This window comes from Scyliorhinus torazame, chromosome 16 (genome assembly GCF_047496885.1).
Source record: "Scyliorhinus torazame isolate Kashiwa2021f chromosome 16, sScyTor2.1, whole genome shotgun sequence".
Lineage (NCBI taxonomy): Eukaryota > Metazoa > Chordata > Chondrichthyes > Carcharhiniformes > Scyliorhinidae > Scyliorhinus > Scyliorhinus torazame.
The window spans coordinates 171,773,555-171,917,733 of NC_092722.1; the positions used below are offsets into that span (position 1 = coordinate 171,773,555).

Below are 144,179 nucleotides of genomic sequence, written 5' to 3' on the forward strand. Positions count from 1 at the left end.
AAGGTTCTCCACTGTTCCTCAACTGTTTCACCATAAAGTCTTTGCTCCCAGCCTACCTTAGCTAGTTCTTCTCTCATCCCATTGTAATCTCCTTTGTTTAAGCACAAAACACTAGTGTTTGATTTTACCTTCTCACCCTCCATCTGTATTTTAAATTCCACCATATTGTGATCGCTCCTTCCGAGAGGATCCCTAACTATGAGATCCTGAATCAATCCTGTCTCATTACACAGGGCCAGATCTAGGACCGCTTGTTCCCTCGTAGGTTCCATTACATACTGTTCGAGGAAACTATCGCGGATATATTCTATAAACTCCTCCTCAAGGCCTACTTGACCGACCTGGTTAAACCAATCGACATGTAGATTAAAATCCCCCATGATAACTGCTGTACCATTTCTACATGCATCAGTTATTTATTTGTTTATTGCCTGCCCCACCATAATGTTACTATTTGGTGGCCTATAGACTACTCCTATCAGTTACTTTTTCGCCTTACTATTCCTGATTTCCACCCAAATGGATTCAACCTTATCCTCCATAGCACCAATGTCATCCCTTACTGTTGCCCGGATGTCATCCTTAAATAACAGAGCTACACCACCTCCCTTACCATCCACTCTGTCCTTCCGAATAGTTTGATACCCTTGGATATTTAACTCCCAGTCGTGACCATCCTTTAACCATGTTTCAGTAATGGCCACTAAATCATAGTCATTCACGATGATTTGCGCCATCAACTCATTTACCTTATTCCGAATACTACGAGCATTCAGGTAAAGTACACTTATGTTGGCTTTTTTACCTCTGTTCTGAATCTTAACACCTCGATCAGTAACCTCTCCGAAGTTATATTTCCTCTTAGCCTTTCTCCCAATTTTCCTTGTCGTTGAACCCATATCTTCATGTAACAACCTGCCGCGTTGCGTACCATTAATGTTTTTACTTCCCGTTTTATTCCTTTTAGTATTCCTGGTCCTATTCACTGAGCTCCCCTCAGTCACTGTACCTTGTACTGTAGCCCTTTTTGATTTTTGACTATGGCTTCTCTGCCTTACACTTTCCCCCTTACTGCCTTTTGTTTCTATCCCTGTTTTACTACCTTCCAACTTCCTGCATCGGTTCCCATCCCCCAGCCACATTAGTTTAAACTCTCCCCAACAGCTCTAGCAAACAGGACATCGGTTCCAGTCCTGCCCAGGTGCAGACAGTCCGGTTTGTACTGGTCCCACCTCCCCAAGAACCGGTTCCAATGCCCCAGGAATTTGAATCCCTCCCTCTTGCACCATCTCTCGAGCCACGCATTCATCCTATCTATCCTGACATTCCCACTCTGACTAGCTCGTGGCACTGGTAGCAATCCTGAGATTACTACCTTGGAGGTCCTACTTTTTAGTTTAACTCCTAACTCCCTGAATTCAGCTTGTAGGACCTTGTCCCATTTTTTACCTATATCGTTGGTGCCTATGTGCACCACAACAGCTGGTTGTTTACCCCCCCCCCCCCACAGAATGTCCTGCAGCCGCTCCGAGAAATCCTTGACCCTTGCACCAGGGAGGCAACATACCATCCTGGAGTCTCGATTGCGTCCGTAGAACCGCCTGTCTATTCCCCTTACAATTGAGTCCCCTATCACTATAGCCCTGCCATTCTTCTTCCTGCCCAGCTGCGCAGCAGAGCCAGCCACGGTGCCATTAACCTGGCTGCTGCTGCCTTCCCCTGGTGAGCCATCTCCCTCAACAGTATCCAAAGCGGTATATCTGTTTTGCAGGGAGATGACCGCAGAGGACACCTGCACTGCCTTCCTACTCTTGCTCTGTCTTTTGGTCACCCATTTTCTATCTCCCTCAGTACCTTTCACCTGCGGTGTGGCCAACTCGCTAAACGTGCTATCCACGACGTCCTCAGCATCGCGGGACAGGTGGCAGCTGCCCAGATGGAGAGCCAGCCGCCCAGCAGGCCGAGGAGGAGGAGGTGCCAAGGAGGCGCCGCATGAGGCCCAGTGTCTACCAGCAGTGCCCATCATTTGAGGACCTCATGGACTGGGCATGCTGTCAAAGACTCCGACTGAGCAGAGACACAGTGCGACATATCTGCCAGATCACCCATTCCCGGTGGCCATCAAGATGACGGTCGCCCTGAACTTTTACCCCAAGGGGACCATCCAGGCACCAAGTGAGGACCTGCGTGATCTTACAATCCTCAGTGCACAGGTGCATCCATGCCATCATGGAGGCCCTATATGTCCAGGCGGCTCAAAACACCCACATCAATGTGGACCGAGCCCACCAGGATGCCCGGGCAGCAGGGTTTGCCGCCATCGACAGATGCTCTGGGTCCAGGGTATGATCGATGGGATGCTTGACCCCCTACGAGCACCTGCAGATGACAGGCTACTCTACACAAACCAAAAGGGGTACTACTCAATGAACGTGCAGCTGATATGTGACTATAAGATGAGCATCATTCACCTCTGCGCCCGATACCCGGGCAGTGTGCACAACGCCTTCATCCTAGCACACTTGACGATTCCTGGCATGTTTGATATGCCTCCCCAGCCAGGGGTTTGGCTCCTGGGCAACAGGGGTTATCCACTGCGGTCAGGATGACACTTATCCGGGGCCACAGGCCGATGCGGAGTCCCACTACAATCACGCCCATACAGCAACCAGGAGCCTGATTGAGCAGTGCTCCAGCCTTCTGAAGATGTGGTTCAGGTGCCTGGAACGCTCTGAAGGGGCTCTCTAGTATGAAGCAGAGAGGGTTACCCGGATTGTGACGGCCTGCTGCGTCCTCCACAACATCGTGCAGCAGAGGGGTGGTGCTGGAGGAGGAGGAGGAACTACCACCTTCGTCCAACGAGGAGGATGTGGGGGAGGGCGAGGGTGGGTGGGACGAGGAGCCGAGGCAGGCTCGGGAAGCCACACGACATGGGCACAAGGGCCAGCGAGCACAGGATGCTCTGATTGCTTCCAGGTTCACCAATGGGGGGTGGGGGCTCTGGCCAGGGTCACGGATGCCGCACCCCACCCCCTCACTCTTCCCCCCCCCGACCACCCCTCCCCCGCAAAGCTCTCCGTGATACATACCTGCCGCACTACGGAGTGTGGGCCCTGGGTTGGCAGTAGCAGCGGGTCCAGTCCATGTGATGGAGGATGATGACAACCTACTCTGTGATTAGCTCTGGTGCTCCGCATCGTATGCCAACATCTGACTCCTGCCCACGGTAGCACTTTCCCCTGTCCACCTGGGAGATCTCTGCGTGCGAGCTGGCCATTCTTTCACACGGTCCCATCAATTCCCTCGGATGACGGTGATGGTGACAGTCGGAAGTGAGGAAGGGGGCTGAGAGTTGGGGAGCCTGAGCCACCCACAACGTCCACCTATTCCTCCCATCCACCCTCCTCTGGCCAGCCCAGACCATCCCACCCCGCACACCCATCTGAATAGATCCAAGACACGTTGTAACAGCGGTAACAGGTGTTTAACGTGAACAAATATTTGCAGATACGTGATCTTGCCCCTCTAACTAAACTGTGCCCTGCACCCATACCAACAAACTTTCTGGCCTGATGGGCCCTAACGCTATGTCTAGGTGTTTCCCCAGATAGTACAGCAGAAGTGGAGGCGGCCTGCTAGGATTCCCACCCATCAACCTGGGTCACCGTTGGCAGACGTCTTCTGGGGCGACCGGACCTGGATGGGCTCGGCTGCTGTTCTGGTGTCCCAGGTGGCGCGGTGCAGCCCTGTTCCGCCTACTGTCCGCCAAATGCGGCAGGGGCAGGAGGGGGGGATGGGGTGTTCCCGCACCTCCCCAGCGGGAGTCACTGCCATGGGTCCCATCACTTCCTCCTTCCTCAGGGTGCATTCCCAGCCATGGCCTGCTGTGACTGGACCATACTCAGGAGCACCACTGCGATGTCCAGGTAGCTCTGGCACATGGTTGTCTGTGAGACGCCAACCCTGCCATGGACCTCGGCCAGGGCCTGCACAGAATGCCCCAGGCCTTGGACATGCTGATCCATAGCCAAAACCCTTGTCACAAATGCCTCCACCGCGGACGCCAGCCATGCGGTGTTGGCTTGGGTGGCACACATGATCGGCACCACATCCTGCTGCTGCATGCGGTTGGACACTACCAACTGCACCGGACGACAACCCCTCATGTAGTCCCTGGCTCTGCGACTGCACCTCCACGATTGATTGGAAGCCCGAAACCTGCCTAGACGGCAGGTAGTCCCTGTGGTCGTTCTGCACTCCGACAGTCCGCTCCCTCGGTGTTCCTACCTCCACCTGCTGTACCGGATCAGCTGTGTGGTGAGCACCAGATAGTGTCCCAGAAGCCTCTTCACTGAAGTGCCCAACCAAGGTGAGTGTCTCTGGGATGTTGGATGCTGTTGGAGACAGCTGTGACAGGAAATCCATGTAATCTTCCGACTCGAGCTCCAGAATCTCTTGAGGACACCAGATGGACCTGCCCCATCACCAGCAGGTCCTGCAAGACACAAGACAAGCGCATGATTAGTCCGCGGGCCAGGGGGTGGTGAGCATGTGGGTGGGGTGTAGAGGGTGGGGGTGGTGCGGGGATGAGGGTGGTGCGGGGGTGAGGGTGGTGCAGGGGCAAGGCAGCTGCGAGGGTGAGGCTGCTGCGGAGGTGAGGCTTCTGCGGGGGTGAGGCTGCTGGTGGCGTTGGTGGGGCTTGACAAATGTGTCACGGGGAACCGCAAGTCAGCAGTGTCTCACTTCCTCGCCCGCGGCCGAACTCCACCTTGGCAAGTTCCCTTTCCTCCGGGCCACCGACTATGTCCAGGACCCTCTGCTCAGTCACAGAGTGGGGCCGCAGGTCCGGCGGTCCTCCTCCAGTCCCCGGAAGTTGTGCGTGGCCTTCTCCTGGCCAGGGGGAGGGGGGCGTGGGGGTTGGGGGGTGCTGGAAAGAAAACAATAGCATTAGACAGTCCGATGCATGCAGCCCAGGGTGTGGGCAGCTGGTGGCCTCAGTGGCCAGGACACACGGCAATGGTGGCCGGTATGGGTGCAGGCATGTGGTGCAGGGTGGGGATTCGCCCGCCCTCTGTGTTGGGTAAGCAGTATAAGCAGCAAGCGATAGACAGAGGAAAGCTATTCCACAACCAAGGATTAGATCTAAGATCTACAGTCTTGGTAAATCCAGTCATGAATGGCGGTGGAAAATTAAACAATTCACTGGAGGTGGAAGCTCCATAAATATCCCCACACTCGGTGATGGGGGAGCCCAGCACATCACTGCAAAAGATAAGGCTGAAGCATCAGCAGCAATCTTCAGCCAGAAATGCCGAGTGGATGAACCACCTTGGCCTCCTTTGGAGGTACCGAGCATAACAGATGCCACTCTTTAACCAATTTGATTCACTCCTCATGATATGAATAAACAGCTGAAAGCACTGGATACTGAAAAGGTGATGGGCTCTGACAATATTTGTCAATAGCACTGAAGATTTACGCTCTAGAACTTGCCACACCCCTTGCTAAGTTGTGCCAGTACAGCAAAAAATTGGCATCTAACTGCAATGTGTAAAATTGCCCAGCTATATCCTGTATACAAAAAAATACTCCAACCCGGCCAATTATCACCCATCAGTCATCAACAGTGCTTTCAATCGGAAAGTGCTTCACAATAATCTTCCCACTGACATTAAATTAGGGTGCGTCATTGTCACTCAGCTCGTGACCTGATTGCAGCCTTGGTTCAAATAATGAGTGACGATGACAGAACCCAAATTGAGTTGAACTCAAAGGGTGAGGTGAGAGTGACTACCCTTAGCATCAAGGCAGCACTTGACCGGGTACAGTATCAAGGAGCCCTAGCAAAATGAGTTAATAGTAATCAGGGGGAAAGCTCTTCACTGGTTGGAGTCATGCCTTACACAAAATAACATGGTTGTGGTCGTCGGAGGTCAATCATCTCAGTTCCAGAACATCACTGCAGAAGTTCCTCAAGGTAGTGTCCTAGGCCCAGCCACTTCAGCTGCTTCATCAATGACCTCCCTTCCATCAAAAAATTAGAAGTGGGGATATTTTCTGATGATTTCACAATTTAAAGCCCCATTCGTGATTCCTCAGATGTTGAAGCAGTCCATGTCCAAATGAAACAAGACCTGGGCAATATCCAGGATTGGGCTGACAAGCGGCAAGTAATATTCACGGCACACAAGTGCCAGGCAATGTCAATCCTAACAAGAGAGAATCTAACCATCAACCTTTGACATTCAATAGCACTGCCATCACTGAATCACCGACTATCAACATCCTGGGGCTTACCATTGACCAGAAACTGAACTGAACCAGCCAGATAAATGCTGTGGCTACACCAGCAGGTCAGAGGATAAGAATCCTAGAGTGAGTAACTCACCTTCTGACTCCCCAAAGTCTGTCCACCATCTACAAGGCATAAGTAAGGAGTGAGATGAAATACTCTCCGCTTGCCTGGACGAGTACAGCTCCAACAACCAGTGAAGAAGCTCACCACCATCCAAAAGAAAGCTACCCGCTTGATTGGCACCCCTTCCATAAACATTCACTTCCTCGCTATCAACATACAGTGGCGGCAGTGTGTGCCTACAAGATGTACTGCAGGAACTTACTAAGGCTCGTATGACAGCACCTGTCGTGTGACAGCACCTTCCAAATGCACATCAGCTACGGTCTACAAGGACAAGGGCAGCAGACATATGGGAAGTTAACCACCTAGAAGTTCCCCTCCAAGCTACTCACCATACTGACGTGGAAATATTTTGCCGTTCCTTCACTGTCGTTGGATCAAAATCCAGGAACTCCCTGCCTAAGAGCACTGAGAGTGTTAGATGTTGGATTTTGGAATAGTTTATTGTCACATGTACCTGGGTACAGTGAAAAGTATTGTTCAGCGTGCAGCTCAGACAGATCAATCCGTACATGAAAAGAAAATACATAATAGGGTAAACATAAAATACACAATGTAAATACATAGACACAAGCATCAGGTGAAGCATACAGGAGTGTAGTACTACTCGGTAGTGAAGATGTGTGAAGAGATCAGGTCAGTCCATAAGAGGGTCGTTTAAGAGTCTGGTAACAGCGGGGAAGAAGCTGTTTTCAATCTGTTAGTGCGTTTTCTCGATGGAAGAGGTTGGAAGAGTGAGTAAGCCGGGTGGGAGGGATCTGTTGATTAAATTCCTACACCACATGGACTGTAGCAATTCAAGAAGGCAGCTCACCATCACTTTTGCAAGGGAAATTAAGGATGGGCATCAAATGCTGGCCTAGCCAGCGACACCAACATCCCATGAATGAATAATAAAAAATCTGCACTTTCTGACCTAGGCTGACTCCTGGTTTGGCAGCAACTTGATTTTTAAAATTACATCTTTGTTTTCAGACATTTCTGTGGTCTCGCCCATCCCCGTCTCTGGAACCTCCTCCAGTCCTATAACCCTTTGAGATCTCTGCACTCTTTCAATTCTGGTATCTTTTGTGTTCCTGATTTTAATCTCTCCAACATTAGTGCTGGTTCTTTCAGCTGCCCAGACCCGAAGCTTTGGAATTTCCTTCTCATCTTTATCTCTCTACTTCTCTCTCCACAGACAAGACTCTTAAAGCTTTTTATAAACTGTTCTAATATTTCCTCATGTGTCTTAGTAATAAACCTTTGGCTAATAATGCATCTACCAAGTGCCTTGGGATATATTGCTTCATTAAATGCACGATAAAAATACAAGTGCTGCTGCTGTTGATATTCACCAAAATGAATCCCTGTCATTAGTGACACTAGGCAGGATTGAATAAAACATTTAGGAGATGTAAAACAATCTGTTTCATGGTGTAATTAACACATGCATAATAGAATCAACTTTGAACTACTGATTATTGCAGAAAGGGGTGCATAGAGCTGACGTGACTCAATGTCAAATTTTGTTTGATAACACTGCTGTGAATTGCCTTTGGATCTTTTACTATGTTAAAGGCATGATATTAATGTTTTAATATAGAGAATACACTTAAAATTTTGAAGTCAGTTTCTCAATGTTCTTGGTAGGTTCTGAAACTGGAGCTCAGCTGCACACCTTTATGAGAAAAATGGTCAGAAATGCTCTAAAAACAGCATCTGACTCATTGGAATCAGTCAGATCCCAACAATTTCCATGTTTTTCTCAGGCAGTATCTTTGTGTCACCTCAAAGTTTTATTTTTAATAAACAATTTTATTGAGGCATTTTGGCATAGTAAACAGCAACAGTACAGAACAGTGTGCAAAAAACAATCAACATAGTGCAAAAAACCAGTTCCCCTCCCACAAGGACCTGCCTAACTAACCCCCTAATCTACATTGCCCTAACCCCCCCCCGCTGACGATTAATTTTCCGCGAAGAAGTCGATAAATGGCTGCCACCTCCGGGCGAACCCTGACAGTGACCCTCTCAGAGCGAACTTAATTTTCTCCAGACCGAGGAAGCTCGCCATGTCTGATAGCCAGGCCTCCAACTTCGGGGCTTTGAGTACATCCATGCCAGCAGAATTCGTCGCCGGGCTACCAGGGAAGCAAAGGCCAGAACGTCGGCCTCTCTTTCCTCCTGGACTCCCTGGTCCTCCAAAACCCCAAAAATTGCCGCCTCCGGACTCATCACCACCCTTGTTTTCAGTACCCGGGACATAACGCCCACGAACCCCTGCCAGTACCCCCTGAGTTTTGGACATGCCCAGAATATATGGACATGGTTCACTGGTCCTCCCGCACATCTGGCGCACCTGTCCTCCAGTCCAAAGAATTAACTCATCCGGGCCACTGTCATGTAGGCCCGGTGGACGACCTTGAATTGGATCAGGCTTAGCCTAACGCATGTTGCAGTCCCGTTAACCCTACTCAAAGCCTCTGCCCATAAGCCCTCTTCTATCTCACCTCCGAGCTCCTCTTTCCACTTAAGCTTCAGCTCCTCGGTCAGCGTCTCCTCTGCCCCCATAAGTACTTTATATATATATCCGAGACCTTCCCCTCCCCCACCCATCCACTGGACATTACCCTGTCCTGGATCCCTCCCAAGAGGCAGGCGTGGAAAGGATGGAATCTGTCTGCGTAGAAAGTCCCGCACCTGCAAGTACCTGAAATCATTCCCTCTCGCCAGCCCAAATTTTTTCTCCAGCGCCCTCATGCTCGGGAAGCTCCCTTCTAAGAACAGATCCCCCATCCATATGGACAATAAGGGAATAGTGTAGATGGGCTTGAGTGGTTTCACAGGTCGGCGCAACATCGAGGGCCGAAGGGCCTGTACTGTGCTGTAATGTTCTATGTTCTATGTTCTATGTTCTATCCTCTCAATCCCAGCCCTCCGCCATATTCGGAACCCACCGTCCATATTCCCCAGGGCAAACCGGTGATTGTCGCAAATTGGGGACCAAACCGATGCTCTCACTTCCCGCACGTGGCTTCTCCATTGGCCCCAGATCCGCAAAGTCTCCACCACTATAGGGCTGGTGGAGTACCGTGCCGGCAGGAGCGGCAGGGGTGCTGTAACCAGGACTGCCAAACTGGTGCCCCTGCACGAAGCAGCCTCCATCCACCCCCAAACCGACCCCGCACCCACCATCCACTTCCTTATCATAGCTATGTTGGCCACCTAGTAGTAATTACTAAAGTTTGGCAGCGCCAGCCCCCCTTCCCCTCTGTTCCTCTCGAGCATCACCCTCTTCACCGGAGGTGGTTCACCCGCCCACACAAATCCCATAATCATTTTATTGACCTTCTTGAAAAAGGACCGCGGAATGAAAATGGGGAGACACTGGAATACGAACAGGAATCTCGGAAGAATCGTCATTTTAACCGTCTGCACTCTCTCCGCTAGTGTCAGTTGGAGCGCATCCCACCTCCGGAACTCGACCCTCATTTGCTCCACCAACCGGGATAAGTTCAACTTGTGCAACCGACCCCAGTCTCGCGGCACCTGTATCCCTAAGTATCTGAAACTGTCCCCTACTAACCTAAAAGGCAGCCCCCTCAGCCGATCCTCCTGGCCCCTCGCCTGGACTACAAACAACTCATCACTCTTTGCCACGTTCAGTTTATGCCCCGTGAACCGGCCGAATTCCCTCAATTTTCCCATGATTTCATCCATCTCAGCCACTGGATCCGTAATGTAGAAGAGCAGGTCGTCGGCGCATAACAAAACTTCCCCCCCCCCCCCCAATACCAGTCCCTTCCAACCCCTAGAAGCTCTCAGGGCAATTGCCAGCGGCTCTATTGCTAGCTCAAACAGCAGTGGGGGAAGGGGGCATCCCTGCCTTGTCCCCTGGTGCAGCATCGTCCTGTTCGTCCTTACACTAGCCTCCGGAGCCTGGTTCAGCAGCCTAACCCAGTCGATAAAGCCCTCACCGAACCCAAATCGTCCCAACACCTCCCATAAATAGTCCCATTCAACCCGGTCGAAAGCCTTCTCGGCATCCATTGCCATGACTACCTCCACCTCCCTACTCTCCGGGGGCATCATAATCACATTTAGCAGCCTTTTTAGGTTGGCTACCAGCTGCCTACCATTGACGAACCCGGTTTGGTCTTCCATAATAACGTCCGGCACACAGTCCTCAATCCTAGCAGCCAAGAGCTTGGCTATTAATTTTGCATCTACATTGAGCAGAGAGATCGGCCTATAGCACCCACATGCCTCCACCGGGCTTTGTCCCGTTTCAGTATTAGGGAGATGGTGGTCTGCGACATTGTCGGGGGTAACACCCCTCTGTCTCTTGCCTCATTAAAAACCCTAACCAGCACCAGCCCACATCTCAGAGAACTTTTTATAGAACTCCACCGGATAACCTTCCGGCCGCAGGGCTTTCCCCGATTGCATGGCCCTCAAGCCCTCCAATATTTCTTCGGTCCTAATCGGGGCCCCCAGCCCGTCTTACCAACCCCCTACCCTCTTTTGGGAAGGTCAGTCCGTCCAAAAAGCGCCTCATCCCCTCCGGCCCCGCGGGGGGTTCCGAGGTATAAAGCTTACTATAGAAGTCCCTGAGCACCTTGTTCAGACCTGCCGGATCTCGTCCCCCCCCCCCCCCCCCCCCCCCCCCCCCCCCCCCCTCCATCGACTACCTTCTACTGGCTTTCTCCCCAAGCTCGTAGATCGCGCCCCTTGCCTTCCTAAGCTGGTCCACTGCCTTACCTGTGGATAACACGCCAAACTCCGACTGCAGCCTTCGTCATTCCCTTAATAGCTCTGCCCTTGGGGTCTCCGCATATCTCCTGTCTATCTGTACGATCTCCTTTACCAACCAGTCCGTTTCTGCCCTGTCGATCCTGTCCCTATGTGCTCGAATCGAGATCAGCTCCCCTCTCATCACTGCCTGCAGCGCCTCCCAGAGCACCGCAGCTGAGACTTCTCCTGTGTCATTGACCTGCAGGTAGTTTTGCATACATTTCCTCACCCTCTCACACACCGCTTTGTCCACCAACAGACCAACCTCTAGCCTCCATTGAGGGCGCTGAAAGCTTTCCTTACAGACCTGCAGATCAACCCAATGTGGAGCATGGTCCAAAATAGCGATCGCCGAGTATTCTATGTCCGTCACCCCCGCCAAGAAATCCCTGCTCATCAATTCAGGAATACACCTTATGAACATGTGAATAGAACGAAAACTCCTTCCCAGTCGGCTGACTAGCCCTCCATGGGTGACCCCCCCCCCCCATTTGCTCCATGAACCCCCTCAGTTTCTTTGCCATTGCTTGCACCCTACCCGTTTTTGAACACGACCGGTCCAGGCCGGGGTCAAGGACTGTCTTAAAACCACCTCCCATAATCAGCCTGTGCGAGTCCAGGTCAGGAATCCTCCCCAGCAGTCTCTTAATAAATCCACATCGTCCCAATTTGGGGCATATACATTGACCAAAACTACCCTCGCCCCCTCGAGCTTGCCACTCATCATGACAAATCTACCTCCCCCATACAAAACTGTGCTACCTACCTCGAATTGCACCCGTTTGTTAACCAAAATCGCGACCCCTCTGGTCTGAGTATCCAGCCCCGAGTTGAAGATCTGGCTAATCCAGCCCTTCCTTAATCTGACCTGGTCAGTTACTTTCAGATGAGTCTCCTGTAGCATAATTATGTCCGCCTTCAGCGCCCTCAGATGCACGAATACACGTGCCCTCTTTGCCGGCCCGTTTAACCCTCTAACGTTCCAGGTGATCAGCCTGGTTGGGGTGCACCGTGTCCCCACCTCTGCCGATCAGCCACCTCCTTTCTTGGGCTCGCCCCTAGCCCCTATGTCGCGACTCGCCTGGCCCGCCTCCTGGCTGCCCCCACCTCCGACCTCCTCCATGTTACTAAACCCAAGTCCCTTCGTCAGCAGATCAACTACCCCCCTTCCCCCCCCCCCCCCTCCCTAGCAACAACACCCTGTAACCTAACCCCTGCCATAAACTAGCTATATGCACCCCCCACCCCCCAACCTGGCTTCTGTAGACCAGCTCATCCAGCTAGCCTGGTGACTCTCGACTCCGGCGCCAACAAGTCTCCCTCTGACCCATTCCCCTCCACCCATCAACACCACTTCCCCAAACCAGCCACCCTCGAGAAATTGTTCTGAAAAAAAAGCCAAGGATCAAAGAAAACCCCGACACTAGTGCAATTCAAGTAATACAAAGTAAATAATAGGCACTTCCAACCACCCCCATCAGAACACAAAAAGCCCCCAGAACCAAATACCTTAACTTCCCTCTTTTCCAACAAAATCTTGAATACAAAAGATAAACAGGAAACAAGAAAATCATATAAACATCACTCAATAACTTTATAACTTAAGTCCAAAAGTCCTCAGTTCGGCACCAGCCCTTCTCTCTTGGCGAAGTCCAGCGCGTCCCCAGGCTCCTCAAAATAATGGTACTGTCCCTCGTGCGTGACCCAAAGGCGCGCCGGGTACAGCAGCCCAAACTTCACCTGCTTCTTAAACAAAATCTCTTTGACTTACCTGTAGCTTGCCCTCCTTCTGGCCACCTCCACGCTCAGGTCCTGGTAGATGCGCAAGAGACTATTGTTCCAATTGCAGCTCCGCATGCGCTTGGCCCACTGTAGCACCCGCTCCTTGTCCAGGAACCTGACTACCATCGCTCGGGGGAGGGGAGGGGGGCCGCTTGCGGCTGCCTCGCCAGCGCCCTGTGCGCCCTGTCCACCTCCAACGGACGAGGGAAGACATCATTCCCCAACAGCTTCTGGAACATGTCTGCCACATACGCGGCAGCATTCACTCCCTCAGCCCCCTCCGGGAGACCAACGATCTTTAAGTTCTGCTGACAGGATCTATTTTCCAGGTCCTCCACCTTCTCCAGAAGCCTTTTTTGTTGGTCTTTTGGCCTCCCCATCTCCACCTCCACCACGGTTTGGTGATCCTCCTGCACCTCCAGCGCCTTCTCCAGCTTCTGGATCGTCCGATCCTGGACATCCAGCCTGTGCTCCAGGCGCTCGATTGATTTCTGGATCGGGTCTAAACTGTCCCGTTTCAGCGCGGTGAAGCCCTCTTGGATGACCTTCAACAGATGTTCCGTTGTTGGCTGGGCTATCTGCACCAGGGTCCGGACATCGGCCATATTGTCCTCAGCAGCAGCTTCCACACTGCACTTGTTTGCCCACTTCTTCAGCTGTTTTTGATTCTTTCTGCTTCTTAATTCCATACACCTGTACCTGGAGTCAGTACCTGAGTGCCTATGCCTTCAGATCCAGTGCTCAAAAGCACAAAATAGTCGGGAGAAAAGGTCCAAAAGTCCGACTGGAGCAAGAGCCACCAAATGTGCGACTTACTCCCTCATAGCCGCCACCGGAAGTCCCGTATCACCTCAAAGTTTAATGGCTATTGGTTAGAGCTTTGCCAAAAAAGCATCTTAAGGCCAAAATGCCTGGAAGGAGCTGAAGCAGGAAACCTTATTACTCTTCGTGTTGCCTCTAGAGCAATAAATTAATAAAACTTCATTAAAAAATTTAAAAAGAATGGTGCTAAGGATGTTTTTGGATAAAATTAAAAGCTAACCTAAATGTAATAAAAATTAAAAAAACACCCATATAAAACTGGATATGGTAAATTTATCAACTTAAGGTGACTTCTGGTGTAGTAATGCAGGGGGGATGATGAGCTCTCAGTATCAGGGGGGTATTCTCTTTTGAAAACCAACATAATTAATGGGATAAGGATTGAAAAGCTCATAAAAGTCAGAGGGAAGAAGGTTGGCAACTGAAGTTCATTGACGGAATTGGAGGTCTCTCAATGTTCGTCAATAGGTAAAATGGTGGAAGCAACCTCTTGAGGCTCTGGCCACTCCACTAATGAGGTAATCTTGGAGGATCACACCAGCTTTGTTAAGGGTCACCAATTGTCAATCTATATACGTTGCTTGCTAAACATTGTCCGTTTCCCCTCCTTGGTACCAGAACCAAGGTGATTGTTTCCCAGGATGCCCAAAAGGCATTTTATATGAGTGGAGTGTGAGCATCTGTTTGAGATTCTTGGGAGGTTCGGATTTGGCAACAAGTTTATTCCTGACTACTGTAAACAGCCCCCACTGCTAGTATTCGTACAAACTCTGCTCACTGTTCCGTTGAACAAGGGTCAAGAGACAGGAATGTCCACCATGCCCATCCTGTTTGCTTTGGCAATAGACCGATCGCTATGGTGCTGAGATCCTCTATTAAATGGAATGGGATAAATCGGGGCATGGTCGGGATGGTCTATTTCTCTATATTATGGACCCAGTACCCTCCATGGACGGGATAATGAAGCTGCTTTGTATTTTTGGCTCCTTCTATGGTTACAAGTTGAACTTGGACAAGAGTTAATGTTTCCCGGTCAACCCCCCAAGAAGGAAAGTCCAAATGGGCATGTTACCTTTTTACCTAGCCAAGACTAGCTTTTGTTATCTGGGGGTCCGGGTGGCCCACAATTGGTCTTTGCTTCATAAATTAAATTACATTAATCTGGTTGACAGTGCCAAGGTCAGACTTGCAGAGGTGGGATAACCTCCTCCTATCCTTGGCGGGTGGGTTCGGACTATTAAAATGAACGTACTCCCGAGACTTTTATTCCTTTTTCAATGTCTCCCCATTTTTCTCCCCAAGTCCTTTTTGTCAAAGTCAACAAATTAATGTCCTCCTTTATTTGGACGGGTAAGACTCCAAGGATTCATGGGGCTTTGCTCTAAAGAGGTCGACAGTGATCGGGGCATGGCTCTACGCAATTTATTATTTTGCTATTGGGTAGTCAATATTCAGAAGATTTTGTTGTGGTTCAGCGATCCACAGGGACAAATGGAAGTGAGCTCCTGCACTGTTTCTAGCCTTTGTGCATTAGTAACTGCATCGTTGCCTTTCTCTCCGGTGAGATTTTCCCTGAATCCAGTGGTAGTCTCCACACTGAAAATTTGTTCGCAGTTCAGGCAGCATTTCAAGCTCCCTAACTTCGGAAAGCCCCAATCTGCAACATCCACCTTTTTCTGCCAGAGGGTTTGGACTCGGCGTTTAAGTCTTGGGAGGGGAAGGGTCTGGAGATGTTTGCAGACCTGTTTGTGGAAGGGAGGTTTGCAGAGCCCTCTTCCCTGTTGAAGAGGATTTTGTCTTTGGCCGGGTCTGATGGGTGTACAATCTTGGGCCTATATAGCCATCTCAGCGGGGTCAGCTCCATTGAGTGAGGTGAGGACAAAATGGGAGGGTGAATTGGGTCTCATTCCAGAAGATGAGCTACGGAGTGAGGCCCTTCAAAGCGTCAATTACACGTCTTCACGTGCTCGATTAAGTTTGATTCAATTCAAGGTGATGCACAACACGCATCTAACTAAAGCGAGGATGAGCGGATTCTTCTCTGGGGTGGAAGACAAGGGTGAACATTGCTCTCAGGGTCGGCTAACCACACTCTGTTCTGGTCTTGTCCCCAGTTTCTAAGCTTCAAGGCCTCTTTCTTTAACACCATATCGGAGATATTCAATGTTGATTTGGATCCATGTCCGCTGGTGACCATATTTGGGGTATCAGACTCGCCGGTGCTTCAGTCGGGGATGAAGTCTGATGTCCTCGTCTTCGCCTTGTTGATAGTGACAAATGTGATATAAAATAGTTACTTTAGAGATATTAGTTAATGTAATGTAGAAATAAGCCACTTTGACTCTGGTTAGTTCAGAGACAAAGGATGTTAGACCGCATGGGGAAAGCAGGAAGAGGTGTGTCTACGAGAGTGATGCTGCATTGATAGGGGCCAGAGAAAGGGATTGGAAGTGAGCCAATCAGAATAGATCAAACAGGTCAGGAGGGATATAGGCTGACCTATGTGCGTCGAGTATGTGAAACTTGATACCATTTGAATGGATTTGCAGAGATCCCTTTGTCTCTTTGTTCATTCGCTTTCAGGGATGTAGGAGACTGGATGTCTCTTATGTTTCTGTGAAATGAATCAAGCTTGCAAGCTGAATAAAATAACTTCTTTTTACGTGCAAATCCATCTCGACTTTTATTGAGGCCAGACTGACAGAGAAAGAAATTTGGGATTCAACAATAGTGCGGAGACGAGTTCTGCTTAGGTGGAGGTCTCCTACTCTGTCTAATGCCTCGGTGTGGTTAGATGCCTTAAATGTCTTTTCTACATTTGGAGAAGGTTAAGTACACCTTGAGGGTTGGTAGAAGGGTTCTATCTAATGTGGCAACCATTGATTTCCTTTTTAGGGAGCTGTCAGCTGTTAAGGGGGTTCGCTTAGTTTTTTGGGGGTTGAAGTTTATATGTATTTTTGCTTGTTTGTCTCTTCTATTCTGTAATTTTGGTTAAGTATCTTGGATGGTTTTGTTTAATATGAATATTTTTTTTTTTTAATTCTCCTCCTTTTTCACATTTTCTCCCACATTTACACCCATCAACAATAAACAATAATCAGCAAGATATGTCAATCCCCATAATAACAATGATCCCATCCGCCCACCAAACCCCAAACCTCAGCCCACATGTTTACATAAACAAATGACAAAAAGGAATCAGGGATTACCCATAGTCACCCTTAATCTACACAGCCCCCCCCGCAACGCTCACTCACATCCTCTACTCCTTCAAAAAAATCGGCTCATCCTCGCCCTCGTGAGGTGCGCTCTATATACCACCTTTAGCTGTATCAGCCCCAACCTCGCACATGAGGTGGAGGCATTCACTCTCCGGAGCACCTCACACCAGACCCCCTCCTCTATAACCTCTCCCAGCTCTTCCTCCCACTTTGCTTTGATCCCATCCAGTGGTGCCTTATCCTCTTCCAGAATAGCTCAGTACACCGCTGACACTGCCCCCTTCTCCAGTCCTCTTGTCGTCAACACCTCCTCCAGCAATGTGGAGGCCCGTTCCTCTGGGAAGCTCTGTATCTCCTTCCTGGCAAAATCCCGAACCTGCATGTACCTAAACCCTTCTCCCTGCTCTAGCCCATACTTCGCTTCCAGCTCCCTCAATCCTGCAAACTGACCCCGAAGAAACAAATCTTTTAGCGTCTTAATCCCCTTCTCTTCCCATTTCCGAAAACTTCCATCCCACCTCCCTGGCTCAAATCTGTGGTTCCCCCGAATCGGCATTTCCCTTGACCCTAACCCCAACCCGAAGTGTTGGCGAAACTGTCTCCAGATTTTCAATGAAGCTATTATTACCGGACTCCCTGAATATTTCCCCGGAGCCATCGGGAGCGGCGCTGTTGCAAGTGCCTTCAGCCCCGACCCCCTGCACAAACTCTCCTCCATTCTGACCCACTGAGAATCCACCCCTCTGACCCAACTCCGCACTTTCTCCACATTCGCCGCCCAGTAGTAGTACAACAAGTTCGGGAGACCCAAACCCCCTGCCTGCCTTCCCCTCTGTAGCAGCACCTTTCTCACTCTGGCCACCTTTCCTCCCCATATGAATGAGGTAATCCTTCCCTCAATCTCCCTGAAAAAAGTCTTTGGCAGGAAAATCGGTAGACATTGAAAAATAAACAGGAATCGCGGCAACACATTCATTTTAACCGCCTGTACCCGACCTGCCAGTGACAGAGGAAGGCTGTCCCACCTTGCCAGATCGGCTTTCACTCTCCCCACCAAACTAGTGATGTTGTATAATATGAATATTTTTAATGAACATATTTTTAAAAACTTTATGAACTTAAAATGTTGCCCATTAGAGAAAAGTTAGACAGTTCAGGCATAAAACAGCTGACCACCTTAGTAATTTTCCAGTTCCGACTGAAAACTTGTGTTAAGGTAGAAAAAGCGAACAGAATAACTTAGGAACCAAAATGCACTCTGTTCCCAACTTTTATTCTTCCAGTAGGTGGGAAGAGACAAGTGGTTATTGATTACCACGGCCTAATATTTTATGGAATTTGAAGGAGTGAGGCAATCTTCACTTACAGGTATTATATCTGTAGTTAAGAACCTGGCAAGACAGCAATAATTGTGAATCAATGTCCTCACTTTAAAATTGAGTCAAACAAAGTGATCACAATGCTGTCAAACTGGTCAGGCTCGCAAAACAACAAATGTAGCAATATCGCGAAGAACTTAAATGCAAAATAATGTGGACGCTGGAAATTTGAAATCAAATTAGAAAATGCAGGAAAAACTCAGCAGGTCTGGAAGCATCTATGGAGAGAGAAACAGAGTTAACTGGTCATAACTTCCTCAGAGTGGAAATCAGCAGCGGATTGCCACTCTGTACAGACTTACCTGCACATGAATTCTGAAGTGCCTGTCTCGCCTGACCTTCCTGACTCAGGTCAGGTGAGCCTCAAGAAGCAAAGTGCTCCCCCTGCTCCAGTAGCGAAGTGTAAAAGGAGCAGAGGAAGGAGATTCCTTTTAAAGGCACTAGCTACCACAAATCTCAAACGCGCAATAAAGAGGGCTAAAAGGGGTCATGAAATATCTTTGGCTAACCGGGTTAAGGAAAATCCCAAAGCCTTTTATTCGTATATAAGAAGCAAGAGGGTAACTAGAGAAAGGATTGGCCCACTCAAAGACAAAAGAGGGAATTTATGCGTGGAGTCAGAGGAAATGGGTGAGATTCTTTTTTTTTAATTAAATATTTTATTGAAAATTTTTGGTCAACCAACACAGTACATTGTGCATCCTTTACACAATATTATAACAACACAAATAACAATGACCTATTTTATAAACAAAAAATGAATAAATAATAAATAACAAAAATGAAAACTAGCCCTAATTGGCAACTGCCTTGTCACAAGTAACACTCTCCAAAAATATAATTTAACAGTCCAATATATAATTATCTGTAGCAACGACCTATACATACTATACAGTATATATTAACAACCCTGAGAGTCCTTCTGGTTCCTCCCCCCCCCCCCCCCCCCCCGATCCTGGGCTGCTGCTGCTGCCTTCTTTTTCCCATTCCGTCTATCTTTCTGCGAGGTATTCGACGAACGGTTGCCACCGCCTGGTGAACCCTTGAGCCGACCCCCTTAGGACGAACTTAATCCGCTCTAGCTTTATAAACCCCGCCATGTCATTTATCCAGGTCTCCACCCCCGGGGGCTTGGCTTCTTTTCACATTAGCAATATCCTGCGCCGGGCTACTAGGGACGCAAAGGCCAAAACATCGGCCTCTCTCGCCTCCTGCACTCCCGGCTCTTGTGCAACCCCAAATATAGCCAACCCCCAGCTTGGTTCGACCCGGACTCCTACTACCTTTGTCACCCCCATCCAAAACCCCTGTAGTGCCGGGCATGACCAAAACATATGGGTATGATTCGCTGGGCTTCTCGAGCACCTCGCACACCTATCCTCCACCCCAAAAAATTTACTGAGCCGTGCTCCAGTCATATGTGCCCTGTGTAATACCTTAAACTGAATCAGGCTTAGCCTGGCACACGAGGACGACGAGTTTACCCTGCTTAGGGCATCTGCCCACAGCCCCTCCTCGATCTCCTCCCCCAGCTCTTCTTCCCATTTCCCTTTTAGTTCATCTACCATAGTCTCCCCTTCGTCCCTCATTTCCCTATATATATCTGACACCTTACCATCCCCCACCCATGTCTTTGAGATCACTCTGTCCTGCACCTCTTGTGTCGGGAGCTGCGGGAATTCCCTCACCTGTTGCCTCGCAAAAGCCCTCAGTTGCATATACCTGAATGCATTCCCTTGGGGCAACCCATATTTCTCGGTCAGCGCTCCCAGACTCGCGAACTTCCCATCCACAAACAGATCTTTCAGTTGCGTTATTCCTGCTCTTTGCCACATTCCATATCCCCCATCCATTCCCCCCGGGGCAAACCTATGGTTGTTTCTTATCGGGGACCCCCCCCAAGGCTCCAGTCTTTCCCCTATGCCGTCTCCACTGTCCCCAAATCTTCAGTGTAGCCACCACCACCGGGCTTGTGGTGTAGTTCCTCGGTGAGAACGGCAATGGGGCTGTCACCATAGCCTGTAGGCTAGTCCCCCTACAGGACGCCCTCTCTAATCTCTTCCACGCCGCTCCCTCCTCCTCTCCCATCCACTTACTCACCATTGAAATATTAGCGGCCCAATAATACTCACTTAGGCTCGGTAGTACCAGCCCCCCCCTATCCCTGCTACGCTGTAAGAATCCCTTCCTCACTCTCGGGGTCTTCCCGGCCCACACAAAACCCATGATGCTCTTTTCAATCCTTTTAAAAAAAGCCTTCGTGATCACCACCGGGAGGCACTGAAACACAAAGAGGAATCTCGGGAGGACCACCATCTTAACCGCCTGCACCCTCCCTGCCATTGACAGGGATACCATATCCCATCTCTTGAAATCCTCCTCCATCTGTTCCACCAACCGCGTTAAATTTAACCTATGCAATGTGCCCCAATTCTTAGCTATCTGGATCCCCAGGTAACGAAAGTCCCTTGTTACCTTCCTCAACGGTAGGTCCTCTATTTCTCTACTCTGCTCCGCAGGATGCACCACAAACAACTCACTTTTCCCCATGTTCAATTTATACCCTGAAAAATCCCCAAACTCCCCAAGTATCCGCATTATTTCTGGCATCCCCTCCGCCGGGTCCGCCACGTATAGTAGCAAATCGTCCGCATACAAAGATACCCGGTGCTCTTCTCCTCCCCTAAGTACTCCCCTCCACTTCTTGGAACCCCTCAACGCTATCGCCAGGGGCTCAATCGCCAGTGCAAACAATAATGGGGACAGAGGGCATCCCTGCCTTGTCCCTCTATGGAGCCGAAAATATGCAGATCCCCGTCCATTCGTGACCACGCTCGCCACTGGGGCCCTATACAACAGCTGCACCCATCGAACATACCCCTCTCCAAAACCAAATCTCCTCAACACCTCCCACAAATAATCCCACTCCACTCTATCAAATGCTTTCTCGGCATCCATCGCCACTACTATCTCCGTTTCTCCCTCTGGTGGGGCCATCATCATTACCCCTAACAACCTCCGTATATTCGTGTTCAGCTGTCTCCCCTTCACAAACCCAGTTTGGTCCTCGTGGACCACCCCCGGGACACATTCCTCTATTCTCATTGCCATTACCTTGGCCAGGACCTTGGCATCTACATTTAGGAGGGAAATAGGTCTATAGGACCCGCATTGTAGCGGGTCCTTTTCCTTCTTTAAGAGAAGCGCTATCGTTGCTTCAGACATAGTCGGGGGCAGTTGTCCCCTTTCCTTTGCCTCATTAAAGGTCCTCGTCAGTACCGGGGCGAGCAAGTCCACATATTTTCTATAGAATTCGACTGGGAATCCATCCGGTCCCGGGGCCTTTCCCGCCTGCATGCTCCTAATTCCTTTCACCACTTCTTCTACCTCGATCTGTGCTCCCAGTCCCACCCTTTCCTGCTCTTCCACCTTGGGAAATTCCAGCCGATCCAAGAAGCCCATCATTCTCTACCTCCCATCCGGGGGTTGAGCTTCATATAATTTTTTATAAAATGTCTTGAACACTCCATTCACTCTCTCCGCTCCCCACTCCATCTCTCCTTCCTCATCCCTCACTCCCCCTATTTCCCTCGCTGCTCCCCTTTTCCTCAATTGGTGTGCCAGCAACCTGCTCGCCTTCTCCCCATATTCGTACTGTACACCCTGTGCCTTCCTCCATTGTGCCTCTGCAGTGCCTGTAGTCAGCAAGTCAAATTCTACATGTAGCCTTTGCCTTTCCCTGTACAGTCCCTCCTCCGGTGCTTCCGCATATTGTCTGTCCACCCTCAAAAGTTCTTGCAGCAACCGCTCCCGTTCCTTACTCTCCTGCTTCCCTTTATGTGCCCTTATTGATATCAGCTCCCCTCTAACCACCGCCTTCAACGCCTCCCAGACCACTCCCACCTGGGCCTCCCCATTATCATTGAGTTCCAAGTACTTTTCAATGCACCCCCTCACCCTTAGACACACCCCCTCATCTGCCATTAGTCCCATGTCCATTCTCCAGGGTGGGCGCCCTCCTGTTTCCTCCCCTATCTCCAAGTCCACCCAGTGTGGAGCGTGATCCGAAATGGCTATAGCTGTATACTCCGTTCCCCTCACCTTCGGGATCAATGCCCTACCCAGCACAAAAAAGTCTATTCGCGAGTAGACTTTATGGACATAGGAGAAAAACGAGAACTCCTTACTCCTAGGTCTGCTAAATCTCCACGGGTCTACACCTCCCATCTGCTCCATAAAATCTTTAAGTACCTTGGCTGCTGCCGGCCTCCTTCCAGTCCTGGACTTCGACCTATCCAGCCCTGGTTCCAACACCGTATTAAAATCTCCCCCCATTATCAGCTTTCCCATCTCTAGGTCCGGAATGCGTCCTAGCATCCGCCTCATAAAATTGGCATCATCCCAGTTCGGGGCATATACGTTTACCAAAACCACCGTCTCCCCCTGTAGTTTGCCACTCACCATCACGTATCTGCCCCCGTTATCCGCCACTATAGTCTTTGCCTCGAACATTACCCGCTTCCCCACTAATATAGCCACCCCCCTGTTTTTCGCATCTAGCCCCGAATGGAACACCTGCCCCACCCATCCTTTGCGTAGCATAACCTGGTCTATCAGTTTCAGGTGCGTTTCCTGTAACATAACCACATCTGCCTTAAGTTTCTTAAGGTGTGCGAGTACCCGTGCCCTCTTTATCGGCCCGTTCAGCCCTCTCACGTTCCACGTGATCAGCCGAGTTGGGGGGCTTCCTACCCCCCCCCCTTGTCGATTAGCCATCACCTTTTTCCAGCTCCTCACCCGGTTCCCACGCAGCTGTATCTCCCCCAGGCGGTACCCCCCCCGCCCATCCTCTCCCATACCAGCTCCCCCCTCTCCCCAGCAGCAGCAACCCAGTAATTCACCCCTCCCATCCCCCCCGCTAGATCCCCCGCTAGCGTAATTACTCCCCCCATGTTGCTCCCAGAAGTCAGCAAACTCTGGCTGACCTCGGCTTCCCCCCGTGACCTCGGCTCGCACCGTGCGACGCCCCCTCCTTCCTGCTTCTCTATTCCCGCCATGATTATTATAGCGCGGGAACCAAGCCCGCGCTTCTCCCTTGGCCCCGCCCCCAATGGCCAACGTCCCATCTCCTCCACCTCCCCTCCTCCCCCCATCACCACCTGTGGGAGAGAGAAAAGTTACCACATCGCAGGATTAGTACATAAAACCCCTCTTTGCCCCCCACATTCGCCCCACCACTTTGTTCGAACGTTCTTTTTAATAACCCGCTCATTCCAGTTTTTCTTCCACAATAAAAGTCCATGCTTCATCCGCCGTCTCAAAGTAGTGGTGCATCCCTCGATATGTGACCCACAGTCTTGCCGGTTGCAGCATTCCAAATTTTATCTTCTTTTTATGAAGCACCGCCTTGGCCCGATTAAAGCTCGCCCTCCTTCTCGCCACCTCCGCACTCCAGTCTTGATAAACGCGGATCACCGCGTTCTCCCATTTACTGCTCTGAGTTTTCTTCGCCCATCTAAGGACCATTTCTCTATCCTTAAAACGGAGGAATCTCACCACTATGGCTCTGGGAATTTCTCCTGCTCTCGGTCCTCGCGCCATCACTCGGTATGCTCCCTCCACCTCCAACGGACCCGCCAGGGCCTCCACTCCCATTAACGAGTGCAGCATCGTGCTCACATATGCCCCGACGTCCGCTCCCTCCACACCTTCAGGAAGACCAAGAATCCTCAGGTTGTTCCTCCTTGCGTTGTTTTCCAGTGCCTCCAACCTTTCCACACATCGTTTCTGATGTGCCTCCTGCGTCTCCGTCTTCACCACCAGGCCCTGTATATCGTCCTCATTCTCGGCTGCCTTTGCCTTCACGACCCGAAGCTCCCGCTCCTGGGTCTTTTGTTCCTCCTTTAGCCCTTCGATCGCCTGTAGTATCGGGGCCAACAGCTCTTTCTTCATTTCCTTTTTGATCTCTTCCACACAGCATTTCAAGAACTCTTGTTGTTCAGGGCCCCATGTTAAACTGCCACCTTCCGACGCCATCTTGGTTTTTGCTTGCCTTCCTTGCCGCTGTTCTAAAGGATCCACTGCAATCTGGCCACTCTCTCCTCCTTTTTCCATCCGTATCCAGGGGGGATTCCCTTCTGGTTTACCACACAGTGTTTTTAGCCGTCAAAATTGCCGTTGGGGCTCCTATCAAGAGCCCAAAAGTCCGTTTCACAGGGAGCTGCCGAAACGTGCGACTCAGCTGTTCATCGCCGCACCCGGAAGCATGGGTGAGATTCTTAATGAGTACTTTGCATCGGTACTCACTAAGGAGAGGGACATGACGGATGTTGAGGCTAAGGATGGATGTTTAAATACTCTAGGTCAAGCCGGCATAAGGAAGGGGGACGTTTTGGGTATTCTAAAAGGCATTAAGGTGGACAAGTCCCCAGGTCTGTTTGGGATCTATCCTAGGTTACTGAGGGAAGCGAGGGACGAAATAGCTGGGGCCTTAACAGATATATTTGCAGCATCCTTGAGCACGGGTGAGGTCCCGGAGGACTGGAGAATTGCTAATGTTGTCCCTTTGTTTACGAAGGGTAGCAGGGATAATCCAGGGAATTATAGACCTGTGAGCTTGACGTCAGTGGTAGGCAAACTGTTGGAGAAGATACTGAGTGATAGGATCTATTCACATTTGGAAGAAAATAGACTTATCAGTGATAGGCAGCATAGTTTTGTGCAGGGAAGGTCATATCTTACAAACCTAATAGAATTCTTTGAGGAAGTGACAAAGTTAATTGATGAGGGAAGGGCTGTAGATGTCATATACATGGACTTCAGTAAAGCGTTTGATAAAGTTTCCCATGGCAGGTTGATGGAAAAAGTGAAGTCGTATGGGGATCAGGGTGTACTAGCTAGATGGATAAAGAACTGGCTGGGCAACAGGAGGCAGAGAGTAGTGGTGGAAGGGAGTGTCTCAAAATGGAGAAAGGTGACTAGTGGTGTTCCACAGGGATCCGTGCTCGGACCACTGTTGTTTGTGATATACATAAATGATCTGGACGAAGGTATAGGTGGTCTGATTAGCAAGTTTGCAGATGATACTAAGATTGGTGGAGTTGCAGATAGCGAGGAGGACTGTCAGAGAATACCGCAAAATATAGATAGATTGGGGAGTTGGACAGAGAAATGGCAGATGGAGTTCAATCCAGGCAAATGCGAGGTGATGCATTTTGGAAGATCTAATTAAAGAGCAGACTATACGGTCAATGGAAGAATCCTGGGGAAAATTGATGTACAGAGAGATCTGGGAGTTCAGGTCCATTGTACCCAGAAGGTGGAAACGCAGGTCGATAGAGTGGTCAAGAAGGCATACAGCATGCTTGCCTTCATCGGACGGGGTATTGAGTACAAGAGTCGGCAGGTCATGTTACAGTTGTATAGGACTTTGGTTAGGCCACATTTGGAATACTGCGTGCAGTTCTGGTTGCCACATTACCAGAAGGATGTGGATGCTTTAGAGAGGGTGCAGAGGAGGTTCACCAGGATGTTGCCTGGTATTGAGGGTGCTAGCTATGAAGAAAAGTTGAGTAGATTAGGATTGTTTTCGTTGGAAAGACGGAGATTGAGGGGGAACCTGATTGAGGTCTACAAAATTATAAGAGGTATGGACAGGGTGGATAGCAACAAGCTTTTTCCAAGAGTGGGGGTGTCAATTACAAGGGGTCACGATTTCAAGGTGAGAGGGGGAAAGTTTAAGGGAGATGTGCATGGAAAGTTTTTTACGCAGAGGGTGGTGGGTGCCTGGAACGCTTTGCCAGCAGAGGTGGTAGAAGCGGGCACGATAGCATCATTTAAGATGCATCTAGACAGATATATGAACGTGCGGGGAACAGAGAGAAGTAGATCCTAGGAAAATAGAAGACAGGTTTAGATAAAGGATCTGGATCAGCGCAGGCTGGGAGGGCCGAAGGGCCTGTTCCTGTGCTGTAATTTTCTTTGTTCTAAAGTAGGTGAGTTCAAAGGTCCCATTGAAAGGAAGGTGGTAAGTTTCTAAGGCAAGTGAACAGGATGTGGGGGGTGGGGATTTGGACATGGCGGGGTGGAAATGGAGATCTGGAAATGGGGAGGGGATCCAGACATGGGAGAGTCAGGCGAGTGGGGCTGGGTCAAGTCAGGGCTGGTTGGGTGGGGAATCCTATGCGGGTGAAGGGTGGCGTGCTTAGTGGGGGTCCCCTGGATGGTCTGGAGTGTCCAGTGCAGGGCTCAGTCTGAGCCTTTAAAATAGTTACTGTGAAGTTAGAAGTGCTATTTTTTCTTTACTAACTCTTTCAGAGTAACTGAGTGTAAAGCTGGTAGAACCATCTGAAGTTAGCGATTTAAATTACTTTATGGATAGTTCGCAGCACAGTGCAATTGTCCAGAGGAAGTTAGCCGTTCTGGACAATTGCCAGGGGAACCCTTATCTGGAAATTTCTGAGAGTGATTCCCCAGTGCATCTTTGGGGTACCCCTAAATCCAACACTGGGGAAGGAACCAGGAAGTTTGGGGTCCTTAGGAATTAGTATGACTCTGTTCAGAGAGTATGTTATGTATATGGGCAGCACGGTAGCATAGTGGTTGGCCCAGTTGTTTCACAGCTCCAGGGTCCCAGCTTCGATTCCCAGCTTGGGTCACTGTGCGGAGTCTGCACGTTATCCCCGTGTGTGCGTGGGTTTCCTCCCACAGTCCAAAGATGTGCGAATTAGATGGATTGGCCATGCTAAATTGCCCTTAGTGGCCAAAAAGGTTAAGTGGGGTTATAGGGATAGGGTGCAGGTGTGAGCTTGGGTGGGGCGCTCTTTCTAAGGGTCGGTGCAGACTCGATAGGCCGAATGGCGTCCCTCAGCATTGTAAATTCTATGATTATGATTCTAATGTATGTAAAAGTTAGTATTCGAGGATACAATACATCCAAGGGAATGTGGTGCAACCGTTTTTAAAACAATCGATTATGTTTCAGGAACTTTTATGCCATAGAGACATCACAAAATGTTTCGCACAGTTAGATGCAGTGAAGTGCGATCACCATTGCTCTGTAAATAGGCATTTTAAGCGCAGTAATGAAATAAATGAGCCATTAACCGTTTTGGGTTTATGTGTTGACTGAGCATTGGCCAAGGAACAGGGAGAACCAGAAATGTCAAGGCCAGAAAAAGGACCCCTCAAATGTGTATTAAAGGAAGAGCTCACCGTTGACAGCAGACTCCTGGCCACGAGGCCGTCCCCAGTCGGTTGGCCGCCGCCACCACACCTGGTGCTCCAGGTAATCCAACTCGACAGGTGGAGCCCAAGCGGAGTCCGTGACGTCACGCCCAGCCGCGCGACCAGAGGTCGCCTAGCAACGGCGAAGGAAGCGCCAGGCTGATTCCCCCGAACAGCGGTGTATTAAAACTTTACCACCGGCGGCGACCATTTTTTTTGTGTGTTTTGCGAGGGAAACTTAATCAAAGTTTGTTTTCCTTGTTTTAAAGTAACACCGAGAGATCGAGCGGTTAAGGGATGTCTGACAGCCGGGTGCCCAGCAGTAACGGTCGCAGCGCCGAGCAGGCTCGCGACTTCCACCAGCTCAAGCAGCGCGCGGCCGAGTACTACAGGAGCAACTCGGTGCCACAAAGGATGCAGGAAGTGCTCAACACCATGTTCTATGACAAACCCGACGATGTTTACGGGCACCTGGTGGGTATTTAACTAATGTGCTGTGCTGTAAGGAGGGAATTAAAAATGCAAGCCTTGGTTAGCGGGTTGAAAGACCTGCAAAAACCAATCTGCGGATAAATGCGCAGGGCAAAAAGAGTTTCCACCACTTGCTTGGTGACTCTGCACATTCCTTTTTGTTTCGACCTACTCGGGCAAATGTCGGCACAGGTTGGCAGGAGTCTGTGTTGCTCTTTGTGCTGAATATTTCGGGATGGTGGGCGTAGTGTTCACACAGACCACAAAAATGAACAACGCTATAAATGTATTGTCACTAGTAACTTGGATTCGACAGGGAGGCACGGTAGCACAGTGGTTAGTACAGTTGCTTCACAGCTCCAGGGTCCCAAGTTCGATTCCGGGCTTGGGTCCCTGTCTGTGCGGAGTCTGCACGTTTTCTCCGTGTCTGTGTGAATTTCCTCCGGGTGCTCCGGTTTCCTCCCACAGTCCAAAGATGTGCAGGTTAGGTGAATTGGCCATGCTAAATTGCCCTTAGGTTAGGTGGGGATGCTGGGTTACGGGGATAGGGTGGAGATGTGGTCTTAAGATCGTTACTCTTTCCAAGAGCTGGTGCAGGCTTGATGGGCCGAGTGGCCTCCTTCTGCACTGTAAATTCTATGATTCCATGACACGTACTCCTTAAGAATACACAGTTGATTAATAACATCTAACTACACTCATCTACAGCTAATCTGCAAAGAATCTCACCTCCACAAGGCTTAGCATCACTGCCTTATATAGTTGTAATTGTAGCTCCCTCCAGTGGCTACTCTTGACACTACATTAATCCTTGTAGTGCTGATAGTTATAATACCATAGAGTCCACGTTGAGTGTGTTATGTATGGGGCTGCTTCCAGGGTTTAGCTCTCTCTCAGCGCAGAGTATTGGTAAGGTTCCTGATGCTTTCTCCCCCCCCCCCCCCAATTAGGACCAAGTTTTAAATTTCAGGAATATCTAGCACTGTGGGAGAATCCTAACCAACCTCATGCTCAGAGATAGGTTACCTTGTGTGCAATTGAATATTGGGCTGCACTGGAGTGCTGCTTTAGGCTGTATTTAGAATGCTTAAGCTGGAGTTTGGTGAGTGAGTGAGAAGTTTGGTGAAGAAGGAAAGAAGTGCTCCTGTCATTCCACCTTGCCTCAGCTTCCAGTACCTGGCTATTACTTTGCTGATTGGTGAGTACCTGGTAAATTATTCTATTTATTCAAAATTTTAATCTTACAGTACGGCAGGTCAGCTTGGGTGAGTGAAATGTGTATTCTGAGGTATGTAGGAAGTCATGGACACATCATATGACTTAGACAAGCTCATCTGCAGGAAATGTCACCAGTATCAGAGCTCTGGGTTTTGGAACTTGAACAATAGCTATGAATACATAGAAAACAAAGATACAGATACAAGGTACATTAACATTGGGCTCTTAGTAATCAGTTACCACAACCGTACTGTTTAACTATCTGTATGTTGCCCTGTGGTATGAAAACATATCGCAGCATGTTTGAGGCCACCAAGGTGTACCCTATTGTTGTTTGCCTAGGTCGCACCCATGGGTCTTTCTTTCGCTCGGTACTCTGATCCCTCTGCCTACTTCCCCTGTACTTTGGGCGTTTCTCCCCGCCCCCCTTTTCCTATCCCTCCTCCCCCCTCTTTTGTCTGTTTAATTTCCCTCTCCCCTCCCCCCTCCCCCCTCCCTTATTGGTTGCTGGGTCATGAACAGATCCTCAAACAGGTTGGTAAAATGCTTCCATGTGTTGCAGAAGCCTTCCTCTGATCTTCTGGTGGCAAATTTGATCTTTTTTCAATTCTGGAGGAATTTTACTGAGTTAGTCAGCCAGTCTGCGGCCTTGAGTGGTGCTGCTGATCTCCAGCTGAACAGGACCTCCTGCGGGCGATCAGGGAGGCAAAGGCTAGGACATCTGCCCCTCTCCGCATAAAGAGCTCTGGTTGTTCTGATACCCCAAAAATTGCTACTAGTAGGCACAGCTCCACCCTCACCCCCACAACCTTGGACATTGCCTCAAAAAAGGCGGTCCAGTACCTGACAAGTCTGGGACATGACCAGAACTTGTGGATGTGGTTGACCGGGCTTCTCTGCACCGTTCATATTTGTCTTCCAACTCCCGGAAGAACCCACTCATGTACTTTCTGGTCAAGTGCCCCTGTGAACTACCTTTAGCTGCGTTAGACTCAGCCCTGTGCATGAGTAGGTGGAGTTTACCCTATGCTATGCTTCGATCCAGAATCCTCCCCCCTAATTCTATGCCCAGCTCCTTTCCCATTTTTACCCTGTCTCATCCAGCGGGGCCCTTACCTCCTCTAGCAGTCATCCATATATGTCAGCGCAGTTATCACGCCTTAGTTCGTCAATGTTAGAAGTCTGTCCAGTAGGGTGTGTGGGGTAGCTGGGGGACATTGCAGAGGCAGTTGGGGGGGGTTGGGGGTGGGGGGGGGGGGGGGTTGGGGTGGGGGGGGGGGGGGGGTTGGGGGGGTGGGGGTGGGGGGGGGGGTTGGGGGTGGGGGTGGGGGGGGGGTTGGGGGTGGGGGGGGTTGGGGGTGGGGGGGGGGGGGTTGGGGGGGTGGTGGGGTGGGGGGGGGGTTGGGGGTGGGGGTGGGGGGGGGGTTGGGGGTGGGGGGGGTTGGGGATGGGGGTGGGGGGGTGGGTGGTGGGGGTGGGTGGGGGGGTGGGGGTGGGGGGGGTGGCGGGGGGGAAGTGGCACTCTTTCCTTCTGATACAAAACCCTGTAACTCTCAAGAATTTTTATAAATTCACCTCAGTATTACATATTCAGAAATGTGTTGCCGAAGTCAAAGCCATAGCCTGGTTTGCTATCTGCCTGTCTTGAATCCTGTGCAAGTTTATAGGTTTATATGCCTCACAAATCCCACAGGTTTTTCCCTGTGACCTCCAACAATCACTCTGAAGGTGTCCTGCTTTGTGGAAATTAAAATACATATGCTACTTGGTCTCACCCCACTTCTCAGCACTATCCTTCTGGCCTGAGGAGGGTCTCCAGCTGTCTCTTTTCTTCCCATGGATACTCGGTTCCCTCTCCCTCTCCATCTATTTTCTCAGTTCGTTGGATTAACTATGGAAGGGTTTCCTTGGGGATGAGGGTTTGACTAATCATCAGTCAGTGTTTCTGCCTGCCTGGCCCTCTTACTCTCTCCTCCTCTATGTAAGTTCTTATTGGAAAGGCTGTAGAGGTTTTGAACTCCTCAAGAAGAATTATTTCTGGAAGGTTTTCATAGGTGGCCTCAATTTTAAACACCCATACCCTCCTGTCAAAGCAAGCTGCTTAATCCATTCAAATTCCAGGTACATCTGGTCAAGCAGATTCTGTTGGTACGGAATTTCTGATGGTACACCTTTCGCATTAATTCTCACACACTTAGGGTGGGGATTTTCTGGTTGTTTCTGATGGTGGAATCTTGCAGTGCCACCAATGGCTAACCACGCTGTAGATTCCCTGACAGCGGAGGATGTGTACAAGGTGAAACCTCGTTGACAGTGGGGGAGCAGAGTATCCCACTGCTGGCCAATGGTCGGGTTGCCTCCCGCTGCCACAAAACATGCTGGGGGAAGGGGGTGCACAAAATCTCCCCTTTAAAACAGTCCTTTTTGCTGCATCATATTTTGTTGCACTTTCCTCAGGCTAGAGGGAGCAAGCCTCAAACTTTTCCTGTCAATTTACTCTGCAACAGCAGGAACCAGGGTTGGCATAGCCACTTTAACTGTTATACTTACCTTTCGAAAAAGATAAAGAAGGCATCCACCTCTGCATCATTAATCTTGGGACTTAATGGGCAAAATCAAATACCTCAGCACTTAGGCCTGACCTAGGAGTGGTTTCAGTAGGTACAGTGAGATCTCCTCTCCTCAACCTGAGCTGTTTTAATTTAAACTCCATTTCCTTTTCTCTTTGAAGATAATTATGTCAATTATGATTCTTGCTGTCCAATCTGGAATTTAATTTCAGATGGTTCTTACTGGAAGAGAAAATAATTCCAGCTTTATTCAATAGAATCCCTGCAGTGCAGAAGGAGACCATTGAGTCTGCACCGGTCCTTGGAAAGAGCACCCTACTGAAGCTTAAGTGCATGCCTCCATCCTATCCCTGGAACCCAGTAACCCCACCTGTAGAAGGGACTTTAGTGTGCAGATTAGTTGCCTGCTTAAGGGTATTCATTTTAACTAGCTGCTTGACTATATTTCATGAGAATAGGCACTTGGCAAAGCGTGATGGATATTTAGCCTTATTTCAACCAAGAGTTCTGTATTCAATAGTCAGAAGGTCATAAAATGGAAACAATATACAGCTGCACATTGTTTTGCTGACAACATGATCTTTTATTGCTTAGGAAAGGGACAGCTTATTTCCCAAGATTTGTTATTAAAACATGGCTCCGGCTGCTTGTTTTCTGTCTCTCTCTCTAATCTAAAGCCATGCTTTGTCCCAGATACTGTTTACTACATAATATAAATATGTGCTTTTACCTCTATATGGGAGGGCATTTTGGAATGACTTGAGTCTATCCAGCCCTCCATGAATTCATGCTTAATTAAAAGACCTTTGGCGAAAACTCGAAGTACACCGAAGGAGCAATTTTGCTTGACCAATCCATCTAACCTGGACATATTTGGACTGTGAGAGGAAACCGGAGCACTCGGAGGATACCCACGCTGACATGGGGAGAAAGTGCAAACTCCAAACAGACAGTCACCTGAGGCCGGAATTGAACCCGAGTCTCTGGAACCATGAGGCGGCAGTGCTAACCGTCTACATTGTCCATTGCTGGTCTTCTAATGAATATACATTCAGAACATTATGGACAGTACAACATGAAAATAAATATCATGCTCAGAACTCCTATTGCATTGAGTGATAAAAAGGCAAACAACAAATTTTTCTATGGTTTATAGAGTACGGTGCATTCCTCGGTGGGGGAATGGTCCCTGACACTTTTGTTCAAAAACATCTGGTCCTATGCCCAACTGCAAAAAGTTCCAACTAACAAGAAATTATCTCTGAAATCAACTGACTTTTTAATTATTGTTCTCTAGCCCCATTACTCCACAGGTCACACCATGTAAATGCTTTGTTCACTCACCAAAATGTCCATTCGTTTACTTTCACTATTGTTGCCACCAGAATAAAAGAGAAACCAAGCTTCTTTCAATAAATTCATAATGATTTATTTATTATTTTTTTTGAACTTCTTTTTAGAAGCAAGTTGCAAAATCTGGTTAACATATATAATTTGTAATCCGGATGTGTAACTACATATCCCTTTAAATCCCAACACACACACACATTTACGGCAAAACAAATAGATCTCTGCAGAGTTTGCCGTTTAAGGGAAAAGACACCTTTTGGCCAAAGGGAAAATTTTTTGAAAAAAGGATTTAAGTTTGAAGGCTTTTGAAGCTGCCGAACTGGTTTGCAAAGTCAAGTCGTTGTACACCGTCGTTGTCTGGAAATTCTTTCCAAAGGAGCTTTGGCGTGGAGAACAAAGTGGGATCAATGTCCCTGGAACCTCTCTCTCATCTCATCTCAATTTCTCTGGTTCCCAAATTCTAGCCTAGTTATACTGAGAAAGGAAGTCTATCTGGATACTGATTACTAAACTGAATTTCAAACAAGGCACACAGAGAGTGAGTTAGGCAACCTTTTTGATTTATTCCCAAACTGAGTCCAAAAAACAAGTTCAATACAGAAACCCATCTCAGTGAGGTGGCTTCCAGAAAGGCACCAGGGCCTCACAGCCTCTCAAAGCCGTTGTTTCTTTCTTCAGCAATTAAAGATCATATAAATAAACAGGTATTTGGAAAAGGCAGTTTGCTCAAAGTCCATGTAAACTTATAACCTTTTTTTAAAAAAAGGCAGGTTAGTTCCCAAGTGTCCAAGTAATTTGGTAGATTGAACCTCCCCCCCCCCCCCCCACCACAACGGCAACATCGGAGTACCCTCCCAGCCTCAGAGGCATCGGGGCTCTCCCCTCTTTCCTCCCTCACTACACATAAGGGGACTCCCACTAATGAAGGATAGTTATCACCCCCTCCCCCCGCAGCCAGAGCTCCCTTCATGTGCCCCCTTGACCCTGTCCCCTGGCAGTGCCGGGGCATGCCCAGCCTTGTTCCTCAACCCCTGGGGCCTCCAGCCACCTCCGCCCCCTCCCTCCCCCCCCCCCCCCCCCCCCCCACTCCCCTCCCCCCGGCATGGTCACTATGACTGACTTCTGCTTTTAAAAACGAGTACTGGTTCGTACTGGCATAACATCACACTGCCGCAGGTGGGGGGGGCGGGGGCGGGAGGTGTTGTGGGCAGGCGCTTTGGTGTCAAGCCCATTAATTATATTAATACTTATTTAAATCTATGGAAATCAAGTTTAAGCTCTCGGTGGGTATGAACCTGATTATGTCACTGGCATGGGGGGGGGGGGGGGTGCAGGGAAAATCTCAAACTGCGATCTCACAGGCGCAAATCCCATTTTTGGCCAATCATGAGATTTGGCAGCCATTATGGAATTTGCGCCCGCGGCTAACAGGGCCGCGCGATCACATCCACTGTTCCTGGAAATATGTATTCATAACACTATCACAACAGTGAATCTTTTAAATATAGACTCATTTGACTATGGTCCAATGACCATCGATCTGATGTTATTGTTGGTTTCTTAGTTTATGGTGTTGAACTAAAAATGTTTATATTCTTGAAAAACTGCATCACAGTTGAAAAGCCTGCAAAATAAGCTTTTGAATAATGGGACAATATTTGCATGCGTATTGTATTTTCAGTAATTTTGTACGTCTTTTAGTCGAGCAAAGATTTTTATTTACTTATCTTTGTTTCCAACAGGCAAATTATTTTGCCAACTTTGCAAAGCCAGCTGCCATAAGTAGGATTGTTGGAAAAGAAATACTAGATGCAGAAGGTGAACGAACAGTTGAAGTGGAACTATTCTGCATTATTAAGAATTTTGAGAAGGTTTGATTGGATTTTTTCGTACACTGGATGCTTAGTTTTTCTGTGATGCTGACCTATTTTAATTTTGATTGTTGATGTTCATGATTATCTAGAAATAATCTTTTTATAGTACAATATGTTTACATTCTATATTATCATAGAATTTACAGTGCAGAAGGAGGCCATTCGGCCCATCGAGTCTGCACCAGCTCTTGGAAAGAGCACCCTACTTAAGCCCACACCTCCACCCTATCCCTGTAACCCAGCAACCCCACCTAACCCAAGGGCAATTTAGCATGGCCAATCCACCTAACCTTCACATCTTTGGGAGGAAACCGGAGCACCCAGAGAAAACCCATGCAGACACGAGGAGAACGTGCAGACTCCGCACAGACAGTGACCCAAGCGGGAATCGAACCTGGGACCCTGGCGTTGTGAAGCCATAATGCGAACCACTATGCTATCGTGCTGCCCCCCAATATAAAGGCATCATATTAAGTATGATGCCTTTTTATTGGTTTCCCTTGATGGCACAGCAGTAAAGTCTCCATGTATTATATTTTACTGCAAATATTCTATTTTACAATTTTTTTTGCTATTTATTTATTATTTTTATTTTTGAAGTTTATAAATTTACTTAAATTTTAATCGCATGTCATTCTGTTCAAGGACCATTTTCAAAATTTAAAAAGGCTTTCCTCACACCCAGTTTTCAGGGACCAAGGCACCAATTGCATGAGCAGTGGCCCATCAGTGGGCGAGTTAATTCCGTACCATAAAAGCTGGCCTAGGTAGGAACTGATCTTCAGAGTGGTCCCGGCTGGGACTGTTACTTGTAAATGCGTTCATTTTGGAAATAAACCATCTTTTTGAATCTCCATTCCGGACACCCCTGTGACCAATAAACTTGCATTATCAATTTGTAATCTTCTTTCATTCACACTCTTTGTGGAATGCACGGCATACCAAAGGGAACAATTGTCTACCTAACATTTTTAGTTGCATTACAGTTCCAAATAATCTTTCCTTCAGCCTTACCCCCATATAGAATTATATCTAATGCTTGAATGCCAAGCCAACTGCCTCTACAAGCTCAACCAACAGATCTGATCTAAGCTCTGCAGTCCTGCCATATCCAATCGTGAATGTTGGTGGACAATTAAACAACTCACTGAAGGAGGAGGCTCCACAAATATCCCCATCTTTAATGGTGGGGGAGCCTAGCACATCAGTCAAAAGATAAAACCAAAGCATTGCAACAATCTTCAGCCACAAGTGTCGAGTGGACGATCCATCTCTGCCTCCTCCGGAGGTCCCCGTCATCAGAGATTCCAGTCTTCAGTCAATTCAACTCACTGCACATGATATCAAGAAACAGCTGAAGTAACTGGAACTGACAGTATTCCGGCCATAGTGCTGTGCTCCAGCACTTGCCTCTCCCCTAGCCAAGTTGTCCCAATACAGCTGCAACTCTGGCATTTACCTGGCAATGTGGAAAATTGCTCAGATATGACCAGTCCACAAAAAGTAGGTCAAATTCAACCCGGCCAATTACTGCCCCATCAGTCTACTTTCAATCAAGAGTAAAGTAAAGGAAGGATTCTATCAGGTGTCTCTTGCTCAGTAATAACCTGCTTAATAATGCTCAGTTTGAATTCATAGAATCATAGACTCCCTACAGTGCAGAAGGGGGCCATTAGGCCCATTGAGTCTGCATGGACCTCTGAAAGACTACCCTACCTCTGCCCACTCCCCCGCAACCCCAGCTAACCTCACACTTTGGAAACTAAGGGGCAATTTAGCATGGCCAATCCACCTAACCTGCACATCTTTGGGCTGTGGGAGGAAACCGGCAGGGTCACTTAGCTTCTGACCTCATTACAGCCTTGGTTTCAACATAGACAAAAGAGCTGAACTCAAAAAATGAGATGAGAGTGACTGCCCTTAACATCAAGGCAACCTATGAACAAATGTGGCATCAAGGAGCTCTAACAAAACCAGAGTCAGTGTAAATCATGGGGAAATTCTCTGCTGGTTGAAATCATTCCTAGCACAAAGGAAGATGGTTGTGGTTGCTGGAGGTCAATCATCTCATTCCACGACACCACTGCAGGAGTTCTTCAGGGTAGTGTCCGAGGCCCAACCATTTTTAGCTGCTTTATCAATGGCCTTCCTTCCTTCATAAGGTCAAAATTAGGGATGTTTGCTGATGATTGCAAAATATTCAGCATCATTCATGATTCCTCAGATTCAAAGGCAGTCCATGTCCAAATGCATATAGACTTGGAAAATATTATGGCTTAGGCTGACAAGTGGCAAGTAACATTACTGCCATACAAATCCAGACAATGACCATTGCCAACAAAAGAGAATCTTAACCATCATCCATTGATCATCAATGGCATTACCATCAGTCAATCCCCCAATATCAACATCCTGGTTCTAGAAACTGAACTAGACTAGCAATATAAATACAGTGGCTACAAGAGCATATCAGAGGCTAAGTCCAGTGACAAGTAACTCATCTCTTGACTCCTCAAAGCCTTTCCACCATTTATGAGGCACGTCAGGAATGTGATGGAATACTCTTCACTTGCCTGGATGAGTGCAGCTCCAATAAATCAATAAACGACAAAGCAGATCGCTTGATTGGCACCCCCTCCACCAGAACACACAGTGTATGCCATCTACGAGATACATAGCCAGAACTCATGGTGAATTACACAGCACCTTCCGTGTATGCCATCTACGAGATACATAGCCAGAACTCTTGGTGAATTACACAGCACCTTCCATACACATGACCACTGCCATCTAGAAGAATAAGGAAACAGATACATGGGAACACCACCACCTGGAAATTCCCCTCCAACACACTCACCATCCATACTAAGAAATATATTACCATTCCTTCAATTCCACTGAGTCAAAATCCTGGAGCCCCCCTCCGTAACAGCACTGTGGAAGTTTCTGTCGACTGCAGCAATTCAAGAAGGCAGCTTACCATCTTCTCAAGGGCAATTAGAGATGGGCAATAAATGCTGGCCTAGCCAGAAATGCCCACATCCCATGAATGAATAAAAAAATTGCCAAGTCTTTTCTCCAATTGGTGGCAGCTGCTCTCAATTACAAACTTAATCACGCACTCCATTGTACCATTACATGATTACACCCACCAACAACAGACAATCCTGCCTCTGAGCACCCAGCCCCCCCCCCCACTAACCATGCAACCTCCCCCAACCAATCAACCCCACCCCCAACTAACTGGAGGGAGTTTTGTGGTGGATTAACTTTGTTGATACAACTGTAGAGAAGTGAAAATTTTGCTTGATTAACAGCTTTTTGATGTTATAATGAGCTATGTTTTCTGTGATTTATTTTACCATTGTTTATTTATTCAAGGTAAAGAGGTGTCACGTGTTTAAAGCTTCTGTTATTGATACTTTGAAGGTCTGGTTGATTGACGCTTTGAGAGGAATCGCAGTTTTTAAAAAGTGCATTATAAATGAATGTTTTAAAAAATATATAGGCTTCATTGGTTCTCTACAGTGTACACTGAGTGAAAGGGTTTGGAAGTGCCATGTGTGGGCATGTAGAGATCATTGAGATGGATGGAGGTGCATGAGTTGACATGGTGGATTGAGGGGCCATGTGGTTGGGTAGAGGGGCATGAGTTGACATGGAGGGACTAATGACTTTGCCTTTCAAAAGATATCCAAATCCAGATTATGGTTCACAACTCCTCGGAGGGACTATGAACCATGAGTTATCATGAAGCTGGCTGATTCCACAAAAATTGCCAGGGGGGGCTAGACAGTATCTACCCAGGCAATGGAGTCAGCCAGGTCAGGAGTGCAGGTTACGGGACAGCACTGCAGTCTCACGGCGCCGAGGTCCCAGGTTCGATCCCGTTTCTGGGTCACTGTCCGTGTGGAGTTTGCACATTCTCCCCGTATTTGCGTGGGTTTCACCTCCACAACCCAAAGATGTGCAAGGTAGGTGGATTGAACACGCTAAATTGCCCCTTAATTGGAAAAAATGAATTGGGTACTCTAAATTTTTTTTTTTTTTAAAGGAGTGCAGGTTAGAGGCTCACTACCTTATCCCGCACCACTGAAAATTGGAGTGCAGGAATTGGGGGTGGGAATTCTGGAATTGGTGTCACCCACAATTTTAACTGGCTCCTGAGTTCTTATAACACTCCAAAAATCCAGCCGAAATACTTTGGCTTGTTTGTTCATTGCGATACAAACCAGCCTACTGTTTCTTCCAGTCAAGGATCCAACATACACAATTCCTGCCATAGTTGTCGCGTTCCACAAGACTTCCAGCAGAATTACAGCAGGATTCTGTTGGAATTGTTGAGTAATTTCAGCAAGTAATCTCAATTGAAAGTGGCTCCAAGTGCTTCTGTAACATCTGCTGATACTTGACCATATATATTATAAAATAAATCTGTTGCAGTTCAAATAAATGCTGGAGAGAGAATGCCATCTCCTCACCAATTTACTAAATTTTAACGAAGAAACTGGAAATTGCAGGCTGCCGAGGGCAGTAACTGAAAACCCCAGTAAGTAAGTCTATCAATATTGGCAAAGACAAGGGTTGCACGGTGATGCAGTGGGTAGCACTGCTGTCTACAGCGCTGAGGACCCGGGTTCAATCTTGGCCCCGGGCCACTGTCTGTGTGGAGTTTGCACATTCTCCCCGTGTCTTATAGAATTCATAGAATTTACAGTGCAGAAAGAGGCCATTCGGCCCATCGAGTCTGCACTGGCCCATGGAAAGAGCACCCTACCCAAGCCCACACCTCCACCCTAGCCCAGTAACCCCACCCAACCTTTTTGGACTCTAAGGGACAATTTAGCATGGCCAATCCACCTAACCTGCACATCTTTGGACTGTGGGAGGAAACCAGAGCACCCGGAGGAAACCCACGCAGACATGGGGAGAATGTGCAGACTCCGGACAGACAGTGACCCAAGCTGGGAATCGAACCTGGGACCTTGGAGCTGTGAAGCAACTATGCTAACCACTGTGCTACCGTGCTGCCACCTGTGTGGGTTTCACGCCCGCAATCCAAAGATGTGCAGAGTAGGCGGATTGGCCACATTAAATTGCTCCTTAATTGGAAAAAAAAATTGGGTACTCTAAATTTCTTTTCTTTTTAAATAATAATATTGGCAAATTCAAAAGAGAGGTTAAAGTTTTAGGTGTTGACTTCCGGTGGCGGCCATGGTGTGAGTGGTCGCACACAGGGCAGCTCTTGTTTGAAGACGTAGGAAAGAGCTCATTTTACCCGATATTGGGTGTAATTTCGATGAAAAGATATAGTTGAAGGTCGGAAGAATAATTTCCCCTGGGAGTGGTAGAACCACTGGTTACCAAACCCGGCAGAAGACGGTGAGAGACCTGGCCAAGGAGTTGAGGAAACCTGCGGCGCAGCAACCTCTGAAAGGATGGCAGGGGGGGGAAGGGCTGGTGTAAGGTGGAAAGCCCCAGATGGAACAGTTGATGGCTTTTATTAAGGATGCATTTCAGCAACAGAGGAAGGAGATGCGGGACCACTCGAAATCCATCGAAGGAGCTGTGTCACCTCTGAAGAGTTCGATGAAACGAGTGGAGAAATGTTTGGAGGTGCAGGGGTCGCAGATCTGAGAGATCGAAGGGGTGATCTCGGACCACAGCGATTGAGTGGTGGCACTGGAAGCGGCGGTGGGGCTCTTAGGAACCTTTGGAAAATGTTGAGGGCAAAGGTGGAGGAGCTGGAATTTGCTTTGAGACCCCAGACAGAAGGCGGCCTGCTATGACTCCTGCCCTGTGACAAGGGGGACATCTCCTTGGCACACATCTCCTGGGGCAACCTGGCCTAGGTGGTGTGGTGCCGCCTTGTTCTGCCCACTGCCCACCAAATGCACCAGGGACAGGGGTGGAGGTGGGGGGAGGGGGGGGGAGTGTGAGGGGAGTCCGAGGTGCTGCCCTGTTCCAGCATCTCCCCTGTGTGGGTCATCGGCATGGGACCCAGCACCTCCTCCTCCCTCGGAGTGCCTAATGGCCCTGGGCTACTCCAAGGAATAGGGGTGTGAGCAGAGCAACCCCCTGAGCCCCCCCCCCCCCCCCCCCCCCTGCTACCTGGCTCTGCCAGTCCTGGAGGCCGTCTCTGGTCTCAACCAGATTCTGCACTTCCGTGGCCATGGAGCACAGGTACTGGACCATCTCCATCTGGGACTGTGCCCCCACCTTGAGGGTCCGTGCCACATTAGTCATTGACTGGACCATGTCCCTCTGGGACTGGGCCACATCCCTCTGGGACTGGGCCACATCCCTCTGGGACTGGGCCACGTCCCTCTGGGACTGGGCCACGTCCCTCTGGTTCTCGGCCATCTCGCCCAGTATTTGTCTTGGGCAATGCCACTGACGCTCTCAGCCATAGCCTGCTGTGACTGGGTCACGTTGAGGAGTGATGTCCAGGTGGTTCTGGCACATGACTGCCTGTGAGAGGGCAGCCGTGTCCTCGGCCCTCGCCTGTACAGAATGCCCCAGGCCTTGTACATTCTGACCCATACTCGACATTGTCGCCCCCGTTGACTCCACCGCGGACGCCATCCGTGCGGTGTCGGATTGGGTGGCATGCATGATTGGCACCACCCCCTGCTCCTGCATGCAGATGGACTCCTCCACCTGCGCCTGCAGGTGCTGAAAGCCATCCGTCATCCGCTCCTGTAGTCCCTGGGTCTCTGACTGTATCTCCACTGTGGCTGGGACTGGATGTTCCAGGAGCCCGGGACCCGTCTGGGTGGCTGGCCTACCCTCTGACCATCTAGCCCCTCGGCTGCTCCTACTTCCACCTGCTGTACCGGATGCGATGTGTGGTGCGCACCAGATGGTGTCCCAGGAGCATCTTCACTGATGTACCCATCTGAGGTGATATTCTCTGAGATGGTGGAGGATGTTGGAGACAGCTGTGATGGAAAGTCCGTGTCCTCCTCTGACCCGAACTCCGGAGTGTCCTGAGTCTCGGGCAGAGGGCTGGTGTTCAGGCTGCTCTCCACTTCAGTGCTCTGCCATCCGCGGGGCACCGACTCTGGTACTGGCTAGGGGTGGGTGTCTCCGGGTGGACCAGGCCCGTCTCTGGCAGGTCCTGTCAGACACAAGACGGCATGTATGGTTAGAGAGCGGGCCGGGGGGAATCTGCAACTAAGCACGGTCTCATTTGCTTGCCCGCCGCCGACCTCTGCGTCTGCGACCTCCCTTTCTTTCGGGCTGCCGACCACATCCAGCGCCCTCAGCTCGGACATGGTGAGGAGCCTTCTCCCGCTCCCGGCCGTTTTGGCCTTCTCCTGCAGGTGGGGGTTGGGGCAAACACAAACAATGACACTTAGACATTCTGACGCATGCAGCCCAGGGGTTGCGTAGATGATGGCATTAGTGGACAGGGCACCCGGCTATTGCGGCAGGCATGGGTGCTGGCATGTGGGGCAGGTTAGGAGTTTAGCCATCCCCGGGGAGGGGGGTGGGGGGGAGGGGGGGGGAAGAGGGCGGGGGTCTGGGTTACATGTGTGTGGGGGAGAGGGGTGTGTGGGGGAGAGGGGTGTGTGGGGGGGGGAGAGGGGTTTGTGGGGGGGGGGGGGGGGAGAGGGGTTGGTGCCAGGGGCGCACTGATGCCTACTCATCCTAGCCGCCCCGAGAAGGTCGTGTAGTTTCTTCCTGCACTGGATACCAGTTGGGACGACGTTGCCCATGACGCTGACTGCCTCTGCCACCTGCACCCAGGCACGGCGAACGGCGGCGCCTGGTGACCTTGCCCCCGGGCCGGGGTACAGGGTCATCTGTCTCTCCTGCACGGCGTCCAGGAAGGTCTCCAGCTCAGCGTCCCTGAACCGTGGCACTGCTCTCCTTCCAGGCATCTTGTTGACCGAGACAGTGTGTGTGGAAGATGGATCGTTTAATTGAAGCTGCGACGTATGAGTCTCATGGACCCGACAAATCCAGCAGCGTTTCGCTTGGAACTGGTTGCGTTCCACAAGGCGATGTTGCAAGCCCATTTAGAGTTGTTGAATCGGTGTACTTGTTGCGCAGTTTTTGCTGCTGTAACACACCACTGTTTCCACGCTGGCGTCAGCACTTAGTCTCAAATTTGGAGAATCCAGCCCATGTTTTGGGGTTGTGAAAAGTTGGAGAGATTCTAGGTGAGAGTTTTTGTGGTCCTAGCAAGGATAGTGGGGGAGGAGGTGGACCTGGATCATTGGTTAGCGATATTTGGGGTTTCGGAAAAGCCGGAGCTCATGGAGAGGAGGAAAGCCAGTGTCGTGGCCTCCGCCTCTCTGATTGCCTGGCGACGAAGCTTACTGGAGTGGCGGTCAGCACCACCACCGGGGGTAGCGGCCGGTTGTGTGACCTGTATGACTTCCTGCGGCTGGAAAAGATGAAGTATGAGCTAAGGGGCTCAGCAGAGGGGTTTGAGACAAGATGGGGAATGTTCGTGACCATGTTTGAATTGTTCATCGCAGTGGGGGGGAGAAAAAAGGGGGGAAAATTGTACAAACTCTATAGTTGACTGTTGGGCGTGTTTCCCGGGGTGATTATGTGCTATAACTTTTTTGATACATGTTTGTAACAAAATTAATTTTAAAAAGGTTTTAGGTCTTGATCCTTCATCGGAACTCTAGTGTGCACTGGTAGGCGATAAGCATTATTAGTTTGCAGAGATGTTGTGGCATAATGTTAGTCTCCCTACCTCTGGACTAGAAGCCCCAGGTTCAAGTCCAATGCCAGGACTTGTTGGCCACAGAAGAAGCGCTCATAACGCGGTTCAATGGACTGATAATCAGCTCAGGAATCTTCCTACCACTTCCCCACTATTCCCCAAAGGGCAAAATGTGTGTGTGAAGATGCACTAAAAAAAATTACTAGTCTGCTACAAAATCAGATGAATTGCAGAGCTATTTTAACAACCAATATTCTCTCACATTTAATATATAAATTATAAAATGTATGCATTCACTGGTATCTTGACATTCATCAGATGCTTTGTTTAAGTTTTTGGTCAGATAAACGTACATCACGATTTTCAATTTCCTCATAATCTCCTGAAATTGCAAATCTGTCTGTTGCCTAAAACTCATTTCCCCTCAAGACCTCTGTTATATAAATGCCAGCGGCTCAGTCTGTTTATAAAGCATGAAATACAGGTATTTTCCGCTATGTCCAGATCATTTCCATTATTGGGGTTCAAATAATTTCTCCTTGGATCTCTGCTTAAATTGCATTCAGTTGTCATGAAATTATCATTAATGGTGCCACCTGATCTATATTGCTTTCAGTAAGTCTCCATATTTTTCAAAATTGACATTTTCCCCCATTACAGTACATTTTCATCTCAATTCTTTGTTTGTTAATTGATTAAAACTCTACAATATTAAAAATATTACCTTCTACAAGTATTATTATCCAAAAAGCTTAAGGTAAATAAAAAGAATATGAAAATTACTTGTTAGGCCCATTATCTGTCAACAACTATAGCTTTTTCGTTATGAAGACAGACATTTGTTTGTTTGTGTTTACTGTCAGGACATTCGGAAGGCGGTTCCAGCACAATGTTGAGGCGAGTTTAAAAAAATAACAGAACTTAAGCTGTATTAAAACATTAAGAAACATATATACAGTTTTGATCCTAAGTACTGTAGTTAAAAAAGTGACTGAAACCTGATATTGCAAGGTGCATTTGCAGCATGACTCTGAAAATTGCACATATGCTTGATGCCCTACACTTTGGATTTTACAACAAAGAAATTGGCCCTCTTTCAGGAGGGTTCACCACAGACAAACACAAGATTATTAGAGCCTCAAATAATGTTATTAGTTTGTGCCAAATACTTCCGCTGAGTGAATGGCCCTGTTAGTCAATCTGCTGATGTATAACAGTACAGGTGCTTGGCTAATCCACGTTCCTGACTTTTTATTATTCATTAAAAGGATGTAGGCATTACTGGCTATGCCATTCCTAATTACCCTTGAGAATGTTGTAGTGAGCCGCCAAATTAACAAATAGCTATTCTTGTAGTATAAGATCCTGAATGGTCTCAACAAAGTGGATGTGGAAAGGATGTTTCATCTTTTGAGTGAATCCAGATTTAGGAGCCACTATTTTAAAATTAGGGGTCACCCTTATGGTATAGAGATGAGGAGAACTGTTTTCTTTGAGTGTTGTGCGCCTCTGGATCTCTCCTCCTCAGAAGGCTGTGGAAGCAGGTTCAACAAATATTTGTACGGTGGAGGTAGGTGGATTCGTGTTGGACAAGGGAATCAAAGGTTATTGGGGTAGATGGAAATGTGGAACTCGAAACACAAACAGATCAGCCATGATTTTATTGAATGGTGGAGCAGACTTGAGGAGCTGAATGACCTACTTCTGCTCTGCTCCTATTTCCTGTTCCAGTGTTGAAAAATCTCTTTATTACGCATTAATCCTATTATCTGCTCATAAAAATGGCAATTCCATAAAACTCTCAGTGCTCTTCACATCTGCATAAATAACTCCTGCTGGGCAAAGCCATCAGTGGGGCTTGGAACTCAGAATTCATTATGGGTTACATTGCACAACCTAATGAACAAGTTCTCCAGAGCTAGCCATCTGTTCATTTTTTTTTCAAAAGCCTCAAGATGGACTTTCAATCAAAGAAGTCAGGCATCTATTCATTTTTTTTCAAATGCTCAACAGGACTTCAAATTAATGCAAAGTTCAAACCACAGGGTCCAGGTGACACATTAATGTATATGATTCCCGATACTGTTGAATATGAAAAAGCAATTTACCCACTGGAGAAAGTACTCTAATGCATCTTGACTCCTTGCCCAATGCTGGCCAAATTAATGGTTGCTTACCTTTTAAAGATATAGCTCTAAGATCAATCATTCAGTAAAACATTCTCAACTTACCATACAACCAAATTCAACCAAAACATTTCTATGTCTGGTTTCGGGCACCTGCAGTACTGAGAAAGACCCTGCTATCCAATGGCACTTATCCATTTTTTTTTTGCCTTGACAGACTACTCACAGATCGGGCGTATCTTTCAGTGTCCCCCCTCAGCGACTCCACCATGGCCTCCGGACTCTCCCACTTCACCCAACTTACCTCTGTGGGGTCCTTGAGCCCAACCTCTTATGGGCAGGACATTCCCGGACTCGACCCCTGGCACAGGCAACCTGGGTAACTGGCAGTGCCACCCGCACACCGTGTAAGCACCAAGGTGCCCAGGTGCCTGTGAAAGTGCCAGGATACCATGCTTCCCGATGCCTGACTTCCCGGGGATCTCCAATCGCCTGGGGAACCCCTCGGGTGCAGTTATGGCTAATTTAAATATGTATATCTGGATATCACCTAGCGAGAGCGAAATCCATATCACACGGTCTCGTGAGACTCCGTCAAATTTCATGAGACGTTTCGGCCATCACGAATCTCGCGAGAGGGTTTCAACGGCTTTGTTCTGCCACCAAGTAGCACGTGATGAGGCCATTGAATTGAGCCCAACATCTAATTGCGACATTTGAAGTTTGGAAAGATCTTTTAAACTTACCTATCAAAAAACTCCCAACTTTAAACGGGCTTCCCCCATGAACTGACTGACATGACATGTTTCACAAATGCTTTAGGAAGTACCTATCTCACTGAAGATCTCAAACTCAGGAATGTTCAAAATTGAGGCAGGCATTGAAAAGACATTGATGTCAGTTTGAGCATGCATTGGGTTGCAAGCTGCCACATTTCCCATATGGATCAAAATGGCAGCCAGTGGAAATTGGCTGCCTAACGCCGGTTGCACTGTGTTGTGATGGCAAAATATGGTCCATGGGGCGCGAGTTACTGATCCCATTTATATTTATCACAACCCATTTGTATCTGGAGATTGAACATCTTTCAAAGAAAGCTTAACGTCCCATTCCTTTCTGTTAACTTTCTGTTTACAATATTGTTGCTAGTTCTGCTTTTGGGCTCAAAACATTTTCAGCAGAATATATTGTATGAACAGTGAAGACTTAAACTGTTTGATTCAATGGAACTTTGTTGACCAAAATAATAGCTGAGACACAACCACCTCAAGAAATTTCTTGGCAGTTCCATGAAGAGTTCTTCAATGAACAGGGCAGCACGGTAGCACAAGTGATTAGCACTGTGGCTTCACAGCGCCAGGGTCCCAGGTTCGATTCCCCGCTGGGTCACTGTCTGTGCGGAGTTTGCACGTTCTCCCCGTGTCCGCGTGGGTTTCCTCCGGGTGCTCCGGTTTCCTCCCACAGTCCAAAGACGTGCAGGTTAGGTGGATTGGCCATGCTAAATTACCCGTAGTGTCCATAAAGGTTGGGAGGGGTTATTGGGTTGCGGGGATAAGGTGGAAGTGAGGGATTAATGTGGGTCGGTGCAGACTCGATGGGCCGAATGGCCTCCTTCTGCACTGTATGTTCTATGTATGTTCTATGTAATCTATGAAACTTAATTTCTGCACGTTATTTTTATTATATTTACATTCTGGATTTAAAAATGAGGATCATCATGTATGACTATAAACTTTGCTTCTAATAATTTAACTTGAGTAACATTTTATCTATTGAAGATATTGGGCGAGATCTTTCAGCTGTTCATGCTGGTGGGATCTTCCAGTCCTGCCAATCCCCACCACGGGTTTCCCAGCAGTGTGGGGTGGATTCAATGGAAAATCCCATTGGCAGGAGTGGGACTAGAATATCCCTCTACTGGCCAGTGATGGGCTGCCACCCGCTGCCAAAAAACACACTGCGGGGAGGCCAGCGAATCTCACCCATTGTTTGTATACTGAGATCGCAACTTTAAATCATTTTTATTTACATTAGCTGCATTAAATATGTTCTAAAATAATCTATTTCTTTTCAGAGTATCTGTTTTACCACAATGTCTAACTGTTACCGTGATCCTCACTACACTACCCAAGATACCATGGACAAAGCAAATGAACTAAAAAAATTATCTGTCCAAATTGCCTTGGAGTGGATTAATGAACCACTGAATTCCTTGCTAAAGGGACTTTTGCCAGCTAACCAGATCAAAGTGGACAAACTGCTGAGGTATTGCTATAGTTCTTCCAAATCCTTAACTCTTACAAACCCTCTGTATTAAAATTTCTTACACCTATCTTCGACATTATGTTAAGTCACAATCAGCTATCAGTTTGTTCTTCCTCGTTGTGTTATGCCAGGAGAGAGATTGGCAAACTGCACTGATTTCTTCTCGCCACCTGTCTGTAGGCAGAAGGTGTCTTCAATTATTTTTAAAGCCAAAGTGTGCAGTGATGTGTTTTCCCAAATCCTTGGTTGGTGTGAGCCAATTTATTTTATATTTTTAAAATAAATTTAGAGTACCCAATTCATTTTTTCCAATTAAGGGGCAATTTATCGAGGCAAATCCACCTACCCTGCACATCTTTGGGTTGTGGGGGCGAAACCCACGCAAACACAGGGAGAATGTGCAAACTCCACACAGACAGTGACCCAGAGCTGGGATCGAACCTGAGACCTCTGCGCCGTGAGGCAGCAGGGCTAACCCACTGTGCCACCGTGCTGCCCGTGATCCAATTTATTAATAAACCACAACAAGCTCATGATTAACTCAGAAGGTTAGTTTATTTGCATTCAAACCCAGGTGAGGAGTGTTCGCAACACAATGGATCTTAACAGTACAAGGACCATAGAAATGAATATAAATTTACCTGATTTCCAGAGTCAGAGCCCAATGAGAAATTCTTTCATATAAGAGTTAGAGTTCAGCTGGCTGATGACAGGCATTGGGTTCCTTTTGCAGTTGGTGTGGATACCGCAGGTCAAGTAGGTACACAGGGTCAGTTTTGCAAGCAATGATAAGAAATCTAGCAGAGACCGGCTTGGAGGAGTTGAGAGGTGGTAACCAATTGCTAGCTCAGCTGGGTGGCTGAAGTCCTTTCCAGTTGATATTAAAAGAACAGACTGAGGATTTCTCAGTTCTCAAAGGTATATTGAGATTTCAAAATGGTCACTCGAGTCATATGACTGCCTTTCTCCATGGTGACTTGCAAAGGGGAAATTTATCCAGTGTCTGCAACTGTCTTTGATTTCAGAACTGATACTGTCCTAGTCATTAGTTGCTGAAACAGTTGCCATCCATATTAAGGGTCTGGTGTCGGGAAGCCATTGTCTAGGCAGCCCCACCAACTACGCTAGCAGGCAAGGTGAGGTTATAAGATTCAAATTATGTCACTTTGGCTCCCTTTTGAAATTGATCTGGATCTGGGGCAGCATGGTGGCACAGTGGTTAGCACTGCTGCCTCACAGCTCCAGGGACCAGGATTCAATACCAGCCTTGGGTGACCTTGAGGTGATTACTTGAGGTCGGTATAATGAGGTTCTTGTAGCTCGAGGGGTAGCTCCCAGCAAAGGGCCAAAGTCATGTGACATATAGCAGCCATCTCTTTGGTTTAGCAGGAATTCATTTTTTTTAAAATAGCAATTAACAATAAAGTTTTAGATTTATTTTCATGTTCCAAGGACCAAACAATTTGCTACCTTTTTTCCATTGTTTTCATTATTTTTAGTTGAAAAAAATATTCCATTTTCGTATTTTCATTTACTTCATTTTAGCTGTTTAATATTTGAAGCTCATTTTAGCTGTTCAATATTTGGCGTTGTTTAAATTTCTTTATTTGATGCCTGAACCATAAGCTGGTGTCATCAGTTTAATTTGATCATTCTCAAAATGATACAACTTGCAAATCCAGGGTCAGGATTTTACAGCCCTGTCACCGCGTGTCTCCCTCCGGTGGATGCAGCGAGCCATTTAAATCTCCATTCAGTTCATTGAGACCGTAATATCACACTAGATGGGAGGTCCCCTAAAATTCTGGCTCACATGATTTTTAGTGAAATTGGAGCTTGCTGGCAGCATGGTCATTTTCCTGGAGTGTATTTTAGGATGAAAATCATTTTTATGGATTTCCACTCCACCTTGCCTCCATCGCAATTTCTAGGCCAGGTGGCGATGGGGTTCATTCTCCAATCCTCTGTTAGGAGAATTGCTATTGGGAATGTATAGAAATTACAGGAGGGTGTAATTCCAGACAGATCTGCCATCATAGATCTCTGTCTAACTTATGATCAGATAGGTGAGATGTAGTGACTTGTTAAGTTTGGTTGACCTTGTCAGAACCATTACACTTAAACTTTTCCCCTGCTTGGACAACTTCCAACCAAATCTTGGGCTTGTGCTTATTTCTATTTATTCTCCTATTGAGGCTGACTTTAAAATGCCAGAAGGAGGAACTCTTTGATCACTTACAAATTGATGACTCCACCCACAGGAAAGATTTTGTTCAGCAGCATAATTTTCCAAACGTTGATCGTAAATGGTCAGAAATCCAGCTCTTGTTTTGGCGAAAATGCAAAGGTGACCACATTGATTGTGATAATGTTTGAGTAAAGGGAAAGAATGGAGAGGAATTTCAGAAATGCTTTCAGGGAAAGCTCCTTGAGCGATATGTTCTCAGTCCAATTAGGAAGGAGGCACTGCTGATACTGGTGCTAAAGAATTAGGTGGGATGAGTGTCTGTGGAAGAGTACTTGGGTAAGAATGATCAACATATCATAAGGTTTAGCATTGGAGAAGAGCAGGGGACAATATAAAGCAGAGCTTCTAAATTAAAAGAGGACTAATGACAGTGGGGTGAGAGGAGATCTAGCCAGGGTAAAATGGAACCAAGGTTTGACAGGGAAAACTGTAATGGAACAATAGGTGATATTTAAGGAAGAAATATTCAGGCACAGGCTAGGTACATTCCAACAAGAGAGAAAGGTAGGGAACCCAAAGGGGGTGATAGGAAATAGAGAATATGAGCGAACAAATAAACCAGTAGTGTAAAGCATGCCATGTGAAGTCTTTAAGAGAGAACCAGGCTTAATATCGCAAGTCAAGATGGAATATCAAGAGGAAAATAAGACCAGCAATGAATGAGAAAATATGAGAATTGAATGGCAATTAACATGAAAGGTAACCCAAAATTCTTTTACCGGCATGCAAATAGTACACAGGTAGCAAGAAGGTGGGCAAGGCCTATTGAGGACAAAAAAACGTGATATATGGCTAAAGGCGCAGGGCAAGGCTTGGTGGAATAATTAATGAGTACTTTTCATTAAAGGTTACTAATGAAGAGGATGCTGACAAAATATCAGGAGAAGCTGAGATGGTAGAGGTAATTAATGGATCTGGGGAAAACTGATGGAAAGGATGTACTTGAAAGGTTGGCTACACTTAAGAGTGCATAAATTGGGCGGCACGATGGTGCAAACAAGAACAAAGAACAAAGAAAAGTACAGCAAGGGAACAGACCCTTCGGTCCTCCAAGCCCGTGCCGACCATGCTGCCCGACTAAACTAAAATCTTCTACACTTCCTGGGTCCGTATCCCTCTATTCCCATCCTATTCATGTATTTGTCAAGATGCCCCTTAAATGTCACTATCGTCCCTGCTCCCACCACCTCCTCCGGCAGCGAGTTCCAGGCACCCACTACCCTCTGTGTAAAAAACGTGCCTCATATATCTCCTGTAAACCTTGCCCCTCGCACCTTAAACCTATACCCCCTAGTAATTGACCCCTCTACCCTGGGGAAAAGCCTCTGACTATCCACTCTGTCTATGCCCCTCATAATTTTGTAGACCTCCATCAGGTTGCCCCTCAACCTCTGTCATTTCAGTTAGAATAAACCGAGTTTATTCAACCGCTCCTCATAGGGGGCAGCACGGTAGCATTGTGGGTAGCACAATTGCTTCACAGCTCCAAGGTCCCAGGTTCGATTCTGGCTTGGGCCACTGTCTGTGCGGAGTCTGCACATCCTCCCCGTGTGTGCGTGGGTTTCCTCCGGGTGCTGCGGTTTCCTCCCACAGTCCAAACATGTGCGGGTTAGGTGGATTGGCCATGATAAATTGCCCTTAGTGTCCAAAATTGCCCTTAGTGTTGGGTGGGGTTACTGGGTTATGGGGAGAGGGTGGAGGTATTGACCTTGGGTAGGGTGCTCTTTCCAAGAGCCGGTGCAGACTCGATGGTCCGAATGGCCTCCTTCTGCACTGTAAATTCTATGATAATCTATGATAGTTAATGCCCTCCATACCAGGTAACATCCTGGTAAATCTCTTCTGCACCCTCTCTAAAGCCTCCACATCCTTCTGGTAGTGTGGCTACCAGAATTGAACACTATACTCCAAGTGTGGCCTAACTAAGGTTCTATACAGCTGCAACATGACTTGCCAATTCTTATACTCAATGCCCCGGCCAATGAAGGCAAGCATGCCATATGCCTTCTTGACTACCTTCTCCACCTGTGTTGCCCCTTTCAATGACCTGTGGACCTGTACACCTAGATCTCTCTGACTTTCAATACTCTTGAGGGTTCTACCATTCACTGTATATTCCCTACCTGCATTAGACCTTCCAAAATGCATTACCTCACATTTGTCCGGATTAAACTCCATCTGCCATCTCTCCGCCCAAATCGCCAAACGAGCTAAATCCTGCTGTATCCTCTGACAGTCCTCATCGCTATCCACAATTCCACCAACCTTTGTGTCGTCTGCAAACTTAGTAATCAGACCAGTTACATTTTCCTCCAAATCATTTATGTATACTACGAACAGCAAAGGTCCCAGCACTGATCCCTGTGGCACACCACTAGTCACAGCCCTTCAATTAGAAAAGCACAATACTCTCTGCCTTCTATGACCTAGCCAGTTCTGTATCTACCTTGCCAGCTCACCCCTGATCCCGTGTGACTTCACCTTTTGTACCAGTCTACCATGAGGGACCTTGTCAAAGGCCATACTGAAGTCCATATAGACAACATCCACTGCCCTACCTGCATCAATCATTTTTGTGACCTCTTCGAAAAACTCTATCAAGTTAGTGAGACACGACCTCCCCTTCACAAAACCATGCTGTCTCTCACTAATACGTCTATTTGCTTCCAAATGGGAGTAGATCCTGTCTCGAAGAATTCTCTCCGGTAATTTCCCTACCACTGACGTAAGGCTCACCGTCCTGTAGTTGCCTGGATTATCCTTGCTACCCTTCTTAAACAAAGGAACAACATTGGCTATTCTCCAGTCCTCCAGGACATCACCTGAAGACAGTGAGGATCCAAAGATTTCTGTCAAGGCCTCAGCAATTTTCTCTCTAGCCTCCTTCAGTATTCTGGGGTAGATCCCATCAGGCCTTGGGGAGTTATCTACCTTAATATTTTTCAAGACGCTCAACACCTCGTCTTTTTGGATCTCAATGTGATCCAGGCTATCTACACACCCTTCTCCAGACTCAACATCCACCAATTCCTTCTCTTTGGCGCAGTGGTCAGCATTGCTGCCTCACGGCGCTAAGGACCCGTGTTCGTTCCTAGCCCCGGGTCACTGTCCATTTGCAGTTTGCACATTCTCTTTGTGTCTGCGTGGGTCTCACTCTCACAACCCAAAGATGTGCAGGGTAGGTGATTTGGCCACGTTAAATTGCACATTAATTGGAATTTTTTTTTAAAAAGAGTGGATACGTCGACTGGTCTGGGTGGCTTGCATTCCAAGTTGCAAAGGAAAATAGAGGTGGAGATGACAGAAGAGCATGCTCTTCCAAGCATCCCTAGGTATGGGGGGATGCCAGAGGATTAGAGGGTGGCAAATGTCATATCCTTTTCCAAACAAGATGCAAGACCATTCCTGGTAACTTCAGAGTGGTACGGTTGCTAAAATTAGGGGGAAAAATAATCGGCACTTGGAGAGATTTGGAATTAAATAAGGGAGAGGCTAATCTAATTACATTTTTTGATGAAGTAACAAAGAAGTTTCACCACGGGAATGCAGCGAATGTTGGGTGCGATTCTCCAATAATGGGGCTATGTCTCCACGCCCATGAGAAAATGGGTGTGATCACTCCGGACTTTTTTCTAGAAAGTTCGGAGTGATTCTCCCTTTTTAAGGGGGCTAGCAGGGTCCCGGAGTGCTCCACACAGCTCCGGCTGCCGATACGGGGCCCTGCACTTCCGGCTGCGGGTCCGCGCATTCGCGCGGCGGCTGCATGTGGCGCCGGTCTCGCGCAACATGGCGGACCCACACAGCGGGCCGGTGCCAAAGAAGTAGGCTCCCCCCAGATAGCATGCTCCCGCCGATCGGTGGCCCCTGATCGCGGGCCTGGCTGGCCCCCCCAGTGACAGATCTCCCCACTCCTCACCAGGCCGGCCACCGCAGCCGCAACTCTGAGCTATCGCCGGCGAATCGCAGGAAGGCGTCACGGGTCCAACGCCTCATTCTCCGCCCCTGCGCCGTGCCCGAATGCGGCGCGGAGGCGCGGAGAATCCCGGCCAACACGTTGTCTCTATGGATTTTAAGAAAGTGTTTGACAGAATACCACATAAATAGGCTGATTAACAAAATTGAGGCTCATGGAATAGGCATGTCAGTGTGAGGCCGTAACAGCCTCCCCGAACAGTCGCCGGAATGTGGCGACTAGGGGCTTTTCACAGTAACTTCATTTGAAGCCTACTTGTGACAATAAGTGATTTTCAGTTTCAGTTCAGTTTCAGTGAGGTGATGCCTTTTAACAAAAGGAATGAAGAGAGGCAGTATATACTTTCTGGCACAGTTCTAAAGACAGAGGGACTTGAACTTGCAGGGCTATGAAAATTGAGCGGAACTACTGGAATGCTCTACAGAGAGCCTACATAGACTTGATGGGCCCACTGACCTCCTGTACCATGATGACTCTATGACTTAATGTGTGACCTTTTATTCTCATTTTAGTATAATTTTATGGCATGAAATTTTGATACCAATGGATATACATGGGCAGCACAGTAGGCAGAAGTGACAGACGGGCATGCAGATGACAGTGGTTAGCACTGTTGCTTCACAGCTCCAGGGTCCCAGGTTTGATTCCGGGCTTGGTTCACTGTCTGTGTGGAGTCTGCATGTTCTCCCTGTGTCTGCGTGGGTTTCCTATGGGTGCTCCGGTTTCCTTCCACAAGTCCCGAAAGACATGCTGTTAATTAATTTGTACATTCTGAATTCACCCCATTTGTACCCCTGCAGGCGTCTGAAGGTGGCGACTAGGGGCTTTTCACAGTAACTTCATTGCAGTCTTAATGTAAGCCTACTTGTGACAATAAAGATTATTATGTAGTTAAATGAGTGGACAAAAGCACAATTGGAAAAGCAGCCCAATCATGGCGAACAAAATAAATTAAGGATAGTATTAGACTCAAAGGAGTCGTATGGAGTTGCTCAGTTGGTTGGACAGTTGGTTTGCATCAATGATTTGGATGAGGGAACCAAAAGTAATTTCCAAGTTTGCTGTTAACACAACTCAAAACTTGGGAATGTGTGTGGTGAAGAGGATGTTAAGCGGCTTCAAAGCAATTTAGACAAGTTGAGTGTATGGGCAGATACATAGCAGATGCAGTTTATTGGGGACAGGTGTGAAGTTACCCACTTCGGATGGAGAAACAAAATGGCAGAGTATTATTTAAACGGTGATACATTGGGAAATTTTAATTTACAAAGGGACCTGGGTGGCCTTGTGCACCAATCATTGAAAGTAAACAAGCAGTTCAGAAGACAAATGGTATGTTGGCTTTCATTGCAGGAGAACCTGAGTACAGGAGCAAGAATGCCTTACTGCAGCTGTACAGGGCCTTGGTGAGACCCCACCTGCGGTTTGTGTGCAGGTTTGGTCTCTGTCACACAAGGGAGATGTTAGGAAATTGGGTCCAGAAATGAGACCCCAGTGTAGGAGGAAATTTGTGGTTAAACAGATTGAGGGGGAAAAAAACCTGCTAGCACAGAATCAGAGCAATACACCCACACCTGGCCAAATGACATTGTCCTAGTCAGACTGAAACTCTTTAGTTAGAGTACACAGGATGCCTCAGATACATTGTTCTCCGGGATCATGCTGTCTGACCAGCTGGCAGTCCATTACAGAGTCCGATGGCGTTTTTATTGGTCAGTGGGAGGTTAGTTGCATGTCAGTAGCATGGCTCTATTTTGTGTAAATGGGAGTGGGCAATTAGCCAAGAAAACAATAATAGTTTTGAGTCTGGAAACCCTGAGAAACTTTATTTGAGTGGCTGGACAGAGCTTAGAGAGAGAGAGAAAGAAGGAATACTGTTTGAACAGTTACGGGGAGAAGACTTTGGAAATCGACCGAGAAGTTCAGGAAAGCTGCCACCGAGGCATGCTTTGGAAAAAGGGTTCGGAACGAATATCCCTACCAGAAGAAAAATTGCTTTGTAAATGCAAGTATTGCCTTATCTGCCTGTGTAAGTGGCATGAGAGCTGCATGTTCAGTTACAGTGTTGTTTAATGGCAACTAGTGTGTTAAGGTTAAGAAACTGCATGTAATCTGTTATTGTTAGGGTTGAAGATTAAAAGTTTAAATTTTATTTTGTTTTAGTAAAGTTTGTTTATAAAATAACCAAGCCCAATTTCGTATGTTATCACTCCTGGAACGAATCGATCATTCCGCACTTAAATAAGTTATGGTACTGGTTCAGTCCCTTCGCCACTGTTCAGAGTTGGCTAGGCATCCGTAACAAATTGGAGGCTCATGGCCAGGATTCTGAAGTATAATTCCTTATGTTGTGGCTTGGGTTATCAAACTTAAAGACAATGAAAGTGTGTGTTGATCAATTGCATTCTTTTCCGGTTTGAAATATTGAATATTAACTGGAATTGGTCCTTGCATTTGCAGAAAATGTTCTGGGGATGGACAAAATCACTTGGGAGGGGTTAGAAGGGGAATCGAAAGCAACGATTTTCAGTTTGGCAGAGAACCTGTAGTTAGCCCTGTCAAAAAGGTCAAAGAAGGCAGAGATAATACAGGCCATAGGTCAATATTTAAGCGTAACACAGTCTAACATATTAGAATTAGATTGCTATCTAACGACACTCTGTTGCTATTTTGGGCGCCAGTGGGAATCCCCTCCCCCACCTCCCCAAGGCCGCACATCGTCATTTCCTGCGCTAAGGAACTCCAATAAGCGGAACTCCTCAGTGCTGTAAGAGATCGGGATGTCATTTTTGAATGGCATCCCAATCTCTGAACCACCTGACCCGACCCCGGACCTTCCAACACCACAACCAACCAGTAGGGGGTGCTCGAGACCCCCCATACCCACCACACACCTGCAGGGCACCCCCAAGCTCATTCGCCGCCGTGGACAAAATGTCAGCCTGGCACCTTGCCACTGCCAGTCTTGCACCTCGGCAGTGCCCACAGCAGCCTGGCAGTGCTACCTGGCACCCTGGGTGGCACTGCCAAGGTGCCCAGATGGCACTGCCAGGGTGACAGGTTGACAGTGGCAAGATGCCCATATGGCATCAGCAGTGCCAGGGTGCCAGCCTGGCCAGAGACTGACCACCCAGAGGCCTCCGATCCTGTGGGAAATCCCCCCAAAGGGAATAGACCGGTTAGATCGCATACCGGCCGGGCGCGGACCCCAATTTCGGCCTCTCCTACGACCTAACTAGCATGCACAGATCTGCGCTGAGCGCAATGCAGCCGTTAAATTGTGGCCACTTTGTACAATATTGGTCTCCTTATTGAAGGGAGAATGAAATGCATTGGAAGCAGTTCGAGGTTTTCAAGACTCATACCTGGAATTGGAGGGTTGTCTTATGAGGGAAAGGTTGGACAGGCTAGGCATGTATCTGCTGGAGTTGAGAAGAATAAGAGGTGACATGATTCAAACATAAGATCCTGAAGGGTTCTGAGAGGATGGATGTGGGAAGGATGATTTCTCATGAGGGAGAATCTAAAATTAGGGATCACTTTTTTAAACTAAAGGGTCGCCCATTTAAGACAGAGGTCACGATTCTCCCCAATGATTTCTTTTTTAAAATATTTTTTTATTCTACATTTTCACATTTTCCTTAAAATTTACACCCCACCCACAAACAGTAAATAGTAACAAATACAAAACCAATCCCTTTAACAATACTAGTGATCCCATCCTCCATCCACCCCAAACAACGGCCCACCTGTCAATATATGCATCCAATAAACCAAACCCTCCCACGGTGGAAACAGAAAACAAAAGAGAAAAAGAAAAAGGAGTCCGGGACCGCCCATGGTCACCATTGACCTATAGAGTGCACTCCCCCACCCCCCCCCTACACTCAACGCCATCCAACCTCTGAAAGAGTACCGTACATGATACCCAAGAGTCCCCCCCCCCCCTCCCCAAGTCTCCAGCTCCTCCCATCCACTGCCTCGTGTAAAACTCCTCCTCCCAACCTCGGTTCCTTCCCCCCAACTTTCCACCCCGGCTAGACCACTCGGACCCTGTTCTGCCAGGCTCTGATGGCCGCAGCCCCTCCCCCCACCTCACTCCCGTTCACTGGCCGGCTTAAACCGGCCAGTGTGGAGGCCCCCGCCCGGGTCCCTTTCCCCCTTGCCCGGCCCTAGGAAACCCCAGAGATCCCCTTTCAGCACACACACACCCGCATATCCACCTACACCCCAAAGAGCCCTCATTTCGAGTGAAAGTCCCATCCCTTCCCTTGTCCAAATATATACAACATTGGCTCCTTTAGCCCCTACACTCGCGCGCAGTGAAACAAAAAAGAAAATACAGTCATGAGGTTACATCGGCACATTGCCATTTCTCAATTTCTGCTACAGTCCTTCTGCGTTCGCAAACTCCTCCGCTGCTTCCGCCGTTCCAAAATAAAAGTCCCTGAGCTTATAAATCAGTCTCAGCTTCGCTGGAGATACAATGCCGCACTGCACCTTGCTAATGTACAGTGCCCTCTTCACCCGGTTGAAGGCAGCCCGCCTCCTCGCCAGCTCCACTGTAAAGTCCTGGTATACACGAATACCAGCTCCAGCCCACTGCACCACCCATTTCTGCTTGGCCCAGCTCAGGACCTTCTCCTTCACACTGTACCTACGGAAGCACAGAGTCACTGCCCTTGGCGTCTCACTCGCCTTTGGTACAGGCCTCCACGACCGATGAGCCCGATCCAGTTCATATCGGGAGGGATCCTTCCCCTCCCCCAATAGTTTTGCCAGCATCGCGGCAAAATACTCAGTCGACTTCGGTCCTTCAACTCCTTCCGGCAGCCTCACAATCCTCAAATTCTGTCGACTGGATCTGTTTTCCAGGTCTTCCATTTCTGCTCGCAGATCCTTGTTAATGTCCATCACCATCCGCATCTCCTTCCCCATCGAGGCAAGTTGATCACCGTGCTGCAATAACGTCTCCTCCACTTCTTTCAGCGCCTCCCCTTGCTCTCGCACCTCCGCCACTGCGCTCGCCACCGCCGTCATCACCGGGGAAATCGCCTCCTCCACCAGCGCACTCAAAACCTCCCTCATCTCCTTCCTCACCGTCTCCATGCATTTCGCAAACTGCCTTTCGAATTCCGCAGCCATCACCTTAGTTATTCCTTCAGCTGTAAGCATTGCGGCCTCCCCTGGTGCTCCAGCCTCCATTTTCTTTACTGACCCCGCGGTGACCTTTCCACTCCCCGACGGACTATCAGCCACTGTATTCACGGCTGTTTTGTTGCTGGTCTTCGACATTCCCCTCCTCTGTGCTGTCTCCCGGCTTTTACTGCCTTCGCTGGCCCTAGGACCGGGGGTTAACCCCCGACAATGCCGTTCCTGAACGGGAGCCCTCCAACGCACGGCTGCCTTCCGCCCGCCATCACCGGAAGTCCCCAATGATTTCTAAGTCAATTTGTGGCGGGTTTTTCAAGGTGTTTCCCGCCAGCTCTGCCGGCAAGTTCCCCACCGCTATTCAATGAAACGGAGTCACTTTTTTGGGCTCTGGGGAGTTTCTCATAGGTTTAGCCCACAATTTGGGCTGGATTATTCCGCCGCGCTCGCCGCAAGAAAGCCACGTACAATGGAGAACTCCATTGACCTCAGGCGGGATTCTCTGGTTGTCGGGTGAACGGAGCTGGAGAACCCGCCCTTAGAATTTTGTTTAGCACTGGGGAGCAGAACTCAAAGATCGGGCCGCCATTTTGAAAGGGTGTCCTGATCTCTAAGTGCGTTTGTGGCTCCCCCACACATGGCCAATGCCACCCCCCACACAAATGGACATTACCCCACACCCCCAAGTGAGGACAGCCCATTATGGGTTCCCTGGGCATCTTCCCCTTCTTCAGGCACCCCAAGTCCCTTACAGCACCCACTCTCTTCTAGGACCCCCACCCATCACCCACCCAACCTCCTAGAGGCCGCTCCTTACCTGCCCTGCTCACCCCACCTTTCAAACCCTCCTCCACCGTCATTTTATGGGCATGGCACCCTCGTTCCATGGCCCTTGACAGTGCCAACCTGGCACTCTGGCATCCTTGCATTGGCACCCAGTCAGTGCTCCTGCCAGCTTGACAGTGTCATCTGGACACCTTGGAAGTGCCAGGATGGCAGTGCCAAGGTGCCAACTTGCAGTACCAAGGTGCCCACGTTCTAGTTGTGTGGACCAGCACTGATCAGCACGTGGCTGCAGGCTCGCTGGGGAGGACGAAGAATCGAGGGAGGCTGCTGGATCCCGTGCAGGTAGGTCGTAAGAAGGTTTACGATCTTCTTCCGCCTGCATCATTCGGTCCCGCCCATTTGGGTCGGGTTTCCAACTCTGACATCACGCAGGGCGTCGGAGAATCCCGGGAGGCCCGGAGCCCGTCAGGAGGCTCGCTGAAGGCCTTTCCAGGAATTTTGCAGCCCCATTGCTCTCAAGCCGTAGATTTGCACCCTTTGAATATTTTTAAGGCGGAGCTGTATAGATTTTTGATAAGGGATGAAAAGCTATCAGGAATAGGGGGAATGTGGAATTGAAGCTATCTTACTGAATGGTGGAGTAGGCCCCTGGGGCTGAGGGCCTACTCCTGCTCCTAATTCATATGCAACTTGAGAAGATTATGAATTAATGGCTCTTAGTGGCTGTACTGCCACTTTCATGTTGATGTGAAGCAATGTTGGGTGCATATCAACATAAAAGTAACAATGTAACTGGAGACCATGTCACAGCAATGTGTATTGTACAAACTGATAGCACCAGCCTAAAAATAACAATATATTGGTGCTAATTTAAGTGTTGTATCTTAAATCATATAATATAAGAATTGTCGTGGCACAGAAGCATGCCATTCAGCTCATCGTGTCTTCACCAGCTCTCATTTGAGCATTATGACCTAGTGCCATTCTTCAACCTTTTCCCTGTACCCTTGGAGAGTGTATCTATTCAAATAATTATCTAATGCCCTCTTGAACCCGCTTCCACCACACTTCCAGGCAGTACATTCCTGACCCGAACCACTTGCTGGGTAAATAAACTTATCCTCACATCACATTTGCTTGTTTTGCAAATTACTTTACATTTAAGCCCTCTCATTCTTGATCCTTATACAAGCGGGAGCAATTTTTCCCAATCTGCTGGGTCCAGCCCCCTAATGATTTTGAACACCGTCTCTAGATTGACAGTCCAAATCTATCCTCGTAACTGAAGTAATGTAACTTTTCCTTGAGTATGTTGGTAACAATTTGCTAATTACACATGGTGCCAATTCCAAACTTGATATGTACAGTGAATACTTTCAAAGAAAATTGGAAGAAGATGAAGAACAAAGGAAAAAAGACACTGATGTAGAGGAGATAACCGAGCCTGAATTATCGATTTCAACCAACACTGCTCCTATTGGAGACAAGAAAAAGAAACCTCTTAAAGGTCAGAGTATATTTTCGTAATTTTGGAAAAATATTTCTACAAATTGGTGGGCCTTCTTATTAAAAAATAGTTCATTGAATATTGAAAGTGAAAAAGGCACCCCAGCCTATTGCAAACACAGTTGCTGCCATTTTACAGCAATGTGTATCATGCAAGTGTTCCACTGTCAATAGGGGAGGCAGTGGCATAGTGGTATTGTCGCTGGACTAGTAATTCAGAGACCCAGGGTAATAATGCTCTGGGGCCCAGGATTCGAATATCACCATGGCAGATGGTAAAATTTGAATTCAATAAAAACCCGTAATTAAAAGTCTAACGATGACCATAAAACCCACCTGGTTCACTAATGTTCTTCAGGGAAGGGAATCTGTCATCCTTGCCTGGTCTGGCCTACATGTGACTTGCAATCTGCTGGAGATTTCTAGACCATGCCCACAACCTGGAAACTCCTGTAGGTTCCATTGGTGCTCAGGATATCATCTCAGCGGCCCACATCTTTTTGTCCTAGGCCTTGCAGAGTGGTGTAAACTTCCACTCATCTCTGACCCACAGAAAGCTCAAGCGATCAGATCCATTGAGATCAATGCTTGGCATCCCTGGGTTCCTCCGAATTCTATGCCTCTTCCATACTAGCACAACTAGGCTTGTGTCTCAGGGAAGCAACTTCCCCCAAATCTTTATTTGTCTTCCAGAAATCAATCAAGAAATATCAATTCACATATCTTGGGGTACTGGTATCAACAAATTATTTTAGTGCAGGTGCACACAATTCCCACACCTTCCCCTTTCAACTTCTTTGAAATTGCTGAGACTCCCAAAATATCACAGAGGTTGAAAGAACAAGGAGAAACTTATTTGATTAAATCATAAAAATATTCAACAGTAAAAACAATGAACAGCAGATGCCAGTGCCATTTCTTGTAATTGTTCAATCGATCTTTATAAAGACAGAAGTTCCAAAAAAAAGGACTCCTGAACCCTGCTTTACAACTAATTTGCATATTCAACTTTAGGGGCGTCTAGAGATTGACTTGCTACTTCCACGATTTCAGACACCTTCAAACATCTTGCACACCATCTTTCTGTCTCTGCAGGAGAACGAGAACCTCTGAAAGTCTTTAATGCAGAATTGCAGACTGTTCTGCCATGCATATCTGTAAGCCAGTGGCTAAGCATTTGCATAACCAATCTAAAATCATTGAATCTGTTTTATACACCAGGAGACGGAGCATTTGCGAACATATTGAAATGATTTGCACCAAGCTGCTGTTTTTGGCGGGAATGTAGCGAGACACAAAATTTGAAAATAAACTTCCCAATGACTTCCTACTAAAGAAACATAGAAATGAGGGGCGACATTCTCTGACCCCCCGCCGGGCAGCGCGATTCCCGCCCCCGCCGGTTGCCGAAGTCTCTGGCACCGGAGATTCGGTGGGGGTGGGAATCGCGCCGCACCGGTTGGCGGGCCCCCCCCGCTCGATTCTCCGGCCCGAATGGGCCGAGTTCCCGCCGATAAATTGCCTGTCCCGCGGCGTAAGTTGAACCACCTACCTTACTGGCGGGACCAGGCGGCGTGGGCGGGCTCCGGGGTCCTGGGGGGGGGCGCGGGGCGATCTGGCCCCGGGGGGTGCCCCCACTTTGGCCTGGCCCGCGATCGGGGCCCACCGATCCGCGGGCGGGCCTGTGCCGTGGGGGCACTCTTTCCCTTCCGACTCCGCCACGGTCTCCACCATGGCGGAGGCGGAAGAGACTCCTTCCACTGCGCATGCGTGGGAAACTGTCAGCGGCCGCTGACGCTCCCGCGCATGCGCCGCCCAGAGATGTCATTTCCGCGCCAGCTGGCGGGGCAACAAAGGCCGTTTCCGCCAGCTGGCGGGGCGGAAATTCCTCCGGCGTCGGCCTAGCCCCTCAATGTTGGGACTCGGCCCCCAAAAATGCAGAGCATTCCGCACCTTTGGAGCGGCGCGATGCCCGTCTGGCGCCGTTTTGGGCGCCAGTCGGCGGACATCGCGCCGTTTCTGGAGAATTTCGCCCGAGGTTCACCACCCTCTCAGTTTGGTCCCACCCCTTTTGGGTGGAGTTATGACTCCAATGACTAGCGGGACTTGGGTGAATCCCGTGAGGTGCGGAGGTTATCTGGAGGCCAGCTGGAGGGCTCTCCCGGGATACTCCGGCCGTGTTGTGCTCTCGCTTGAGCGCAACGCATGAAGAGAATCGCACCCCAAAACTGCACATTACTCCAGGTGTTGTCTCACCAAGGCCCTGTACAACTGCGGTAAGACATCCTTGCTCCTGTACCCAAGACATTTGCAATGAAGGCCAACTTGCCATTTGCCTTCTTAACTGCTTGCTGCTCCTGCATGCTTGCTTTGAGTAATTGCTGTACAAGGACCCAGATTCCTTTTTTACATCAGCATTTTCCAATCTGTCACCACTTAAATGGTATTCTGCCATTCTGTTTTTCCTACCGAGTGGATAACTTCACATTTATCCACATTATACTGCATTTACCATGTATTTGCCCACTCACTTAACTTGTCTTATTTGCCTTGAAACCTCTTTACTTTCTCCTCACTACTCACATTTTGTGCCATGTTTACATTTGCTGCAGTTTGGGCTCTGAAGTAGCCATTCAGGCTCCAGACTGAAATATACAGGGGCTTATTAATATATTTAAATCGGGGTCCTTTGATAAACATCAAACCCTGGTGTAATTTTGATGTCCAAATGTGATGGGCCTATGCTACGCAAGCTGTGTTTAATCATCCTGAGCAGAACAGCACTCCTTAAAGGGAAGTCACTCAGTCAAGGCCAAAAAAGCAGAGTTGTGGCAGCCTTTTTGGGGGCCGGTTTAGCTCAGTGGGCTAGACAGCTGGTTTATGATGCAGCATAAGGCCAACGAAGCGGGTTCAATCCCATACCGGCTGAGGTTATCCGTGAAGGCCTGCCTGCTCAAGCTTGCCCCACAGCTCAGGTGTGGTGATCCTCAGGTCAAACCATCACTAGTCAGTTCTCCCCCTCAATGGGCAAAGCAGCCTATGGTCATTTGAGACTATGGTGACCTTACCTTATCTTTTGGAGAGAATGAATGATCTTCTTGTACCTCTACGAAAGTCCTGTTAACCATTGTCTGACCATCCCCCATCACACATTCATTATCCTGTGTTATCCTTGGCTATACAGATGGTCCACAAATAGCGTGATTTAATGAGCACAAAACAGAGTCCCATTGTGGGCGGGTTTAACAGGGTGTAGCCCGGCACGACCCTGCAATCGAAGGGTTTCTGTTATTTTTCCGGGCCTCGGCAGGGAATGCCCCACCACTTACCTTCATTTCAGGAGTCCCTCAGTGCAGGAAGTGATCGGGATGCCATATTTTAATGGCACCTTGAACTCTTGATCCTCCAATGTGACTCCAGGACCCCCAATGCCCAACCTACCTGTTGGCGAGTCCTCGAGCCCATCGCACCCACATCATAAGGGCAAGGCACCCCCAGGCCCAATCCCCGGTGTGGGCAAAATTCCATCTTGGCACTACCAGCCTGGCACCTGGGCAGCCTGGCACCTGGGTGCCAGCCTGGCACTGCCAGGATGCCCATATGATACTGCCAGGCTGGCAATGCCAAGCTGCCCAGGTAGCATCAGCAGTGCCAGGGTGCGTCCGTGCCCAGAGGCCGACCACCCGGGGGCCTCTGATTGCCTGGTTGGCCCCTCTACCCTCGCCTGAGAGACCCCCTCCGGCCTGAAGACCCTCTCCCCCCCCCCCCCCCCCAACTGCAAGTGTGCTTAACTGCACACTTGGATATGCAAATTTAAGCCCTGCCCATTATGTGCGGGATCCAGATCACGACATCTCACAAGATCCTGTGAGATCTCTCGAGGCATGGCAAGCCGAGTAAATTCTGCGAGAGGTTTCTCCCGAGATTTACTGGCTCCGTCATGTCCTGGGTCGGGTGCAGCGCAGCCATTTGATTGCGCCAGAATTTCCCACCCGCCCCCTCCAATCATGAGTATGCCTTTTGATGCTTATTAGCATCTGCCTCATAATTTGGCCTATATAAAGAATAATCTTTCTGGGAAAACTAATTTGGAGAGGCCTTAATTTATTTGTCCACACATTATAATTTCTTGAATCGAATGAGTCAGGAGGAAATGAGGCAGCTCCATTCTGCAATAAAAGATAAAAAGAGATTTGACATAAAAATCATCATTGTCAATTATTCCCTTATGGATATCTAGGAAATTAAAAAACACATTTTATATAATGTTGAGATGGGTAGGGTGCTACAATTGACATCAGCATTCTTGAGTTGTGGACAGGTGAAAATTGGCTAGAGTTATTTCCAATCAATATTCAGCAATCCTTGTTCAAGATGTGTGCGAGCATTTTGTGAGGCTTTGTTAAGTAGTTATTGACAGTCACTATCAAGGCTTAATCACGAAGAATGGTTAATTGGGTGAAATACTGGCATATAAATGGTGACTGGTGAACTTTTCAGCAAGAATTCAATGTTTTCAGCAGGGAGGTGAGAAAATAATATCAATCACTTGCCTTTTATTGATCTCCCCGCCCCCCCCCCCCACCCACCCCAGAAATGTTACAGTAACCAAACTGATACCTTTGAAGTTATCTTCAACTTATTGATTGAAGTCTGATTGATGTGTACTAATTGAAAGTCAACTTTGAAGTATCTGACTTTTTAAAATATAGATCAACTTAAAAAGGCACTTGGCTTCCTATAAGCAAGTATATGAAAATAATGAACAGGAAACGACTCATTGGTTCATCTAGCCCATCCCATGTACTCATAATGCCCCAAGGATGATTATACACTCACCACCAATAGCTGCAAAAATAATCAAGAAAATTTCTCTACTCCACTAGACGATCAAAATTATTCTTGACGATAATATTTATTGCATTTATATTACAGGCAAGAAAAGTATTGCACCAGAGAAACCAATCAAACCCCTTGAACCACCAGAACCATTGTTTCCTGGTGGTGTGGCAATTGGTGCAGTATCATTAGCAGTGGCCAAAGCTTCAGTCAAACTTCAGAATACCTCTTTATATTTACATATTGCTTCACTGAATCAAGAAGAGGTAGGTAGACACTTAAATATTATTTTTTGGCTGTTAAGTTTATTCTGCGCGGTACCATAATGGTTAGCATTGTTGCTTCACAGCGCCAGGGACCCGGGTTTGATTCCCGGCTTGGGTCACTGTCTGTGCAGGGTCTGCATGTTCTCCCCGTGTCTGCGTGGGTTTCCTCCGGGTGCTCCCACAAGTCCCGAAAGATGTGCTTGTTAGGTGAATTGGACATTCTGAATTCTCCCTCAGTGTACCCGTACCCGAACAGGCCTGTAGTATGGCAACTAGGGGACATCCACAGTAACTTCATTGCAGTGTTAATGTAAGCCTACTTGTGACACTAATAAAGATTATTATTATTCATAATTACTATTTAAATAATACAAGCTGCAACAATGTAAAAATTTAATTTGCAACTTTTAAGCTATGTAGCACAATGGCAAAAGATCCCATATGCTGATGTAGAGATCACATTCTTATAAAGGCTTAGCCTTTGTGCCATACTTTAAATCACTATTTGTTAACAACATGCTTTGTATTGGTGTTTTGTTTTAAAATATTTGTAAAATTGTTTAATATTCATTGTGAATGATACTTCAAACGTAATGCCGCAAAGATCTTTAAGATTCTATTGGATTCTTGAATGGATAAGAATGAGGTAAGTGAAGATCTTGTGGAGCTTGATCCAAAAATGATAAGGGAAAGGAAAGTGAAGCAAATAGTAATGGTATCCCGGGGTGAAATGATGGAAGTAAAGGGAGGACAAACATAGTTCATCAAGCATTTAATAGGAAGAATGTATGAGCATTGTCATTAGCATGTCACCTCTATGCAGCTTACTATCAACTATTAAATTCAGTAACATTAAATTCAGTAGAGATGAAATGTTTGTAACATTATTTCCGAAGTAATATAACAACATTGCCTGCTGTGGTAAGTGGGAGAGGAAGCTAAGGCAGTAACTTATTATAAGGACACAGGCTAACATGGAAAGTTGATGTGAGAAATGGAAAAAAAAATATGCACAATGCAATGACTCATATATTTGTAATTATTTCATGAATTTTATCTAAGGACACAGCAAAAATAAATTATAGTTTTTTTTTAAAATTCTACACTTAAAGAGTTAATTTTGTAGTTAACTTACGTTTTTCTAGTTGTAAGGATTTTGTACAGGAATGTTGAACTGCATATAGTCAGATGTTACACTGTTGACAAAAAGCAAAAGAAAAATAATTAAGATCCACTGAATGATTCACTAATGGTGTGAGAAAATGTAAATGAGTGAAACCAATCAAGAAATGGAGATGACTGTGTTTGCGGATCAAAACTAATATAATGTAAGGATTAAGCTTGGGTAAGCAAATGTTTCTTGGATAAGAAAATAATTCCACGATGGCGCGAACAGGGCCCGGGCACGACCTATTCTGGCCCCCACAGGTTCACGCCGCTCCAGCCTCCTTATGCTGCGCCAACCCGCGCATGCGCAGTTGGGCCACGCATCCTGCGCATGTGTGGGGAACTTCTTGCGCGTGCCGGCCCCGACCCAACGTGGGGTTGGTGTTCAGGGGCCGGCCGCGCAAGGAAGTAGGCCTGGGGGGCGGGGGGGGGTGGTGAGAGGCCAGCCCGCCGATTGGTGGGCCCCAATCGCGGGCCAGACCCCTGTCGTTTCCTGGTTTATCCCTTCCTCCCTTCTGGAATAATGATACCACATTGGCTATCCTCCAGTCCTCCCGCACCCCTCCTAGGTTAGAGAGAAATTGAAAATTATTGCCAGCGCCCCTGCTATTTCCTACCTTGCCTCACTCAACAGCCTAGGATACATTTCATCTGGTCCTGGAGATTTATTTAAGCCTGCCACTCAGAACCTCCTCGCTGTCTATGTTAATCTCTTTAATTTTATCCTCCCTGCTTTCTATAACCACACTGTCCCTCTCACAACCCGACCAACATCCTCCGGCTCCACACGCAAATTACCACTGTTTTTAATGGGCCCTAATGTTGTCCTAGTTATCCTTTTACTCTTACATAGAATTTACAGTGCAGAAGGAGGTCATTCAGCCCATCGAGTCTGCACCGGCTCTTGGAAAGAGCACCCTACCCAAGTCCACACCTCCACTCTATCCCCATAACCCAGTAACCCCACCCAGTACTAAGGGCAATTTTGGACACTAAGGGCAATTTAGCTAGGCCAATCCACCTAGCCTGCACATCTTTGGACTGTGGGAGGAAACCGGAGCACCCGGAGGAAACCCTCGCAGACACGGGGAGAATGTGCAGACTCCGCACAGACAGTGACCCAGCGGGAAATCGAATCTGGGACCCTGGAGCTGTGAAGCAATTGTGCTAACCACCATGCTACCGTGCTACCCTAATCTACTTGTTAACCAATTTAGGAATTTCCTTTATTTTACCTGCCAGTATCCTTTCATGTCCCCTTTTTGCTCTCCTAATTTCCAGTTCTCTCCAGGGCTTCTGCTGTATTGAGCCCTTGATTTCTGCCATAAGCCTCCCTTTTTCTCCTGATCCAATATTGTATATCCCTTGATATCTAAGGTTCACTGGATTTGTTGGTCCCACCCTTTTTCTTGATTGGAACATGTTGGCCCTGTACTCTCCCTATTTCTTCTTGATTGCGTACCACTGTTCTGTCACAGATTAACCTAAACGTATCTGCTCCCAGTCCACTCTGGCAAATTATATCTGATCTTGTTTAAAGTGTCCTTTCCCCAGTTAAATGTTGATCTCAAACCCATCCTTGCCCTTTTCTATAACAATCTTGAATCTAATGGAGTTATTTATGATCACTGTCTGCAAAACTGTCCCCCACTGATACTTCAACCACTTGGCCAACATCATTACCAAAATTAAGTCCAGACACCCCCCCACTTTCGCTCTCTCTCGTAGGTCCTTCTATGTACTGACTTACAAAATTCTTCTGGATACATTTTAATAATTTCACTCCCTCCAAATCTTTCACACTATGGCTACCCCAGTTAATATTGGGATGTTGAAATCCCTCACTGTCATTACCCTAATACTTTTACACTACTCTGAAATTTGCCTACATATCTGCTCTTCTGTTTCTCTCAGCCTGTTCCAGGGTCTGTAGAACATCCCCAGCAATGTGATTGCTCCTTTATGGCTTCTACCCATATGGCTTCAGTTGAAGAACCTTCTAAAATGTCATCTCTCCTTACTGCTGTAATTGATTCCCCAATCAAAATTGCTACACCTTTTCCTCTTTTACCTCCTTCCCTATCTCGCCTGAAGATCCTGTATTCTGGAATATTGAGCTGCCAATCCTGCCCCTCTCTCAACCATGTTTCAGTAACAACAATTACATCATATCCCCATGTCTTAATTTGTGCCCTCAACTCATCTGCCTTGTTCGTCAGACTCCTTGCAAATACCATCCAATCTTGCCAAACTCCCTTATGACTTAACTGGTCTGGACATTCTATGCCTTTCTGACTCATGTCTCTTCTGATTTTGGCTGTGCATGTATCCCTGCTGAATCTACTCTCAGGGTCCCAGGCCCCTGCCAAGTTCCTCAACAGCAGTAGCAAACTTCTCTGCACTGGTCCCATTTTGGTTCAGGTGAAAACTGTCCACCTTGTACAGGTCCCACCATCCCCAAAAATGTTCCCAATGTCCCAGAAATCTAAAGCCACCCCTCCTGCACCATTTCTCCAACCACACATTCATCTGGACTAACTGCCTATTTCTATACTCTCTTAACACGTGGCACCAAAGGTAATCCAGAGATTACTATTTTATGGGTCCTGTTTTTTAATCTGCTTCCTAGCTCCCTAAATTCTGCTTTCAGGACCTCATCCCTTTTTCTGTCTATATGGTTGATACCAATGTGTACCACGAGATCTGTCTGTTTTTCCTCCCCCTTCAATAAGTGGGGAACTGCCATGTAACTGTCAGCTAAGGCATTTAAGTATTTTAATGAGAAATTAAGTTCTGTTTTAACTAAGAATTTTGAATTTAAGAGGCAACAGATCTATTTCGCAAGCTGCGCAAAACTTGCCTGGGTCACTGAGGTGAGTGCGCAGTGCAGTATCCTCCTTCAGTGAAACTGATGGGCTGGAAAGCATTTGACCTGTGAAACTGAAGAGTTTCAAGTCATGGCCAGGTGAGAGCCTGCTGCACAGAGCACTTTTCAAAGCGTGCTTGACAAGTAATTGCTAACTTCTTGGAAGCCATTGCACTTAACTCACCCCGTCAGCTGCACTTTCCTATTGTCACCTTCACCGTAGCATGGGAGCAGCTTGTGTAGCACTACCAAGCACTTCTAACACTGACCAAAGAGGATTACAACACCAATAGCAACACAATTAGCAGCTCTCCTGGAAATGGTCTTTCTTCCCAGTGGGCCAGGTGAGCATGCCAATGGACATAAGGGGCAGGATTCTCCGCCCCCCCTGCCAGGGCGGAGAATCCCCGGGGACGGCGTGAATCCCGCCCGGTCGCTCCGACGCTGGCTGCTGTATGCGCGGAACCACACAGGCGGTTCTGCGCATGCGCCAACTCAGGCCGGCCCTTCGGCGCCAACCCCTCCGGCGCTGGCCTAGCCCCCGGAAGTGCGGTGGATTCTCCAACTTCCGGTTAGCCAAACGCCGGGGTGGTTCGCGCCGTTCTTGGCGCCAGCGTCGGTCCATCCCGCCAATTGCGGGAGAATCCCGCCCAAGGTGCCTGTCTCTGAAGGACTACCATGTCCAATAGCAAACCCCTCCATCTCCAGGCCCTCTACCTGTTCCTCAGGTTGTTGACTCTCTACTCCTGCAAGGATAGCAGTACTAGCAATTGCTCGTGTGCATATTAGGAAAGGACAATATTTGTAGAGCGTAGGACTTGGATGCGGTAGGGCAATAGGATGAGAATCAGTGCAAGTGTTTTCGGATGGGAATGTGAGGTGCCTGGAGAGTGGGAATGAGTGGAGCTGTAACATGTAGGGCGCGATTCTCCGCTCACCCGCCGGTTTGGAGAATCACCTGGCGCGCCATTTTTCCCCGCGACGCTGGTCCGACGCCCTCCCGCGATGCACCCGAGCGGCGGGAACGGCCCCGTCGAGTTCTGCGCGGCGCAGGCCGGAGAATCGCCCGGGACACCCAAAATGGCGATTCTCCGCTACACCCGCTATTCTCCGGCCCGAATGGGCCGAGCGGCCTGCCCAAAGCGACGGCTTCCCGCCGGCGCCATCCACACCTGGTCGCTGCCGGCGGGAACAGCGCGGGAACGCTGGGGGGGGGCGGCCTGTGAGTGGGCGAGGGGGGTTCTTTCACCGGGGTTGCACTCAAAAGGGGTCTGGCCTGCGATCGGTGCCCACCGATTGGCGGGCTGGCCTCTCTGAAGGAGGACCTCCTTTCCTCCGCTGCCCCACAAGATCCATCTGACATATTCTTGCGGGGCGGCCTCCGGGAGGACGGCAACCACACATGCGCGGGTGACGGCAGTTAGGCAGTGGATGAGGCGGCTTTAGCGACACGCCCCCCCCCCCACCCCCCCCCCCCGAGTTTCTCACTGCCCCGATCCTAGCCCATTTTCAGGCCCTGAATCGGTCGAGATCGGGGCCGTTTCGCGCCGTCGTGAACCTCGACGGCATTCACGACGGCGTGGGCACTTAGTCGCGGGAGCGGAGAATCACGCACCCTGTGTTCTGAGGAGTGCTGAGCAGGGGAATTCTGGCTAAGGCAGCATGTGGGGCTTGGCATCTGAAAATATTATGCTGTCATCTTTCCTGCCCTCCTGAGGTTTTAGATCCTCGAGAATCATTGTTTTCAGTTTGGTGGGACCACACTTCTGTGCTGACTTGCTTGGTTGGAAAGATCATCCTATTCTTCCAGTCCTTGAGAGTTCACCATTTGCCAGTCCAGATGCTTCAGTCCCTATGCTGATGTTATTAGAGTAGCATTTATGTTTTGTGCTGGTTGTAACATTTTGTTATGGATTCAAATAGTTTAAGTTCAGCCATAAAAAGTGATTTTATCAGTAGTGTATTAAGTAACTTTCACAGCTGTAAAGCTCTACTAAATATTCAAGGGCAAACAGATACAATATTCACACTGACAGTGACATTGTTGTAATTTGCTGTTAAAAAATACCAACACTCTAATTATGTAAGCTTTCTAGCAGGCAAAACGTGCAATCATTATGCCTCTTGGTAGTAATTAGCCACCTCTGGTGTATAAAGATATCAAATGCAAGATATGCACCAACATGATGTTTTGGGAAATTACCATATTTAATGCAAGTTATTCTGGTCGTAGAAAAATCTAACTATATGCTAGAAAAGCATCAACATGGCTTCCGGGTGCGGTGATGACCAGCTGAGTCGCACGTTTCGGCAGCTCCCTGTGAAACGGACTTTTGGGCTCTTGATAGGAGCCCCAACGGCAATTTTGACGGCTAAAATCACTGTGCGGTAAACCAGAAGGGAATCCCCCCTGGATACGGATGGAAAAAGGAGAGGGAAGTGGCCAGATTGCAGTGGATCCTTTAGAACAGCGGCAAGGAAGGCAAGCAAAAACCAAGATGGCGTCGGAAGGTGGCAGTTTAACATGGGGCCCTGAACAACAAGAGTTCTTGAAATGCTGTGTGGAAGAGATCAAAAAGGAAATGAAGAAAGAGCTGTTGGCCCCGATACTACAGGCGATCGAAGGGCTAAAGGAGGAACAAAAGACCCAGGAGCGGGAGCTTCGGGTCGTGAAGGCAAAGGCAGCCGAGAATGAGGACGATATACAGGGCCTGGTGGTGAAGACGGAGACGCAGGAGGCACATCAGAAACGATGTGTGGAAAGGTTGGAGGCACTGGAAAACAACGCAAGGAGGAACAACCTGAGGATTCTTGGTCTTCCTGAAGGTGTGGAGGGAGCGGACGTCGGGGCATATGTGAGCACGATGCTGCACTCGTTAATGGGAGCGGAGGCCCCGGCGGGTCCGTTGGAGGTGGAGGGAGCATACCGAGTGAAGGCGCGAGGACCGAGAGCAGGAGAAATTCCCAGAGCCATAGTGGTGAGATTCCTCCGTTTTAAGGATAGAGAAATGGTCCTTAGATGGGCGAAGAAAACTCGGAGCAGTAAATGGGAGAACGCGGTGATCCGCGTTTATCAAAACTGGAGTGCGGAGGTGGCGAGAAGGAGGGCGAGCTTTAATCGGGCCAAGGCGGTGCTTCATAAAAAGAAGATAAAATTTGGAATGCTGCAACCGGCAAGACTGTGGGTCACATATCGAGAGAGGCACCACTACTTTGAGACGGCGGATGAAGCGTGGACTTTTATTGTGGAAGAAAAACTGGAATGAGCGGGTTATTAAAAAGAACGTTCGAACAAAGTGGTGGGGCGAATGTGGGGGGCAAAGAGGGGTTTTATGTACTAATCCTGCGATCTGGTAACTTTTCTCTCTCCCACAGGTGGTGATGGGGGGAGGAGGGGAGGAGGAGGAGATGGGGCGTTGGCCATTGGGGGCGGGGCCAAGGGAGAAGCGCGGGCTTGGTTCCCGCGCTATGATAATCATGGCGGGAATAGAGAAGCAGGAAGGAGGGGGCGTCGCACGGTGCGAGCCGAGGTCACGGGGGGAAGCCGAGGTCAACCAGAGTTTGCTGACTTCTGGGAGCAACATGGGGGGAGTAATTACGCTAGCGGGGGATCTAGCGGGGGGGTGGGAGGGGGGAATTACTGGGTTGCTGCTGCTGGGGAGAGGGGGGAGCTGGTATGGGAGAGGATGGGCGGGGGGGCACCGCCTGGGGGAGATACAGCTGCGTGGGAACCGGGTGAGGAGCTGGAAAAAGGTGATGGCTAATCGACAAGGGGGGGGGTAGGAAGCCCCCCAACTCGGCTGATCACGTGGAACGTGAGAGGGCTGAACGGGCCGATAAAGAGGGCACGGGTACTCGCACACCTTAAGAAACTTAAGGCAGATGTGGTTATGTTACAGGAAACGCACCTGAAACTGATAGACCAGGTTAGGCTACGCAAAGGATGGGTGGGGCAGGTGTTCCATTCGGGGCTAGATGCGAAAAACAGGGGGGTGGCTATATTAGTGGGGAAGCGGGTAATGTTCGAGGCAAAGACTATAGTGGCGGATAACGGGGGCAGATACGTGATGGTGAGTGGCAAACTACAGGGGGAGACGGTGGTTTTGGTAAACGTATATGCCCCGAACTGGGATGATGCCAATTTTATGAGGCGGATGCTAGGACGCATTCCGGACCTAGAGATGGGAAAGCTGATAATGGGGGGAGATTTTAATACGGTGTTGGAACCAGGGCTGGATAGGTCGAAGTCCAGGACTGGAAGGAGGCCGGCAGCAGCCAAGGTACTTAAAGATTTTATGGAGCAGATGGGAGGTGTAGACCCGTGGAGATTTAGCAGACCTAGGAGTAAGGAGTTCTCGTTTTTCTCCTATGTCCATAAAGTCTACTCGCGAATAGACTTTTTTGTGCTGGGTAGGGCATTGATCCCGAAGGTGAGGGGAACGGAGTATACAGCTATAGCCATTTCGGATCACGCTCCACACTGGGTGGACTTGGAGATAGGGGAGGAAACAGGAGGGCGCCCACCCTGGAGAATGGACATGGGACTAATGGCAGATGAGGGGGTGTGTCTAAGGGTGAGGGGGTGCATTGAAAAGTACTTGGAACTCAATGATAATGGGGAGGTCCAGGTGGGAGTGGTCTGGGAGGCGTTGAAGGCGGTGGTTAGAGGGGAGCTGATATCAATAAGGGCACATAAAGGGAAGCAGGAGAGTAAGGAACGGGAGCGGTTGCTGCAAGAACTTTTGAGGGTAGACAGACAATATGCGGAAGCACCGGAGGAGGGACTGTACAGGGAAAGGCAAAGGCTACATGTAGAATTTGACTTGCTGACTACAGGCACTGCAGAGGCACAATGGAGGAAGGCACAGGGTGTACAGTACGAATATGGGGAGAAGGCGAGCAGGTTGCTGGCACACCAATTGAGGAAAAGGGAGCAGCGAGGGAAATAGGGGGAGTGAGGGATGAGGAAGGAGAGATGGAGCGGGGAGCGGAGAGAGTGAATGGAGTGTTCAAGACATTTTATAAAAACTTATATGAAGCTCAACCCCCGGATGGGAGGGAGAGAATGATGGGCTTCTTGGATCGGCTGGAATTTCCCAAGGTGGAAGAGCAGGAAAGGGTGGGACTGGGAGCACAGATCGAGGTAGAAGAAGTGGTGAAAGGAATTAGGAGCATGCAGGCGGGAAAGGCCCCGGGACCGGATGGATTCCCAGTCGAATTCTATAGAAAATATGTGGACTTGCTCGCCCCGGTACTGACGAGGACCTTTAATGAGGCAAAGGAAAGGGGACAACTGCCCCCGACTATGTCTGAAGCAACGATATCGCTTCTCTTAAAGAAGGAAAAGGACCCGCTACAATGCGGGTCCTATAGACCTATTTCCCTCCTAAATGTAGATGCCAAGGTCCTGGCCAAGGTAATGGCAATGAGAATAGAGGAATGTGTCCCGGGGGTGGTCCACGAGGACCAAACTGGGTTTGTGAAGGGGAGACAGCTGAACACGAATATACGGAGGTTGTTAGGGGTAATGATGATGGCCCCACCAGAGGGAGAAACGGAGATAGTAGTGGCGATGGATGCCGAGAAAGCATTTGATAGAGTGGAGTGGGATTATTTGTGGGAGGTGTTGAGGAGATTTGGTTTTGGAGAGGGGTATGTTAGATGGGTGCAGCTGTTGTATAGGGCCCCAGTGGCGAGCGTGGTCACGAATGGACGGGGATCTGCATATTTTCGGCTCCATAGAGGGACAAGGCAGGGATGCCCTCTGTCCCCATTATTGTTTGCACTGGCGATTGAGCCCCTGGCGATAGCGTTGAGGGGTTCCAAGAAGTGGAGGGGAGTACTTAGGGGAGGAGAAGAGCACCGGGTATCTTTGTATGCGGACGATTTGCTACTATACGTGGCGGACCCGGCGGAGGGGATGCCAGAAATAATGCGGATACTTGGGGAGTTTGGGGATTTTTCAGGGTATAAATTGAACATGGGGAAAAGTGAGTTGTTTGTGGTGCATCCTGCGGAGCAGAGTAGAGAAATAGAGGACCTACCGTTGAGGAAGGTAACAAGGGACTTTCGTTACCTGGGGATCCAGATAGCTAAGAATTGGGGCACATTGCATAGGTTAAATTTAACGCGGTTGGTGGAACAGATGGAGGAGGATTTCAAGAGATGGGATATGGTATCCCTGTCAATGGCAGGGAGGGTGCAGGCGGTTAAGATGGTGGTCCTCCCGAGATTCCTCTTTGTGTTTCAGTGCCTCCCGGTGGTGATTACGAAGGCTTTTTTTAAAAGGATTGAAAAGAGCATCATGGGTTTTGTGTGGGCCGGGAAGACCCCGAGAGTGAGGAAGGGATTCTTACAGCGTAGCAGGGATAGGGGGGGCTGGCACTACCGAGCCTAAGTGAGTATTATTGGGCCGCTAATATTTCAATGGTGAGTAAGTGGATGGGAGAGGAGGAGGGAGCGGCGTGGAAGAGATTAGAGAGGGCGTCCTGTAGGGGGACTAGCCTACAGGCTATGGTGACAGCCCCATTGCCGTTCTCACCGAGGAACTACACCACAAGCCCGGTGGTGGTGGCTACACTGAAGATTTGGGGACAGTGGAGACGGCATAGGGGAAAGACTGGAGCCTTGGGGGGGTCCCCGATAAGAAGCAACCATAGGTTTGCCCCGGGGGGAATGGATGGGGGATATGGAATGTGGCAAAGAGCAGGAATAACGCAACTGAAAGATCTGTTTGTGGATGGGAAGTTCGCGAGTCTGGGAGCGCTGACCGAGAAATATGGGTTGCCCCAAGGGAATGCATTCAGGTATATGCAACTGAGGGCTTTTGCGAGGCAACAGGTGAGGGAATTCCCGCAGCTCCCGACACAAGAGGTGCAGGACAGAGTGATCTCAAAGACATGGGTGGGGGATGGTAAGGTGTCAGATATATATAGGGAAATGAGGGACGAAGGGGAGACTATGGTAGATGAACTAAAAGGGAAATGGGAAGAAGAGCTGGGGGAGGAGATCGAGGAGGGGCTGTGGGCAGATGCCCTAAGCAGGTTAAACTCGTCGTCCTCGTGTGCCAGGCTAAGCCTGATTCAGTTTAAGGTATTATACAGGGCACATATGACTGGAGCACGGCTCAGTAAATGTTTTGGGGTGGAGGATAGGTGTGCGAGGTGCTCGAGAAGCCCAGCGAATCATACCCATATGTTTTGGTCATGCCCGGCACTACAGGGGTTTTGGATGGGGGTGACAAAGGTGCTTTCAAAAGTAGTAGGAGTCCGGGTCGAACCAAGCTGGGGGTTGGCTCTATTTGGGGTTGCACAAGAGCCGGGAGTGCAGGAGGCGAGAGAGGCCGATGTTTTGGCCTTTGCGTCCCTAGTAGCCCGGCGCAGGATATTGCTAATGTGGAAAGAAGCCAAGCCCCCGGGGTGGAGACATGGATAAATGACATGGCGGGGTTTATAAAGCTAGAGCGGATTAAGTTCGTCCTGAGGGGGTCGGCTCAAGGGTTCACCAGGCGGTGGCAACCGTTCGTCGAATACCTCGCAGAAAGATAGACGGAATGGGAAAAAGAAGGCAGCAGCAGCAGCCCAGGATCGGGGCGGGGGGGGGGGGAGGAACCAGAAGGACTCTCAGGGTTGTTAATATATACTGTATAGTATGTATAGGTCGTTGCTACAGATAATTATATATTGGACTGTTAAATTATATTTTTGGAGAGTGTTACTTGTGACAAGGCAGTTGCCAATTAGGGCTAGTTTTCATTTTTGTTATTTATTATTTATTCATTTTTTGTTTATAAAATAGGTCATTGTTATTTGTGTTGTTATAATATTGTGTAAAGGATGCACAATGTACTGTGTTGGTTGACCAAAAATTTTCAATAAAATATTTAATAAAAAGAAAAGAAAAGCATCAACATATTTCCAAGTATTAAATACAACGTAAAACTCTAACTTTAAATTTTAGGAGCCTCCCAAAGAAATGAGAATGCCACTTCCTATGATAAGTTTACTTAGCTGTGGGAAGTTATCTGGAGGAAAATTAAAATTGATGAAGGAAGTGATAGGAGTTCCAAAACCCAGCCTCAGTTTTAAACAGGTACGGCAATTCTAATCATTGTAATGATTTTCCCCTGCATTAGGCAGATGGGCCAAATGGTCCTGTCCTATGTAAGAGTATTGCAAAGGTAGTGTCCTTCCTTGCTATTTTTTTTATTCATTCATAGAATTGCAGCAAATATACTGAAATTGCAGCAACTGGCAACGTCTATCTCTGACCTGGTCAACGTTTCTGGTGTGGGGGAGTTTCCATATTTTTCCTGCAAATAGTGATAGCTTATGCCAATCTGAGTGCAACTATGATGCAACCGCATAGATCGAGCCAGGAAACCCAATAAAAGTTCCAAACGGCTTTTTTAAAATGTTGTACTGGAATCATATGATGTAATAGTGGGAGTGGCTGCATTTTCTCAAGCTCTGGCGCTACTCATCTTTTCATCTTTTTTATCTTGATGCACAACCCATAATTATTTGATCCTTGTGAGTATAATCCGTGCTGTGTTCCTGGAAGACCCTGACTAAATTTTGACGATGGGGAGCCAAATTAAGTCAAGAAAATCCTTGTTTGATTGAGGCCGTCCGAGGAGGCCGGGGGGGAGCCCAATCCTCAATGATAGTTTCACTGATGAGCAGCCTATGCTTTGGCGTCGAGATGATGGCTGCCATCGTGAGTGAAGTTGTAGATGACTGGCGTCAAAGGGCCACATATTCCTAGCCCTGCAGGGGGCTAGCAAGGACCCGGCCTAAATCTAGCAGCTTTTGCTGCAGATACGGGCCCCCGCACTTCTAGGTCGGAGGCCGCGCATGCGTATGGCGGCGGCTTCCAGTGGCCGCGCTGTGCTCCATGGCTGACTATGACTGCGGGGCTGGACCCTGAAAATAAACCCTCCGATCGGCCAAATCCCTCAAGTTTAAGCACTATATCATGTGTAATCTCCAGTTCATGTATCATAAGTGTTTTTGAGTATGTGTTATTATCATTTGGAGTGGTTACCTTTGTACATGTGTAGTTGTTAGTAATAACGATTATCAATGTACGTTTAATTCCTGTGGAAGCTAATAAATGTCTTTAAGTCCCAATATCTTGTGGAATAATTTATGCATTTATAAACAAATACATCCATTCCCTAATAAGTCTGGAAAGTCTGCTTACTTTTATCATTAGCATGGAATGATTTGAGAATGTAATTGTGACTCTTTGAAACTGTCTTGCAGAGTCTTAAGATGATGATGGATCTTCAACAACAAATTACCAAATGGATTTTCACCCAAAAATCTGGAGTAAGAATATGTTGAGGAACAGTTGGGATATTATCTATCCCAATTAAACAGCCCAAAAAACAATGTTAAAATTAAAATATTAGAAAAAAGAAGACAGTCTTATATTTTGGTGTTGAGTGATTAAATCACAATTTTAATAGAACAATCAGAACAATAAATAACTGTGCCTGTTTGTTACATTCAGCCTATAGCAATGTCTCTCATGGGCTGCTGGGAGAAAGGATTTGACCAAACAGAACAGCCTTTTGAGGTGATCCAAGAGGCTTGTAATGCATTAGAATTGACGTTGGGGGAAGATCTCCATTTGATTCTCAATTGTGCTGCTCATGAATTGATGGATTATGTGAGTTAAAATGAAATGGATATAATTTTATATAATTAATGTTGATCCTCATGAATCACTCAGTGGCCCTACCCTCCTTGTCTCTGGAATTCCCTCTCTGTATTTCTCTTACTCTCCTCATTTAAGATACCACTTATAACCTGTCTTATGAGAGGATTCACCAAAGGGAGATCTGCAGACCTATCATAGCCCAGAAAAGTTAGTTTCCAGAGGCAGCCATAGTTCTCCAAGAGCACATTCATAATGATTTAGCGGAAGAGATGATACATTATACAGCTAGTTTCTTTCATCGTGAATTGACGCATCATTGAAACTTTAGAAGATATGAATGCAACAACGTTTTCAATTGTATAATGCATGTTCGAGGCACTCTGAGCCTTGGGACGGGATTCTCCGAAATGGAGGCAGAGTGTTCGCCCTGTCGTGAACGCCGTCGAGGTTCACGACGGCGCAAAACGGCCCCTATCCCGACCGATTCAGGGCCGATAATGGGCTAGGAGCGGTGCTGCGTCATTTACGCGTGGAGCCGCATACATGACGCGGCCGGCACCGCATAACTGGCGTCACCCGCGCATGCGTGGTTGCCGTCCTCTCCGAGTCCGCCCTGCAAGAAGATGTCAGACGGATCTTGCGGGGCTGCGGAAGAAAGGAGGTCCTCCTTCAGAGAGGACGGCCCGACGATCGGTGGGCACCGATCGCGGGCCAGACCCCATTTGAGGCCCCCGGTGCAGGATCCCCCCCCCCCCCCTTGCAGGCCGCCCCCCCCCCAGCGTTCCCGTGCTGTTCCTGCCGGCAGCGACCAGGTGTGGACGGCGCCAGGGGGGAACCCGCCGTTTTGGGCTGGCCGCTCGGCCCATCGGGGCCTGAGAATAGCAGGAGTGCCGGAGAATCGCCATTTTGGGTGTCTCGGGCGATTCGCCGGCCTGCGCTGCGCGGAACTCGACGGGGCCGTTCTCACCGCTTGGAGAATCGCGGGAGGGCGTCGGCCCGACGTCGCGGGAAAATTTGGCGACCCATGCAATTCTCCCAACCGGCGCGGGAGCGGAGAATCGCGCCCTTGAAATTTGTGAGGGCTTGACTTGGATAAGAAGTAAACATTGAAGGGACAGTGGGCAAGATTCTCCATTTGGAAACTACTTTCTCCCACGTGCAAATCACAAAGCAATTCAATTCAATATCCTTTGCCATGTCAATTTATGCATGGAGAGGAATTCCAGGGATTCCGGAGGAAATCCTGCTGTCGGGCCACCATTTTGAACGGAGGCCTGATAGCGTGGTCCAGTGGCTGCCCCCCCTGCATCCCACCCACATCGCGAATAAGCCTCCCACCCCCAGATTTTCTGGGTCCCTCCTTCCCCAACGTATGGGGGTGACCTGACCTGCCCACTTCCTAGAGACCCCTAAATAGGGGAATCCCCCCAAAACCCCCTGAAAGGGGGACCCCCCCAAGTATACCCTCAATAGAGTGACTCCCCACAGAGACCCTCCTGAATAGGGGAACCCCTCCACAGAGAACCCGTCCCAGATGGGGGATCCTCCACAGGAATCCCTGGATAGGGGTGTGCCCCTGAGACTGCCTGAATAAGGGGCCCCCCACAGAAACCTCCTAACTAAAGGGACCCCCAGAGATCCCCTAACTAAAGGGAGCCTCCCCGAGTCTGCCTAACTAAAGGGACCCCCTCCAGAGATCTCCTAACTAAAGGGACCCCCCCAGATACACCCCAACTAAAGGGACCCTCCTGAGAACCCCTAAATAAAGGGACCCAACAGAACCCCCCCCCCCCCCCCCCCCCCACCCTCCCAGAAAATAGACCCCTGTCTGGAGAGCAGTCCAGCCGGGGGCAGTGAAATACATCACTGTTGTAACACTCACCTGGGTATACACCTGCTAGATCAGACAGAGGAAACACCATTCCTGGAAAGAGAAAAGCACTGACTTGTGTTTAAACCCCTCAGATCCTTTAGCTGCAAGCCATTTATTCATTTCTCCTAGTGGGCTGTGATTGACCGTTTCCATAAACACAGGTGTTAGTCTTGCTTCATTCATCTTCCTTCATGGATGAGTAACTCTAAGTACTGTAACCACAATGTTTACAGACATCAACCACTTCAAAGAGAGTTAAGTGCTGTCAGTTTCCACCTCAGCACTTCAAAGTCATGAATGACATCCAGTGGACTTCTAGCCACTTCGACTAATCTTTCACACTTGCATCGAACACATCAAGTCTTCCAAAAAGTGGCATTGTGAAGACAGTGCAAACCTTATTCTAGTAGTACAATAGGAGATGACCATGCTTCCAACAGTTAGCAGCGCTAACTATAGCTCCACCTTTACCCTCGTCGCCAATTTAGTTGCGACTGAGGAGTGTAAAATGAGAGGCATAAAGAAACTTATTTTATTCCAAAGTAAACTATATACACAATACACTCCAGGTCCATTACTTCACTATTGGGCCCCCGTCCCTCAGTGGGGAAACTCGTATTCTACAAGGCTCATGGAGAGACTAATTGGCCCGTCCCCATAGGTTCCTATATGGGTTATAACATACATGTTTGGTAATACTTGTTGCGAATCCTGCCATGTGATTTCCGGTCCAGCGGACCATAGAATCAATGGGGGCTGGGAGATTCTGGTGGCCTGCCCGCTAAGTGGATGCAAATGGGTCATTGGGATCCATTTGCATCCATTAGCATCCTCCCACTGGTGCACGAGCGCGAACCCCAATTCCACCGCGGAGGGCCGGAGCATAGGGGTCGGTTCAGCTTCTGCCGCAAATCTCTATTCCGACCGGTTGCCCAATTCTCCGCCTGATCACGATTCCAGCATCACGGGGTAGATAATCCCGGCCAATGTTTTATCGTGAGAAACCTGGTGAGATACATGGTTATGCCAAATGCTCTTTCCTTGCCAAATATCTTTGTGTGCCATCACCTTTAACATCTCTTTCCATACCAAAATTGGGTAATGATTGCCATTTTCCTTTATGTCTTCTAGGAGAAGGAGAAATATGAAATTCTAATTGGAGTATTTAAAAATCCTGATGAAATGATCGAACTGTATACAAGCCTAGTAGAAAAGTATCCATCAATCATTGGTCTGATAGACCCCCTTCGGAAGGAGGTTAGTAACTGTCATTTACGTGAGCTTAAAAGATGATCATTAATTTCAAAATACAGTTGAAAGATTACCAAACTGTGGAAATTTAACTAGGTTAAAATCAATGTGAATATTTAATGCGAACTAGTGTACAATCTGGTTCAAAGATAATGGGCGGGATTCTCCACTCCCGCGCCAAAGTGCCCACGCCGTCGTGAACGCCATCGAGGTTCACGATGGCGCGAAACGGCCCCGATCCCGACCGATTCAGGCCCCGACAATGGGCTAGGATCAGGGCCGCGTCATCTACACTCGCCAGGCCTTATCGCTGCGCAAAGGCGGCGCCGCATAGATGACGCGGCGGGCGCCGCATAGATGACGCGGCCAGTGCCGCATAACTGGCATCACCCGCGCATGCGTGGTTGCCGTCCTCTCTGAGTCTGCCCCGCAAGAAGATGGCGGACGGATCTTGCGGGGCCACGGAAGGAAGGAGGTCCTCCTTCAGAGATGATCGGTGGGCACCGATCGCGGGCCATGCCACATTTGAGGTACCCCCCGGTGCAGGATCCCCCCCCCCCCAGCGTTCCCGCGCTGTTCCCGACGGCAGCGACCAGGTGTGGACGGCGCCGGGGGGAACCCGCCGATTTGGCCTGGCCGCTCGGCCCATCGGGGCCTGAGAATAGCGGGGGTGCCGGAGAATTGCCATTTTGGGTGTCTCCGGCGATTCTCATACCTGTGGCCCGCGGAACACGACGGGGCCGTTCCCGCCGCTTGGGAGAATCGCGGGAGGGCGTCGGAGCGGCGTCCAGTGAAATTTTGCCGGCCCAGGCGATTCTCCCAACCGGCACGGGAGTGGAGAATCTCGCCCCTTGATTCAGTCCAGAAAATAGCAACCTGCTATAAAACAACACTTTTGTAAAGTCACGTTTAACATAGTATAACATTCCCCAAAGCCCTTCAGGGTATAGGGAACAATACATAACAATGAGTAGTCACCAGACAAAAGAGATGAGTTTAGGAAGGAAATTCCAGAGATTGAGACATGGGTAGCTGCAGACTTGGCTGACAGCAGTGGGTTGAAAAGAATGAGGAATACAGATGGTGGATGGAGAGTTTGGGGTGGATTGTAAGAGGTGGATTGTAAGGATGGAGGAAGTTACAAAAATAGGGATGAGTCCTTGAAGGGATTTGAAAATGAGGATAATGATTTTAAATTTTAGACTTTTGGAGATTGGACCCCCATTTATGTCAGTGAGGATAGGCGACAGACAAACAAAACTTTATGCAGCTTAGGGTGTGAGCAGTTGAACATAATCTGCAGTTTATGAAAGATGGGAGGCTGACAGTAAGGCACTGGAGTAATTGAGGCTGAACTTCATCTAAGATATAAAGGACTTCAGCAACTTGGTTGAAGTTATGCTGCAAGTGACTAATATATAGGTGAGTACAAAAAACAGAAATTTGCATGGTGTCTTTAATGTTGGAAGACATTCAGAGGAGTATATTCAGACAAAGGTTGACACCAGACCAAAAAAAGGGACATTTAGATTTGGTGATCAAAAGCTTGGTGAAAGAAATATGCTTTAAAGGAGGAAAAGACTGAAAAATTGAAAATATTCAATAAGTCTGCCACCATCTATTCAGAGAGAAACAGAGTTAACAAATAAGTTTGATAACTTTTCAACAGAACAGGGAAATGTTGGGGATGTAAGGATTTTAAGCAAGTGAAATTGGGTGGGAAAAAGAACAAAAGAGAATATCTGTGATAGGGTAGAAGGCAGAATGACAAATGGGTTCATGGCACAAAACTAAGGGGAGTGGTAATGGGACAGGTAAAGAAATAAAAGACAAAATCAGAAAATTCTGGACCAACTCAGCAGGTCTGACAGCATCTGTGAAGAGAGAAGGGAACTGAACTTTCTTCAAGTCTGGATGACTCTTTGTCAAAGCTGTCACAGTTATGACAAGGAGTCATCCACGCCTGATTATCAGATCTAAATGTATTCAAATAAGGTTCCCGACATTGAACGGCAGGAAACGCTGCCCATCACTGAAGGCGGTTTGGGGGGTTGGGGCAGTCATGGTGAGTTTTCACGGTTACATCATATGCGATGTTAGACTTCTCATATTTTCCTCTCCAGTCATCGAACATGCCCAGCGCATGGGAACAGAAAATCCTGGCCAAGCTCACTGTAAGCTGCATCACAGCAGAATAGGCTTTCTCGAGATGTCAGAATTACAATTCATATGGAGTCTGCACCTATCAAGGCAAGGGTTTTCTGACTAGTGCGCCCTTCTTGAGAATTACTTCAGGCATAACAGGTTTCTTGGGTACACTGCCAGTAAAACTCACAAGTGGATAGCACTGTGGCTTCACTGCGCCAGGGTCCTGTTATAACCTGCCTACTGACGATTGGCTGGGGACTAATGACTATCCCACAATCCTATGGGAGTATGAACTTCCCCAATGAGGGGGGTGGAGAAACTCCCACTATAAATAAGCTGGCCAGTCCAGGAACCAGGAGGAAGGAGAAGGTAGCAAGGGAAGTTACTGCTACTGTTATGTATATATTGTTATAGTAAATAAACGTTATTATTTTGTATCCTTAAAACTCGTGCTGGATTCTTCGGGGCCCTTACAAAACTGGCGACGAAGGTAAAAGTGAATAGCTGTCTACACTGCTGAAGCCACCTCCCTGGATTTTGTTGGATACAGGTTGGAAGTTGTTTTCTATTATACCATGCCTCTGTACGGATGTTTGGATGTTTTTGATGCTGCGCTGGAAAGCTGGAACCAGTACACACAACGGATGCGTTACTATTTCCGGGCAAACAATATCACTGAAAACGAGCGCCAGGTGGTCATATTGCTCACCGCCTGCGGGCCGCATACGTTTGGGGTGATTAGGAGCCTTACGTACCCAGCTGTGCCGGACACCAAAACGTTTGACGAACTTGTGAATATAGTGGGGCAACACTTTAACCCAACCCCGTCCACGATAGTCCAGCGTTACCGGTTTAATACCGCTGAGAGGACCCCTGGAGAATCCCTTGCCGATTTTTTTATCCAGGCTACGCGGGATTGCGGAATACTGTGACTATGGTGAGACCTTGTCAGAAATGTTACGCGACCGTTTGGTTTGCGGTATTAACAATGCGGCCACCCAGAGAAAGTTGTTAGCGGAGCCAACATTGACTTTTCAACAGGCAGTACAAATAGTCTTGTCCCGAGAGAGCGCAGAGCGAGGAGTACAGGAGCTACAGGGAATGGAAGTGCATGCCTTGGGGCGCAACCCTTTCCGCCCAAAAACGTCCCCCCGCACTCCTGCGGTACCTTGGGCGAGGCAACGACCAGACCAACGCCAGTGGCCATCGGACATGCCTCCCCGAAGGGAGCCTTCTCCAGAGCCAATGGATGAGGAGCCATGTCCGTGTCAGACTTGTAGGCGCCGACCCCGTCGCGGACGGCGGTCCTGGGGACGCCAGAGGCGCCGTCGTTCCGACCGAAACTGGGACCAGCCCAGGGGCCGTAACTGGGACCAGCCCAGAGGCCGTACCTTCCATGTGGATGAACCTGCGTGACCACTCCTGAGGACGTGGAGATGGAGGACGACTGCCTGCAGCTGCATTGTGTGGCAGCTCCCCGTGTGGCCCCCACTAAGGTGACAGTACGGGTCAATGGCCACCCGCTGGAGATGGAGTTGGATACTGGCGCAGCGGTCTCCGTGATCGCCCAGAGGACATTCGATCGCATCAAGCAGGGTATACAGACCCTTACATTAACTGACTCACAGGCCAGGTTGGCCACCTACACGGGGGAACCACTGGGCATTGCAGGAACTACAATGACCCCTGTTGTCTATGGACGCCAGGAGGGGCGTTTCCCACTTATCGTAGTGCGTGGCCATGGGCCCAGCCTGTTGGGTCGGGACTGGTTGCGCCATTTGCGGTTGCAATGGCAGCACATCCTCCAAACAGTTTCTGGAGGGTTGACTGAGGTGCTAGGACGATACCCAGAGGTATTCCAGCCTGGTTTGGGGAAAATAAAAGGGGCCGTAGCCCGTATCCAAGTTGAACCAGGAGCCACGCCGCGCTATTTCCGGGCGCGCCCAGTGCCTTACGCTTTGCTCGAGAAGGTAGAAGGGGAGCTCACTCGTTTGGAGAGTTTGGGTATTATCAGGCCCGTCCGTTTTGCTGACTGGGCAGCACCAATTGTACCAGTAATGAAGCCAGATGCCACAGTTCGCTTGTGTGGCGACTATAAACTTACAGTGAATACAGTTTCCCGACTCGACCGATACCCAATGCCTCGCATAGAGGATCTCTACGCGAAACTTGCAGGCGGACTCTCATTCACAAAATTAGATATGAGTCACGCCTACCTGCAGCTGGAGCTGGACCCTGCCTCCCGACCATATGTAACAATTAACACACACCGGGGCCTGTATGAATATACACGGTTGCCCTTTGGAGTATCCTCTGCCTGCGCAATTTTTCAACGTGTTATGGAGGGCATTTTGAGAGGTTTACCACGTGTGGCTGTCTACCTAGATGACGTGTTGATTACAGGGACGTCGGAGCAAGAGCATTTGGAAAATCTGGAGGCTGTCCTTAAACGCCTTTCGGAGGCTGGAGTGCGTTTACGTCACACAAAGTGCGTATTTCAGGCAAAAGAAGTAGTCTACCTAGGTTATCGGGTGGACCGCAAGGGTCTGCACCCCGTCGCAGAGAAGGTGCGTGCAATTCAACATGCCCCCACCCCGACTGACACTTCGCATCTTCGTTCTTTTCTCGGTCTCGTAAACTATTACGGGAAGTTCCTCCCCAATCTGGCAACTACGCTGGCCCCCTTACACCTGCTGCTAAAGAAAAATCACACCTGGGTTTGGGGTCAGCCGCAAGAAACCGCTTTCCGGCGGGTAAAGCAACAATTGTCGTCGTCTGGGTTACTAACCCACTATGATCCGGGAAAGCCTTTGCTCGTCACATGTGATGCATCCCCGTATGGTATTGGGGCTGTCCTGTCCCACAAGATGGAGAACGGGGCCGAGCGACCGATAGCTTTCGCCTCCCGCACATTAACTGCAGCGGAGAAAAAGTACGCGCAGATCTAGAAGGAGGGCCTGGCAGTGGTTTTCGCGGTGAAACGCTTCCACCAGTATGTGTACGGCCGCCATTTCACTATCGTGACTGATCATAAGCCCCTGCTGGGACTCTTCAGAGAGGATAAGCCAATACCGCACATTGCTTCTGCACGGATCCAGTATTCTCTGGAGCACAAACCAGGTACGCAGATAGCAAATGCCGACGCACTGAGCCGATTGCCTTTATCAACCGGCCCCATGTCGACCCCCACAACCGGTGAGGTGGTCGCAACCCTAGATTTTATGGACACCTTGCCTGTCACGGCATCACAGATCCGTGAGTGGACCCAGACAGAGCCAGTCCTGTCAAAGGTTCGGCACATAGTCCTGTATGGTGGGCAGCATAGACAGCTCCCAGGCGAGTTGCGGGCATTTTCCTCCAAGCTGTCAGAGTTCAGCGTGGAAGACGGCATCCTCTTGTGGGGGACGTGTGTGATTGTCCCGGAAAAAGGCCAGGAGCTGATATTATCAGACTTGCACAATGGGCATCCGGGCGTGACCAAGATGAAAATGTTGGCCCGGAATTATGTCTGGTGGCCAGGCCTCGACACCGACATTGAGAAGGTGGCCCAAAACTGCTCCATTTGCCAGGAGCATCAGAAGCTTCCGCCGGCCGCGCCCCTACATCACTGGGAATGGCCAGGGCGGCCTTGGGCACGCTTACATGCAGATTTTGCAGGCCCTTTTCAGGGATCCATGTTCCTTCTACTAATTGACCAAATGGCTGGAGGTGCATAAGATGCAGGGGACAACGTCTTGCGCAACAATTGAAAAAATGCGTTTATCATTTAGCACGCATGGCCTCCCCGAGGTGCTGGTCACGGATAATGGCACTCCATTCACGAGTGAGGAGTTTGCTAGGTTTACAAAGACGAACGGCATCCGCCATATCCGCACTGCCCCTTACCACCCGGCTTCAAATGGGTTGGCAGAGCGTGCAGTGCAAACATTCAAAAGAGGCCTAAAGAAACAGTCTTCCGGATCAATGGACACGAGACTGGCTCGGTTTTTGTTTACGTACAGGACCACCCCCCATACAGTGACTGGGGTAGCTCCCGCAGAACTAATGGGCCGGAGACTTCGCACCCGCCTTAGTATGGTTTTCCCCGACATTGGCGCAAAAGTACGCCGTACTCAAGAACGGCAGGGACCGGGATTGTCTCGGCATCGTCCGATTCGGCAGTTTGCGCCCGGTGACCCAGTATTCGTGCGGAATTTTGCTGGTGGTGCCCAATGGGTTCCTGGTGTAATCTTTCGCCAAACGGGCCCTATATCGTACCAAGTGCAAGCCCAGGGTCGTCTCCAGCGAAAACATGTAGACCACGTCTGGTCCAGAAGATCATCCCCGCAAAAGATTCCCCGCTCCCGGAGCTCAGTTCAACAGCGGCAAAGACCAGAAACAAGGGAAGGTAGTCCTCCAAATCTTCCACTGGTGCCTCACTCGAAGCCTGCGCAGGTCGTGACGGGACCGAATGGGGATAGAGACGCTGACATGACGGAGGCAGCAGACTCTGACTCCGAGATGGAGACACAGGATGAATCAGAGGGGGAATCCTCGGGTCCACAGGCCGTGGATGTACAACCGCGCTGTTCATCACGGAAGCGCCGGTCTCCGTCTCGTTATACGCCGCCTGATCCAGCGCGGCGTGCAAATGGCATCCGGCCTGCGGCCAAACGAGTTCGACGCCTTCCTTCGCCAGGGCCTACGGTGGATTCCTTGGACTTTGGGGGGGAGGGATGTTATAACCTGCCTACTGACGATTGGCTGGGGACTAATGACTATCCCACAATCCTATGGGAGTATGAACTTCCCCAATGAGGGGAAGGAGAAGGTAGCAAGGGAAGTTACTGCTACTGTTATGTATATATTGTTATAGTAAATAAACGTTATTATTTTGTATCCTTAAAACTCGTGCTGGATTCTTTGGGGCCCTTACAAAAGGTCCCAGGTTCGATTCCCCGCTGAGTCACTGTCTGTGCGGAGTCTGCATGGGTTCTCCCGTGTCTGCATGGGTTTCCTCCGGGTGCTCCGGTTTCCTCCCACAGTCCAAAGACGTGCAGGTTAGGTGGATTTGCCATGATAAATTGCCCTTAGTGACCAAAAAGGTTAGGAGGGGTTATTGGGTTACGAGGATAGGGTGGAAGTGAGGGCTTAAGTGGGTCAGTGCAGACCCAATGGGCCGAATGGCCTCCTTCTGCACTGTATGTTCTATGTTCAATGTTCTGAAGATGCAGCTCTGGTGCCTTGACTGAATGGGTGTGTTGCTCTTCAACACCTTCCATCAAGAGTCACAGAATGACACAATCAAGAACTGTTACTGCTCAGAAGGAGTCCATTTGGATCATCATGTCTGCATTGACTCTCTGATTGAGGAATTCCCTTAGTGCCATTCTCCTGCCTTCTCCCTGTAAACCGGCACATTCTTCCTTTTCAAGTAACAGTTTAATTTGCTTCTGAATGTTTCAATTGAACCTGCCTCCACCGTACACTCAGGCACTGCATTCCAGACCCGAACTGCACGTTGCATGAAAACATTTTTTCTCATACCGCTTTTGTTTATTTCGCCAATTCCTTTATATCTTTAGAACATAGAACATAACAGCACAGAACAGGCCCTTCGGCCCTCGATGTTGTACCGACCTATGAAACCACTCTAAAGCCCAGCTACACCATTCCCTTATCATCCATATGTCTATCCAATGACCATTTGAATGCCCTTAGTGTTGGCGAGTCCACGACTGTTGCAGGCAGGGCATTCCACGCACTTACTACTCTCTGAGTAAAGAACCTACCTCTGACATCTGTCCTATATCTATCTCCCCTCAATTTAAAGCTATGTCCCCTCGTGCTAGACATCACCATCTGAGGAAAAAGGCTCTCACTGTCCACCCTATCCAATCCTCTGATCATCTTGTATGCCTCAATTAAGTCACCTCTTAACCTTCTTCTCTCTAATGAAAACAGCCTCAAGTCCCTCAGCTTTCCTCATAAGATCTTCCCTCCATACCAGGCAAGATTCTGGTAAATCTCCTCTGCACCCTTTCCAATGCTTCCACATCCTTTCTATAATACAGCGACCAGAATTGCATGCAATACTCCAAATGCGGCCGCACCAGAGTTCTGTACAGCTGCGACATGACCTCATGGCTCCGAAACTCAATCCCTCTGCCAATAAAAGCTAACATACCATACACCTTCTTAACAACCCTCTCAACCTGGGTGGCAACTTTCAGGGATCTATGTACATGGACGCCGAGATCTCTGCTCATCCACACTGCCAAGAATCTTATCATTAGCCCAGTACTCTGTCTTCCTGTTATTCCTTCCAAAATGTTGTCCTCTCACTCTCAATCCTTTCACAAATGAGAACAATGACTTCCTATCTAGTCTGTCCATATCGTTCATGGTTCTGAATATTGTCATATATGTGGGTTATTGTAGTTACCTGCAATGTCTCTTCAAGAACCGTGTCAAATAACATGTGCCACGTCATTGGCTACTTCGCGGGCTTTTAGGGAGTCGAGTGCCAAACCTTATACAGTGAAGACTTATTCTATAAAACCCTGTTGATCTTGCATTAAGTGGAGATCCACGTGGATCTGCAATCTAATTTCCTTTGTACCGTTAGTCTAAAGATACAACAGTTTACAAAAAAAAATGGCAACGAGGAACGGATTAGAATAAAAAAATATAGATATTTTTCAAGAAATAATAATAACCTTTTATTGTCACAGGTATGAAGTTACTGTGAAATGCACCTAGTTGCCACATTCCGGCACCTGTTCGGATAAGCTGGTATGGGAATTGAACCCGCGCTAGTGGCCTTGTTCTGCATCACAAACCAGCTGTCTAGCCCACTGAGCTAAACCAGCCCTTCATCAGCGATTACACACCTGTTGCTGGGTAGACCTCTGGGCGACAGCCAGTTTATGGATCCACATGCTTGCCTTGAGCTGAGAAGCCTCCTTAGCTGTCAGCTCCATTGAAACAACATTAAAACCGTCAGAGTGGAGCAGCTTCTGTGGATTAATAGCTTCAACAGATCAATCAGTTAAGCAGGTTGACAGAAGGTCAAAATCGCAGGCATCGGAACAGTAAGCTTTTGAGGCAGAAATTCAAAGCAAGGGCCCGTACCAATTTAAAACCGGCAATCCAGGGATCAGGCTGCATGGTGTGCCACATGCAGTAAAGCAGGGTCCCAGAGGTAGAGCAGAGAATAACTTTCATGCAAGTTAAACTGTTGCAAGTTAAAGTTGATGAACTTTAATGCTATTACAAATTGCTAATCCATCTTGAATGAATGAGACCACGGAATTAAGCAAAGAGGGAGAGCATTCCAACCATGAAAAATGGTGCAAGACTTTGGCACAATGGGCTCTTTTGATGAGGCCTCCCAAGAACTGGAAATCATATTCCGGGAGACTCCATTATTGCATTCTTGCCAATAAAATTTTGGAAGATATTAAGGACCCAGCATTGCTAAGCATAATTGCTTGCAAAACTTTCAATGTATTAATTTATTTAACTTTCAGGAAGCTTAGTTCAGCCATGGAAACCAGGGGAAAAGACGAATCAAGAATTAGTTAAAATATTGGAAGATCATTATTCACCAAAGCCTCTGATTATTGCGGAGAGGTTTTGTTTTCATCAAAGGAATCAGTTCAAAGGGGAAAATATTGCACAGTTCGTTGCAACCCTCAAGTGACTTGCAAAGTTTTGTGAATTTGGCAAATCGTTAGACAACCCCAATTGAGATCGTTCAGTGTGTGTTTGAAAAATGAGGCTATCCAAAGAAGACTATTAACGAAACAAAATCTAAGTCTGAAGACACCATTAGGTATTGCTGTTTCAATGAAGCTGACAGCTAAGGAGGCTTCTCAGCTCAAGGCAACCACGTGGATCCATAAACTGGCTGCCGCCCAGTGGTCTACCCAGCAACAGGCGTGACATCGCTGTACTAAAATGGACCATTCACAGGCTGATTGCTGGAGTAAGAACAGCCAATGTAAAAGTTGTGGTAGAACTGGCCACACAGCAAGAGCTTGCTAGAATAAAACAACCTCTCCAGTGAAGAATGCTCAAAAGAAGATACAGATCTTATTCAAAAGAAATAAACTAAACCAATTCAACTGAGAAAATTCACTGTGTGGAAGAACAACGACCACAATGAAACTAAAGCAATTCATTATGATGAAGAATTGAATTTGAATGTGCTTCCAGTCTTGGTGCAGTGGTTAGCACTGCTGCCTCACAGCACCAAAGACCTCGGTCGATCCCGGCCCCAGGTCACTGTCCGTGTGGAGTTTGCACATTCTCCCTGTGTCTGTGTGGGTCTCATAGAATCATAGAATTTACAGTGCTGAAGGCCATTCGGCCTATCAAGTCTGCACCAAACCCTAGGAAGAGTACCCTACCTAAGCCCACACTTCCACCCTACCCCAGTAACCCCACCATCCTTTTTGGACAGTAAGGGCAATTTAGCATGGCCAATCCACCTAACCTGCACATCTTTGAACTGTGGGAGGAAACCGGAGCACCCGGAGGAAATTCACGCAGACACGGGGAGAACGTGAAGACTCCACACAGTGACCCAAGCCAGAAATCAAACCTGGGACTCTGGAGCTGTGAAGCAACTGTGCTAACCACTGTGCTACCATGCTGCCCAGATGGTCATCATTAGACATTTAATTCCAGATTTTTATTGAATTCAAATTTCAGCATCTGCAGTGGCGGGATTCAAACCTGGGTTCCTGGAACAGTGTTTTTCAAACTTTTTTTCCCAATGACCCATTTTTACCAACCGGCCAACCTTCGGGACTCAACCCGGCCGACCTTCTCGACCCACGCGGGCCGACGTTCACAACCCATGCCGGCCGACCTTCGCGATCCACGCCGGCCGACCTTCGCGACCCACGCCGGCCGACCTGCGTGACCCACCATTTTCTCTTACCTTGTTTGTTGCTGACAAAAATGGAGGAAATGGTTTTTGGTCCCTTTAGCCCCAATGGTCCCTTTGGCCACCAGAACTTGAAAAAAAAAGGCTGCGACCATATAAAAACAAATGTGGCTGCACTGCGCATGCATTCCCAATCATCGGTGTGCATGCGCATAGTTGCGCATGCGCACTGATGATTGGGCATGCATGCGCAGTGCGGCCAAATTTTTAAAATCTGTTTATCTGGCCATTTTGAAGGCCGCTCGCAGCCGGCATTATTAAAAGCCGGCTGCTGCAGCTGTTGCGTGCAGATTTGCGCGATCGGGAGCGCCGTGACGGACGGCTCCGTGACCCTCCCAACACCCACCCGCGGGTCACGCCCCCGAGTTTGACAATGCCTGCCCTAGAGCATTAGTCCTGGGTTTATGGTTTACTAGTCCAGTGACAATACCACTATGCCGCCACCTCCCCTCACCTTCACAACCCAAAGATGTACAGGGTCGGTGGATTGGCCATGTTAAATTGCTCCTTATTTGTTAAAAAAATTAAAAAGAGAACAAAAGAACGTCACCATTTTAGGGGAGTGCCAAAACTAAATGGGCAATCTTTAAAATGGTGGCCAATACAGGGGCTGCGTCTCCCTAATCCCACCTCTGAATAGAAAATCATCTGCCTTTGAAACCAGGATAGGGTGGATGGATGGACTTAAGTAGGGTGCTCTTTGTAAAGACTCGAACGGCCTCCTTCTGCACTGAAAATTCTACGATTCTATGAAAGTTTGATGCCACCTTTCTAATGCTGTCTGTGATTCTGGCTGATTCACAGTTGATTTAAATTGCTTTACTCCTATGCTGTCCATAACTTCCCTGAATAACCTTGACGTAAAATTGGATCTTTCATCTGATTGGATTTCTTTTGCTGGGCCATATGTCGTGAAAAAAAATTAGTTCACTCCTCTACAACTCTCTTAGCTATAATATTTAGGCATGGAATGGCCTCTGAAAATCTAGTCGACACATCCATTATGGTCAACAAATACCCTTTGACAAAGCACCATCCAAACTTGAAACATTAGTTCCCTTCTCCCTCCACAGCTGCTGCCAGACCTGCTGCGATTGTCCAGTATTTTCTGTTTTTATTTCTGATTCTAGCATCCGCAGTAATTTTGTCTATTTGTTCTGTTACACAGGATGCCGAGCAATGGTTTAAGCTGAGTTGCCTTCTTAGTCCCCAGTGCTATTTCTTGGCAGATGCAGCTTCGAGGTCAATAGACAAGCTCATAAAAGATGGTCTAGATGGAAATAGATACAGTGGTTTGATCTTGAAACACACCAATCAAACCACAATATCTGACTTTATTCAAGTAGCTAAACTGATGGAAGGTATGATATTTATAATCTAAGAATAATTATCATCATTACCTTTTAAAGTAATCAATAAGCTTGATGAATTCCATTTTTAAAAATAAGAGCATTTAGGATCTTGCTCTTGAATAACTTGCTTTAGGCAGCACCTGTAAAGCAGGAAATGTCTTGAGGAGATATAGAAGTGGGTGATCACCAAAAGTACACATCAAGAATTAGATTTTCTGAAGGCTTTTAAAGGTGAGGAAAGATTTAGAAAAGTGAATGAAATTAAGAGAGGGAGGTTCAGAAAATGGGGTCATGATCACATGCTGGTACTGGGGAGGGAGGGGGTAATGCATAGTAACATTACAATACAACAGTGATTATGGGCAGGGTCTGCCTCTGGCTCACGAAAACCCTATCTGTGCACTTTTGCGGTTTGAAAACTGCTCACACGACCCATGTTAGATTTCAAACACCATTTTTGTCTTTTCACACCAGAGTCAGGTTCACAGTGCACTTGGTGAGTCATGCTGAAGTGCATGAGGAATGTCGAGGTGGGGTAGTTAGAAAGTCCTCTTTAGTTCTCCAACACAATATCCCAAATGTGTTTAAAGCCACCTCATTCACTCTCTCATACATCCCCCATGCCCACCCATTCCACCAAGGGTGTACCATACCACCCCATGCCACCTGAACACACACATAAATTCTCCATGCCCCCTCAGAAATCTATGACCCATGAATTTTCCAAAGCCACCCACCCAATATACATTATATATATTCTTCACAGTCCAGGCAATACTAATGGAAATAAACTTTACATTCCTAAGGGCTAGGGGGTAGGCAGGGGGGAGACGAGTCCTCTCAACATCTGATGAAAGCTTACATTTCAAAGATGCTGAGTAAAAAATCACTCTTATTTGTAAAATAAACTTATCAATACTTTTAATCTTGTGATCCTATGTCAACAAACCAGAAACTACATCAAAGGGACAATCCATAATACCAACTTCTTGAAATTCGTTCACTTTCAGGTGAATGGAATAACTACTAAACCAATTCGCACTTCACACAGCTAAGCATCTACAATAGCCACAGTTGGTCGAACAATTGAATAATGGAAGGAAAATACAGAAGGTATTTTCAGCTTCAGAAAATACAGAAGGGACTATCTATTTAAAATGTAGAGAAATAAAAGTTTATAGAGATTTAATAAGACTAGAATGCCTGTCAATTGCTGTAAGGGAGAAAGTGGTTAGATATTCTTTTAGATTGGCCAGGCCCGTTTAAACAACAGTAGAAAAGATGACAGCTCAAGCTGACAAGACATTTTGTCACATTTTTTGCAGCATTTCGCCATTGGAAAAGTACTGAATGCATGTACAAAAATAAACAAGACTGGCCAATGTCAAAGTCAACGTACCTTTGCAGGAAAGATCCCTATGACTAATCACTGCACTAAAAACACATTGTTATTATCTTTAGTATTGTCACAAGTAGACTTACATTAACACTGCAATGAAACTGTGAAAATCCCCTGATTGCCATACTCAGGCGCCTGTTTGGGTACACTGAGGGAGAATTCAGAATGTCCAATTCACCTAACCAGCACGTCTTTCGGGACTTGCAGGAGGAAACCGGAGCATCCGGAGGAAACCCATGCAGACACGGGGAGAACGTGGAGACTCCGTACAGACAGTGACCCAAGCCGGGAATCGAGCCTGGGACCCTGGTGCTGCGAAGCAACTGTGTTAACCGCTGTGCTACCATGCCACCAGACATTACACGTTACAATACAGCATCTAATATTTGATATTAGAAAGTGTGAAAGTACTTATTTACACATACCATTAAGAATGTTCCGGATTCCTCAGCAGGCTTTCTATTTTTACGTAAACACTCAAACTTGTCATGTGTTTATTGGGCTTCTGAAACCCTACCCCCGATGAAAATAGGGGTGGAAGGAAATCCAATGTTCACCCCCCATTTAAAATGAGGAACCCACCTCAGCAGGGATGGCGCACTAGGCATTCCAGATCCGTAAAAAGACCAGAGGAAAATAGCATGCATTTAAGAATACAAAAGATCAAATTTCCTCCAAAAGAAAAAGCAGTGTGGCTGTTTGCACACCTGAAATATGCCTCTGAACCCAAACAGAATATCAGCCCTATACTTCAAAATGACTTTATTTTCTGTGAAGTGTTTTGGGACATCCTGTGATCATGAAAGGTGTTATGTAAATGCAATATATTTTATTCTTTAACCACAATTGTATAAAGGATGATGCAGGCAGGACCAACGTTGTAGGCGGTTACAAATCTAGAAAGTGTGAGATCAAAGGGACATGTGAAGGCAAAAATAATGATTTTAAAATTAGTGCATTAAATCACAATAAGCCAGTGAAGCCTAACGAGATTGCGGTGTTAAATGAATGGGACTTGCTCTTGTATAGGATGTTAGTTTGAGCAAATGTAGTTTGAAATTAGAAGTGAACTTAAGGAATATGTTTTAATAAAGGCATTAAAGATTGTAAAGGAGTAAGCAACACTCAATTTTTCCATCTGTTATATAGTAATTTTACATCCTAACAAATAAACTTAGTTGAATATGCATTACTGACTTCCCTTCATTAGTTTCCAGCACATTTACCACAGTACATTCATCATGGTTAACAGAAGAATGGATAAAATTCATGAGAAAGATAGATTATTCATTAAATCCAGCTGTATCAAACTGAATTATTATGTAATGGTATTTTACTATAACTACCAATGATTTAGGAACTTTTGTTGCGTGTGCACGTGTGTGTGGTTAGCTATAGCTTGCAAGTGGCTTCATTTATTTCTACTCAACACAATTGTAAGAAATAACAAAACTTTTTGTTACCTTTTTGTTAATTTCCAAGACTCTGCACATGGACACAAGGAAATCTAAATCACGGGGCTTAAACGTACTAAGTTAGCACTAATTAGAAAATTAAAGTCAACCATGATTACTGCCCTATCATTATACATCTCTAATTTCCTGAGTTATATTACACTGTATACTACAAATACTATTGGGGGGCCCACCAAACGTTCTGGCCTTTGGGGTTTCTTGGTTTCACCAAAACTGATTGTACTTCTTGATTTTCTGATCTAAGATTTTTTTCCACTGTTTATTCCATCCATCATTTTCAGGGCTTTCTGTTCATCTTTTCCATTATGCCTACCTCGTCTAAAAGTTAAGTATCCTGGAATAGTTAGTTCCCAAGCTTTGTAACCACAGCTCCGTAATGGCTATTAGCTTGGGCAGCACGGTAGCATTGTGGTTAGCACAATTGCTTCACAGCTCCAGGGTCCCAGGTTCGATTCCCGGCTTGGGTCACTGTCTGTGCGGATCTGCACATTCTCCCTGTGTGTGTGTGGGTTTCCTCTGGGTGCTCCAGTTTCCTCCCACAGTCCAAAGATGTGCAGGTTAGGTGGATTGGCCATGCTAAATTGCCCTTAGTGTTGGGTGGGATTACTGGGTTATGGGGATAGCGTGGAGGTGTGGACCTTGGGTAGGATGCTCTTTCGAAGAGCCAGTGCAGATTCGATGGGCCGAATGGCCTCCTTCTGCACTGTAAATTCTATGATCTATGATAAACCTGTCTATTCCGATCTGTAATATTAATTCATTTAACTTTCATTGAAATCAAATAAAAATAAATCTGTCAAAACGTAAAACATGTTAATTCACCGGTTTCGCACTTTCGGCCAATGCAAATCTAACCACCAATGTATGGGTAAACTGAATTTTTTGTGAATTATTTATGTTTTATGTGTTATACTGTAAATTTACTTTTCTACATACTTGTACAGTCCAATGATACAGCAAAAAGTATGGCCACTCAGAGAATTCAGAAAACATGTATGTGCATTTTTGTTAATTTTGTGGTACTTGGGGCAGCATGGTGGCGCAGTGGTTAGTGCTGCTGCCTCACGGCGCCGAGGTCCCAGGTTCGATCCCAGCTCTGGGTCACTGTCCGTGCGGAGTTTGCCCATCCTCCCCGTGTCTGAGTGGGTTTCGCCCCCACAACACAAAGATGTGCAAGGTAGGTGGATTGGCCGCGCTAAATTGCCCCTTAATTGGAAAAAATGAATTGGGTACTCTAAATTTTTTTTTTAAATGTTGTGGTACTTGTTGGTTCGTGAATAAAAGTGTTTTTTTTTTAAAACATGAATGACGTGAATGCTTAGGTTTCTACCTGTTGCATAAACCTATATTCTGGTTTGTTTTGCTACTTTTGCTTCATTTAATCAATTCAATATTTAATTGACAACTCATTAGATAAGAGAATATTTCAACTAATCACTGATTTTTTCATCCATGAATGTACGTCTATTGAAATAGTGCCTTTGAAAGCCTGATGAGCATTAGATACAATAATTTAATTATATATTGTAGTGTAAATATATTTTCTGTACAGTACTTTTACATTTAAGATAATCAAATTGATTTGTGTGAAAATCAGGCAATCTACTTTGGAACAATGTTAAATGCAAATTAATACTTAACTAAAATCTTTTTTAAAATATTCCAGTGCAAGACTGCAGATTTATACCAGGCTTGGGAGATGGAGCAACCACTGATGACAGTATTGCAGATATTGTAAGCTATATGAACTGGCATTGTAGAATGCAAGACCACTTCATTTTTACAAGATTCTTGCCATTGTCCCACTGTAACTTGTCACTTTCCTGTAACTTTCAAACATTAATAAGGAATATTCCCCCTCTGAAAATTCTTCATCATTTTAATCAACGGAAGAAGAAGATTGAATGCATAAGATAGAATTATTGTGTCAAATTCAATTCTTATTGTGGCACTTTCTTTTTTCTTTTGAAGTGGGTCTTTACTTCTGAACTCGATTTATGTCCAACAATAATGATATAGGTATTTAAATTTCTAAAATAGTCTGGGACTCTAATTTTTGCGACTTAAACTTTCTTTGCAAGAAATCATTATCACTTTGATGGGTTTTAGATTTTGTGCTCAGGGAGATTGAAAGTTCAAGATTTTGCTTGAGTGCAAATTTAGGAAAAAATAAACCTCATTTATGTCGATCAAGTGGCTTAATTTAGCTACTTTCAACCTATCTGTTATAACCTGCCTACTTACCATTGCCTGGGGACTAATGACAATCCCACAATCCTGTGGGAGTATGAGCTTCCCCAATGAGGGGGGCGGAGAAACCATTAGTAAACTCCGAGTATAAATAAAGCTGGCCAGTTTAGGAACCGGCAGGAAGGAGTGAGCAGCAAGGGAAGTTGCTGCTGCTGTTTTATATATATATATATGTGTTATTGTAAATAAATGTTATTACTTTGTATCCTTAAAACTCGTGCTGGATTATTTGTGGGCCTCACAAAACCGGCAACGAAGGTTAAAGTGAATAGCTGTCTACACTGCTGAAGCCACCTCCCTGGATTTTTGTTGGATACAGGTTGGAAGTTGTTTTCTATTATACCATGCCTCTGTACGGACGTTTGGATGTTTTTGATGCTGCGCTGGAAAGCTGGAACCAGTACACACAACGGATGCGTTACTATTTCCGGGCAAACAATATCACCGAAAACGAGCGCCAGGTGGTCATATTGCTCACCGCCTGCGGCCCGCATACGTTTGGGGTGATTAGGAGCCTTACGTACCCAGCTGCGCCGGACACCAAAACGTTTGATGAACTTGTGAATATAGTGGGGCAACATTTTAACCCAACCCCGTCCACGATAGTCCAGCGTTACCGGTTTAATACCGCTGAGAGGACCCCTGGAGAATCCCTTGCCGATTTTCTATCCAGGCTACGCAGGATTGCGGAGTACTGTGACTATGGTGAGACTTTGTCAGAAATGTTACGCGACTGTTTGGTTTGCGGCATTAACAATGCGGCCACCCAGAGAAAGTTGTTAGCTGAGCCAACATTGACTTTTCAACAGGCCATTCAAATAGTATTATCCCAAGAGAGCGCAGAACGAGGAGTGCAGGAGCTACAGGGAATGGAAGTACATGCCTTGGGGCGCAACCCCTTCCGTCCGAAAACGTCCCCCCGCACTCCTGCCGTACCTTGGGCGAGGCAACGTCCGGACCGACGCCAGTGGCCGTCGGACATTCCTCCCCGAAGGGAGCCTTCTCCAGAACCAATGGATGAGGAGCCATGTCCGTGTCAGACTTGTAGGCGCCGACCCCGTCGTGGACGGCGGTCCTGGGGGTGCCAGAGGCGCCGTCGTTCCAACCGAAACTGGGACCAGCCCAGGGGCCGTAACTGGGACCAGCCCAGGGGCCGTACCTTCCATGTGGATGAACCTGCTGCGACTACTCCTGAGGACGTGGAGACGGAGGACGACTGCCTGCAATTGCATTGTGTGGCAGCTCCCCGTGTGGCCCCATTAAGGTGACAGTACGGGTCAATGGCCATCCGCTTGAGATGGAGTTGGACACTGGCTCAGCGGTCTCCGTGATCGCCCAGAGGACATTCGACCGCATCAAGCAGGGTATACAGACCCTTACATTAACCGACTCACAGGCCAGGTTGGCCACCTACACGGGGGAACCACTGGACATTGCAGGAACTACAATGACCCCTGTTGTTTATGGACGCCAGGAGGGGCGTTTCCCACTTATCGTGGTGCGCGGCCATGGGCCCAATCTGTTGGGTCGGGACTGGTTGCGCCATTTGCGGTTGCAATGGCAGCACATCCTCCAAACAGTTTCTGAAGGGTTGACTGACGTGCTAGGATGAGACCCAGATGTATTCCAGCCTGGTTTGGGGAAAATAAAAGGAGCTGTAGCCCGTATCCAAGTCGAACCAGGAGCCACGCCGCGCTATTTCCGGGCGCGCCCGGTGCCTTACACCTTGCTCGAGAAGGTAGAAGGGGAGCTCACTCGTTTGGAGAGTTTGGGTATTATCAGGCCCGTCCGTTTTGCTGACTGGGCAGCACCAATTGTACCTGTAATGAAGCCAGATGCCACAGTTCGCTTGTGCGGCGACTATAAACTTACAGTGAATACGGCTTCCCGACTCGACCGATATCCAATGCCTCGCATCGAGGATCTCTACGCGAAGCTTGCAGGTGGACTCTCGTTCACAAAATTAGACATGAGTCACGTCTACCTGCAGTTGGAGCTGGACCCTGCCTCCCGACCATATATAATGATTAATATACACCGGGGCCTGTATGAATATACACCGTTGCCCTTTGGAGTATCCTCTGTCTGCACAATTTTTCAACGTGTTATGGAGGGCATTTTGAGAGGTTTACCACGTGTTGCTGTCTACTTAGATGATGTTTTGATTATAGGGACGTTGGAGCAGGAACATTTGGAAAATCTGGAGGCTGTCCTTAGACACCTTTCGGAGGCTGGAGTCCGTTTGCGTCGCACAAAGTGCGTATTTCAGGCAAAGGAAGTAGTCTACGTAGGTAATCGGTTGGACCGCGAAGGTTTGCACCCCGTCGCAGAGAAGGTGCGTGCAATTCAACAGGCCCCCGCCCCGACTGACACTTCGCACCTTTGTTCTTTTCTCGGTCTCGTAAACTATGGCGGGAAGTTCCTCCCCAATCTGGCAACTACGCTGGCCCCTTTGCACCTTCTGCTAAAGAAAAATCACACCTGGGTTTGGGGTCAGCCGCAAGAAACCGCTTTCCGGCGGGTAAAGCAACAATTGTCGTCGTCTGGGTTACTAACCCACTATGATCCGGGAAAGCCTTTGCTCGTCACATGTGATGCATTCCCGTATGGTATTGAGGCTGTCCTGTCCCACAAGATGGAGAACGGGGCCGAGCGACCGATAGCTTTCGCCTCCCGCACATTGACTGCAGCGGAGAAAAAGTACGCGCAGATCGAGAAGGAGGGCCTGGCAGTGGTTTTTGCGGTGAAACGCTTCCACCAGTACGTGTATGGCCGCCATTTCACTATCGTGACTGATCATAAGCCTCTGCTGGGACTTTTCAGAGAGGATAAGCCAATACCGCACATTGCTTCCGCACGGATCCAGCGCTGGGCTTTGTTGCTTGCTGCATACGAGTATTCTCTGGAGCACAAACCAGGTACGCAGATAGCAAATGCCGACGCAGTGAGCCGATTGCCTTTATCGACCGGCCCCATGTCGACCCCCACGACTGGTGAGGTGGTTGCAACCCTAAATTTTATGGACACCTTGCCTGTCATGGCATCACAGATCCGTGAGTGGACCCAGACGGAGCCAGTCCTGTCAAAGGTTCGGCACATAGTCCTGTATGGTGGGCAGCATAGACAGCTCCCACGTGAGTTGCGGGCATTTCCCTCCAAGCTGTCAGAATTCAGCGTGGAAGACGGCATCCTCTTGTGGGGGACGCGTGTGATTGTCCCGGAAAAAGGCCAGGAGCTGATACTAACAGACTTGCACAATGGGCATCCAGGTGTGACCAAAATGAAAATGTTGGCCCGGAATTATGTCTGGTGGCCAGGCCTCGACACCGACATTGAGAAGGTGGCCCAAAACTGCTCCATTTGCCAGGAGCATCAGAAGCTTCCGCCGGCCGCGCCCCTACATCACTGGGAATGGCCAGGGCGGCCTTGGGCACGCTTGCATGCAGATTTTGCAGGCCCTTTTCAAGGATCCATGTTCCTTCTATTAATTGACGCCCAGTCCAAATGGCTAGAGGTGCATAAGATGCAGGGGACAACGTCCTGCGCAACAATTGAAAAGATGCGTTTGTCGTTTAGTACGCATGGCCTCCCCGAGGTGCTGGTCACGGATAACGGCACTCCATTCACGAGTGGGGAGTTTGCGAGGTTCACGAAGGTGAACGGCATACGCCATATCCGCACTGCCCCTTACCACCCGGCTTCAAATGGGTTGGCAGAGCGCGCAGTGCAGACATTCAAAAGAGGCCTAAAGAGGCAGTCTTCCGGATCAATGGACACGAGACTGGCTCGCTTTTTGTTTACGTATAGGACCACCCCCCATGCGGTGACTGGGGTAGCTCCCGCAGAACCCCTAATGGGCCGGAGACTTCGCACCCGCCTTAGTATGTTTTTCCCGGACATTGGCGCAAATGTGTGCCACACACAAGAACGGCAGGGACAGGGATTTTCTCGGCATCGGCCGATTCGGCAGTTTGCGCCCGGTGACCCAGTGTTCGTTCGGAATTTTGCTGGTGGTGCCCAGTGGGTTCCTGGTGTAATCTTTCATCAAACGGGCCCTATATCTTACCGGGTGCAAGCCCAGGATTGTCTCCAGCGCAAACATGTCGACCAAGTTCGGTCCAGAAGACTATCCCCTCAAAAGATTCCCCGCCCCCGGGGCTCATTTCTACAGCCGCAGAGACCAGAGACAAGGGAAGGTAGTCCTCACAATCTTCCACTGGTGCCTCACTCGAAGCCTGTGCAGGTCGTTACAGATCCGGATGGAGATAGAGACGCTGACATGACGGAGGCAGCAGACTCTGACTCCGAGATGGAGACACAGGATGCATCAGAGGGGGAATCCTCGGGTCCACGGGCCGTGGATGTACAACCGTTGCACCGTTCATCACGGAAGCGCCGGTCTCCGTCTCGTTATACGCCGCCTGATCCAGCGCCGCATGCAAATGGTGTCCGGCCTGCGGCAAAACGAGTCCGCGCCCTCCTTCGCCAGGGTCTTCGGTGGATTCCTTGGACTTTGGGGGGGGAGGGATGTTATAACCTGCCTACTTACCATTGGCTGGGGACTAATGACAATCCCACAATCCTGTGGGAGTATGAGCTTCCCCAATGAGGGGGGCGGAGAAACCATTAGTAAACTCCTAGTATAAATAAAGCTGGCCAGTTTAGGAACCGGCAGGAAGGAGTGTGCAGCAAGGGATGTTGCTGCTGCTGTTATATATATATATGTTATTGTAAATAAATGTTATTACTTTGTATCCTTAAAACTCGTGCTGGATTCTTCGTGGCCCTCACAAAACTATCAAATTAATTTCTTACATCCCATTGAATTATGACAATGGGAAAACATGATAGTAACTTTGTGTCATTCTGGTAATGGCAAGGGGGAACATGGTGGCTGAATCATTTCAACTCAGAAATAATCAAATAATGTGCATAAATAGTCTTTAAGTTTCCGTTCCCAATAAATTAAACAAACAGCTGAATTAAAGTACAGTAATTTAGTTCATTATCTATGTTAACCTTTTAGACCAATTTTGTATTAGATTTTTATGTTTTAGCACTTTGAAACCACAGTTTTATCATGTTAAGATTTTCTTCAATAACCTCCAAGTTATAACTTAATTTTTACAGGATCTGGTGGATCAATAGACAATTTCCCTGCTGTTGTGGTTCAATGTGTATTTCAGTAAATTAATTTGGCAACAATGTACGTCCATTTCCTTTATGCTACTTCATTCAATGTCTTTCCCCTTTTAATTTTTTTTACATTTGCAGGTATATATGTATATAAGAAGGACTCTCCCATGTATTATTACTTGTTTCTAACAAAGGCTTCAACACCAACCACAGTTTAAAACAAATCCCCCATCATTAATCAGCTTTTGTCTGCTTCTGTTTCATAAAGCTTCCAACTAAACACATTTGGCTGTTTTCATTCCTTTAGGCTGTTGGTCTGGGGGCCAGGTTCATCAAACTGGGAGGTCTATGTCATGGAGAGCGGGTGGCAAAATACAACCGTCTGATGGCTATAGAGGAAGAATTGGCTCAGAGGGGAGCATTGGGTATGAGCTGCTTCATTTTATTTCTTTTCAGCTTGCAGAGAATGAGAGACAAAGATTATGGGAGGAGTGACAGAAATTGCGCAGCTAGAGGGAATGAGAATCCTGCGAGTCAGCAAATCACACCCTATCCAAAAGAAAAGAAAGCATCTGGCAGAAGCTGCATTGGTCCATGTAACTGACAACTTAATGGTACTGGGTGCACACACAAATACCAATTGGCTTCAATCAGCAGACTATATCTAGGTTCATTTTATTATTGTACTACTGAGTTTAATACTTTCTCGTCAATAATAGCCCTCCAATTTGAAGGCCAGCATTATTATAATTGAGTTTGCAGTCCTGAAACAGCTGTAAATGTTGAAAGCTTTATATTTTTCAATTTGAGAGCGTTCAGTATAAACCAATATTTACTTAAATACTGCAAGAGGAAAGGTCAGCTCAAATTGTAGCATATCAAATAATTGTCCAAGTATGTAACAAATCATTTTGAGAGCTAGGTTTTAATAATACATTTTTTTTAAATTGACTTAAATGTAATGGGCTTTGGTTCGTTAGTTCTTTGTAGTAATATTATCTGCCCGTTTATATTGCAAAACATGAACCTTCAGAGCATGACTTTGCCTAATGCTCCTACTTAGGTTTAACTTTCATTTTCTGCAGGTCATGCAGCTGAGCATCAATTTCCTGTCATCAGTGAAGAGGAACCTGATCCTAATTAAGTAAAGCCAAGATCTGAGCAATTTGATTAGATGTTAGGTGCTCCATATAGAGTTTCAAAACGAAGTTGCATTGTTTTAAACATTATTTAATTTCAAAATGCAAAAAGAAGCCTTTAAATTTAATCTGTGACCATTTTCCAAGAAAACATCCGAAGAAAGTACAAATATATGTAAAGTAGCTGATTGTTGATTAAATTAAATGACTAATTCCAGTGATTTTGTAGTTAGCATTTTTATTAAACTATATTTACCAATGATAAGCACTCCCCTTATCAGAAGACAATGTTAATATATTATTTTGTTGATGAAAGTGTGAAAGCTGTTTGGAGAAATTTCAGGGCACAGTTACACTGCGCTTTCATGTTGATACAAATTTGTTTCAGATGACCATTGATGCGAAAATAACAATATAGCACTGATGTCGGCCTTGATTTGATTCCCAAGTACATTAAGGTAGTCTCATGCCTTTTTGCACCAGGTACAGTATAACTCCAGCCAAGTGGAAGCTGGACTACTGGGGACTATATATTTACTTTTCAATGCGTTATGGTCCTTGCAGAGAGCAATAACTTTGAAAAAAAATTCAAACTTACAGTAGCTTCCAATAGCTGAAATGATAAAAGATTTTGCATTCTATGACTTTTACTTTCCCACCAGCCTAAAAGTACTTGTAAGGGTCCTTTTTATTTACTTCCTATTTATTCCCTTCTACCCTTTCTTTTATTTTTGCCATTACAATTTTGATCCATGGTTATTTGATTAATGGACATGTCACTTTAAGGCAAGAAGCCTGGAACTTTAACTCAAACAGGGAGAATCCAGAAAGAAGTGATGGTTTAAACCGGAGATTTCAGACTGGCTGGCATCAATGACAGAGATGGGTTGGGACTCGGTTTGATTGATTGGCTGGTGGGCAATGAATAGGTCCAGAGGGCTGTGTTCTGCCCAGTAACAGGTGGGCACAGTAAGAAGTCTTACAACACCAGGTTAAAATCCAACAGGTTTGTTTGGAGTCACTTCAGAGCGCAGCCCCTTCATCAGGTGGAAGAAAACACCATCTGAAGAAAAGACCTGATGAAGAAACTGCGCTCCGAAAGCTAGTGACTCCAAACAAACCTGTTGGACTTTAACCTAGTCTTGTAAGAGTTCTTACTGTGCCCACCCCAGTCCAACGCCGGCATCTCCACATCACGGTAACAGGTGGTGATTGGATCTGACCCCACTGGAATGCTTTTCAGAGTCCAAGGTTTGTGTTTGGTTTCAGATTTGATCTGGCAGCAAGAAGGAGACAAGGTCCAACTAACTCTGTCCAGAAGGCCACTGTAGGGGCTGACTCTCTCTCCACAAAGCCTCTTGGTGCTATTTGCCTGAGACTACAGAGGCCTGAAGATAAACAAACTGAAAGCAAAGTTTGATGTGAAAAAAGGTGCCTCTCAAGGAAATGTTGTGAGCAATATAACTGTCTCCAGAAGGTTGCTAAAAGTTGTGAGTACTGCATTCTTGAAACCACAGGTAGCTGAATGAATCCACAGTAAATGCTTTGAACTGAAGGCCGGGATTGAAGCAAAGCTGTTAAAAGAAAACACCATCTGAAACATGACTTTCATCATTCTTTTTTTCACCCCATCCTCCTTCCCCTCTGTTTTGTTTGTCTTGTCTGTGTGGGTAGAGGGTGGGGGCAGTTAAAGTGGGAGTCCGGAGTTAAATGATACTTAACCAGTTGTATTTGCTGCATATTTCATGATAGTTCTTGTTATAAATAAACATTAATCGTGTTTATCTTTACAAACCTAGTGACTGTACTTAATGGGCAGCCAAGAGCCAAAGACTAAGGATATTTTTATAAGAATTATTGATTAATTCATTTGTGTTGTGACTCCGGGGCATTGTGGGGTTGGAATTGACCACACACTAGCCCAAGGTGTTGTGAGAGACTACTGATAAAACACCTCTTTTGTAAACTACAGAACAAGACTTTTAACACAAGCAAAAAACACACTTCATAAATATATTTTACATTGTACTTTAAATAAGCACTCAATTATCCCAGAATCAGTCCAAAAGGAGACTTAGCTCCTGAGGATTTACTTCCTATCTTTTCCTTTCCCAGCCTGGAAATGCCTAACTTTTGAAGTCTTTCACACCAGAAATTACTTTCACAATGCAAGTTTTCCTGGAGACTTTTCCTTCCAGCTAAATCTGGGTAAATCCTCTAGCCTTGATTTAATTTCTCACAAGTTTGGTATTTCAACTTTGAGCATGAGCTCCCACCCACATAACTGCATGTGAACCAGTGTCTTGTTGTATGCTGTTGTCTGTGATATTCATCTGTCTGTGATATTCGATTATATTTTATGAGAGCAACATGGCAGCACAGTGGTTAGCACTGTTGCTTCACAGCTCTATGGTCCCAGATTCAATTCCCGTCACTGTCTGTGTGGAGTCTGCACGTTCTCCTTGTGTCTGCGTGGGTTTCCTCTGGGTGCTCCGGTTTCCTCCCACAAGTCCCGAAGTGCGGTTAGGTAATTTTGACTTTCTGAATTTTCCCTCTATGTACCCTGTTGTACCCTCAATAACGACGCTTAGAGTGGAAACGGTAAAGAAGGCTTTAATAAGCTAAGAATTAGCCTGATGCCGAGACGTGTGCCAACAGAGGTGCTGCCCACAAGGCGGCCCCTTATATACGGCTCCCAGATGAGTGGAGCCGGAGGCTAAGTCCCCCAGGGTTCCAAGCCCGGTCTTATAGGGGACATCACCTTACATGATGACAAGGGTAAGTATTACAGTAACCGTTCATCACATTCACCCCCTGTTTAAAAAAAAGTCCACCAGGGGTGAAGTGCCATCATAAGTCCATTCGTCTCGGTGGCCTGATCGGCCTTATCGATCTCCTCAGCTCGGGCAGTGGTATGGCAGACACAGACGTCTTAGTTGAGGGTATGTCCGGGAGCACGGTGGTCGGAGCCTTCGTCCGGGTCGTGGTAGGGTAACGGGGCGCAGGGGAAATGGGTGCGGCCAGGGGTAGCATTGCCGGCGCCGGTGGGGTGTGTAGACGGGGGAGGCGCTAGGGGGCGTGCGCGGTAGGTGCCCACCAATGGTGAGTGGGGCCGTGAGTGGGTGTGTTCTAGGGGGTTCCGGGTCCTGCAGGGGAGTGGCGCGGGAAGGGGCTTCTGTAGTGGGGGAACCAGCGGGTGCCAGATCCCGGAGGGAAACCGTATCATGCCTGCCGTCGGGGTACGCGACGTAGGCATAACTGGGGTTGCCGTGTAGTAATCGGACCTTCTCGACCAGGGGGTCCGTTCTGTGGCTCCTTGTGTGCCTCCGGAGAAGAACAGGTCCCGGAGCCATCAGCCAAGGTGGAAGCGAGACCCCAGAGGTAGACTTCCTGGGGAAGACATAACAATCGGTTGTGAGGGGTCTCATTCGTGGCCGTGCAGAGGAGTGACCTAATGGAGTGTAGGGCGTCGGGCAGGACCTCTGCCAGCAGGTAGTTGGGAGACTTCTCGACCGTAGGGCCAGAAGGACAGCCTTCCACACTGTCGCGTTCTCCCTCTCCACCTATCCGTTTCCCCGCGGGTTATAACTGGTCGTTCTGCTCGAGGCGATGCCTTTGCTGAGCAGATACTGACGCAGTTCATTGCTCATGAACGATGTAACCTGGTCGCTGTGGATATAAGCGGGGAAATCGAACAGGGTGAAGATGCTGTGCAGTGCCTTAATCACGGTGGCTGAGGTCATGTCAGGGCAGGGAATGGTGAATGGGAAGCGGGAGAACTCATCGACAATGGTGAGGATATAGGTATTGCGATTGGTGGACCCTTGAAATCCACGCTCAGTTGCTCGAAGGGCCCCGAGGCCTTCACGAACCGAGCCTTGTCTGGCCGGTAGAAGTGCAGTTTGCACTCTGCACAGATCTGGCAGGCCCTGGTCATGGCCTTGACCTCCTTGGTTGAGTAAGGTAGGTTGCGGGACTTGATAAAGTGGACAAGCTGGGTAACCCCCGGGTGGCAGAGGTCATTGTGGATGGCTTGCAGGCGGTCCTCCTGCGCGTTGGCGCACGTGCCATGGGACAGTACATCGTTGAGCTCCCCTGGATGATACTTGATATCGTACGTGTAGGTGGAGAGTTCGAGCATTGCTCTCTACCTGGAAGGGGTTAGATTTGTCCACCGCGCGCATAGCGGCCTTGGTGATATTGGCCTTGATGCGGTTGAAGGCCAATCGAGCCTCAGTTGAGGGGGGAAATATGGTGGTCTTTATGAGTGGGCGGGCTTTGTCCTCATATTTGGGGTCCCACTGGGCATAATAGGAGAAGAGCCCCAAGCACCATTTGAGGGCCTTGAGGCTGCAGGGGAGGGCGAGTTCCTTTAGGGGCCGCATGCGGTCGGGGTCAGGACCTAGGACCCCGTTTTCCACGACATAGCCAAGGATGGCTAACTGGGTTGTGTGGAAAATGCATTTTTCCTCATTATAGGTCAGGTTAAGGGCTCGGGTGGTCTGGAGGAACTTTTCGAGGTTTGCGTCATGGTCCTGCTGGTCATGGCCGCAGATGGTGACATTGTCCAAGTGCGGGTATGTAGCCCGCAAACCGTACTGGTCCACCATTTGGTCCATCGCCCTTTGAAAGACAGAGACCCCATTTGTGACGCCGAAGGGGACCCTGAGGAAGTGGAAGAGCCTGCCGGCTGCTTCGAAGATAGTATAGGGGCGGTCTTTGGGTCGGATAGGGAGCTGGTGGTAGGCGGATTTGAGGTCGACCGTGTAAAATACTCGGTATTAGGCGATCCGATTGACCATTTCTGCTATGCGCGGAAGGAGGTACGCATCAAGCTGCGTGAAGCGGTTTATGGTCTGGCTATAATCCACGACCATCCGTTTCTTATCCCCGGACCGGACTACCACCACTTGTGCTCTCCGAGGGCTGTTGCTAGCCTCGATGACCCCCTCTCCCAGTAAACGCTGGACCACTGACTTGATAAAAGTCATGTCTTGGGCACTGTACCGTCGGCTCCTGGTGGCGACGGTCTTACAGTCGGGAGTGAGGTTCGCGAATAGCGAGGGGGGTGCGACTTTCAGTGTCGCAAGGCTGCATACCGTGAGGGGGGGCAAGGTTCCGCCGAACTTCAGTGTCAGGCTTCGGTGGCTGCACTGGAAATCCAGTCCATGCAGCAGGGGGCCGCAGAGGTGGAGGAGGATATAAAATTTGAAACGGGTGTACTTGTCGCCCTGGATCGAGAGATCCGTGATACAGTACCCCTTGATTTGTACCGAGTGGGACCCGGATGCGAGGGCTATGGTTTGGGACGCAGGATGGGTGTGCAAGGAGCAGCGCCTTACCGTTTCTGGATGAATAAAGCTCTCCGTGCTCCCAGAGTCGAAGAGGCATGCAGTGTCGTGCCCGTTGACTTGGAGCTTCATCATCGAGTTTTGCAGATGTTTTGGCCGAGTTTGGTAGAGGGTGATCACTCCCACTCGCGGGTAGTCCGAGTCCTCAGACGAGTCGGACTCACAAAATGGCCACCGTCGTCGGTTACACATGTCGGGTCGAGAAGATGGCCCCAACAAGATGGCCGCTCCCATGATTCGCACGAGGCGGATGACGCGTCAGAAGGGGTCGGGTCGGTGCGCAGCCACATTGCGAGGCCTGCGGGCCTGAGAGCCTGATTTTCGGGCCGGCTGTTCTTTGTTCTTCTGGCCCCTGGGCCTGGCCAGGCAGACCCTCGCAAAATGCCCCTTCCTGCAGATCACGGAGCGGGCTGGGCAGCGTGGGCGTGGATGCTGGCCCTGCCCGCAGAAGTAGCACGGTGTGCCCCCAGGATGAGCGGGTCGCCTCGCGGCGCAGGGCCGTAACGTGGCTGAGTCTGAGGAAGTCCGAGGGGGGCTCGCAGAGTCCGCGGGGTACGTACCCAAATTATGTCGGGCCACTTCCAGCGAGGAGCGTCCTGGAGGTCTTTTGCCCCGTTTTCGAGTAGCCGCTGCTGGATGCAGGTCGAGCGGAAGACAGACACGAAAGCGTCTCTGATGTGCAGGTTCATATGGGTTTCCCCTGTCACATCCTGATGGTCACAGTCCCTGGCAAGCGCGGTGAGTTTTTCAATGAATTCGTCTAGCGATTTCCCCCAAGCTCTGCCGGCAGGTAGAGAGCAGATGCTTGGCGTGCACCTCGTTGATGGGTTTGACAAACCGCTTGCGGAGTAACTTGACCGCCTCTTCATAAGTAGTCGCCTTTTCGAGCGTGGCGGAGATTCTGTGACCCACCCGGGCGTGGAGTAGGCGCTGCTTGCGTGGCCCCAGGATGGGGGTCTCTGAGGAGTTCAGATAGGCCTCGAAACATCGGAACCAGTATTTAAAAAATTATTTTGCTTCCGGTGTCAGTGCTTCCAGGTTGAGCTTCTCTGGTTTTAGGCCTGCGTCCATCCTGAGGTAGTTTAGCTTATTAAATTGTTGTACCCTCAAGAACAACGCTTAGAGTGTAAACGGTAAATAAGCTAAAAACTAGCCTGGTGCCGAGAATTGTGCTAACAGAGGTGCCGCCCATAAGGCGGCCCCTTATATACAACTCCCAGATGGGCGGAGCCGGAGGCAGAGTTCCCCAGGGTTCCAAGCCCGGTCTTAAAGGGGACATTATCTTACATGATGACACGGGTACAGTATTACAGTAACCGTTCATCACATTCCCAAACAGGTGCCGGAATGTGGCGACTAGAGGCTTTTCACAGTAACTTCATTGCAGTGTTAATGTAAGCCTACTTGTGACAATAAAGATTACTATTATTATTATTATCCAATATCACAATGGCTTCCTCTTCCCTTCTCATCTCAGAACCCACCACCATGACAAGTCACTGGTCATGAGTAGGCTGCAGGGACACCATGGGTAAAGGATGGTTCATGTGCTAGAGCACTAAAGAGCAACTTTATGTTCTGCTATAGTAGGCTTGCCCACCTTTTTGTGCAAGAGGCCACATTACAAATTTTTTTGCACTCAATATGATAAGGTTTGACCCAACATTAAACAGGAATTTCAATAATGAGTTGAGGTATAAAGAAATCAAACAACTTGCTGAACAAACATAAAGCAGTGTCAAAGCAATAAACTAATAATTTAAAATAATGAGCAATTAATAAAGATGACCATTAGAGTGAGAAGGGATCAAACTGTGTTTTTCCAGCTAACACTTAGTCTCAGGATACTTATTCTCTCACCCACACCTACTGTGTGAGTTGGTGTAAGTGTGTTGGTGTATGGCTGTGAGGTGGAGTGCGGACCCTGAGACTGGGAGGGAACCAAACTGTCTCTCATATTCGCTTATAACTCATACAAGAACACACATTATCGTTGACATACACACTTTTGCTCACACACACAATCTCTCATGCACACACATTCTCGAACACACACGTGTATACAATCTCGCTCACGTGCACATATTCTAACTAACACAAACACACACACTCACATTCTTGCTCACACACACATACACAGATTCTCACAGTAACCCCAGTGCCCCCGGGCTCACTGCCCGGGACGAAGATAGCTACTCACCTCCTCAGTGCCCCACAGCAGCCCTGCCACCATCTTCACGATTTTAAAAAGGACTAACCGGCGCCCGAGTGACCACTTGCTGGGGAGGCCGTTAAATCACGGGGGTGGTTAGATAGGGAGTCTTTCCCGTTCATTTTATGGAGATTGGGCTGAAGTGCTGATTATTGGTTTTTCACAACGCTACGGCAAGATCCTGATTTGCCAATGGGAGGGGGTTGTGGTTAGTTCGCAAACAGGTTGGTGCCTGCCGCGATTCTCGATTTTGGCCTCTCCCACCATCTAACAGCCTTGCTGCACCCTCGCTTAAGCACGATGAGGCCATTAAATCGGGCCCTTTATGTTTTCAAGAAGCAGTTAGATATAGCACTTGGGCGAAGGGGATCAAAGGATATGGCAGGAAGGCGGGATCAGGCTATTGAGTTGGATGACCAACCATGATCATAATGAATGGTGGAACAGGCTCAAAAGGCCGAATGGCCTCCTCCTGTTCCAACTTTATATGTTTCTATGTTCAGAGAAGTGAGGCTACACTGGAACTGTATAAAATGTTGGTTAGGCCACAGCTAGAGTACTGTGTGCAGTTCTGGAATCCACATTATAAGAGACATGTGATAGCACTCGAGAGAGTGCAGAGGAGATTTACCAGGATGTTGCCTGGGCTGGAGAGTTTTAACTATGAAGAGAGATTGGATAAACTGGGGTTGTTTTCCTTGGAGCAGAGGGCGGCATGATTGAGATGTATAAAATTATGAGGGACATCGAAAAGAAAAAAGTTTTCTGCTTGGCAGAGGGATCAATGAACGGAGCATAGATTTGTGAGGAAAATCCTTTTCACCCAGAGGATGGCGGGTGTCTGGAACTCACTGCCTGAAAGGGTGGTGGAGACAGAGACCCTCATAACATTTAAGAAGTATTTAAATGTGCACTTGTGATGCAAAGGCATACAAGGCTATGGGCCAAGTGCTGGAAAATGGGACTAGAATTCTTAGATGTTTGTTTCTGACTAGTGCCGACGCATTGGCCGAAGGGCCTTTTCTGTGCTGTCGACCTCTATAACTCTAAGGTAATTTCTAGACTAAAGCATTGTGCAGTGTACATAGACGATCTGGTGGTGTTCAACAAACATGGAAGGAGCATTTGGAACATATGAAGGAAGGAATTGTTCGATCGACCGCTGGCTTGGTGGTAAACTTGATTAAAACTGAGCTTGCAAAATTCCAAGTTACATTCTTAGGCTAGACTGTTGGACATGGTCAGATGGCCCCACAGAACATGAATATGAAAGCTATTGGGGAGTTCCCCATACCATCAACGAGAAGAGAAGTTCTGAGGTTTCTGGGCATAAGTGGTTTCTACAGAAAATTCATGCCAAATTTCAGCAGCGTGGTTCCTCCAATGACTGAACTTTTAAAAAAGAACCAGAAATTTCATTGGACTTCAGAATTTGACAATCTGAAAACTGTTAACCACCGCACCAGTTTTGGCAACACCAAATTATGACAAGCAACTTAAGGTGGCCATTGATGCGAGTGATGTGGGCATTGGTGCTGTACTGTTACAAGAAAATGACAAAGGTATAGAAAGATGTGGTTATTTTTCCAGAAAATGAAATATTCATCAAAAGTAGTATTCAACCATCGAGAACGAGACGTTGAGTTTGGTATTGGTTTTGCAACATTTTGACATTTATATTACTAACAGTTCATCAGAGACAATTGTTTGTACAGACCATGATCCATTGAAGTTTATAGGGAAGTTTAAAGATTGAAATGCAAGACTGTTTAGATGCCATTTATTACTACACCTATTTAAGTTGAAAATTATATGTGTAGCAGGAAGAGAAAGTAATTGCAGATTCTTTATCACAACTTTGGGATGTAAGAAGAATGGGACCTTCACAGTTGGAAAAGAAAGTCTGAAATGGACTGTGGTGATGTTTAAATTAGCATGCATAAACATGACAAGATAGGTATGGCATGGAGTAATAGTATTTAGTAATGAGTAGTGTTTAAATTTGAAAATGCTTTGGAAAATTAAGCCATCTTTTCTTATTTCTGGTTCATTTTTAAGAGGGAGGTGTGATAATGTAGAAATTATATATATATCCTATTTATGTCAGTAATGTTATTAAAATCCTGGTTTAAAATGTTCTGAAAATAATCATTTCTCAAATAATTTGCAATGTCTTTTGAGAAAAAGGTTATTGTTCTGCTACTAATGCTGCAATGAAGAAGTTATAAAAGGTGAGCTTATTATTAATTTTAACCACTTACTTGATTACAGATAAAAAGCTAATGGAAAATTGTTTATATCTTGAAGGGTTCCCTGGAGTGTAGGTAATTTATGAGGAATTGTATTTAGTCCTCGCTAAGCATGACATGGAACTTAGTGGGATACAGATATGCAATCATTGGGAGGAGCCAGGTCTGTCTTTAGTATTGCAGTCTGTTATATGATTTTAAGTTGAACAGCAGTTTTGCCAGAAGTGGTTAGGTTTAACAGAATTGTACTGGATCTGCTCTTTAAAGGAACTGTCTCCAAAGGTCTGCACAGATAAGCAAATAACCTATTTTATTAACTTTATTTGTAAGTGATGTTTGAAATATATTAGGCTGCATAGTTGGAATTAATGGCAGGTATAGATAGTAAGTTAAAGTTTTTATTTTAATTTATAAGTTTAACTGTTAATTGTAAAGCCATTTATTTGATCTTAATGTGGTTCATTCTGTTTAAATTAAAGTTTGTTTTAACATAAAAGATACTATTGATCAGAGTCATCACCCTGGGATGAAGTATTATTTCCTCACAGTTTTACAAATACAAAAATTGTTTGGGGTTCTTATCTGGTATCCTAAGAAAATTAGGGCCTGGTTCAGTGTCCTAAAACCATGGCCGTGATCTAACAGAAAAGTTTCCAAGTGTCATTTGTGGCGGGTTTCTCCCCGGCTCTGACAGCGAGTGCCCCGCCGCTATCTAACCACACTTAATCACTTTTTCAGGCACTGGGGAGATTCTCACTGGTTTAGCCCACACTTAGAGTTATTTTCATCCCTGGGGAGCTGAACTCTCTGGCTAGACCAACTCCCCAGAAATCGGGGCGGCATTTTGAAAGGGTGCCCAAATCTCGACGTGAGCTTGAGGGTCCCTCACACCCCCTACCCACAGGCAATGTCACTCCTCACAGACATCCCCAAGTGAGAGCACCCTGCTATGGGGTCCCTGAGTATCCCATGTCCCCATTTTCAGGCACGCCTCCACCCTCTTACATGCCCCCACCAGCGGGGGCTGGTTTAGCACAGTGAGTTAAATAGCTGGCTTATAAAGCAGACCAGCAGTGCGGGTTCAATTCGCGTACCAGCCACCCTGAACAGGCGCCGGAAGGAGGCAATTAGGGGCTTTTCACAGTAACTTCATTTGAAGCCTACTTATTACAATAAGCGATTTTCATTTTCATTCATTTAATTTCATTTCACTTCCAGGATCCCCACCCTTCATAGATATTCACAGAATTTACAGTGCAGAAGGAGGCCATTCGGCCCATCGAGTCTGCACCGGCTCTTGGAAAGAGCACCCAACACCCCCACCCAACACTAAGGGCAATTTTGGACACTAAGGGCAATTTATCATGGCCAATCCACCTAACCTGCACATCTTTGGACTGTGGGAGGAAACCGGAGCACCCGGAGGAAACCGATGCACACACGGGGAGGATGTGCAGACTCCGCACAGACAGTGACCCAAGCCAGAATCGAATCTGGGACCCTGCAGCTGTGAAGCAATTGTGCGATCCACAATGCTACCGTGCTGCCCCCCCCCCAATCTCCCAGAGGTTCCTACTTACCTGCTCTTCACCCCACTACCCTTCATACCCCCACTCCACCCTCCTTTCATAGATTTTCATAGATTTCATAGAATTTACAGTGCTGAAGGAGGCCATTCGGCCCATCAAGTCTGCACTGGCCCTTGGAAAGAGCACCCTACTTAAATCCACTCCTCCACCCTATCCCAGTAACCCCACCCAACATTTGTGGATACTAAGGGCAGTTTAACATGGCCGATCCACCTAACCTGCACATCTTTTGGACTGTGGGAGGAAACTGGAGCACCCGGAGGAAACCCACGCCCACATGGGGAGAACGTGCAGACTCCGCACAGTGACCCAGCTGGGAATCGAACCTGGGACCCTGGAGCTGTGAAGCAACAGTGCTTACCCACTGTGCTGCCGAGCCTCATGCCCTGATCCTTGGTAGTGTCACCCTGGCATCCAAGCTCCCTGGCACTGCCACCCTGGGAGTGGCTCTGCTGGTTTTGGGGTGCCACCTGGGTACCGTGACAGTGCCAAGGCACCAGCTGGGCAGTGCCATTGTTAATTCTGTCCTGTTCCTGTCCACCCAGACACCCCCGATGGTTCAGCAGACCCCACGGGTGCTGTTCCACCTGGTCCACGTTTGTGTGGATCGTACTGAACGGCACCATGCTGAGGCCTCCCTGGAGCGGCCAGTAGATACCGAGAGGCTGGTAGATCGTGGATAAGGACACAAGTAGGTTTAAAATCAACTCGACTGTGGGGAGATTCTGGTCGCGCCGCCTCACTAGGCGTCGTGGCTGCTGGGAAACCCTGGTAGGCCTCATTCATCGTCTACCGACCATATTGCACTCCCAGTTGGGTACAATGCGACTGGTAGATAGCTCCCCACATGTCTTTCCTTTGGCTGCTGCAGTGTTCCAGTGAAGCTCGGTGCAAGCTGGAGGAGGAGCATCCCATCCTCCGGCTGGGCACGTTGCAGCCCTCAGGACTCAACGTTGAGTTCGGCAGCTTTATATGTAGGAATTTCTCCTCCACCTTAAACACCTGTTTTTCTCTCGTTTTTCATATCTATATATGTGTTGCCTCAATGCAAAACACCCATCCCCCTCACAACTGGGCATTTGTCTTAATGTTGCTACTCTTTGTTGCAGTTTCTACAGAACTAACACATTCTCCCTCCTTTCTGACCCGTCAAAGGGTCCATGACTCGAAACAGTGGGCGCGATCAAATGACCACGTTGCACCCGAAAGGCAGCGGGCTGCGGTGCAACATGGCCGATAGAAGCTGGTAGACCCCGCTCCCGGGATCTACCTGGCTCGCAACGCCTCGCAAGATCTAACGCAATCACGTGAAACATTGCAATGTGAATCCCGCCCATTGTCGGCAGGATCACGTTTTGGCAAATTGCAAATTAGAGCGAGACGGCGAGTCTAACTTTAATATGCAGTGCCCCGCTGAGGCACCTGACCAGTAGGGATCTATCCCCTTCGCCTCGAAGACCTCTGGCGAGTGCCGTTCAGTACTGTCTCCACAAATGGTGACCAGACAGAATGGTACTCCCAGGAGATCGGAAGCCCCCAGGTGCTTACCTTCTGGGCAGGGTGGTACTCTGGTATGACTGGTGCCAACTGAGCACCCTGACACTGCCAGTCAGACATGCTGGCACCCTTGCACTGCCAGCCTGGTACCATGACAGTGCCACCTGGGTGTCAGTCTGGCACCGCTAAAGTGACCAGCTGACATTGCCAAGGCTGGCATTTTTCACACGGCACGATTGGGCTAGGGGTGACGTGCGCAGGTGTTGGGGGAGTTGCAGGGCAGGGGGAGGGGGGCCAGGGTCCCCTCATAGTGTGTTGGGGCTTGTGGGGGGGGTAGTTGGGGGTCGGGTCTTCAGAGATCAGGACCCCATTTTGCAGAGCTCCTCAATGCAGAAAGAGGGGCTATGTGCAGCCTCGGCTGCCCATTCCCCTATCTAACTGGAGGCGTATTAAATAACTGGGCGCTTCTCAGCGCTGGCAAACACGTGGCTAAACCCACTCGCTATGGGACTTCGTTCCCATTTAGTTAAATCACGCTCGGTAACTCTGTTTCTCTCCTGATAGATGCCCGCCGACTTGCTGAGGTTTCCCAGCACCCTCTTCTTGTTTCAAATTTCTGCATCCACGGTATTTTACTCATTTTTCTGGTTATTAGAAAAGTGTTCCGCTCACGTTCATGGTTCTCTACTATCTGCTTCCAAAAAAGTAAAACAAAATACATTTTCATTAAATGTTTTGCAGAAGCTCAGTATTATTCAAAGAAACCAACAAATAGTGAAATGCATTTTATTTTCAACCACGATTTACTGATTTTTCTCAATCGAATGAAAACTGACATCATGTCCTGCAAATATCCTAAGCACTGCAACCATTTTCTCCCTCATGTACAATCTGTCATTTGTAGCTAAATGCAACATCCAATGTAGGCACAGCATGCTGCAAACATTAATATGTGCATACGTTAAGAAGAATGATCAATTCTTATATTTTTGTGGTGTTAGTTGCATGATGAATACTGTCCAAGACAATGAGAACTCATTGTTTTTCTTCAAAAATGTGCAGCAGGACCTTTTACACCCACCTGAACATGTAACTAGGGCTTAGTTACATGCCAATCTCTTGTCAAATAATAACACCACTGTCAATACAATACTCCCTCAGTATCTATTTTAGGAAGTTAACCCTTTCTCAACAGTTTCCCCAAGCTCAGCAAAGATAATTCCCGATAGTATTGGAAAATACAAGTGTAATCAATGTATTTTAATGCAATCACAAGGACTTTAAAGGATTTCAATCTTTATTGTAAACTTGCGCTAATTCATTTTTATTTATTTAGCTGTCGAATGTTTAGCAAGAGGCTTTTAAAAATGCTCCCAATTCAACAGTGATTAGCACTGCTGCCTCACAGCCCCAGGTACACAGTTTTGATTCTGACCTTGGGTGACTGTGTGGAGTTTCTATATTCTCCCCCTGCCTGTGTGGGTTTCCTCTGGGTGCTCCGGTGTGCTCCCACAGTCTAAAGGTTGCAGATTAGGTGGATTGGCCATGCTAAATTGCCCCTTAGTATCTAAAAGTTAGTTGGGGTTGCAGGTATTATAACACTCACGGGACCTACGGAGTGGGAATTATTGTCTTTTCCGTGTCCCTTGCGGAGTATGAGCTCCCCCGTTAAGGGGGCGGGGGAAACTCAATCTGTGTTGTATGTCAGGCTGTCAAGTTCAGCACTGACCTGTTAAGACCCGGTTGGAACTACCGGGAGCTGTGTATTATGACGGCAGATTCCGTTCACCAAAGGATATTAATGGGTCAAATCGTTTTTTAAAAATTAATTTCCGAGATAGTGCAGCATTTGTTGCCCATACCAAATTGCCCTTGAGAAGGTGGTGGTGGGCTGCCTTCTTGAGGTGCTGCAGTTCCTCAGGTGTAGGTGCACCCACAGTGCTGTTAGGGAGGGAGTTTCAGGATTTTGACCAAGCGACTTGTATTTTCAAGTCAGGATGGTGAGTTACTTGGAGTGCAACTTCCAGCTGGTGGGGTTCCCATGTGTCAGCTGCCCTAGTCCATCTAGATGGTTGTGGTCGTGGGTTTGTTAGATGCTAAGTTCTAAAGTGCATCTTGTAGATGGTACACACAGTTGCAACTGTTCGTTGGTGGTGGAGGGAGAAAATATTTCTGGAAAAGGTGCCAATCAAGCGGCTGCTTTATTCTGGATGGTGTCAAGCTTTTTAGTATTGATGGAGCTGCATTTATCCAGGAAAGTGGAGAGTATTCCATTACACTCCTGACTTGCGGCTTGCAGATGGTGGACAGGCTTTGGGGAGTCAGGACATGAGTTACTCACCACAGGATTCCTAGCCCCTGACCTGCTCTTGTCGCCACAGTATATATGGCTATCCAGTTCAGTTTCTCATCAATAGTAACCCCAGCATGTAGATAGTGGGGGAATCAGCCATTGAATGTCAAGGGTGAAGATTAGATTATCTCTTGTTGGTGATTTGGTGGTGGCCATTTCTGACATTTGTTTGCCCCAAGAGTATTAGTTTGGGCCTCTGGTTTAACTCATCCAGTGACATTACCAGTATGCCACCACTTCCCAATGTAACATCAATGTCCAATATCAACATTCTAGTACCTAGTTTAAATGGTCATTCACAATGTGAGGCTGGACAGTGAATGACATCAGGCTATTCACCTTCAGGTCTAAAACTATCTTTAGCCCACTTTGATGTTCAGTTACCAGCATTGACCCATTGTAGAAAACCTCCTACCATCCTGAATAGTTGCGGTAACTCAGCACAGAATAGGGATCAAACTCTGCAGCTTCCTGATTAACACTCAGGCTAATTTAAACAGTGAATACATTAATAGCCATCTGATATCTTAACATTTTATGCTATAATTCTAAAATTGAAGTGTCATATTGAGTACAGTCTCCTGGGCAGCACAGTAGCACAAGTGGATAACACTGTGGCTTCACAGCACCAGGGTCCCAGGTTCGATTCCACACTGGGTCAATGTCTGTGCCGAATCTGCACGTTCTCCCCTGTCTGCGTGGGTTTCCTCCGGGTGCACCGGTTTCCTCCCACAGTCCAAAGACATGCAGGTTATGTGGATTGGCCAAGGTAAATTGCCCTTAGTGACCAAAAAGGTTAGAAGGGGTTATTGGGTTACGGGGATTGGGTGGAAGTGAGGGCTTAAGTGGGTCGGTGCAGTCTCGATGGTCCGAATGGCCTCCTTCTGCACTGTATGTTCTATGTTCTAAAATATTCAGTGCCTAATTCAAATGAGAGTGAACAATGAGGAGTATTTGTACTTTGTGTGAAATGGGTGGTGCTGAAACAGGAGCCTGTTTTGCATTGCTTGCTTTTTTTTTAAAAATGCATTGACATTAATGGCAAGTTGTTCCTTTGGTGTAAATTGGGATAGTACCAATGAGCTGCGGGCAAGGTTACAAGGGCAACAAGATCAGCCATCTAAGTGGTTAGCAAAGCATCTCAGATGAGTCTGGGATAGACTTAGAGGCAACTGGGAGAACAGCAATTCAGTGACGGGAAATGACCCATTGACGGACCTTAGAGGAGCACACCCATTTCTCCAGTCTCCATTGGCAAGGAAGCAGAACTTACTTGTTCACCTGAATCACATGAATTTTCTATGCCTATATCTTCATTTCACAATGGGTTATACATTTACAAACTAAGTTATTTAAACATTGTTTCAGATTTTTAAAAAGTAACAGTGAAAACATTCTTTTCAGAAAACATCTTCTAAGAGTTAACCACATTGCTCATCCTACAGATGAAACAGGCAGAATAGAGTACAGACACAAATTTTAAACATTCCATAACTTTGCTTCCCCTTATATATGTAGCTGTGCTTGGTATTATTCCACTGTTATAAATTGTCATCAATGTTCTATATACCATCATCGTTCTTTAGTTGCTTGTCACAGCATATTTGGTTGCATAAAGCTGGAATGGTTCAACTGAAGAGATTTTCTTCTTGGCATTTTTGCCTGCATCTGTTATCTATAAAGAGGTGAATGTTAACATAGTTACTCTTCTTAAACATTTCTACAAGTTGTACAATAAAGATGGTGTAACAATACCAAGAGGCTTTTTGGGCACTAATGTTCCCCATTAGCCAGTACCTAAACTACAACAGTCCTCTTGTAGTCAGAGCAGAAAATCGTTCCTGAGCATTGAGAATACTGCTGTGTGGTTGAGCCATGTAAGAGCCATATTGGGGCGGTACAACAGCACAGTAGATAGCACTGCTGCCTCACAACACCAGGGACCCGGGTTCAATTGCAGCCTTGGGTGACTATGTGATGTTTGCACGTTCTCCCTGTGTCTGTGTGGGTTTCCTTCAGATGCTCCGGTTTCCTCCCACAGTACAAAGATGTGCAGGCTAAATTACCCCTTAGTGTCCAAAGGTTAGATGGAGTTACGGGGATAGGGTGGGGGAGTGGGCCTATTACTAAGGTTGGTGCAGATGCAATGGGCTGAAAATCCTCCTTCTGCATTGCAGGGATTCTATGATAGTATGATAACAGAGAACAGAATATTTTCACAGTCATTTTCCACACCCTTGCCTATGCTCCTCTAGGTATATCTGAAATATGGTATTGTTCAATGAAAATTGAACAGAGTTTTGAAATGTGATGGAAGTGTTGTAAATGGAAGAATTTAAAAATAGTGTTCCGGCAGGAATTCGGTCATACCTAGAGAACTGTAAAATCTCTAATATAAGGGAAGCTGCTGTTTTGCTGATAGGAATAATTTATCTCATAAACACCTAGATGGCCAAATTCCCGACGGTGAGGTTCACTTGAGCTTTTAAAATTGTGAAACAGGCGCCATAGCTCAGAGGGAGAGAGAGGGGATAAGGAAAGTGTCCAACATCGCCATAGTTTACTGACTGTTGTGCCGCTGGCCGGGGGGCTTTTGCCAGGGCCAGAGGGAGTATTGGAGGGTGGCCAAAAGGTAGGTTGTGAGGTCGCATTGGACGGCCACGGAACACCATTGCCGGAGCCAAAAAGGCAGCCACGCCACTGACTGACAACTGTAAGCTTACAGCCATGGGTCATATGGGTCGTCGTCCCCTGGCCACTCCCCGAGGTGCCTTCTGGCCCCAGCCAACCCATCAGGCAAATGGGCATGCTCCAGCGCAACCAGTGCCATCTTGTTGGCTGGGATAGTGTGGGTGGGTAGTGAAGTGTGTAGCCACCTAAGTTGGCCAACTCCCGATTTAAAATGGTGAACGGCAAAGGCTGAAGGGAAATTCAGCCAACACAGGCAGAAACCAACAGGTACAGGTTTGCTGTGTATTAAAACTCTGCAAAAGCCCAAACGGCATCGACACCAGCGACCATCAGCATATAATAATGTAGCAGCCATCTACATACTAATGCACAATCCCCGGGTGCAATTGAAACATTTGGGATAAACAAAGCAAAGCCAGACTCCCCGGCGCCAGCAGGAGCCAACACAAAAGAGGTTAACGGACATCTCAAGACCGCCCATCGATCAGGGAACCGCTCCAGTATTGGAGAAATCGAACCAAGCGATTGGGACAATCACTTGGGACCAGGTACGGGGTCCACCCGAAAGGCAGGAAGCCCCTGGGGACTATAAAGGTAAGCCCCCAAGTTCAACTCTCTCTCTTCTTCCTGTCCGGGTCACCCAGCAACACGAACCAACCGTGACCGCGACCGGTGCAGTGACCGCCGAAAGATCGTAAGTCTTAATTCAATGCTCGCTACGAGATAGGCACTCCTAGCTACCAATCCGTACCAACTTAGAATCCCGCACACTCAGAACCCGAACGAAAGGCCATTTGTTCCCCTGACCTGGTGGGCCAGTCCGAAGTTAAGTATAGGCCTGTTAGTTGTAGAAGTAGCTTAGACGTAGAATTTGTGCATGAGTAGCGATTACTGTGTATAATAAATGTGCGTTGATTTGAATCTTACTAATCGGTGTATTGAGTTATTGATCATTACTTGGACTTGAAACTCGTGGTGGTATCATAAAGATACCTGGCGACTCGAGAGCAAAGGTAATAAAACAGAGCAACTGAACCAACCGAAAAGTTAGCAACATTATTTGGTGACTCCGCCGGGACCCGAACTAGAAGTGGCATAACTACTCCGGCAGAACCCAGAATTTGAATTAGAGATCCAATTGGGAACTGAAAACCACAAGCGTTCAAGCAGTTCTGATCAATCCTCATAATTCTGAAGTGTGTGTATGCACGCGTAACTAACAGGGCGACAAGGTAAAACTGATAGGTTTTTTGTTGCGACAAAACTGTCGGGAGTTTGTATTTCAGAAAGTAGTGAAAGCCATACCCGTATTTACAGCATCGCCTTAATACCCCTGTCCCAAATTTGAAGAGCAGCATTCGGATAGGAAAGATGGCAATGCAGGCAATGCAACGCCTCATGAACCCCGAGGAATTTGCGGTTGCAGCGACCAGCAGCAGTAGAGTAGGACAGTGTCCCATATGGGAAGAAGAAATTAGGAAGTACCTCAAAGGGAAAGGATGGCCCCTTTGGAGCGAATTCTGTAGCAATGAGGAAACAGGGAAAGCTCGTAAGCTGATGGCAATCGTGTCCTGCTTGGCACAGTTGCGAGGCACAGAGGAGGTCGTTAGGATGCTCCGGAAAGAGGTAGAAGGCATACATTGAATGAGTAAGTTTGATGTAAGTAAGGTAGAAAGAGAGAATTTAGAGTTGAGGAGGAAGTTGACAGCAAAAGATGGAGAGGTAGATGATGCCAAGTGGGCTCACCAGTCTTGTCTGGCGCACTTAAGCAGCTTCCAGTCACCGTATGAAAAGGCCTATCAGAACACGCAACGTGCAGTCCTGGTACGTGAAGAAATCGAGAAGCAGGTAGAAGCATTGCAGAGGCAGTGTAGTGACCTGAAGGCAGCGTTAAGAACACTCCATGCTGCCACCACAGAGCAAAGACAAAGCTCACTAGACCATGCAAAGTGCCGGAAGCCGATTGCAGAGCTGCAATCTCTGCTTTCAGTTCAAAAAGGATTCCAGGAAACCTTTGGAGCAAGGTTAGATGAGGAAGACGGCCCTGATTGGGAACATGTGCGCAGGGAAAACACAAAAGAGGAAAGCGCCCCAACCGCCCACAGAGCAGATAGTTCAGGCTCCAATGAACCCAGTAACCACCCACCGCACAGCCATATCGGACGACGCAGAATTTCTATACACCACCCCCTTAACAGTGACCCAATTACGGGACGCGTGCGATAAGATCACACCGTTCCTCCCCACCTCAGACCCCCACCATTTCTTTGCCAGAGTAAAGTAGCAGGCAACCATGTACGGCCTGGATGAGCGAGAGCATGTAAAGCTCACAGTTTTAAGTTTAGACCCTTCAGTCGTAGCAGCCCTTCCCGACCCACAGAATGTAGGAGGAGGCACCCTTGCAGAAATGCATACCGCGATCTTGGATGCGATCGGGTATAACCGGGGTGACCCCGTAGATGGCCTTAATAAATACAGGCAAAAGAAAACTGAGCACCCCACAGCGTTCGCTGGAGTCTTTGCAGCAGTCTTTGGAGACGTAGACTGCGCCCATTTGTCCCCAGACAACATGGCCAAATGGACCCGCACCCTTATCTCCCATGACACAGAAACAGGACAAAAAGCTTGCGCGAATTATGATCCCTCAGAGGAGGCTCATAATGAAAAATGGGTAGTAAAAAGATTGTCCCGCGCCTGGGAACAATCTGTACAAAACAAACCCGCAGTTAAAATTCCCGAAGAAAAGCAGGCCGACGCAGATATACAGGCAGTTACAACACACCAGAACCCCGCATGGGTGAATGAAGGAAAGAACAGCCCTCCCACCCAAGTCACAGGAGTGTTACAATTGTGGACAGTTGGGACACTTTGCAAGAGAGTGCAATGCCCCACGAAAGCCACAGAGAGCCCAGCAGACGAGCACTCGGAGTAAGAAGAAGACAGAGCCCATTCATAGTGTTAGCGCCCAGACGGACCCGACCGGAATGGGCTGACGGTGTTCGGGCTCCCCCCATTTGGGTCTGCGACACCCTTTGGGATAGGTCCGGACGACCGGTGGTTGCAGCGAAAATTCGGGCACAGCCCATCGAATTTCTATGGGACACAGGAGGATCCCGCACCACAATAAATTCCTCCACCCTGTTTCAAAAAGACACGTGGCCCACTACAGCCACCATCACCCTCAGCGGCTTTACAGGCCACTCACAGCAGGGACACATCATAGCCCCTGTACCCATTCAAATCGGCAACATCACCACCAAGCACCCCGTGGTTTTAGTTGACCTGCCCCACACAGCAGAACACATTCTAAGAATAGACTTCATGAATTCCCACAATCTTTCATTTGATCCAGTCAACCAGTGTGTCTGGAAAATGGCAAAGTCTGCAAGAGCCCCCGCAACGCTCAACATAGGAGAATATGCCAACAAAATCAGCTCAGTAGGCAAATTTTGGTTTAACCCGACCACGCTTAGCACGGACAAGCAGGTTAGGGCAGTTCTGCAAAAGAACAGGGCAGCATTCGCGACCCACAAACACGACTGTGGCCGGATGTCTGGCTCCGTACAAATCACAGGACCTGACTCAAGACCCCAAAAACAGTATGGATTTCCCCAAGAGGCAGAGGGAGAAATCGCAAAAGTAATCAAAAGCTTATTAGAGCAGGGCGTGCTTAGATCAGTAGCCTCCACTAATAATGCCCTGATTTGGCCAGTGAGAAAGCCCGATGGATCATGGCAACTGGCCATCGATTACCAGGAACTCAACAAAATCACCCCTGCAGCAGCCCCCACAGTAGCCACAAGTCTCGAGACCATGCTCAAGCAGGGACTGAATTCCCGATTCTTTACGGTTTTGGATGTCAGTAATGGATTCTGGTCCATTCCATTGGCAAAGGCGTGCCAGTACAAATTTGCCTTCACTTTTAAAAATCAGCAGTACACGTGGACATGCCTGCCACAAGGATTCCACAACTCCCCCTCCATTTTCCACCGACAGCTGGCAAATGGTTTAGCCAAATTCTCTCGCCCCGAATGTCTCGTCCAGTACGTAGATGACCTACTACTGCAGACAGACACCAAGGAAGAGCACATCGAGCTTCTGTCCGAACTCCTGGAACTCTTACACTCAATTGGTTGTAATGTTAACCCTAAAAAGACCCAGATTTTGGAAGACAAGGTGATATATTTGGGAACAATTATCACGCACGGTAAACGCGAGATAGAGCATAAAAGGATTGACTCGATTGCTAAATTGCCCCTTTCCCAGAACCTTTCAGCTCTCCGGTCGTTTTTAGGACTGGTTGGCTCCTGTCGAACCCACATTGACGGATTCGCCAGCAAGGTAGCACCCCTCTCAGACATCTTAAAGAAAGGAGCCCCCTGGGAATGGCTTCCGCAGCATACGGATGCTGTGGACTCTTTAAAACAGGCACTCATAGCAGCCCCCGCACTACAAGTCCAGACCCGCTTTCCCCTTACGCTATAGAGGTAGCAACCACAGATCGCACCCTTTCGGCCGTGCTCCTCCAGGAATGGCACAAACAGTTAAGGCCCGTAGCTTACGCTTCCAGAATTTTAGATGCTGTGGAGCAGGGATTTGCAGCCTGTGAGAGGCACCTGCTCGCAGTATTTTGGGCAGTTCAGTATTTTTCATACATTACCGAACTGAACCCCATCACAATCATCACAGAACACACCCCTACCCAACTTTTACTGGACGGCCGACTCAAGGACGGTACAGTCAGTCAGATCAGAGCAGCTAGATGGACCCTTCTTTTGCAGGGACGGGACCTCACTGTTAAAAGGGCAAAGACCCACACTTTTTTAGCCGACAACCTACAGAACCCCAGAACCCCCCCATGAATGTGAAATTATCTCTCCTCACCACAACACAGGCCCCTTTATTGCGACCCCCCCCCCCCCCCCCCCCGAAAGATAGGTAGTTCAACCCAGAGCCCCCAGCACACAGACACGTGCGAGCCCATAAAGATATATGTGGATGGATCTTCCACAGTATTGGAAGGGAAGTGCATAACAGGATGCGGTATTTATGTTGACGACGCACAGGGACGCGCCCTAGAGGAAATATCATTAAAACTTCCAGGCCACTTAGGCGCGCAGGCAGCAGAGCTTGCGGCCATCGCATATATAGTGGAACACCCAGATTCCTCGCCCAGCCCAGCAGACATATACTCAGACAGCCTCTATGTCTGCAACTGCCTTACGGAAATCCTGCCCCTGTGGAAAGCAAGAGGATTTGTTTCCGCAGACGGAAAACCCCTCCCTTCAGCCCCATTGCTCCGTCACATCTTAGAGAGAGCACAGAACAGGACTTTTGGTATAGTCAAAGGTCGAAGTCACCATCGTTCTTCCCCCCCGCTGGAAATGTAAAAGCCGACGCACTGGCTAAAGCAAGTTCCAGGCATGGATATTTTTGGACCCCCCCCCCACAAAGTGCACCAGTGAATGCAGTTCAGGTCTCGCAGACTAAGATTGAGGATTTAGTGCAGGCCCAGAAGAAGGACAGCAATCTCAGGGAGATTTTCAAAGGAAACTATCCAGCACCCTACGAGAGGTTTAAAAATGCTCTGACCACACATGACGGTGTGGTGTTAAAAGACACCCTTTATGTGGTTCCTGAACAGGACAGGAATCAACTGATTTGTTTGTTCCAAGACGGTCATGGACATCAGGGAATCGATCCCACTACAGCCCACCTCAGGCAGCTTTGTTGGTGGCCGAATTTAAAGGACGATGTAAATCACTACATCGAGAATTGTCTTATCTGTGCCCAGAATAATCCTGACAGATATGCCAAAAAGGCTGAGCTTAGTCACACCCGACCCGTTAATGGCCCCTGGACTAACCTCCAGGTTGATTTTATAGGACCATTGCCCCCTTGCAGGAATGGTTATAAATATGTACTCGTGGTGATAGACACATTTACAAAATGGGTGGAAGCATTCCCATCCAGAACTAACACGGCAAAGACCACAGCCAAGATTTTGACCCACCACATCTTTACAAGATGGGGACTACCCCGCAGCATTGAATCCGACCAAGGTTCCCATTTTACGGGACGCATCATGAAGAACGTCCTCACAATATTTGGCACTACCCAAAAATTCCACATTGCATTCCACCCACAGTCGAGTGGTATCGTGGAGCGCATGAATCGGACCCTAAAATCCACCCTCAGAAAAATGGTCCAGCAAAACAACACCACTTGGGACTCAGTCCTCACTTTTGCGCTGATGTTTTTGCGCAATACAGTTTCAACCTCCATAGGTTACACCCCACACTCTCTCATGACCGGATGTCCCATGAAAGGCACAGAATTTTTACTAGGTTTAGACTTGACCAGCCCCGAAGTGACGGCCCTCACACACGAGAAAGCAGTAGAGCAATTAGTGAATAATGTTAAAACGGCTCAGCTATCAGCCGCAGTGAAATTGGACACCAAAAAGAAACAGAGCAAGGCTTGTTTCAACAAGACAGTGCATGCGACTGAGTTCAGTGTAGGACAGCAAGTCATGCTCTCCGTATACAACCCCAGAACATTCCTGTCACCAAAGTACTCAGGTCCGTACTCCATTGCGGACAAAGTAAGCACTTCCGTCTACAAAATAAAGTACCCCAATGGAAAGACTGCGTGGTTCCATATCAACCAGCTGAAGGCATATGGAACACAGTCTAACCACACACACCACGTCATGCTCGGCGCAGCACACCACACCCCGCCCACAGCCAACGTACCCCTACCAGCCCCCAACACGTCCAGCCCAGCCACGGACTCAACCTCAACTCCACCCCGAAATATATACTCCGCCCCGGAACGCCCACAGACTGCAGCAGCAGAGACAGTGACTGTGACTCGGGCGATAGCCACAGCACGCCTCCCTACTATCCCCATGCAACAGGACCCACACCCAACGAATCTGACCACGATTCGAGTGATCCCTTCACGATCACTTTCCTACACAAACCCCACCACCGACCTACCATGACGACCACTATTCCGTCCCCACACAACTAGACACCACCTATTGGCACAGAGATAATTCGTGCAGACTCGTCCGGAATGACTAGAGCAATCCAAAATCATACCAAGCAGCCCTATCAGCCCTGATACATTCGAGAGTTTGGCATCCGGGAGAAGATGACGACCTTGAGTCTGACTCATTAAACGAGAACCACTTTGCGACCCTGTTCGCAACCGATAACTGAGGTGTCCAGATGATGTTTTAAAAGGAACCGCTTGGGAGAAAACGGTGTCCTTTCTGATGGAACCTGCAGCATATTTTATGTTGTTTGTAGTGTTTTGTTACATGTTGTATGTTAGACCGGAAAAAGATTTTTCACGGCCCCACGCCTTTTTGGCCGAAACCTCTGAGGACTTGCCCACAGAGACTTGCTACTGTCCCAGACGCCAGTTCAGCGGAACTCGTCGGTCGACAGACACCCGTTCGTAACTGCCCTTCTGGTTCGAAGGTAGAACCAATACGGCAACTCCCCACGATGACTACATTTCTTGCCCATTCTTGTCGGTTGCTCAGGCAGTGGAGAAACGGCTTGGGACCCGCCCTGCCTGGGAACCCCCCTCTGGTAAGCTACGCTCTGGTAGGGGACACACGGCATTGGTCGCCGTCCTACCCGGGGACTCCATCCAACTCTTACCCGTCACGGCCCATACGCACCTCACTTTGGAAAGTTTTAGTTCAAAAAGTTTTGTTTTGTTTCAGGTAACCCTTAGGTTGCCAACCATATGCTATTTACATCCTCAAACATTTGGATGGTAAATCGCACAGTCTGCGAGACGGCTCGCACTGGTTCATTATTTGTAAGTGTGTCTTGTCCTGAAATTCGGTTTTTGAAAAAAAAAAATGAGGGAGTCACACATAGTGACCAATTATAAAGGGAGTAATTGGCACTAAAGGTCAGACAGGCTATCATACGAGATGTTAAACCAAGATAGTTACAAACACTATGGTTGTTTCCACAGAACTCCAGAAACTCCAGGACAGAAGAGAAGAGAAGTGAAAGAAGAAGAACCATGAGGGCATCCTCCGCGTGGTTCATCATTATAATGGACATTTGGTAGCGCGCGAACATGAACCCCATGACCTCAAGCCCCCCAGCCGTTAATGATTCACTTCACCACAGTACCCAGAACCCAGTCACAAGCGACACCACACCATCTTGGTGTGCCAGGTTTATAACCTGGTACTCCCTGTCCTACTTGATAGAATCCCTATTGGTATTGGTGATACTTTGCTGCATCGTGCAGACTATGCGTCTGAGAAAATGGAGAAACAGAGCCTATCATGCTCGCACCCCGGTATATAGGATCAAATCCCCTATTTTCGGATATGACCAGACCCCCGACCCCCGCGATCTATAATAAAGAGCATTCGTTTGCGTTTTTGTTGTAAATAAAGAAATGTTCATGAGCAATTGTACGATCCTGAGCTTGACTGCCAAGCCAGGAAAAGTGTGTATAAACTGCTATGATTTTGTTTGTATGGTTGAGGAAGTTAGAGTGATGAAATGTTTAAGTGAGTGTAGTGTATTAAGGATAGTTAGAGGTTCCCATTTTCTTGTTTTGTAATGCATGTCCCTGTTTGACATAGCGCCTCTTAGAATTGTCAGTTAAAATTTTTTTGCATAGTTATGGTCAGGGTAGAGGCCATGAAAGAAGTGCTCACTGGGTCAGAAAATGAAGACAATGCAGTTATGTGATCCTTCACGCTTCGCGTTAGGATCACAAGGAGGGCATGTAGCCACCTAAGTTGGCCAACTCCCGATTTAAAATGGCGAACGGCAAAGGCTGAAGGGAAATTCAGCCAACACAGGCAGAAACCAGCAGGTACAGGTTTGCTGTGTATTAAAACTCTGCAAAAGCCCAGACAGCATCGATACCAGTGACCATCAGCATAATAATGTAGCAGCCATCTACATACTAATGTGCAATCCCCGGGTGCAATTGAAACATTTGGGATAAACAAAGCAAAGCCAGACTCCCCGGCGCCAGCAGGAGCCAACACAAAAGAGGTTAACGGACACCTCAAGACCGCCCATCAATCAGGGAACCGCTCCAGTATTGGAGAAATCGAACCAAGCGATTGGGACAAAGTCCAATCACTTGGGACCAGGTACGGGGTCCACCCGAAAGGCGGGAAGCCCCTGGGGACTATAAAGTTAAGCCCCCAAGTTCAACTCGCTCTCTTCTTCCTGCCCGGGTCACCCAGCAACACGAACCAACCGTGACCGGTGCAGTGACCGCCGAAAGATCGTAAGTCTTAATTCAACGTTCGCTACGAGATAGGCGCTCCTAGCTACCAATCCGTACCAACTTAGAATCCCGCACACTCAGAACCCGAACAAAAGGCCATTTGTTCCACTGACCTGGTGGGCCAGTCCGAAGTGAAGTATAGACCTGTTAGTTGTAGAAGTAGCTTAGACGTAGAATTTGTGCATGAGTAGCGATTACTGTGTATAATAAATGTGCGTTGATTTGAATCTTACTAATCGGTGTATTGAGTTATTGATCATTACTTGGACTTGAACCTCGTGGTGGTATCATAAAGATACCTGGCGACTCGAGAGCAAAGGTAATAAAACAGAGCAATTGAACCAACCGAAAAGTTAGCAACAAGTGTGTAAATGGGGCTGCAGCTTGAGTGTCAATCGTGAATCCGGCACCATTTCTCATTGGAATCGATTGTGTTCCATGTGGCGCCGGTGCTAACCCCTCAATGCTGGTTGAATCGGTCCAGGTGTGGTGCCAGTTTTGCTGCCTTGGAAGTCTGCGGATTCTGCCTCGGCGTCAACACTTAGTCTCAGGAATGGAGAATCCAGCTGACTATTTATAGTGGAAAGATAGCAGAAATAAAAAGATATATGCTTCTTACGAGATGGTGCAAAAAAGCTTCAGGAGAATGGTTCCAGGAGTGAGGGACTTCAGTTATGTATGTAGATTGGAGAAGTTGTGACTGTTCCCTTTGGAGAAGAGAACATTGAGAGGAGAGTTTAGAGAAGTATTCAAAATTATGAAGTTGTTTTGACAGCGTAAACACCCCCGCCATCTGCAAAGAACAGTCCCCAAAATGCCCCTTCCTTCCTGCACTTTGAAGGATTTTCTTTTAAAATCTGACCGCCTACTCCCAGCCGACTGCCAATGCCAACCTTTTTATGGCACGAGCAGCATATTATCAAAGTCAACTGGCATGGTAACAAGCTTAATTGACCTGTGATTATTTATTTAAATTGTTATGGGCGAGGCTTTTTCAGAACCCCAAAATGTATCATGGAGTTCAACCAACCTCCCCTTTAATGTATATGTTGCTTTTCCTAGCACACGGCTTGTTCCCTAGGGGTGGGATTACGATTATGGACACGTGGGTTTTTAAACACGAAAAACACTGTTTATTCCATGAACTCAACTTAACATCTTAAATAAACATTGGATCTCTTAACACCCCTTACTTCAAAGATAACTCTGAAAATATTGCAACAGTAAATAATTCCTCAAAATGTTCCTTCAAACGTCCAAGAGACTTAACACCTTTAAACAGAATCACATCAGGTTAAAGGCTTTACTATTATGAGTTTAAATCACCTAAATGATCCAGAGATAGTCTTTCATGGCAGAGATCCAGCTCACTGCAAACACACACTCCCAAGCTCTTTTCAAACTGCAAAGCTAAACTGCAAAATGGCTGATCTAAAGCCCAGCTCCACCCACTCTCTGACATCACTGTTTTCTTAAAGGTACATTGCTTAAACATCCATGTCTTAAAAGGTACTCTCACATGACACCTCCCCCGAAGAAAAAAAAATAAACCATCAACTTCAAGATGGTTTCATTTTTCACTTTTGCATCATCCACTAAGAAATGCACACAGTAAATATACATTTTCATTTAAAGAAAACAACACTCTCAAATAGGTATAATAATATAGTCCATTTTTCTTTGTTCTTCTTCCTCCAACCAAAATCCTTCTCAATTGACAGTCTCTTTGAACAAAGCCTCTGCACGATACATCCATTCCTCTACTCCTCGGCAGTTCTTTTCAGAATCAGATACTTTAGTTCAATCTGACCACAGAGCCCCTTGCAATTCTCCAAAACAGGAGCATTGGTGTTCACAGCTTTCAGGCAGTCAAATGCCTGTTGAACGTCCGCTGTCCATTGAAATTTTTGATGTTTCATTAACAAGTCCATCAGTGGAGTAATCACGCCACAAAACTTTTGCACAACTGTTCGATCAAATTCATTCATGCTAGGAGATAGCATTATTTCCCTTTGTCTTGAGGGTATCAGAAACTCCGCAAGGAAAGTGATTCGGGCTTCTCCAAATTCACTTTCGGCTAGGTTCATCACCAAACCCGCCTCCTGAAGTCGATCGAAGAACTCCATATGATGTTTTAAATGCTCTTTCCATGTCTGGAAGTTGGAAATAAAAGCAGATTGTCCCACTTTCTCAATGCAATCCTCCAAACGTGGGATAGGATAAGAGTTCGTGCTTGTAACTGCATTCACCTTTCGATAGTCCACACACAACCGTTGGGTACTGTCTGGTTTAGGTACCATCACTATGGGTGAGCTCCATTGGCTGCAACCCATTTCAATTATGCCATTTTTAAGCATACTTTCAATCACTTTGTTAACCTGTGCCAATTTTAAAGGATTAAGTCTATATGGCTGTTGTTTGATAGGAACAGCATTTCCCACATCAACATCATGTATAGCCATTTTAGTACCTCCCAATTTATCTCTACAAACTTGCCCATGTGATATCAATAACTCTTTCAGGTCAGTTTGTTTTTCCTCTGGAAGGTAACTTAACAGTTCATCCCAATTTTTAAGAACATCCTCATTTTCCAATTTAATTCGAGGTATGTCAAATTCACATCATCTGGATTTGGTTCGGCACTTTGAGTTAGAATCATTAAAACCTCCTTTTTCTCTCCTTCCCTTTCAAAGTACCTTTTAAGCATATTCACATGACACACTCGGTGAGTCTTCCTTCTATCCAGTGTTTTTACCACATAATTCACCTCACTTAATTTCCTTTCAATCTGATACGGTCCACAAAACCTAGCTTTTAAAGGCTCACCTACCACTGGTAACAACACTAAAACTTTATCCCCACTAGCAAAACTATGAACTTTGGATTTCTTGTCCGCTACCCGTTTCATCACATTTTGTGCTACTTTCAAATGTTGTCTAGCCAATTCATCTGCTCTATTTAATCGTTCCCTAAAATTTGACACGTAATCCAATAGTGTAATTTCCGATTTCTCACCCACCAATTTTTCCTTAATCAATTTAAGTGGTCCTCTTACCTCATGACCAAAAATTAGTTCAAAAGGACTAAATTTGGTAGACTCATTAGGTGCATCCCTAATTGCAAACAATACAAATGGAATTCCTTTATCCCAATCCTCTGGACAATCTTGACAATACGCCTTCAACATTGTCTTTAATGTCTGATGCCACCTTTCTAATGCTCCCTGCGATTCTGGATGGTATGCAGTTGATTTAAATTGTTTTATTCCTAAGCTATCCATAACTTCTTTGAATAACTTTGAAGTAAAATTTGATCCTTGATCCGATTGAATTTCTGTGGGTAGTCCATATCAAGTAAAGAATTTAAGTAACTCCTCCACAATCCTTTTAGTTGTAATATCACATACTGGAATGGCCTCTGGAAACCAAGTAGACACATCCATTATAGTCAAAAGGTATTGATTCCCACTTTTTGTTTTAGGAAGCCGTCCGACACTATCAATTATGACCCTCGTAAAAGGTTCCTCAAATGCTGGAATGGGTATTAAGGGCGCTGGTTTTATCACTGCTTGAGGTTTCCCTATCACTTGACGTGTGTGACATGATTGACAAAATTTAACTACATCTTTATGTAGTCCAGGCCAATAAAAATGTTTCTGGATTTTAGCTTGAGTTTTCCTTATTCCCAAATGACCTCCCACTGGTACCTCATGCGCCACTCACAACACCTCCTTTCTATACCCTACCGGCAGTACTACTTGATGAACTTCTGCCACTTTTTATCCGCCTGCATATGTACAGGTCTCCATTTTCTCATCAAGACATCACTTTTATGGTAAAACCATTCTGGTATACTCTCAGATTCCTCTCCCGTATATGCTCTCTGATATATCCGTTTTATTTCTATATCTTTCTGTTGTAACCCCGCCAATTTTCCTGAACTAAAAATATCCGCCTCATCCTCCACCTGTTCTTGTTCAACCATCTGATCAAAAATCGTTTCTGATAATTGCACTTTAACTTCATCTTCACTCTTTGATTTCTCCTCGTGTCTTAACCTGTAACTTTGCGACCTTGTTACTACACAATCCGGAAAAATCCCAGGATATTCGTCCTTCAACACTTCAGTTGTCTGATTTTTCACTGACTTATCAACCACAGTAGGCATCACTCCCACCTGCAATCCAACTATGTCATTACCCAAGATAAACTGTATTCCTGGACAAGATAGTTTATCTATTACTCCTACTACCACTTCACCACTCTTCACTGGACTTTCCAACCTTACCTTATATAATGGAACGCTACTCCTCTCAGCTTAAATTCCACATAGCACTACCTTTTCTGGCAACATTCTTCCCAAACTACATAATTCCTCATCTCTTACCATTAAAGATTGACTAGCCGACTTCTGGGTGTGGCAATGTGGAGCTGAGCCGCACGATTCGGCAGCTCCCGCTACCACGGACTTTCGGGCTCGCTAGAAGAGCCCCAACGGGATTTTTTTTTTTAAACTAACCAGTGGAAGGTAAGAGGGAGGTCCCCCTCCAACTTGCATGAAACGGACTCGAAGCGCAACGGCCACAAAAATGGCATTGAAGCAAAGGGAAAAACCGGGGAAAAATGAAAAAATGGCGGCGGCCAGAGACAAAGGTGAGCTGCAGGAGCTGGAGCAGCGGGAAGGACTGGGGAAGAAAGATAGAATGGCGGCGGCCAGAGACAAAGTGGAGATGCAGGAGTTTATTAGGCACTGCTTCGAGGAGCATCGCGAGGAGATGCGTAAGGAAATGCTGGCGCCTATGCTTTCGGCAATCGAAGAACTAGGGATCACCCAGAAGGCCCACGGGGTTCAGATCCAGGAGGTACAAAAAAGAGTTGGTCAGAACGAGGACGAGATCTCGGGCCTGGTGGCGAGAGTGGAGCAAAGCGAGGCGCTGCACAGGAGGTGGGCGGGAAGACTCGAAGACCTGGAGAACAGGTCGAGGAGAAAGAATCTGCGGATCCTGGGTTTCCCTGAAGGAGCGGAGGGGGCCGATGCCGGGGCATACGCGAGCATGATGCTCGGGGCGATGATGGGCAAGGAGGCCCCTTCGAGGCCGCTGGAGTTGGACGGGGCACACTGGGTGCTGGCGAGGAGGCCCCGGGCAAATGAGCTGCCAAGAGCGATGGTGGTGAGGTTCCACCGGTTCACGGACAGAGAGTGGGTCCTGAAATGGGCCGAGAAGGAGCGGAGCAGCAAGTGGGACAATGCAGAGATCCAAATATACCCGGACTGGAGCACGGAGGTTGCAAAACGGAGAGCGGGTTTCAACCGGGCCAAAGCGGTGTTGAACCGGAAAGAAGTGAAATTCGGAATGCTGCAGCCGGCGCGACTGTGGGTCACATACAAGGGCCAACACTACTACTTTGAAACGCCTGAAGAGGCATGGACATTTATACAAACTGAAAAGTTGGACTCTAACTGAGGGTTTGTGAGGGTGGGGGGGATATTTGAGGTTTGATGTGTGATGGTTGTTGTATATAGGGGGTCAATCACAATCACGTGCAGGAAATGTTACATGGGCTGGGGGAGAGAGACAAGGCCGCGACAGGAGCTGCGCCAGAGGGGGCGGAATGGGCTTTGGAAAGCGCGGGGTTTGGTTTTTCCCGCGCGCGGGAAGAAAGGTGGGAGGGGGAACTCCCACACGGGGAGGTCAAAGGGATAGCGGGGGTAGCCGGGGTCAGCAGGTGTCAGCTGACTTACGGAAGTGACATGGGGGGAGCAAAAAAGCTAGACAGGGGTCTAGCCGGGGGGGGGGGGGGGGGGTAGGGGGGGGGGGGGGAAGGGTTGCTGCTGCACTGGCCGAAAGGGAATGGGATATAGAAGAGGTGGTCGGGACGGGGGTCCCCCGTCTGGGGGACTGGAGAGTGAGGGAGGCGTGGACACGGGACTGGCCCAGAAAAGGAGATGGCTAGTCAGCAGGGGGGGGGGGGGGTGGGGGGGGGGGGGGAGAGAGCCCCTCCAATCCGGCTGATAACGTGGAACGTGAGGGGGCTGAATGGGCCAGTGAAGAGGGCTCGAGTGTTCGCGCACTTAAAGGGACTGAAGGCGGACGTGGTGATGCTCCAAGAGACTCACCTGAAGGTGGCGGACCAGGTCAGGTTAAGAAAGGGATGGGTAGGACAGGTATTCCACTCGGGACTGGACGCGAAGAATAGAGGGGTGGCAATATTAGTGGGAAAGCGAGTGTCATTTGAGGCCAAGACTATTGAGCTGGACAATGGAGGGCGATATGTAATGGTGAGCGGTAGGCTGCAGGGGACGTGGGTGGTGTTGGTAAACGTGTACGCCCCGAACTGGGATGATGCAGGATTCATGAAGCGCATGTTGGGGCGCATTCCGGACCTGGAGATAGGAGGCCTGATAATGGGAGGGGACTTCAATACAGTGTTGGACCCAGCACTGGACCGCTCCAAATCAAGGAATGGAAAGAGGCGGGCGGCGGCCAAGGTACTTAGGTGGTTTATGGATCAGATGGAGGGAGTGGACCCATGGCGGTTTGCAAGGCCGCAGGCCAGGGAATTTTCTTTCTTTTCCCATGTACACAAAGCCTACTCCCGGATAGATTTTTTTGTTCTGGTCAGGGCGCTCATCCCGAGGGTGGAGGGGACGGAGTATTCGGCCATAGCCGTTTCGGACCATGCCCCGCACTGGGTGGAACTGGAGCTGGGAGAGGAGAGGGACCAACGCCCGCTGTGGCGGCTGGATGTGGGACTGCTGGCGGACGAGGGGGTGTGTGGGAAGGTGAGGGAGTGTATTGAAAGGTACCTGGAAGCCAACGACAACAGGGAGGTGCAAGTAGGGGTGGTATGGGAGGTGTTGAAGGCGGTGGTCAGGGGAGAGCTAATCTCCATTAGGGCTCACAGGGAGAAGACAGAGGGCATGGAAAGGGGGAGGTTAGTGGATGAGATTTTGAGAGTGGACAGGAGATACGCAGAGGCCCCGGAGGAAAGATTACTTGGGGGAAGACGACGGCTCCAGACGGAGTTTGACCTGTTGACCACAGGGAAGGCGGAGGCACAGTGGAGGAAAGCGCAGGGGGCAACCTACGAGTATGGGGAAAAGGCTAGTCGGATGCTGGCACACCAGCTCCGTAAAAGGATGGCAGCGAGGGAAATAGGGGGAGTCAAAGATGGAAGGGGAGCCACGGTTCGGAGTGCGACGAAAATAAACGAGGTATTTAAGGCCTTCTATGCAGAGCTGTACAGATCCCAGCCCCCAGCGGGGGAAGAGGGTATGAGACGATTCCTAGACCAGCTGAGATTCCCGAGGGTGGAGGAGCAAGAAGTGGCTGGTCTGGGTGCACCAATTGGGTTGGAGGAGCTGAGCAAGGGTTTGGGGAGCATGCAGGCGGGGAAGGCACCGGGGCCGGATGGGTTCCCGGTGGAGTTCTACAGGAAGTACGTAGACCTGTTGGCCCCGCTATTAGTGAGGACCTTTAACGAGGCAAGAGAGGAGGGGACCCTACCTCCGACAATGTCGGAAGCGACAATTTCGTTGATCCTAAAGCGGGACAAGGACCCACTGCGATGTGGATCGTACAGGCCGATCTCGCTCCTTAATGTGGATGCAAAGTTGCTGGCAAAAGTGCTGGCCACGAGGATCGAGGACTGTGTCCCGGGGGTGATTCAGGAGGACCAGACAGGATTTGTAAAGGGTAGGCAGCTAAACACCAATGTGCGGCGGCTCTTAAACATGATAATGATGCCATCGGTGGAGGGAGAAGCGGAGATAGTGGCAGCTATGGACACGGAGAAGGCCTTTGACCGAGTAGAGTGGGAATACCTCTGGGAGGTGCTGCGTAGGTTTGGGTTCGGGGGAGGGTTTATCAGTTGGGTTAAGCTCCTTTACAGAGCCCCGGTGGCGAGTGTAGTGACGAACCGGCGGAGGTCGGAGTACTTTCGGCTGTACCGAGGGACGAGGCAGGGGTGCCCCCTGTCCCCCCTGTTGTTCGCATTGGCGATCGAACCATTGGCCATGTCATTGAGGGAGTCTAACAAATGGAGGGGGGTGGTCCGAGGGGGAGAAGAGCATCGGGTGTCGCTATATGCGGATGACCTGCTGCTGTACGTGGCGGATCCAATGGAGGGGATGGTGGAGGGCATGCAGACTCTAAGGGAGTTTGGGGAGTTTTCGGGCTATAAGTTCAATGTAGGGAAGAGTGAGCTCTTTGTATTACAGGCGGGGGACCAAGAAAGAGGGATAGGGGACCTACCGCTGAGGAGGGCGGAGGGGAGCTTTCGGTATCTGGGGATGCAGATAGCCAGGAGCTGGGGGGGGCCTACATAAACTGAATCTGACGAGGTTGGTGGAGCAAATGGAGGAGGATTTTAAAAGATGGGACATGCTACCGCTCTCGCTGGCGGGTAGAGTGCAATCGGTCAAAACGGTGGTCCTTCCGAGGTTTTTGTTTGTGTTTCAGTGCCTTCCCATCGTGATCACTAAGGCCTTTTTTAAGAGAGTAGGCAGGAGTATTATGGGGTTTGTGTGGGCGAATAAGACCCCGAGGGTAAGGAGAGGGTTCCTGGAACGCAGTAGGGACCGAGGAGGGTTGGCGCTGCCAAACCTGGGGAGCTACTACTGGGCAGCAAATGTGTCGATGATCCGCAAGTGGGTTATGGAGGGAGAGGGGGCGGCATGGAAGAGGATGGAGATGACGTCCTGCAACGGAACGAGTCTGGGGGCGTTGGTGACGGCACCACTGCCGCTCTCGCCGACAAAGTATACCACGAGCCCGGTGGTAGCGGCAACGCTAAGGATCTGGGGCCAGTGGAGACGGCACAGGGGTGCAATGGGAGCATTGGTGTGGTCCCCGATCAGGGGTAACCATCGGTTTATCCTGGGGAAGATGGACGGGGGGTTCCAGAGCTGGCATCGGGCGGGGATCAGAAGAATGGGGGACCTGTTCATTGACGGAACGTTTGCGAGCCTAGGGGCACTGGAGGAGAAGTTTGAGTTACCCCCGGGAAATGCCTTTAGATATATGCAGGTGAGGGCTTTTGTAAGGCGACAGGTGAGGGAATTCCCGTTGCTCCCGGCACAAGAAATTCAAGACAGGGTGATCTCGGGCGCATGGGTTGGGGAGGGTAAGGTGTCGGAAATACACCAGGAGTTGAAAGAAGAAGGGGAAGCGCTGGTAGAAGAGTTGAAGGGTAAATGGGAGGAGGAGCTGGGGGAGGAGATCGAGGAAGGTCTGTGGGCGGATGCCCTAGGTAGGGTTAATTCCTCCTCCTCGTGTGCCAGGCTCAGCCTGATACAATTTATGGTGGTTCACAGAGCTCACCTGACGGGGGCGAGG

The 144,179-nt window shown here is 48.0% G+C and overlaps 1 protein-coding gene across 7 annotated transcripts; it reads left to right on the plus strand.

The window, feature by feature from the left end:
- Positions 1-27,769: 27,769 nt before the first annotated feature.
- eno4 (enolase 4) lies at positions 27,770-109,385 on the plus strand. Of its 7 annotated transcripts, XM_072479472.1 has the most exons (13): positions 27,770-28,097; positions 34,975-35,103; positions 47,993-48,183; positions 61,709-61,848; positions 66,783-66,952; positions 78,945-79,076; positions 80,252-80,317; positions 80,502-80,660; positions 83,656-83,781; positions 96,027-96,219; positions 100,751-100,818; positions 106,778-106,895; positions 107,556-109,385. In XM_072479472.1, the coding sequence occupies exons 1-13, from the start codon at positions 27,921-27,923 to the stop codon at positions 107,612-107,614; spliced, it is 1,728 nt and encodes a 575-aa protein (XP_072335573.1). In that variant the 5' UTR covers positions 27,770-27,920; the 3' UTR covers positions 107,615-109,385. The 7 variants fall into 7 exon arrangements, with proteins under 7 accessions (XP_072335573.1, XP_072335574.1, XP_072335580.1 ...); XM_072479473.1 differs by lacking the exon at positions 100,751-100,818; XM_072479479.1 differs by lacking the exon at positions 96,027-96,219.
- The last annotated feature ends 34,794 nt before the right edge of the window (positions 109,386-144,179 follow it).

Excerpts from the sequence above, each read along its gene's own strand:
- eno4 (XM_072479472.1), top strand. The coding sequence starts at position 27,921 with ATGTCTGACAGCCGGGTGCCCAGCAGTAACGGTCGCAGCGCCGAGCAG. Across the intron at positions 48,184-61,708 it reads AAAGTGGACAAACTGCTGAG|TGAATACTTTCAAAGAAAAT; the intron begins GTATTGCTATAG and ends TGATATGTACAG. Across the intron at positions 100,819-106,777 it reads ATGACAGTATTGCAGATATT|GCTGTTGGTCTGGGGGCCAG; the intron begins GTAAGCTATATG and ends TCATTCCTTTAG.